General features: G+C 40.5%; 1 protein-coding gene and 1 pseudogene across 1 annotated transcript; one reads left to right on the top strand and one right to left on the bottom strand.

Moving 5' to 3' along the window:
• Positions 1–27,626: 27,626 nt before the first annotated feature.
• On the bottom strand, positions 27,627–28,202 carry LOC113177820 (PRELI domain containing protein 3B-like; annotated as a pseudogene).
• A 13,103-nt stretch (positions 28,203–41,305) lies between these two features.
• LOC113177821 (uncharacterized) lies at positions 41,306–96,859 on the top strand. The gene is made up of 4 exons (XM_026382340.2): positions 41,306–41,386; positions 41,644–41,735; positions 83,064–83,190; positions 94,782–96,859. Exons 2-4 carry the CDS (start codon positions 41,733–41,735, stop codon positions 96,425–96,427), a joined length of 1,776 nt encoding a protein of 591 aa, XP_026238125.2. The 5' UTR covers positions 41,306–41,386; positions 41,644–41,732; the 3' UTR covers positions 96,428–96,859.
• Positions 96,860–126,310: the final 29,451 nt, after the last annotated feature.

The raw sequence follows: 126,310 nt of genomic DNA, 5'->3' as shown, positions 1-126,310 counted from the left end.
AATAAAGAGAGAAGATGTAGAAAGATAAAAAAAGATATAGGAAGATAAGAAGATGTAGAAAGACAAGAATTTAAACCCAAAATAAAGGAAACAAAAGAAAACTAGGAGGAAAAAAAAGCAACTAAGGGTGAATGTACAAACCTTAGTAGAGAACTAGAAGATAGAAATAAGATAAAAAATGGTTGAAAATGTCAAGTAAAGGTATTTCAGATAGAAAATGCAAAAGGCTAAGACAACTGTGGTTTAAAACCACATCAAAAAATTAAAAGGACTAAAGTAATTCTAAAAACTAAGGCAGAATGCTTTTGAAAGACTTAAATTTAAAAGGATCTTAAAGGGGTATATATCCCCCAAAGACAAACTTAAAATAACCCTTTTTACTCTAAACTTTCTAAATTTGGATTCATCAGGACTCAGTGCTGTGGAAAGACATATGTATCCGAAAAATGTACATAAGCCTAAGGTACTTTGGAAAGATATTCTAACAGGACAATGGAAAGGTCCTGACCCAGTTATTGTCTGGAGTCAGGGTTCCGTTTGTTGTGTTCCCACAGGGAGAACAGCAGCCGATTTGGATTCCAGAGAGGTTAACCAAAACAATTTCTACAGAAAAAGAAGATGATTTGACTGAAATCCATAACAGCTGATATCCAGAGCTCCAGCTTGGCTATTCTTACATCTGCGACAGTGATTAACCACGGTGCCTTTTTTCAATATCTATTTTATTATTGCATTTTTCCCACATCATAAAGTTCTATTTTATTTTTTGAGCTCATACAAACCTAGGTTAATGTTTTTCTGATCAGTTTTGTTTTTTGACTGTGTTTTATTTTTTGACTGTGGAGTTTTTAAACATTGCAATGGAGATTTCACCTAGGTATAGCTACAAGGCCTTTACTTATTATTGTCTTATATGTTATATGTTATGTGTGCACTGTTTTGTGTTGTATGTCTGTATGTGTGTATGTCCATATTTTTATATGAGGAGCGCTCATGAAAAAATGGATCCGAATTTTCTCTTTTTTTTTTATTCACATGATTTAAGTGGTTTAATCTAAATTAGGTAAACAGCTGTTAATGATTGTTTTCAAAGGTGGTTAACAGATCTGTTTGCTTACTATTGTTTTTAAAAGTGATTAACAGATCTGTTTGTTTACTTTCACTTTTCCTTTTCATTATATTTAATAATTCTGTTCAGGATAATGTCTCTTTAACATCATCGCCAGAATTCCCATCTCCATCTCAGTGCCGGTGAAGACTAAGAAAACCAGACTACAGCTTCTATGATAGCTGTCACAGTAAACTGTATAAACTGATACATCAATGAATATAACTCAACAAGTAATGCTCAATCAAGGACTTGATTTACTTTGGGAAGAAATGGACATATTGATAGACTCTTCCACTTTGAACTGCCTGCAGAACTTGCCTGGACTATATATCAGTTGCATGCATTGTGAACTATCGTCTGGTGCAGCGAATTGTGGTACTGCTGGCATATTTTTGCTGATGGTGTCACCAGTGATGCAATTTCCTTGCCAGTGCACCCCATGTTAATTGTGGTAATGCTGGCATCTTTGCTGATGGTGTCACCAGTGACGAAATTTTTCCAAAGGAGCCGTCAATTGGCTTGGTGTCATGGCATTTCTGTGTCTTCCTCCCTTCTACTAGTGATGGTCTAAAATTTGGGGGCCAACAGAGGTGAGGCAAGAACCTCACCCCCCCACTGGCACCAAGGTTAAATTTGGGGGCCAACAGAGATGAGGCAAGAACCTCACCCCCCCACTGGTGCTTAGGCCTATCCACAAGCATGGCTGAATGCTGGACCGGTAGTCAGTGACAGGTTGATCTGGTTGCAGTGGATTCAACCTAAGACAGGAAGTTGACGCCTAAAGGTCAGCTCTCCCATGACGGGTAAGAACCACATGTTGAATTGGACAACCTACCAGGCACGGTCCTAAGCCACATTGCTTGTTGTTTAATTAATCAGAAGGGGGGAGATGCTGAGGGCCATTACCAAGTAGGTATTGACACATCGTAATCCTTGCCAGTGTACCCCATGTTAAATGGACTTGCCTTGGAAATTTGCTGCGACCTTGCTTGTGTGCTTTAGTAAGATGACCCTGCTCAAGGTGATCGAGGGTGGATCCAGGTTTGAGGAAGTATCCTGCAGGTTTGAGGAAGTATCCCGGTCCTTGGGTTTAGGGTATTCCCGGTTTAAGAATACGGGTTTTAGGGAAGTTGAGGTTGAGGATTATTGCTGCTGGGATTAGGGTGTTCCTGCTGCTTGTTCCCGTTGAGTTCTGTGAGATTAAAATGGGATTTGGAAAAAGCCTGGTGGAGTAGGTGAATTGTGCGGGCAGACAGAGACTGCCCCTGAACGTGTGTGGAGGCTGGTGTGAGATCGGGAATAAAGAATTGCCGTTTGAACCTACAAAGCTGTGTGGTGGCTCGTGATTCAGTGCCAGCCGAGACATTGGCACTTGGCTTTCGGCAGAGAAAACCCAGACATCCCTAGAGACGTGGCCCACCAGGGTCCCCAGGCCTGACATCTCCCTGAGACTGCTCTGAGGAAAGGGAACCCCACATATCCCTAGAGACATGGCTGAGAGTGTCCCCAAGCCAGGAATCTTCCTCAAGCTTCTGAGGAGAGGAACCCCAGGCATCTGTAGAATTATAGCCAAGAGGGTCTCCAGGTCTGGCATCTCCCCCAGGCTATTCTCCGTGGGTACCCCTAGGATGTCCCTAGAGATGTGGTCTGTGAGGGTTTTCTGGCTTGTCATCTTTTCTGTCTGCTCTGATGAGAGGGGGACTCTGCCCTCCTAGTGGAATGACCCACCTTGTCCAGCAGTCAGGGTTCCTCTGCTCAGCTCTGAGAAGAAAGCTCCCTACTCAGCCTGAGGGCATCACAGATTCCAAGATGGCAACCAGTTCCCGCCCTCAGCCCCTCTGCCCACAAAACTCACCTGAATCTTGGCTGACAGTGGAGATGCCCCCTAAGAGGGGAGACAGACTGCAGGGAGGAGAGATGCCCACCCCCATTACCCCAGATGCGCCCCCTAGCAAAGAGAGACACTTTGCTGGTAGAAAACACACCCAGGGGAGTGGAGCCAGTCCCTGAGATTGGAAACACCCTGCTAGGAGTGGAGAAGCCCCCACCATAGGGGAGATGCCTTCCTGGGATGTGAAGACATCCTGCAGAGAGGGGAAAAGCTCTCACTTGAAGGGGAGCTGCCTGGGCTTCCTGGGGACTCTGCTTCTTCCTCCACCTCAGGAGTTACTGGGTGAAACCGGTCCCCACTACAGTAGCTCTGTTGTCTCTAGAACCAAGAGGAGTGGAATCTCTAGAGAGAACAAAAGGGAGTCCAGGAGCCACCTCCCTGTACCCCAGGCAGTCCTCAACCAGACCAGGCCTGCTGAGGCCAGGGGCCAGGCAGCCATATGGAGCCCTGTTTCACTCATGTGCCCAATGGCAGAGGCCAGCAATGGGCCACCACAGAGACCCCTTGGAAATGGTCTTTGACACAGGGTGACTCTGAGAAGAGTACCCCCGGCATTGCTAGAGATGTGGCCAAGAGGGTCCTAGGCCTGGTGTCTCCTTATGCTGCTCTGAGGAGAAGAAACCCCGGGGCATACCTAGAGTCATGGCCAACAGTGTCCCGGGGCCTGGCATCTCCCCCAGGCTGTTCTGAGGAGAGAAACCCTGTCAGCCCTGGAGACTTGTCCCACCAGGGTCTCCAGGCTTGGCATCTCTCCAACGCAGCTCATGGAATGAACCCAGGGGCACACCTAGAGATGAGGTCCATGAGGGTTTCCCAGCCTGGCATGTCCTGGGTCTGCTCTGAGGATAGAGGAGCTCTGCCCTCCCTGTGGAATGACCCACATTGTCCAGCACTCAGGGTTCCTATGCTCAGCTCTGAGGAGAAAGCTCCCTCCTCAGCATGAGGGCCAAACAGCCTCCAAGGTGGCACATAGGCCCTGCCCTCAGCCCCCCACTATGCTACTCACCAGAAGCTTGGCTGGGAGTGGAGATGCCATCTAGGAGGGGAGACACCCTGCTGCTAGGGGAGATACCCCCTCTAGGGGAGTGACCCCCCTCTAGGGGAAAGACACCTGACAGGGAAGCCAACACCTGGGAGGGGAGATTCCTTCCTGGGAGGGGAGATGCTTGCCCCCACCAACCCAGACAACCCCTAGAGAAGAGGCATACTCTGCTAGGAGGGGAGACACCTGTGTGAGTGGAGCCAGCCCCTAGAAGTGAAGACACCCCACTGGGAGGGGAGACACCCTGCTGAGAGGGGAGAAACTCCCACTGGGAGGGGAGCATCCTAGGCTTCCTGGGGACTCTGCTTCTTTCTCCACACCAGTAGTTTTTGCACTGCTGTCACTAGGTCTGGCTGTGCTGACTGTGGCATGAGGAGAAGTGAAATCTCTAGAGAGCAGAAAAGGGAGTCCAGGAGCCACCTCCCTGCACCCCAGCCTGTCCCCCACCAGGTCAGGCTTACTGCAGCCAGGGGCCCAGCAGCCACAGTGAGCCTTTCTTCACTCCTGTGACCAAGGGCAGAGGCCAGAAAGGGGCCACCATAGAGGCCTCTGGAAGTGGTCTTTGACACAGGGTGACAGATGCCCACTTTAGGATCAGGGGTGTGAGGAAAAGCAATGAAATCCCAGCCCATGGTGGCCACTCTAGGGGTTGGGAAACCTGAACTCTGACCAGGCCCCAGCAGATTCTGGGAGATGCAGGCTGCACCTGTCCCCTGCCTTGAGTGTCCCAAGAGACATATGTAGCCCAGCAGGGTGCCTAGCCCTGCATCTCCCCTAGGCTGACCAGAGGAAGGAACCCTGGGCATCCTTAGAGACGTGATCCATGAGGGTCCCCAACCTGGCAATTCTGAAGGCTCCTCTGAGGAGAGGAAACTTAGGCATCTCTAGAGACATGGCCCACCAGGGTCCCCAGGCCTGATGTCTCCCCCACGCTGCTCTGATGAGAGGGGGACTCTGCCCTCCTTGTGGAATGACTCACCTTGTCCAGCAGTCAGGGTTCCTCTGCTCAGCTCTGAGAAGAAAGCTCCCTACTCAGCCTGAGGGAGACACAGATTCCAGATGGAAAAGAGTTCCCACCCTCAGCCCCTCTGCCCAAAAAACTCACCTGAATCTTGGCTGGCAGTGGAGATGCCCCCTAAGAGGGGAGACAAACTACAGGGAGGAGAGATGCTCACCCCCATGGCCCCAGATTCCCCTCCCAGCAAAGAGAGACACTTTGCTGGGAGGGGAGACACCCCTGGGAGTGGAGCAAGCCTCTGGGATTGGAGACACCCTGCTAGGAGGGGAGAAGCCCCAACCATAGGGGAGGTGGTGGCACTGTGGTCTCTAGCTCTGAGGAGAGGGAGAGTCTGCCCTTCTTGTGGAATGACTCACCTTTTCCAGCAGTCAGTGTTTCTCTGCTCAGCTGAGAAAAAACCTCCCTACTCAGACTTAGGGCAACACAGAACCCCATGTGTCCCTAGAGACATGTCCTTCCTGGGATGTGAAGACATCCTGCAGAGAGGGAAAAAGCTCCCACTTGGAGGGGAGCTGCCTGGGCTTCCTGGGGACTCTGCTTCTTCCTCCACCTCAGGAGTTACTGGATGAAACCTGTTCGCACTACAGTATCTAGGTCTGGCTCTGTTGTTTCTAGCACCAAGAGGAGTGGAATCTCTAGAGAGAACAAAAAAGAGTCCAGGAACCACCTCCCTGCACCCCAGCCATTTCTCCACCAGATCAGTCCTGCTGCTGCCAGGGGCCAGGCAGCCACATGGAGCCCTGCTTCACTCCTGTGCCCAAGGACAGAGGCCAGCAATGGGCCACCACAGAGGCCTCTGGGAAGTGGTTTGACACAGGATGACATAACCCAACTTTGTGGCATCAGAGGTTTGAAGAAAAGCAGTGAAATCCCAGCCCATGGTGGCCTACTCTTAAGGTTGGGAAAACCTAAACTCACCAAGCCTCAGTGGCTTTCTGCCCAGGGTGTCCCTAGATATGTGGCTCACCAGGGACCCAGGCATGGCACCTCCCCCTGGCTGCTCTGAGGATAGAAAAGCTGAGGTGTCCATAGAGATGTAAATAGGGTCCCCAGGCTAGACCTCTCCTCCTGGCTGCTCTGAGGAGAGGGAACCTTGGGATTCCCTAGAGATGTAGCCCATGGGGCTGGGGATGTGGCTCAAGCAGTTGCGTGCTCACCTGCCATGCGTGCGGCCCGGGTTCGATCCTCAGCACCACATACAAACAAAGATGTTGTGTCTGCCGAAAACTAAAAAATAAATATTAAAAAAGTTCTCTCTCTCTATCTTTAAAAAAAAATGAGGGAGATGTCAGGCCTGGGGACTCTGGTGGGTCAGGGTAGCCAGGCCTGGTGTCTTCCCCCAGACTGCTCTGATGAGTGGGAACCCCGGGCGTCCCTAGAGACATCACTCACCATTGTCCCCAGGCCTGGCATCTCTCCTAGGCTGCTCTGAAATGATTACCCCCGGCATCATTAGAGACGTGGTCATAGGGTCCAGGCCTGGCGTCTCCTCATGCTGCTCTGAGGAGAGAGAACCCCAGGGTGTACCTAGAGTCATGGCCAAGAGTGTCCCCAGGGCTGGCATCTCCCCCACGCTGTTCAGAGGAGAGGAACCCCGGCAGCCCTGGAGACTTGGCCCACCAGGGTCACCAGGCCTGGCTTCTCTCCCAGGCTGCTCAGGGAGGGAACCCAGGGGCACACCTAGAGATGAGGTCCATGAGGGTTTCCCAGCCTGGCGTGTCCTGGGGATGCTCTGAGGAGAGGGGAGCTCTGCTCTCCTTGTGGAATGACCCACGTGGTCCAGCAGTCAGTGTTCCTCCTCTCAACTCTGAGGAGAAAGCTCCCTCCTCAGGCTGAGGGCGAAACAGCATCCAAGGTGGCACCTAGGTTATGCCCACAGCCCCCCACTATGCTACTCACCTGAACCTTGGATGGGAATGGAGATGCACCCTAGGAGGGAAGACACCCTGCTACTAGGGGAGACATCCCCTCTAGGGGAGTCACCCCCCTTTAGGGGAGAGACACCTGCTGAGGGAAGCCCCCTGGTAGGGAGATTCCCTGCTGGGAGAGGAGATGCTTGCCCCCACCAACCCAGACAACTCCTAGGGAAGAGAGACACTCTGCTAGAAGGGGAGACACCCCTGGGAGTGGAGCCAGCCCCTAGAAGTGGAGCCACCCTGCTGGGAGGGGAGACATCCTGCTGGGAGGGCAGAGGCCCCCATTCTAAGAAGGAAACCTCCCTGGGATGGGGAGATACCCTACTGGGAGGGTAGAAGCTCCCTCTGGGAGGGGAGTATCCTGGGCTTCCTGGGGACACTGCTTTTTTCCTCCACCCCAGGAGTGTTCCCACTGCTGTCACTACGTCTGGCTGTGCTTTCTGTGGCACAAGGAGGAGTGAACTCTCTAGAGAGCAGAAAAGGGAGTCCAGGAGCCACCTCCCTGCACCCCAGCCTGTCCTCCACCAGGTCAGGCCTGCTGTGGCCAGGTGCCCGGCAGCCACAGTGAGCCTTTCTTCACTCCTGTGCTCAAGGACAGAGGCCAGAAATGGTCACCACACAGGCCTCTGGAAGTGGTCTTTGACACAGGGTGACAGAAGCTCACTTTAAGTTCAGGGATGTGAAAAAAAGGAGTGAAATCCCAACCCATGGTGGCCAGTCTAGGAGTTGGGAAACTTGAACTCTGACCAAGCCCCAGCAGCTTCTGGGAAGTGCAGGCTGCACCTGTCCCCTGCCTCGAGTGTCCCAAGAGATGTATGTAGCCCACCAGGGTGCCTAGGCTTGGCGACTCCCCCAGGCTGACCTGAGGAGGGAACCCTGGGCATTGTTAAAGATATGGTTCATGAGGGTCCCTAGCCTGGCAATTCTGAAGGCTTCTCTGATGAGAGGAAACCCAGGCATCTATAGAGACATGGCCCACCAGAGTCCCCAGGCCTGACATCTCCCCAAGGCTGCTCTGAGGTAAGGGAACCCCACATGTCCCTAGAGACATGGCCAAGTAGGTCTCCAAGCCAGAATTCTTCCTCAGGCTGGTCTGAGGAGGAGAACCAGAGGCATCCGTAGAGATATAGCCAAGAGGGTCTCCAGGTCTGGCATCTCCCCCAGGCTGCTATCTGAGGGTACCCCTGGGATATTCTTAGAGATGTGGCCCGAGAGGGTTTTCTGGCTTGTCATCTATCCTGGCTGCTCTGATGAGAGGGGGACTCTGCCCTCCTAGTGGAATGACCCACTTTGTCCAGCAGTCAGGGTTCCTCTGCTCAGCTCTGAGAAGAAAGCTCCCTACTCAGCCTGAGGGCATCACAGATTCCAAGATGGCAACCAGTTCCTGCCCTAAGCCCCTCTGCCTGCAAAACTCACCTGAATCTTGGCTGGCAGTGGAGATGCCCCCTAAGAGGGGAGACAGACTGCAGGGAGGAGAGATGCCCACTCCATTACCCCAGATGCCCCCCAGCAAAGGAAGACACTTTGCTGGGAGGGGAGACACCCCTGGAAGTGGAGCCAGCCCCTGGGATTGGAGACACCCTGCTAGGAGGGGAGAAGCCCCCACCACAGGGAAGATGCCTTCCTGGGATGTGAAGACATCCTGCAGAGAGGGGAAAAGCTCCCACTTGGAGGGGAGCTGCCTGGGCTTCCTGGGGACTCTGCTTCTTCCTCCACCTCAGGAGTTACTGGATGAAACCTGTTCGCACTACAGTATCTAGGTCTGGCTCTGTTGTCTCTAGCACCAAGAGGAGTGGAATCTCTAGAGAGAACAAAAGGGAGTTCAGGAGCCACCTCCCTGCACCCCAGCCATTTCTCCACCAGATCAGTCCTGCTGCTGCCAGGGCCAGGCAGCCACATAGAGTCCAGCTTCACTCATGTGCCCAAGGACAGAGGCCATCAATGGGCCACCACAGAGGCCTCTGGGACGTGGTCTTTGACACAGGTTGACATAACCCAAATTTGTGGCATCAGAGGTTTGAAGAAAAGCAGTGAAATTCTAGCCCATGGTGGTCACTCTCAAGGTGGGGAAAACCTGAACTCACCAAGCCTCAGCAGCTTCCTGCCCAGAGTGTCCCTAGAGATGTGGCTCACCAGGGACCCAGGCCTGGCGCCTACCCAAATCTGCTCTGAGGAAAGGGAAGCCAAGGTGGCCATAGAGATGTGAAGAGTGTCCCCAGGCCAGACATCTGCTCCTGGCTGCTCTGAGGATAGGGAACCTTGGGATTCCCTAGAGATGTAGCCCACCAGGGTGGCCAGTCCTGGCATCTGCCCCCAGACTCCTCTGATGAGAGGGAACCCTGGGTGTCCCTAGAGATGTCACTCATCATTGTCCCCAGGCCTGGCATCTCTTCTAGGCTGCTCTGAGAAGAATACCCCCGGCATCACTAGAGATGTCATTAAGAGGGTCCCAGGCCTGGTGTTTCCTCATGCTGCTCTGAGAGGGAACCCCTGGCATACCTAGAGTCATGGCCAAGAGTGTCCCCAGGCCTGGCATCTCCCACAGGCTGTTCTGAGGAGAGCAACCCAGGCAGCCCTGGAGACTTGGCCCACCAGGGTCCCCAGGCCTGGCATCTCTCGAATGCTGCTCAGGGAGGGAACCGAGGGGCACATCTAGAGATGAGGTTCATGAGGGTTTCCCAGCCTGGAGTCTCCTGGAGCTGCTCTGAGGACAGGGGAGCTCTGCCCTCCTTGTGGAATAACCCACGTGGTCCAGCAGTCAGGGTTTCTCTGCTCAGCTCTGAGAAGAAAGCTCCTTCCTCAGCCTGGGGGGTAACAGCATCCAAGGTGGCACCCAGGCCCCACCCGCAGTCCCCCACTATGCTACTCACCTGAAGTGTGGCTGGGGTGGAGAAGCCCCCTAGGAGGGGAGACACCTGGCTTCTAGGGGAGAAACCCATTCTAGGGGAGTCACACCACTCTAGGGGAGAGACACCAGCTGAGAGGGAAGCCAACCTCTGGGAGGGGAGATTCCCTGCTGGGAGGGGAGATGTTTACCCCCACCAACCCAGACCCCTAGGGAAGAGAGACACCCTGCTAGGAGGGGAGACACCCCTGGGAGTGGAGCCACCCCACAGAAGTGGAGACACCCTGCTGGGAGGGCAGAGGCCCCCACTCTAGGGGAGACACCTCCCTGGGATGGGAATATACCTTGCTGGAAGGGGAGAAGCTCCTGCTGGGTGGGGAGAATCCTGGTCTTCCTGGGGATTCTGCTTCTCCCTCCACACCAGGAGTGTTCTCACTGCTGTCGCTAGGTTTGGTTGTGCTATCTGTGGCATAAGGAGGAGTGAAATCTCTAGAGAGCAGAAAAGGGACTCCAGGAGCCACCTCCCTGCACCCCAGCCTGTCCTCCACCAGGTCAACCCTGCTGTGGCCAGGGACCAGGCAGACACAGTGAGCCCTTCTTCACCCCTTTGCCCAAGGGCAGAAGCCAGAAAGGGGCCACTACAGAAGCCTCTGGATGTGGTCTTTGACACAGGGTGACAGAAGCCTACTTTAGGATCAAGGGTGTGAAGAAAAGCAGTGAAATCCCATCCCAGGGTGGCCAGTCTAGGAGTTGGGAAACCTGAACTCAGACTAAGCCCCAACAGCTTCTGAGAGCTTCAGGTTGCACATGCCCCATGTCTCAAGTGTCCCAAGAGAAGTACGTAGCCCACCAGGGTGCCTAGGCCTGGCGTCTCCACTAGGCTGATCTGAGGAGGGAACCCCAGGCATCACTAGAGACGTGGTCCATGAGGGTCCCCAGCCTGGCAATTCTGAAGGCTCCTCTGAGGAGAGGAAACCTGGGCATCCCTAGAGATGTAGCCCACCAGGATCCCCAGGCCTGATGTCTCCCCCAGGCTGCTCTGAGGAAAGGGAACCCCATGTGTCCCTAGACACATGGCCGAGAGGGTCCCCAAGCCAGGCATCTTTCTCAGCCTGGTCTGAGGAGAAGAACCTCAGACATCCGTATCGATGTAGTTAAGAGGGTCTCCAGGCTTGGCATCTCCTCCAGGCTGCTCTCCTGGGTACCCCCGGGATGCCCTTACAGACGTGGCCTGGGAGGGTTTTCTGGATTATCAACTTTTCTGGTTGCTCTGAGGAGAGGGGGACTCTGCCCTCCTTGTGGAATGACCCACCTTGTCCAGCAGTCAGGGTTCCTCTGCTCAGCTCTGAGAAGAAAGCTCCCTACTCAGCCTGAGGGTGACACAGATTCCAAGAAGGCAACCAGTTCCTGCCCTCAGCCCCTCTGCCCAAAAAACTCACCTGAATCTCGGCTGGCAGTGGAGATGCCCCCTAAGATGGGAGACACACTGCTGGGAGGAGAGATGCCCACTCCATTACCCCAGATGCCCCCCCAGCAATGGGAGACACTTTGCTGGAGAGTAGACAACTCTGGGAGTGGAGCAAGCCCCTAGGATTGGAGACACCCTGCTAGGAGGGGAAAAGCCCCACCATAGGGGAGATGCCTTCCTGGGATGTAAAGACATCCTGCAGAGAGGGGGAAAGCTCCCACTTGGAGGGGAGCTGCCTGGGCTTCCTGGGGACTCTGCTTCTTCCTCCACCTCAGGAGTTACTGGATGAAACCTGTTCCCACTACAGTATCTAGGTCTGGCTCTGTTGTCTCTAGCACCAAGAGGAGTGGAATCTCTAAAGAGAACAAAAGGGAATCCAGGAGCCACCTCCCTGAACCCCATCCAGTCCTCCACCAGATCAGGCCTGCTGAGGCCAGGGGCCAGGCAGGCACATGGAGCCCTGCTTCACTCCTGTGCCCAAGGACAGAGGCCAGCAATGGGCCACTACAGAGACCTCTGGGAAATGGTCTTTGACACAGGGTGACATAAACCAACTTTGGGGGATCAGAGGTTTGAAGAAAACCAGTGAAATCGCAGCCCATGGTGGCCCCTCTCAAGGTTGGGAAAACCTGAACTCACCAAGCCTCAGCAGCTTCCTGCCCAGAGTCTTCCTAGAGATGTGGCTCACCAGGGACCCAGGCCTGGTGCTTCCCCCTGGCAGCTCTGAGGAAAGGTAAGCCGAGGTGTCCATAGAGATGTGAGGAGTGTCCCCAGGCCAGACATCTGCTCCTGGCTGCTCTGAGGAGAGGGAAACTTGGGATTCAGTAGAGATGTAGCCCACCAGGTGTCCAGGCCTGGCCTCTCCCCCCAGACTGCTCTGATAAGAGTTAATCCCTGGCATCCCTAGAGAAGTCACTCACCATTGTCCCCAGGCCTGGCATCTCTTCTAGACTGCTCTGAGAAGAGTACACCCGGCATTGCAAGAGGTGTCGTCAAGAGGGTCCCATATGTGGCATCTCCTAATGCTGCTCTGAGGAGAGGAAAGCTCTGCCCTCCTTGTGGAATGGCCCACCTTGTCCAGCAGTCAGGGTTCCTCTGCTCAGCTCTGAGGAGAAAGCTCCCTCCCCAGCCTGAGGACCAGACAGCATCCAAGGTGGCGCACAGGCCCCACCCTAAGTCCTCCACTATGCTACTTACCTGAAGCTTGGCTGGGAATGGAGATTCCCCCTAGGAGGGGAGACACCCTGCTGCTAGGGCGGACACCCCCTCTAGGGGAGTCACCCCACTCTAGGGGCAATGCTTCCCCTAGGTAGAGACACCTACTCAGAGAGAAGCCAACCCCTGGGAGGGGAGATACCCTGCTGCGAGGGGAGATGCTTGCCCCCACCAACCCAAACAACCCCCTAGGAAAGAGAGACACCCTGCTAGGAGGGGAGACACCCCTGGGAGTGGAGCCACCCCCTAGAAGTGGAGACACCATGCTTCGAGTGGAGACACCCTACTGGGAGGGCAGAGGCCCCCACTCTAGGGGAGACACCTCCCTGAGATGGGGAGATACCCTACTGGGAGGGGAGAAGCTCCTGCTGGGAGAGGAGGATCCTGGGCTTCCTGGGGACTCTGCTTCTTCCTCCACCCCCGAAGTTATTGGGTGAAACCTGGTCCCACTGCTGTCACTAGGTCTGGCTGTGCTTTCTGTGGCACAAGGAGGAGTGAAATTTCTAGAGAGCAGAAAAGAGAGTCCAGGAGCCACCTCCTTGCACCCCAGCCTGTCCTCCACCAGGTCAGGCCTGCTGCAGCCAGGTGCCAGGAAGCCACAGTGAGCCCTTCTTCACTCCTGTGCCCAAGGGCAGAGGCCAGAAAGGGTCACCACACAGGCCTCTGGAAGTGGTCTTTGACACAGGGTGACAGAAGCCCACTTTAGGATCAGGGGTGTGAAGAAAAGGAGTGAAATCCCAGCCTAAGGTGGCCAGTCTAGGAATTGGGAAACCTGAAATCCGACCAAGTCCCAGCAGATTCTGGAAGCTGCAGGCTGCCCCTGCCCTCTACCTGGAGTGTCCCAAGAGACATATTTATCCCACCAGGGTGCCTAGGATTGAATCCAGTGCCTCACACATGCCAGACGGGTGCACTACCACTGAGCCATAACCCCAGCCCCTGCCAGATGAAAGATTTTAATATCACTCTCTAATCAAAGGAGCCACAACTCTTTGAAGAAATGGCTGATGCCAAGAGTAAGACAGTAAATATATAAGTCAGGGTAATTTAAATATCAGAAAGAAAAATCTTTGGGACAAAACCAGAAAATATGTTAAAAGACAACAGGAGATAATGGAAAGATCTCCAATGGAAAGAATTCCCAATGATTAAAGTAGGGATGAATTGAGCAGCAAAATACTATATAAAAAAGGGGGTTGGGGACAAAAAAACAGCTTAAGGAAACTATCCAGATGACTGGTATAAATAAATGACTGAATACACAAACAAATGAGGTTGAGTAGAAACCTCTTGTGCAGAAGAATTCCATATAATTGAGAGACACACAGCCATCAAGGAGGTAGAGATAACTCTCTGATCCCTAAGCGTGGGCTCTGCATTGTGACTTCTCCAGAAGAACAGACAAAGTGGACATGCAAAAAAAGAGTAACTTCACTGTAAGAAACCTGAAAGGCCCTTCCTCAAGCAGGTGAGCACAATCAATACTAACATTTCACCTTGAGGGCATGAGATGATAGAGCTGCTTTTCATCTCAGTGACCAGCTTCCCCCAGTCCAATAGCCCCAGGCTAAATATGAGAAACACAAGGAAACCCGAAAGGCACTGCCTCAGCCAGGTGACCACAGTCAATACTAATATGACAATAAGGACAAGAGATGACAGAGCAGCTCTTCACCTCTGTGACCTGCCTCCCCCAGGCCCACAGCCCCAGTTTAAATATGAAAAAGAAAAAACAAGGAAAATTCAAAGGAGAACAATCTAAAAAATACCTGACAAGTTGTCCTTAATATTGTCAAGGTCATCAGAACAAGGAAGTTCATAGAAACTGTCACCCCAAGAGAAGTCTATGGGGGGCTGGGATGTGGCTCAAGCGGTAGCGCCCTCGCCTGGCATGCGTGCAGCCCGGGTTCGATCCTCAGCACCACATACCAACAAAGATGTTGTGTCCGCCGAGAACTAAAAAATAAATATTAAAAATTCCCTCTCTCTCTCTCTCTCTCTCTCTCTCTCTCTCTCTCTCTCTCCTCTCTCACTCTCTCTTTAAAAAAAAAAAAGTCTATGGAGACATGATGACTGGATGTCATCTTGGCTCCTAGATGGGATCCTAGAACAGGAAGACACAGAACTGAGAATCCAAAGGATATGTGACTTCAGTTAATGTTAACATACCATTATTTTTTCTTCATGACAAATGGTCTAAGATGTTAACACTTTAGAGACAGCTCACCTAAGTCATAACAAGAGAAGAAACCAGGTTGAGGCTAACTGGGAAATCTCTGCACTTTCTTTTCAATTTCTGTATAAAGATAAAACTAAGCCTGGCATGGTGGCACATTCTTGTAATCCCAGCACCTTGTGGGGCTGAGGCAGGATGACTTCAAGTTCAAAGCCAGCCTCAGCAACTTAGTGAGACCCTGCCTCTAAATAAAATACAAAAAAAAAGGGCTGGGGATATGGCTCAGTGATTAACTGCCCCTGGTTTCAATCCCCAGTACACTCACACCAAATATATGTATAAGTTAAACTACTCTAAGTAAAACCTTAGGACATGGTTATATTTTCTCAAACACATACTTATTTAATTATTCATAGAGTTAATTACTGGTAACTGACACTCTTAGCTAGTTCTGTATTTTATTAGGAACATTTGTAACACAAAAATCAAATAGTTCAAACTAATATAAAATTCAAAGTATGTGCCTCTTTTACATACTTCTTGTTGAAGTAATAACATATATAAACTTATTATATTTTTATGCTATCACTAGGTTCTAGGTTTGTCTTCTTAAAACTTGATCACTAGAGGGGGGAAAAATGACATTTTAGAGATTCTATTTCAACTCATGGTTTAACTTTCCCGAAAGAGTGACTTTAAAAAAAAAATGTCCTAATGCAAATTGACTCACTGTGACTGAATCACTTATCCCAAAGAATCCCTGTCTCTATTTTATTTCTATGCATAACTTTTAGCAGCAATATAATCAAATATTTGTCACTGGGACACATAGTCAAAGAAATAGTCATTTCCTCCAAGACCTCTGTAAGAAGTGGTGAACCAAGAGAAGCAGAGATGTCAGCTTAGTCCAGGAGTAATATTAGATGCTGCTTTGTTGTGGGAAAACACTCTACCTTTTAGAAATCACAAGGAGCTATGGATACCCAAACTCTTACATCAGGCTCAATCTAGTTGAAATTTTAAGTAATTTTATTTTATTGAAGCTAATAACAACTAAAGGATCTATGGGGCTGGGGATGTAGCTCAGTGGTAGAAAGATTTCCTAGCATGCAGGAAGCCCTAGGACCAACCCCCAGAACCACAAAAGGAAAAAAAAAAAAGAAGAATTTGTGTCTTATTTGTGTAATCAAATACAAAATGAACAATCATTCCTCTTAGAAAACATGTTGGGCATAAAATACTTGAGACTCTCAGAATCAAAATACTCTCCTTATAGTGTATTGGAATAGCTAGACCATCATAAACAGTGGTGTCACATCATAAAGCATGTTCACATTAAGCATATCATCAAAACAACAAAAAGGCTTTATTGACTATTGATAAGAAAAATGAACATAATCTAGCTTATAAAATTATTAACACATTGGAAACATGTGATACTGACATCAAAATCCTCCAAGACAAGCCAGGCACTTTGACACATGCCTGTCATCTCAGCTATTTGGGAGGATAAAGCAGAAGGATACAAATTTGAGGCTGACATCAGAAATTCAGCTAGACCCTGTCTCAAAATGAAATTGTAACAAGGACTGGGGGCATATGTAGCTCAGGGCTTGCATAGCACATGCAAGGCCCTAGATTTAATCCCCAGTGCCAAAAAAAAAAATTCTCCAGGTGAGACATCTGATAACAGACAACTATGGCAGGTACAGAACAGGGCAGAAGCCAACCTCCTCAAAATGATTAAAGTAAATCTGCACTTTGTTCAGCTCACATTACTAACATGTCTGATTTCTGCTTCTAATAATTCAAATGGAACCATTTAAATATGATCAAAAGTGCATATACTTTTCTAATGAATCCAGCAAATATGAGAGAGATACTCAACTGTGTTCTGAAAGCCACCTTATAAGCACATAGGGGCACCAACATTAGGATAAAATGTAATCATGGCATTTCCCACATGAAATAACCCTAAATACTAATAAATACATAATTTCAAAAGAAAGACAAATTTATGAAATCAAAAGCAAATTGATACATTTTTTAAATCATATTTTGAACAGAGGCAAAACACTTAAAGAGTTCTCCCACAAGAATTCCTGACAACATAAAGTATCATGCTCATTAGAAGGCCCATCCCGGGGCTGGGAATGTGGCTCAGGTGGTAGCGTGCTCATCTGGCATGCGTTTGGCCCGGGTTCTATCCTAAGCACCACGTACCAACAAAGATGTTGTGTCCACCGAGAACTAAAAAATAAATATTAAAAATTCTCTCTCTCTCTCCTCTCTCACTCTCTCTTAAAATAAATAAATAAATAAATATATATATATAAATAAATTGCTAAGAGTTTATTAAATCAAAACAAATCCCCTCCCCCACCTTCACCCTTCTCCACACATCCTTCCAACCTGATTGTTAGCTCCATGCTTCACTTTAAAAAAAAAAGAAAGAAAGAAAGAAAAGAAAAAGAAGGCCCATCCCTTTGTATGCCAGGAATAAGAGAACTTTCTGATGAATGTAGAACTTTAATAGGACATATGGAAATGCTTTCTAAATTTGAAAAGAAGAAAATATCTGTTTTTTAAAAAGCTTATTTTTAGTAAATGTATCTGAATTACAAAAAAAGCAGCTACTGACTTGTCTCTTACATTTTGTAATGATTTGCATCTCAGGAAATTTCATCAATAGTGGTTTTAAGTATCATAAAATATCAATAGTTGACATTAAAAATATCATCACCCCTCTTCTCTTTTAAAACTGATTTGAAATTTTTTTAGAATAATTTCATATGAATTTGGAAAAGGCACTGTGGTATATGTATGTATGTGTAAATACATGACCGTTTTAAAAAAATCTTTATTTATTTTTAGTTTTAGTTGGACACAATACCTTTATTTTATTTTCTTATTTTTATGTAGTGCTGAGGATCAATCCCAGGGCCTCATGTGTGCTAGGTGAGTGCTCTACTACTGAGCCACAACCCCAGCCCCAATACATGATCTTTTTAAAGCATAACTCTCATGCTTGAGTCCTGTCAAAGACATCTTCTGTGTCTGTGGTGCTGGGATGAACTCCATGGGCTCTCACATGCCTGGAAAGTGCTCTGTCACTGAGCTGCACACCTTAGTCTCCAAAGATATCTTAATAAGTGGAAATTAATTAAAATCATTTGATTATGAGCATTTCCAAACAACAAAATTTCAAACAAGCCAATTCTCTCAATCAAAAACAAAGTAAGGTAAAAGTAATTTTTTAAATATTCCTTTAAAAAAAAATAAGTTCACAGAATTAAAAATTCTATAGAGGGCTAGAGTTGTGGTGCAAAGGCAGAGCATTTGCCTGGCATATGTTAGGCCCTGGGTTCAATCCTCAGCACCACATATAAATAAACAAAATAAATAAATAAAAAAAGATCCACTGATGACTAAAAATATATTTTGAAAATTTCTGTAGAAAACTGAAAGAATATTAATCAAAAATTGAATAGGAAAAACCTACTGCACAGAATTGGAGACCTACAGACCATGGAGAATTACATTACAAAATAATTCTAAAATAAGAAAACTAAATGAATCAATTAGCATACAAAACCTTGGACTGGTACTTTCAGTTCTCCCACTGGATGGGATCCTGGGATCATCAGGGCTCAAGGCTGGCTGTCATCTGACCTTTAACAAATTCTGGTTTTATTTCAAATGCTCATGATCTATAGAGAATAAAAGAGAAAGGTGACTTTTCTAAAGTTATTTTATGGTATATAGAATTCTGATATAGTCAATATAATTCATCCAATGCAGGATGTCAGTGCTTATATAACAGACATTATTTGTGCACCATTATAAATATACTGCCAATTAGCACAGCAGCCATGGAGCTGCTCATCCTAGACTAGCAAGGGCAGAGTCTGGAGGAGGGGGAGGGAGAACAGGAGGAAGAGGGGGCCTGGAAGATGGGTGGGGTCTGGAGAAGAGGCAGGGTCTTAAAGAGGAGGACAGTTGGGCTGGAGTTATGGCTCCGTGGTAGAGCACTTGCCTAGCATGTGTGAGGCACTAGGTTCAAACCTCAGCACCACATACAAATAAATAAACAAAATAAAGGCATTTTGTCCGTTTGCAACAACAACAAAAAAAATTTAAAGAGGAGGAGAGTGAGGTCTGCAGGAGGGGCAGGACAGGAAGAAGGGAAAGATCTGGAGGAGAGAGAGAGTCTGAAGGAGGGAGAGAATGCGTCACAAGGGAGCAGGGCCTGGCAGATGGATGGGACATGAGGGAGGGACAGGCCCTGGAACCTGAGTAGGTCCTAGAGGAGAGGCAGGGTAGGAAGGAGGGGGAAGGGTGGTTAAGAGGACATGCAGGTCCATAGAATATGGGTGAGGTCTGGAGGAGAGGAAGGGTCTGGAGGGGGAGGACTTAGCAAGAGGGTCCTGGAGGCATGGCTTCTTGATAATTAAACTCTCCACCAAAAAAAAAATGTGTGGCTGTGGTAGCTCAGTGGTAGATGCTTGCCTAGCATGTATGAGGCACTGGGTTTGATCCTCAGCACCACATAAAAATAAATAAATAAAATAAATGAGGCTGGGGATGTGGCTCAAGCGGTAGCGCGCTCGCCTGGCATGTGTGCAACCCGGGTTCGATCCTCAGCACCACATAGCAACAAAGATGTTGTGTCCGCCGAGAACTAAAAAATAAATATTAAAAATTCTCTCTCTCTCTCTCTCTCCTCTCTCACTCTCTCTTTAAAAAATAAATAAATAAATAAATAAAATAAATGTATTGTGCCCTTCTACAACCAAAAAAAAAAAAAATTAAAAATAAACTAAGCAGAGATTAAAGAAAAAGAAAAATGTGGTTCATGAGTTCGGTTCCACAAAAAACATGGGATGTATTTTTAATAAATTCTGGCTTTGTTAGAAGTAATATATTTAAACTTAAGCGTCTCAGAAGGCTGAGGCAGAAGGATCTTGACTTCAAAATGAGCCTCAGCAAAAGCAAGGCATGAAGTAACTCAGTAAGATCTGTAAAATACAAAATAGGGCTGGAGATATGGCTCAGTGGTCACATGTAACCACCCAAAAATAAAAATTTTAAAAAATTTTAAAAATAATAGAGTGGGCTGTTAACATATGTACTTTTCAAATTTTTCTACTATTTTAACACTGCAAGAAAAAACAACCATTTAAACACTAAGGTAAACAAGGAAGTGGACTGGGGCCCCCTTCCCTTAGGCTGTATATTCCACCCTCCATGCCAGGTTTCCTGGAAACCACCCTGGGTCACTATGTTAAGATGAGGAGGGTCACAGTCTAAGGAAGGGTCACTGCTGCACAGGGAGCCAGGATGAAACTGTGAAGGAGAGAGTGGGGCTGACAGCCAAGGCTGCCCTCAGCTCTCAGGCCCAGGAGAGGGTTTGCTCCTCATGCCAAGATCCCCCACCAGCTGCCAGAGCTTCCAGAAGCATCTGAGCCATCTCTCTGAGGCTTCTCTGAGGCAAAGGGAACCATAGGTGTCCCTAGAGATGTGACCCATGAGGGTCCCCATGCTAGGCATCTCCTCAGGCTGCTCTGAGCAGAAAACCCCAGGCTTCTCTAAAAATATAACCCATGAGGGTCCCCAAGCCAGGCATCTCCCCCAGGCTACTCAGAGGAGAAGGGAACCCCAGGCATCCAAAGAGACATAAACCAGAGGGTCCACACACCAGGCATCTCCCTCAGGCCACTCAGAGGAGAAGGGAACCCCAGGCATCCAAAGAGACATAACCCAGAGGGTCCACACACTAGCCATCTCCCTCAGGCCAATCTGAGGAGAAGTAAACCCCAGGCCTACTTAGAATTGTGACCCACAAGGCTCCCCACACCTGGCATCTCCCTCAGACCAGTGTGAGGAGAAGGGAGCACTGGGCACCCCTAGAGACATGACTCACAAAAGTCCCTAAGCCAAGAGTCCACTGAGGCTGCTCTGAGGAGAAGGGAGCTCTGCGGGACCCTGGAGGCATGACCCACGAGAGTCCCCAACCTGAGTCTCTCTCAATCTGCTCTGAGAAGTGAGCTCTGCCCCTCCCTGTGGAGTGACCCAACACTCCCAGGAATGGGGCTCTCCCGGGTTGGTCCTGAGGGGGAAGCAGGCTCCTACTCTCAAGGAGGCGACATTAAAGATGGTGGTGAGGCCCCGCCCCTGGTTGGCCACGCCCCCTTTGCCCCCCCTGGCATCTGCGGAGAAGGGAACCCCCAGCCTAATTAGAGACGTGACCCAAGAGGCTCCCCAGGCCTGGCATCTCCCTCAGGCTGCTGTAAGGATGAGGAGCCCCCCAGTGTCCCTAGAATGTGAACACTGAGAGTCCCCACACCAGGAATCTACCTCAGGCTGCTCTGAGGAGAACGGAACCCCAGGCGACCCTAGAGACATGACCCACGAGGGTGCCCATGCCAGGTGTCGCCCTCAGGCCACTCTGAGAAGGGAGCCCCAGGCGCACCTAGAGACCTGGCCCAAAAGGGTCCCCACAACAGGTGTCTCTCTCAGGCTGCTGAGGAGAAGGGAACCCCAGGCATACCTAGAGACGCGATTCACAAAAGTCCCTAAGCCAAGAGTCCACTGAGGCTGCTCTGAGGAGAAGGGAGCTCTGCGGGACCCTGGAGGCATGACCCATGAGAGTGCCAATCTGGGTGTCTCTCTCAATCTGCTCTGAGAAGGGAGCTCTGCCCCTCCCTGTGGAGTGACCCAACACTCCGAGGACTGGGGGTATCCCAGTTGGTCCTGAGGGGGAAGCCAGCTCCTCATTCTCAAGGGGGCAGCATTAAAGATGGCGGCAAGGCCCTGCCCCTTCTTGACCACGCCCCTTTGGCCATGCGCTGTGCAGGAGCTCCTCCCAGCTCAGAGGCGGGGCCTCTCCTGGCTCCCCGGTGAATGTCAGCACCTTCTTCCACCCTCAGCAGTTACTGAATACAATATGTTCCCCTCTCTCTCTCTCACTCTCTCTTTAAAAAAAGAAAAAAATTTTTTTTTCTCATTGATCAATTACCAAGTTATTGGAATGGTTACCACTATACTATATTCATAACAAATATTATATAGCTCTTTAGGATTAAGATTTTGAAGACTATATAATGACATAAAATCTGGTGGTTCAATATTAGATTAACAAATAAGGAATCACGTCTATCTATAATGTAGTTGTGCCTAAAATAAACCAAAATGCTCTCAGCTATTATCTCTAATCTGACCAGTGGATTTACTGTTGATTTTGTTGTTGTTGTTTTCCTTATATTTTTTCATACTTCACAAACGTTCTACCCTAAAATATGTATTTATTATTTAATTAGAAAATATTATAAACTGGCACACACCTGTAATTCCAACGACTTGAGAAGCTGAGACAGGAGGATCTTAAATTCAAGGCCAACCTGGGCAATGTAGTGAGGCCCTAAGCAACTTAGCACTACTCTGTATCTCAAAATTTAAAAAATAAATAAATAAAAAGGACTGAGGGTGTGGCTCAGCATGTAAGCACCCTGGGTTCAATCCCTTGTACCAAAAACAAACAAAAAAATGCGGAAGGAGAATCAGAATGGAGACTGGTACTTTCTTTCTGATGTGATGAAATTCAAAATATTTTAGGAACTTTTTATTTCTATGAAAAATAAAAGTGGAGTGGCAGATGGCTTGAAGATTTAAGAAAGTGTTGATGGATGTGTTGATAGTATTGGAATGAACAAGTCCTTTATGAATGAAAAAAATTTTTAAATTTGACTTAAAGAAATAAAAAAAATGGGGCTGGGGTTGTGGCTCAGTGGTGTGTTTACCTAACACACATGAGGCACTGAATTCAATCCTTGGCACCACATAAAAATAAAATAAAGGTTATTGTGTCCACCTTCAATTAAAATAAATATTTTAAAAATAAAGTCAATTAAAAAATAATAAATTTTAAAAAATTGTGAAAAGAAATGACTCAAAAAAAGTCAAAAGCAAAACCATTGATCCAGGAGAAATTTTGTAGCAAACATAGTGTCCAACAGTGTTCTTGATTTACAAAGGGATACCTAAACCACTAAGGAAAATGAGGCATTTACCACTGGAAAACAGGGACAAATCCTTGTCACAGGGGACTGGCCCTCTGGACTGACTGCTCCTGGAGCAGCAGGAGAGCTCACACAGTGGTGGATGGCAGAGGACAGGGTCTGGAGATGGTGTGGTAGAGGTGTGGACCCAAGGAGAGGCCCTGGGGTCCTGCCAGTCTTCAAAGGGCGGCAGAGAGGTAGGCTTCTGATCAGAACGTCTGACAGGACTGCCTGAGAGAAGCTGCGATGCTGGCATGAGAGAGGAGGAGAGAGACTGGAAAGGCAAGGCTGTGGCCTGGACGGTATCCACTGTGCTGCAGAAGGAGCACCAGGTGAGGAGGGCCAACAGCAACACTGAGAGTGCGGCCCAGGACTTCACTGGCAGAGCAGCAGAGGGTCACAGAGAGTGGAATTCCCAGCCTCGGTTGATGCTTAATAAGTTCAACTTCTTGAGCAGAAAGAGGTGGGACCTTGAGTCTCAGGATGGGGACATCTGGTCAATGCACTCAGAGATCTTGACTCTCCAAGCTTTCCTGGATCATCTCCTGTTCAAAGTCAGCACTTTCCCTTACTCAAAGGCCCTCATGAACCCATCTTTGAGACCTACCCTCATCCCTTCTGGAACCAGGTTGGTAGTTAAAGTAAGTCTCAACACCAACTGGCCTGCAGAATACTGAGCCCACTGGAGGAGGATGTGTCTTCAGGACCCAGCTGTGTATCCAGGAGGAGCTAAAGAGTGCTTAAAGGAGTGGATCCTAAGATGCTAGGCTAAGGGCACAGAACTTAGAGGTTTTGCTTGCTTTTTTTATTGTTGTTTGTTTTTGTTTTTAATAAGGAAAAATACTTCTGTGATTCAGGATTCAGCAAGGACCTTGGAGACAGAGCCACATGGTAAGAACAGCTTCTGGAGGCTTGGACAATAGGCTACACAAAGCAAAGCTGCCAGACAGAAGGCACTAAGAAAGCAGCATGCTGGAGTGGACACACTGCCACATGCTGCCTGCTCTCAGGAGGGCTCAGCCTAGTACAATCCATTTAGCAAGCTGATAAAGAACACATTGGCACTGACCTCTCTGAGAAGTTTGGGGATGGCTCCTCCCATTAAGCTGGGCAGACACAGGAGATGCTGCTGCAGAGTGGGCTGACTGATAGCAAAGGGATCGGCAGTGCCCTGAAGTCAGAGTCCAGACGGCAGCACCACATTGCAAGAAGCAAGATCACCCCATTTATTGTCATCCCCAGCAAAAACAGACAGGTAGACTGACCAGATTCAGCACTCCCAGAATGAGATATTTGGACAAATTAAAAAAGAGTTTTCAGAGGCCAAGGACACTTGCTCCCATCCCCTTCCAGTCTCCAAACCTGTTTTTAAACTTGGAGCCCATGGACTTTGAAGAGGCCAGCTCTGCCTGAATAAGCCCCTTGCGAGGGTGGCAAAGTGCATGATAGTGACTCCCAGACTTTCTGCTGGGGGCTTTGGATCACTTCCTGGAGTAGCTGCACAAGAGACCAAGGTGTCTGAGAACAGAAAATGGACTGAAGTGACACTCGGGCCTGGTGTGGCTCGCTCCCGCACTTCCAGTGGAGTGGGTCATGTGGAGTCTGTCATAGACAGTCCTTCAGGCCTGTCAATGTCTGGTAGTGGCTTCTTTGGTGACTAGATGTATGGTTGAGAGGACATATTTGTGGTGCAATGCCCACACTTGATCCTTAGTCAGTGGGGTAAGGGCAAAACTGGCAAGTGAGGGAAGATCATGCATGGGCCCTGCACCTCTCTCTGGCCACCACTCCTCACCAGGCCAGTCCAATCACACCATGCTGTGCTCCTGGAGGGATGGCAAAGATGACCACCACTCCAAGGCAGAGGCTGCCTTTTGTCCACATGTGACTCTCCAGCCTGCTCCCTGCAGAAGTCAAATAGATGGTGTCCTAACTCAAGCCAGGTTCTACCCAGCAGCCTCCCACTTCCTGGAGGTAGAGCATGGCATTCCTGAGAAAGATGCTTACACACCAAGAATGTGGAAGTCCAGCTTCATGGGCATCCCTGAGTAGACAGCTCTGCAGCAAGTCCAGGCTGCAGTCCACCCATCCCAACTTGACAGACTCTGGGCTGGAGGTGTCTATGGTAGGAAAACATGCTGTATGTGTGGCTCATGTCACCTCCAACAGCATAGGCCCTTAGGGTTTAGGCACAAGCTGTTGGCACAAAGAAGAGACATCATTTTAGAAGCCACTTGGGCAGTCTACTGGGCCATGGTAGATAGGTTACCTCTGACTACAGAAATGCAGCCAGAAATGTCCATGATAGGCTGCAGGTTTGTGGAACATTCTGGTTCACAAGGGGGATGAACCCATGAGCAGCCTCTTGTAAATCGCAAGTGGTCTGCTGGCAGATGGGCATAAAATGGGAACAGGACACATGTAGGCTGCTTGAGGGCACAGATGACCAAAGTGCCCTCTGCTGCCACATCAGCTCGTCTTCCAGCCACTTCTGTGGCCACTCAGGGGACAGGAGGAGCCTTTTTATTTTCCACTGGTAGAAAAGAATGAAAGATGACCTTGGGTCCTGGATAATGTAGTGGGTTGGGTATGGCCATGTGTGTGTGTGTGTGTGCGTGTTTTGTACCAGAAGCATTTGAATATGGCTAATTTGGAAAAGGGTCTTTGTAGAGACAGTGAATTTAAGGATCTTTAGATGAGATCATCTTGGATGCCCCTGGTGGGGCTATGTCCAAGTGCCAGGCTCCGCAGACTGAGCAATGTCCTATGCTTCCAGGTAAGGAGGCCAAGCCCTCCACGTGCACACTTGGTTCATAAGCAGAGGCAACTTTCTGATCAGGGAGCTTACTGCCAGTGTAAGTTGTTACTCTTCGTTCATTAATGGAAATTGCAGGCTTGTATTCATTTTCTAGGGATGCTATAAAAACATTACATAAACCTGATGGTTTGAGCAACAGAAATGTATTTTTTGTTGTTTGCATTCCTCTTTCCTGTACTATTTCATTCTATGTAAGATCTTGATATAACTGTTTACAACTGATTTAAATTCTTCTGACAAGGTATGACGTGAATGTCTACATGTGTAGAACTATCTTCATATCCATGTTACAATTAATGAAGAATCTGTGATTTTTTTATAAGAGAAAATATAGCAATTATTACGTTTTACCACAGAGACTTCAGCTGAAGTACTCTGTCAAAATAAGCAGTGCCATATATTTAGTGTGTTCAATCTTAAATCGCTGAAGGGAAATAAAAAGCAAAAACCAAACTGTAGTGTGATTGTCTTGCAGACTATGAGTTAGAATGTTCTAATGTATCACATAAAAGGGTATTTGGAAATAATACAAGAAAGTAACATCAATCTGTACCAGTGTACAATATTTAAAGTTAAAACATTCAGTAAAGAAATTTTGTAGTGCCACATTAATTGAATCACATTTGTGCTATATAGTGATATTGATCAATATCTTTAAGAACTATCAGCTGTGTCAGAAATGTCTCTTCTGCACTATATATTGCTTAGTCATATCCCTTTCCACATATCAGTACTGAGATTATTTGTATTGTTCAAAAATACTGTTTCAAGGGCTGGGAATGTGGCTCAAGCGGTAGCGCACTTGCCTGGCATGAGCAGGGCACTGGGTTTGATCCTCAACACCACATAAAAATAAAAATAAAGATATTGTGTCCACCTAAAACTAAAAAATAAATATTAAAAAAATACTATTTCAATACCTAGATGTTTATATATTCTTAAACAAATTACATTAATTGGATTGTTTTTCACTTTGTGGCCACTCTGGCATAATAAATAAGAATATCCTGTAAATAAAACTTGCAGTACAATTTACTCAGTGGTTAGTTTGGTCCACCCCACACCTTCTATTATTCATTTTTTTATCCCCAAATGCCCCCATATCCTCAAAATTGAACCATATAATTAAAAACATTATGATTCACGTCATGGAAAAAAGATGTTTTGGGGTGACAATTACCACCAAAAGTAATTATATTCAAATAATCTGACATATCATGCCTTAGCAATTACAAAACCATAATTTTGACACATGGCAATTTATAAGTTAGGTAAATGTGAAATGCTAAAAGATGTGAATAACTGTTCTGTTTAAGAGAGTATTCTTTTTAAGAGTGTTGCAAAACTCAGGTAATGACTATTTTTTTTTAGTTAACCACAGTATAGCTTGCTAAATTATAAAGTTCAAATCCTAGGAAAGTAGTTACTTTATTAAGTTACAAAACTTTGGCAAATCAATAAAGTACTCTCTAATACAATAAACTATTATATATGTTGGGAGTCATATATTAGATTTAGTGATAGTTTTCACTCCAAAATTATCTTTAAGTACCAAATCAAAACACTGGTTGTTAGCACATCAAGTTATTTTAAAGAATTTAATGTCTTTTAAAACTACACAATTTCTCCTTTTAGAGTGAGACTCTTCATGTATGCTGTTCTAGTCTGAATTAGCAAGGTGAGTGTATGTATATAAGGGCAGGCTCTGCATGCTTGGTTCTGAGGTTGGTCCAAAATCAGGTAGAGTTGGAATGTCTGAAAAGTGTTAAAATTGTTGTTTGAGGAGACTCAATGTCAATACCAATTCCTCCCAAGTACTCTTAAAAAATTGTTAAATTTTTACATAAATTTCAGAATCATAAAAATCAGTCAGTTCAAACCACAATACCCTCAGATGACTGCTTGGATTTTAGAAGCACTGTATCTTTTTGTTTTGATCAAAACTTGCATAGCCTTACTCCGGGTTATTTTTTTAAATTCTACCTAAAATATAGTTGTAGTTTTTAAATAACAAATAAATACATGTCTGATTGAAGAGACCAGGGACCTGATATCGTTTACTGACTTTATTATTTCTCTACAAAAGCTGCCATTGCCATCGGTGTCCTTATGCTTCCACTTGCTGAGGCCATCAACCATTTGATCTCAGCAGTTAGTTTATGTATTAACGATTCCATGGCTTCTCAGATTTTTCTAGCATGGGAAGATACCATGCTTGCCATTGACCCTTCCAGGTAACTGCTGAGGCTGACTCCCTGCACAGAGATGATGGCTTCCTGAGGCCAGAGTCTTTTCCGGGTCTGGAGGATATGGTTTGTAGATAAGTCTGTCATCCACTGAAACCATATTTGTAAAGGAAATATTAGTAGATTTAAGTTCCATTGTTTTCTCTAGAGGATCAACTACAGAATGTTCTTGGAGCTATGTTTTGATTTTTGCTGCACCAATAAAAGACTTCAGGGTGGAAGGTTGTCTCCACTTTGTGCTGAGAAGTCTGTGGTGTTCAGCTTTCCAGAGGGACCTCTATGCCTGTCCATCACATTAATTCCAACCACATTGAGGTTCACAGGGTTTGGGCATTTCTGCATTGTAGTTGTGATAGTTTCCCGCAGGTTGAAGATGCATTCCGAGGTCCAGAGCTTCATGGTGCCAGCAGCCCAAGCCCTGTCCTGGCTATATCAGAGGACAATGAGGCACACAGGCATACTGTCCTGCCCTACCAGCACTCAGTGGAACACAGAGCATGCAGGAGTGATCAGCCCCAAGAAAGGATATCCCAAAGTGCATCCCCTAAATGTGTATATTTTTCTAGTTAATGGTTTTCTAATATGTTAAGTCTTCATTTACATATTTAGTGCTTTATTATCTATAGTTTTAAGTTCCTGAATAAAAAATTTTTAATATTGATCACTACTATATATGCTTTTAATGAAACTTGTAACATAATTTATTATGAAAGCATAATTTCATTATAAAATAAAATTATTTATTGTTTCCACCTACAGAGTTTTAAGACTGAGTCCAATAAGTTGTCACTACATGTTAACTCCAGAATATACTCAAAATGGTTTACCACTGAAAGAAGACCTACCAGCAAACTTTGTATTAGGCATGTATGCCACAGTCTTGGCTGGGCACTGAATCACGAGCCACCACACACCTTGTAGATTCAAACAGCAATTCTTTATTCCCAAACTCACACCGGCCTCTACACACGTTCTGGGGAAATCCAAGTTCTGCCGGCACAATTCACATCCCAAATTACTTTCTCAATTCCCCCAAGAACTCAACGGGAACTCAGGCAGCAGGAACGCCCTATTCCCAGCAGGAATAACCTTCAACCTCGAACTGCCTTAAACCCAGATTGTCTTAAACCGGGAATGCCTTAAACCCAAATTATCCTAAACCGGGATACTTCCTAAAACCTGCAGGATACACCCTAAACCTGGATCCACCCTCGTCCTTGAGCAGGGTCACCTTTCTCAAACACACATGCAATGTTCAAGGCAAGTCCATTTAACATGGGGTATGCTGGCAAGGAAATTTCGATGCGTCATTCCTACTTGGCAATGGCCCTCAGCACATGTATATAGATCAATTATTTCCATTCTTACCATTCTTGCTGTAATGCACTACATTTGAAGCACTGGGGAACTCTGATGTTTTATTTCCATTTATTTCCTCCATTCCTCCCCCTGCCCTGCAATATCTTGTTCATCTGTTTTAATGCTGCATAAATATGCATTGTCTCATGCCTATTTCCTTTGGATGCTGTGCTGGGCTCTAGCAAGTTGATGCTTTTGTTATCTGTATACAGTTGCTTGCTTTAAATTAGTAGATCCTGAAATAGCTTTTCTTGTGTGACTAAAATAAAAGTATTTATGGAAAAAATAAAGTAATGGCAACTATCAAAGTTTTTTTCATGCTGACTAGTTTTAAATCTGCTCTTGCTATTTCTGTCATTATTTATCTCCTTATTTACATGGAATTCACAAAAATTTTACACTTTTAGTACATCTGAATCTGATAACATCTGAAACACAATATTTCACTGTTAAACACTGTAGCCTCAATCTAACATTTTAAATCTTATTCTTGGGAAGTATTTAATTCAACAATCAGCCTTTATATATTTCACTTAGCAATGAACTCACAGAGAGGAATGACTTATTCTGTTCTCTTTAGGAAACCACAGCCTTCCAGAATGTATAAGCAAACTGAGAAGGACACCTACAGAAAGTATAAATAGGGCTATAAAATTTATCTGCAGAAAGCAGCAAGAGAACACCAGAGAAGCAGTTACTTCCTTGAGAATTGCCATGAAGGAAAGGGGGTCACAGACCTCAGTCAGATAACAAATAATGCAATGTCCATACTCAGGCACAGGGAGATTGCCAGTAGAACTCTCCATCCTACTTTTATAAATGCTCCCTACATTATAAGAGAATAGGAAAGAATTGCTCATAAACACAACCAATTATTTCTTTCAAGTGGGTTAATCCATTGATTAGGTTAAGTTTCTCAAATCCCAATCATTTCACCTCTAAACTTTCTTGCATTGTCTCACATATGAGCTTTTGGGAGACACCTCATAGCTGATAGGTAAGTTTTATTAACTTACCTATCAACACTGTAGAGTGGAACAGAAAGAACAGAGAGAAAGAACCTTAGCTCAACAGGGAGAAGAACAGCAGGGGTATTGACAGCAACTTTTGTATTGGAATCCAGAACCAAATGGTACCTTCTGTGAGATGTCATTGGAAACAGATACATAAGCCTTCAACAAGTGTCATATAGGGTCAAACATTTGGTAACACTGAGGATCACCCCTATATCAGGGGCAAAGAAAGACATTTACATTGTTTGCCTCCTATTTAAGAGGACACAGAGACACAGAAGGACTTGGAGTTTTATGTGAAAAGAAAAACTTAGGATGCAGGTCTGCCACCAGACAGGATCGTTCTCCCACCCTGCGGTTATTTCAAGGTGAAGGAAAGTCTGAGAGGGAATAACAGGGAAGGCCATTTTAACCTTTAACTTACCTGCAGATATCTTCACTGAACTTTACTGATTTTTGCTGTAATTGAAATGTCTTCATGACAACCCACCATGTTAACCTCTCTTCACCAAGGTTTTATTTGGTAACGTCTAATCAATTACTGTCTAAAAACAGGCATGTACTAACACCAAAGCAAGTCCCACTCACCCAGACTCTGTGAGCAGATTCCTGAGCAGACTCCACATAGGCCCAGAGACATCTGTGCAAACTTCACTGCAGGCATGAACTTAGCTGCCTGCCTCAGTGGTCAGCAATTGTCAATCAGGGCAGGGGTCACACCCAGGGAACACTGGGCCTGTCTATGGGCATTTTGGGTTGTTAAAAATTGTAGGGGACCGTGCTAGGGTACCTATTAGACAGGAACCAAGGATGCTACTAAACACATCATCATGAACAGGGAAGCCCCTCAACAAGGGAAGCCTCGGGTCTCTCATGTTAACATGCTGAGGCTCAGGAACCCTGGTCTAGATCATAAAGGCTACACAGAAGGACACCGGCCTTCTCCGGTTCATTGATTTGTCCCCAGTGCTTCAAGCACAGTGATTTTCTTATGGCAGGTGAGGAAGGAAGAAAGGGGGGAGGGAGAGGGAGACACACCGCATATTCTCAGGAGAAACTTAAAGCCTGGGGCAGGGCAACTACTAATTTGAGCCTGATTCTTGTGCTGCAGTCTCTGTCAGACAGTCTGACCATACTCCTAAAGTTTTCCAGTCCAAGTTTAGTTGTTGATGTCAAATTCCTCCTCAGCAGGGACCTTCCTCGAGTGAAGAAAGTCGTCTTTCCTCCTTCTCTAGCCCGAGCATGTACAATGAGTGAGTCATTGAGCACTTCACCTGCATGTACACACACACACACACACACACACACACACACACACACGGACCTAAAAATTAACAAGCAGGGTCACTGGAATTCGCTGCTCCATGCTGGAGCTGGTGACCTGGGAAGGTCTCATCCCAGCTGCAAGGAAAACCTGTTGACTGTTGATCACAAACGTTCCAGAGTGCTCTGTGCAGTGCTCCACTTCCACTTACAAGTTGCCATCAGAGAAAATACAAGCTCCAGTGAGAAACAGTCCCTTGCTAAGCCAGTCACTGCCCTCTGCTCTCTGGGAAGCTGTCCTTGTCCCAAGCATGCTGAGCTTTCTCCAGACAGGCATCTCTTGGTGACACATTGGAGATCAAAGGACAGACTCTTGGTAGGCATCTTCATTCTCTGCTCTGCTGGCCAAGCTTTATTTCAAACTGGAAGTTTCTCCATGAAAACAGAGAGTCCTTCTGCTCTGCAGTCACCCAGAAGTCTGTTTGGTGTCTGGGAAGCATGTGATCTGAAAGACCTAAAACACAGGCCCTGGCCTGGAAAGACCAGAGAGCAGGCTTGCTAGGAGCACCTGCAGTTTCACTTTCTTCCAGGAGATGGAAAGTGCTTGCCTTAACCGTGTCATTTACCATTGGTACTCTGTTTATTTGATTTTGGGGCTTTTTGACCCTGAAGGGTATGCCCTCCTAGGCTGTTTTGTGTGTGTGTGTGTGTGTGTGTGTGTGTGTGTGTGTGTGTGAGTGTGTGTGTGTGTGAGTGTGTGTGTGTGTGTGCATGCACGCACATTGGGGGTGGGTATTCAGCACACTGGGGGTGGTTTCAAAGCCAGGAGCATTCTACAATTCATCCACAATAGAACTAGATCCCTGGCCCCCTTTTAAATTTTATTTTGAGGCAGCGTCTCACTAAATGGTTCAGGTGGCCTCAAACTTGTGATCCTCCTGCCTCAGCCTTTGAGTCACTTGGATTACAGACATTTACCTATGCATCCAGGGTATTCCTTCCTGAAGATAGCTTATTCCTAGAGAGTTTGCCCTCCCCCCAGCATGTACCTCCTACCCAAACTGATCCAGTTCTCACACCACCAGTTTCCTCCCTTTTGGGCTCCCACCCTCTGGGACCACTATCCTAGTGCCCTAATCACACCAGGTCCAGATGCCAGAGAACCAGAGATGGGCCTTGTCCTCTAGAGTCCACTGAAATTATTGAAACATACTAATCCTAAACCTGCTTAGACTGTCTCATCTTTTCTTCCTGCATGAATTAAAGAAAGTCTCTTTCCCATGTTTTCCCTCACCTTCCACACTCTCTGCCTCCTGACCAACCCTGGTGCTTCCCGTAGGGTGTGTTACAACTGTTTGAGGAAACTGTAGAAGTCTGTGAGAGTCCAATCTCTTTCTGTGAGTCTTACCCTACTAGATTGAAACACACCCAAGGTGCCCTTACAATAAGGCCAAACTTGCCAAGCTTCTCAAAGGGTCAGGTCAATTGCATTCATACCCTGAGCCCCTGGGCCTGGGTCATGGGAGTGCACCCAGTCCTCTGATTTCTGTTGGGCCCTCCCCATTAGAGAGCTGAGAAACAGGAAGGGCTGTCAGAGGTGGGAGGGGAGGAAGGCTGCACCTGGAATGTGGGAATTGTGCAAGCACTATTTCCGTTGTACACACTCTCTTCTGCCATGGCTACAAACATAGGTCACAGAAGAGGCACAGGAGCAGACAAAAGCCCACCATAATCTGAAGTAGAGCTAGACTTGGATCCAAGATTTAAATGCTAGTTTTCTTCCCACCTTCTCAATACCTTTCCAATGAACACTTTAAAGCATAAAAAAGCAGGTGATTTTCTTTTCTGGGTGTCCTTACAACCAGATTAGACTTCCCATGAGAAGGAAATAGCCTGTTTTGACGTTATGACCTCCTCCTCCTGACTGGTATTATCAGGGTCTGTGACCAGAGCTCTGCCGGTCTCAGGACTCAGCACTGTGGGACATGGTCAGCCTGCCTTGCACAGGGACTGCAACCAGTAAAATTCTAATGGATTTTCGTGCTACAGCACCATGGCCATGGCTGCCTCTGCTCCATGCCACTAGCTGCATATCACCTCCTGGACACTGCGGTAGAATTGCCCTCAGCACGCTGACACTTTAGGGACTCTGATGGGACTCAGGGAAGCCACTAGCCTGGCTGTGAAGTGCTCCTTGTCACCAGAAGAAAAGTGCACTCTCTCCCTGTAGTGGTCTCGAGGAGCAGCTGCGGGGACCTCCACACCATGACCCAGGATCTTCCCTATAAGTAAAACGTGGTCCTCCCAATCATGGACAAAGAGTGACATGGATTTCAGGTCCTAAACAACAGATTGGGTACTGCTTCCACCTCTGGAAGAGAAGTAAAGGTCAAAATGTTTACAGGGTTTTGACTATTGGGCTTGGGTGTGGTTTAAAGGGGACACTGCCACAGGATTCTCTGGACTCCTGGGCACATGGGAACTATGTGAAGGCCCTGGAGTCTCAGGGTCTGTCTATCTTGGCTGGAACTGACCAACTCTGGAGGACAGTCTGGCTGGGGTGTTAGGCCATCACAAAAAGGATCTTTTCAAAGTGGTGAAAAAGATGGTGTTCTTGGAGGAAAGACCAAAACAGGAGGTAATCCCCAAGTGTGCACCTGGAGGTGTCATGAAAATTAGAATCCCTTCATCTGATAACTGTAGGTCTGTGTGTGGCCTGAGAATCTGCATTGCTATCAAGTTTTCTGGTGAAAACCATGTTGGTCTGGAACCCACTCTTAGAAACCTATTCCCAACCATAGTGTGACTAAAGCAAGACTGCTTCCTGTTAAATGATAGGGGACAGAGAGATGTGGGTTGTGAGTACATGAAGTTAAGAGAATAGTTCTATAAAGTGGTCCCATTTGTGCACCTGTTGCAGAGTCTTCAGGCTCATTCTGGAAAATTAGAGCTAGCAGGTCACACCAGAACATAAGTGACCTCTGTGCTCCTCTGCCACAAGCCGTCTTCAGGCATGCCTGCAGTCTCCCTGTACTCTCAGAGCAAGATGAGGGAAGTCCCAGCTTGTCTCATTGAGGAGGCCAGGATGTTCTACCCCAAATGTGGCCTCATCACCAGGCTCTGGTTCTGGTCACTGCATTCTTAGTTTCTGACCACATACCCTTGCCAACCTATGATATTCAGGAGCTTTGGCACCTTCTGGCACTTTTTTGCATGAAAATTTAGTCATGTGACTCCCAAATTACCTCTTTTTTCATTATTACTTGTTAAGTGTTGTGGGAAGGGTTTGCACAGTGTCCCCAGGAAGCCAGGCAGTACTAGGCTGAGCACAGTCATATCTTTGCCCACTGTCCTTCTGTCCAGCTTCTGTTAAAATGTCTGCCAGAGACCAATCTCCATGAGAAGATAGAGGACCCACCGACTTCAAGACAAGAAGGGCTTTTGAGAGCATGGGAGAGAGCCAGTTCACTGTACAGAGAAGGAAGCCAAGTCCTGATGGCCCCTGTCTCCCAATCTTGCACAATCATCTGAGACAGATATGTATTGGATCAATGTCCCCAGACTGCTGGCATAAGTTTATCACTTATTAAAATGACAAAATGTCCAACTCAAATTACATTAAACACATGGTTTCAAGGACAGAGAGTGCAAACCCCTCACTCTAGAATAATCTAGTCTCTGTGGTATGCCCATGTAGTCACAAAGACATTTTCTCACCTGGGAGATGAACCACATGACTTGATAGACTCTAATGATCATATAGAAAAATAAATCAGAGGCTTGGGTCACCTAAAAAGATCTAAAGAGCGCTACCCCACCCACTCTCATCCTGAAGACTCCAAGACTTCCCATTCTGTGGATGGAGAAGCTCAAACCAGCATATAACTTAGATTTTATTTTTCTTAGAAGAAAGATGGAGTCATCATGACTTAGAGGACTTAGGCTGTGGTGTGGGTCCTTCTCTCACAGGTGGCCACTCTGCTCCCTGCTGCTCAGCCCTTTTCCTCAACTGAGCTTCAGTCTGGCCACCTCTGGCTCCTCTCCCACTACAAGTGGAGGATGGCAAGAGGGGGTACTGCTTCCCGCCTGTCCAGATTCAGCACAACTAGACAGAAGGAGAGCTGAGTAGGCATGAGAGACAGAAGGAGTCTAAGGGGACAGGGGTGCGAACAATTTAAGGGCAGAAGTTGTACCAAAGAAACAAAATTCCAAGGAAGGCTGGTCTTGTGGGATGGTGGGAGAGAACAGAAATCCTCCCTCAATCAAAAATACTTCCTCCACCCTCACTCTTTGGTTTTACTATTTTGGGTAAGCTCTTCATATTTTATAGATTTTTATGATAGCTAAAAACTAGGAGGAACCCAAATATTGAAAAAGGAACAAGATGGCTGAATCAACCATGGTACAGCTGTTCTACAACTTCATTTGCAGACTTATGAACAATGGTTCAAAAATAGGGATGGTTTGAGTGACTCAGGTAATGCTAAATGTAAAAAATAGTAAATTGCATGTATGATGAGATTACTATTGTGTTATTTGATGCTGTATTTCTTGAGCAAAATGCCTGAAGCCTATACAACTGTGGTGGTATTAATGAGCATGTGGGGCAATGTAGAAACATTGAAAGATATAACCCAATTACAGTTCCTGTCCCACTCAGAGCCTCAGAGCTTCCTGGGACACCCAACTCTGCCCTGCATGTCCTACCCTGCTGTCATTGGGAACTCAGGCCTGGAAGCTCATCCAGGTGAACCTAGCCTTCCCTGCCTCATGGGAGGTGACATTCAAGATGAATGATACTGAATTTTGCAGAATCCAAATCATCTTGATTGTTTTTCCCCTAAATATTTAGGAAATTGACATTCGTATGGGACTGAATGTGCCAATGTTGCTTAGGTATTGAGCACTGACCCTGATCTCAGTGAGTTTACAATCCAGAGTGAATATTCACAAGTGGATATTTTACTTCTGGCTTCTCCTCTAGCATTGTAATGGAAATCAAGTAACACTATAACCCAGTGTCACCAATGTATGGAGGCTATGTTCATATATAGCTAATCTAGGTATAAAAAATTTCAATGGGAGTGCTCTCTGTGGAGGCAGCCAGGATGACCAGAGTTAATTATTTTCCTACATGTAAAATAATCTCTTTGCAGACTTCTATGCAGATCATCCTGGAGCTACTTATTCATTTTGTCTCCTAGGGAAAGAACAGTGCACTACACAACCGATAATATCTCTGGTCTAAGGTTAGATTAGATTTCTGGGGAAGGATCTCCACAGCCAGGAATTGGAGATAGCCAAGATAGGTCCAGGACAAATACTCAAGTATAGAGACTCCCCTAAACCCTGTACCAGGAATTTACCACTTGAATGACCTCCATTCCAATTTCCCAAGAAATCTAAACTGTATTACTTCCCCTGGCAACCTAATAGGTGTAACTCTCCAGATTACATACTTGTGGAAATAACAGAGAAACTATTTCCACATCATTTTCAATGTTTACTGTGCACTAAATATTTATTTTCTGATGCTACTGTTTTTGTTTTAGCTATCTGCCCCAGGTAGCCCATGTACCAGTCATAACTATACTTCTACTTCTTTTACAAGGCTTAAAAACTAACTACTTTACCAGGGAAGTATTGACACAAAGAAGAGAGAGGATTTCACAAACAAATGAGGTAAAAGGAGTCTACATGTTTTTCATAATTTTACTAAACCACAAAACAATTCTCTATTGTTAAGAGCCACAGTTTAGTCGGAATGACGCCTGGCATTTTGTTAGAGGGAATGGTTGAAAGGTGACCCTGCTCTGGGATTAGGGTGGCTCTGGGATTAGGGTGGATCCCCCTGCCTCCGGCGCCCAGCTACTTTGGAGTTCCCATTGAGTTCTCCCGGGGTTCCAAAGAATTGGCGCGTGGAGCCCGGTGGAGAGAGTGTGTTCCTGGGAAGTGTGTGTAGAGTGCTGGTGAGAGTTGGGGAATAAAGAGTTGCTGTTTGAACCTACAAGGCTTTGTGGCGGCTTGGTTATTTATGCCCAGCCAGACTGTGGCACTCTATAGCCCCATCAGATAAGGAGTATGTTCTCAGATGCCTTCATAATACTCCAGTAAAAATGTCATTTCTTGCAGCAGTTTAGCCTTTCCATTGCTGGTGGAATGTGATGTGATTCAATTATAGCTTCATTCAGCCACGCTGCAGGGACAGAGTATACATGTCCTAGTGGATTGTATCAGTACCATTAGTCTGTCATGGCAATGCAACAGATGAGGTGAAACAGAAATTTATTTGAGCTAATTCCATAGTCTCCATATCAAGGTGCCTGCTGGAATGATTTCCTTTGAGCTCCACTCTGTGACATGTCTATTGCTATCTTCTGTCTCTACGTTTGCATGACATTTTTCTGTGCTTCTCTGTGTCCTTAGTGTTGCTTTTTATAAGGAGAAAAACTTAACTGGATTAGACTTTACACCAATTAACTGGATTAACATTATAATGCTCGGATTCGGGACCCCCAAAAGACCACCAGAGACCAAGATCGATGTAAGCAGCAAAGAGGCGTTTATTGCGAGCTAGCTCAGTCCTCTGCACACACAACAATTGGTGACGCTGAGAGGCCCCGAGCCCAGGGTTTGCAGCAGTTTTATACACTCTCTGGGGGAAGGCAGGGACTTCACATACATCATAGCATCTCTTAGCAAATCATCACACACCGCGGGAAAATCATAAAACAACTCTAAAACATGATTAGCACATTCACTGGTGGGAACAAGTTGGGTAAGGGTGATTGGTTACTAAAAGAGGGGGATTTGTTTGAACTGATTGTTTTAGGCCATGAGGGGAGGACTTGCTGAACTACAGGTTTCCCAACATGTTATCAACCACCATAAACTACTGGAATCCCAGGTATTTCCCTGTCTCATGCTGATTGGTGGTTGCTGGAGGGTTGCTATGGGCCCTCACCTAGCCTGAGTCAGGGACACCTGGTGCTGCAGATCTCTCCTGTTATTTGTAGATAAACAACTCAGCAGGGTGGGTATGTGCCTAGGAGTGCTCTGTGGGTCTTTCCAAGGACAAAGGTCATGTCCCTTCCTTGGATAGTCTTTGCCTGAGGTAGAGGCTGTTTTTTCACATTAATCATGTCTTTAAAAATTATATGTTTAAATAGATTCACAGTCTGAGGCACTTGGTATTTGGAACCACACTATATGAGACTTGGGGAGGAGACACAATTCAGCTAAGAACATAACTAGTCTCCTGCTGAAGGCAGACTCCCTGGAAAGGGAATACTGAGTGAAGGGATATGCACATGGAACATTTTAACAGCACAGAAGAGCTGCTGAAGTTACATTGCCACAAGAAATCTCTGGGTGTAGCTGCTTCTCTGCAGCCAGGCTCCCTGGGTGTTGGCATTTAAACAATTATTTTTCTTGGTTAATCTCTTTTCCCTGTGGCAAATAAATCACACTGTTATTTTTTTTCCAATTTCCCAACTGTAAATTTGAGTTACCTCAAGTTGGTAACTCAACTAAATGATTTATCAACCATTTAGATTTTTTTCTTCCCTGAGTCAACCCAGATTTTGGGGCCTGTGTTGTGCACTCTTGCAATTTCCCCAATGAGGAACCTGGGTTGACATAGCTCTGACACTAAAGACTTCCCTTAACATGAAAACAGGATAAACCATAGTCTCTCAAGTCAGAGGGACCTCTTAGGACATCCTCACTAGGCTCGCTGTTTAAAATGAAGAAGCAATAATATTTCTCTATATATCAGTAGCAAACCAGACTGAGAAGCTTAGAAAGAATTTCATGCAGTTCTTCCCTGGCCAGCTCTCAGTTCTGACACAAGCTGCTTGCTGATAAGCCATTTGATACCTAGAAGCCTGTGTTCTCTCATCTCTACAATTGGAATGTTTTAGAGGTCTCAGGTGGATAATGGCTTCATGGGGCTCTTGATATAAGTCAGTGCTGTGCTTCCACAGCTGGCAAAACACCTTGAAGTTGTTGTGTAGATACTGCTAAACCATCTCTGACACCATATCAATCATCTTTCAGAAGTTTATAACCTATTTATCATGGGCACTCATGTCCTTCAAGTGCCCCAATACAATATTTCAAATCTTCCTGGTCTGACCTCTAGATTCCAATTCTCTGATCTTTCGTGTACTGCCAATAATTATATGTCATCCTTGGCCTCCTTTTGCACTATGCCATCAACAAAAGAAATGTGCTGCAGTCCCTCTTTGCTTTGAAAACATAGAGCTTAGTGGTCCTTTACATACCTCTAGATCAGACTATTGTATAATTTATAAACCCTGATTAAACATATCATATGTTCCATATCAACCTATATTTTCAATTGTAAAGGGTGTTGAATTAAATTCTAGCTGGTGTTTGCCTTTGAGGTAAACTGAAACATGATTCCATGGAGCCTGGAATGGGAGCCCCAAGATAACAGAGATCTATGAGAATGTTCTGTTTGTGTGGCACTATGTAATATGCAGGTCTGCATTTTATATACATATATCACAAAGCCTGCTCTTTTGAATAATTGTCACTTTCCAAGTCTGATGAGAATAAGGAATGTTGCAAGAGTCTTGTGATCTGTTGGAGGTGTTTCGGCTTTGGAATCAGACACAGCTCATCCTGACTCCCGGCCCACTTGCTTATTAGTTATGAGAGTCTGTCCATAGGAGGAAACATATATTAGCTGTAGCCTGGTCACTAGGTATAAACTCAAACTGCTAAATATGTTTGCATTTGATTTATTTAAACAATAGAGTCAAGACTGCTGCAGATTACAGGCTATGTGTTCCTAACCTCTTGTGACCCCATCTTCCTTTTCTTGCTGTCCAATACCTACAATGGGAAGAACCTGAGACCAGTATGAATTGAGAAAGAATGATCTACTTTTGGACACTTCCTGGTTGGAGCTTCCTGCTCCCACTCAGGGCATTGTTTCTTCTAATTTTGGGGCTTGAGGAGAAACATTAGTGGGATAGTGGACCGCTCAACTCTAGCATATAAAGAGATAGACCATGCCCATAAAGTCCCTGATATTAGGGGACCCATAGCTCTCAAATCTGGAATGTGGTTCCTGTGAACTGAGATATTATGGAGAGAGTCAAACTTGAGGATGTAGTTCCAAAAGCACACATACTTCATTAGTAGTATTCTATTAGGTTAGTCACAGAAAGATAATAATCTGGATATTCTGAATTATGTTATTATATCAATTTCAACTGTCATTTTTAACATTATTAATGTGAATACTAGAAATATTTAAATTACCCTTGTGCCTTACATGTTGTTTTCATTGGACATTGTTATTTTAGGGGGTTTCTTCCCAGTTCAAAGTTCAATCTGTCTCCTAACAAGAACAAAGGGCAGAAAAGTTAAAAGAAATTTTATAATAATTGTCATTGCATTATTTTCATTCATGAATAATATAAAGGCATGTATAATCCATAAACTGAAATGACCTTACATGCAAATGTTCTGCTGGTTGGTCTAGATCCTACTTTTGAAGGAAATCTTGCCATAAAATAGCAGCAGCCTGAGGCTCTGAGGTGTAATTACCAGACTTCAAAAGGAAAAAGAAAAAAAAAAAGCTGCCACCAGGAATCTGTCATTCTGGCCTGATTCGTGACTGGATTGGGTATTATTTCCTTTACTCAGAAAGAAGGTTACTGGGCTCAGACTCAAGGGACCCTCAGGCCTGAAGCCCTGTCCGTCCAGGAGCACTGAGTGAGAACTGTCCAATCCTGGGTGCAGCCAGGGAGGAGGGGGCGGGCTTTCGCCATCGGGTCCTTTGCCCCTGCGTCCGAGTCACTTTCGGTTTGCAGCTTGCAGCTAGGAGCAGCTCAGACACCCTGACGGGAGCACCTGCAGGATGGGGCTCTGCCCTAGCGGGCAGCTGGAGAAACCGCCTTCTCGCTGATTGAGGTCAGCGAGGCCAGGAAACCCAGAGGCCAGGGCTTCAGGGCAGGATTCCCCCAATCCGGAGGCCCCTTCCCCTAGGGACGGAGGTCCTTCCAGACTGCCTCCCGCCAGCTTCACTTTAACCTCAGACGATTGGCTCCTAGAGGTCGCGAAACCTGCCCTGCTGTGGGATTGGAGGAGGCGCCCGGATCGGCCGTCCTCCTTTCCCCCGACGGAGGGGCCGCGTCCCGGAGTCCTCCATTTCTGCCGTTTGTCTCCAGGCTTCGCTCTCAAGCTTCGGAGTCCGGGTGGTCTGCTGTGCAGGTCTGAAGACCCTGAGGGAGCAGGCCTGGCTCCTGAGCTCCAGGGAATGGTGAGTGGGCAGGGGCGCCTGGAGCTGGGCCGGGAGGCTGGGGAGGGAGGCTGGGAACCGGGACGGCTGGGGCGGGCAGGAGCCGGCAGACGGGACTGGCAGTCTCTGGAGCCGGCAGGCCCGAGCCCCCAGTCCCACTGGCCTCCTAGGTGGGGAGATGTCCCACTGTCCTCCTAGGTGGGGACGTGTCCCACTGACCTCCTGGGTGGGGAGATGTCCCACTGACCTCCTAGGTGGGGACGTGTCCCACTGTCCTCCTAGGTGGGGACGTGTCCCACTGTCCTCCTAGGTGGGGACGTGTCCCACTGACCTCCTAGGTGGGGAGGTGTCCCACTGTCCTCCTAGGTGGGGACGTGTCCCACTGTCCTCCTAGGTGGGGAGATGTCCCACTGTCCTCCTAGGTGGGGACGTGTCCCACTGTCCTCCTAGGTGGGGACGTGTCCCACTGTCCTCCTAGGTGGGGACGTGTCCCACTGACCTCCTAGGTGGGGAGGTGTCCCACTGTCCTCCTAGGTGGGGAGGTGTCCCACTGTCCTCCTAGGTGGGGAGGTGTCCCACTGTCCTCCTAGGTGGGACATGTCAGTGGCACCTTCTCATCCTCTCTGGGCGTCCTCAGTTCCTGCCTTAGTACTCTCTGGCTGGTGTGCGCCTGCCACCCAGACTCTTGGTGACCGCTGGTGATTGACGGCGAAGGATTGTCATAACCACATCTCCACGTTTTCCTGCAGGAGAGTAGTGCTGGTCCACAGGGACCTCGCTTCTTCCTGAGCTAGCTCGTTTTCATTTTTTTTTTTTAAGTTACCGAAAGTTGGGGATATTATACTACTGAGCTATATCCCTGGTACTATTTATTAATTTATTTATTTATTGGGACAGGTCTAGCTAAGTTGCTGAGATTGGCCTTTTTATGGTTTGATTTATCTAGACTTTTTCTATTATAATTAAGTATAAATTTTTACATTATATGGATTCATATATTGATTTTGCTTTTATTGTGATTCCTTGATATTATGGTAATATAGTATAGTTTTATAATATACATGAATGTCAGGTAATGATAAGTACTTATTTTACTCTTATAGTTGAAAAGTTTCTTGGCTAAAGTTATATATAACTTTGTGGATGAATTTTAGAACTTTATGCCTTGGTTACTTATTTCATTAAAAGTAAAGAATGTTGAATTTTTTTGTTATGCATTATAGCTATACATAATATTGGGTTCGTTTTGACATAATAATCATACAAGTATGGAATAGAATTTGCTAGAAGGATCCGATACACACCAATGAGGCCACCTACAGGTGCTGCCTGGTTGGTAAGTGAGAGGTCAAAGTCACAGCAGGGAAAAGGATGCTGCTCAAATTCCTTAAAGGAAAAGGACAGTAAATGCAAAATGTGGACTATCCTCAGGATGAATTGGAATGGAAAAAAAAATCTTCAATATCTATAGCTAAAACACTTCATTACCCAGTGATTCCCCTTTCCCTCTTCCCTTCCCTGTCTTCCATTTATTTATAGTTTTAAAATTACTGCTTTATAGATACACATAAAGCTAGAATTTACTGTGATATATTCATATATGTAATAGCAATTTTGGTGGGAATATATTTTGTAGGTTAATTTGGGAAAAATTGTCATCTGTATAATGATGAGTTTTATCATGTACACATGGATGTGCAATTGAGTCTCTGATGTGGTTCTGATGATTTTTATTTTCTCATAAGTTCTACTTATTTTCTTTCTAAACATGTGTACATGTGAAATACACATGCATATATAAAACTTAAACATGGTGTTTTACACTATTTTTTTAAGCTGGATATACTACGACCAAAAATGTGACTGGCCCCTAGTGACCATTTTTCCTCAGATTATTATTGATCTGTTCCAAGATGTGCATTCTCTTGAACCATCCCCCTGGGTTTCAAGTGTTCAGATGAGTGCTGTTGTGTTCTACATATTGTCATGGTCACATAAGCTGTGATTTCAGGAAGTCTATGATGGGGAGTATTGTGTATATTCAATAGCATACAGTTTCCACAAGTAGGCAATAATGACTTAAACTGCTTTTGAGTTTATGAGTATTCATAAACTGCTCTTGAGTTTATGAGTATTCATTTGTTTTACATCTTCATCAATATTTAATTTTGTCTGGGATTTCATTTTATATTTCTCTAATTTTTAAAGATGTTGAATTTTTTATGATTATTGAACACTTAGATTATCTCCTGTATGAATTGGCAATTCAAGGTTCTTCCCTGTATTTCTTTTATGGTTTCTGGCTTCAAAGATAAGAAAATAAATCCAAAAAGGTAGATAGAGTTTGATTTCAAGAAAAAATAATAATTTTACTTTAATTATTTAAAAAAATATATTCACCTTTTTTCTTCTCCTGAGTATGTATTGTATGTTTCTTGTCTGCTTTATATTTAGAGCTTATTTCAAATGAAATTCTAGACCCTATCTTTGGAAATTCTTTTTTTTTTTTTTTTTGGTGGTGCTGGGAGTTGAACCCAGGGCTTTGTTCATGCAAGGTAAGTACTCCACCAATTGAGCTATATCCCCAGCCCTTATATTTGGAAATTCTAACAGGAAAAATAATTAAGAAAAATTTCCCTTCCTTAAAGCTGCAGGAAAATGAATATATTCCCTCAAAATCATGTGCTGAATGACACATTTACTAAAACATTCACTCCTCTTCCTTGAAGGTTTTTGTTGTTATTGTTGTTGTTTGTTTTTTTGTTTTTTCTTGAATGTTTTTGACAGTGAATCATGCATTTTATTATCTGGATTTTGGAGTTTAATACAAAATCATATGGGATAAGATTTGGCAAATCCTAGAAATATCCATCCATAATTTATTGTTTACTGAATGATGTGTTTAGAGATACCAACAACAAAAGGACATATTTGTTTTTTTTTAAATAGTTACACAATTTTTCTTTTCAATTTGTTATAAGCCTTTTGGATGTATTTCTTTTCTGAGTCAGACTCTGGTCCTGTGGTGTGCTTTTTTGCACTCTGAAAGCTCTAAGCATTTACCCTCATAAGGAATCTGGGATGGTAGTTGTGCTGGTGAAAAGTTCCTTAACCTTAAAGAAGGAAAAACATTTGTGTTGCTCCTGGAATGTCTTCTCTAGGCACTGTCTTCAAAATGGAGAGAAAATATTTCTCCAGACTGACATCCCCTATATCAGGAGCAAACCAGCCTTTGAGGAGCTTTGAAGGGATTTCTTTTCTTTTCTTTTCTTTTCTTTTTTAAAGATAGAGTGAGAGAGGAGAGAGAGAGAGAATTTCGTAATATTTATTTTTTAGTTTTCGGCGGACACAACATCTTTGTTGGTATGTGGAGCTGAGGATCGAACCCATGCCGCACACATGCCAGGCGAGCGCGTTACCGCTTGAGCCACATCCCCAGCCCTGAAGGGATTTTATACAGCTCTGTCTCTGGGTAGTTCTCTGTGTGCTACCGAGTTTCCATTTAATGTCCAGAAACCTGTGTTTTCTCATTGTAAATGGGAATATTTTAGGGGACACAGATGAATAATGCTCTTCATGGAGGCTGCTAATACATGTATGTGCTGTGGCCCACAGCTGACAAACCACCTGGAAGACACTGTGCAGATCCTAATTGTTTAACCATTATCTGCCACTCACATGAAGTTTCTTTCAAAAGGTTATAATAATCTTTTCACTGTAGACACCCATGTCATCTACATCCCCAAATATAAAAGGTTGAATCTTCTTTGTCTGAATTCCAGATTCCAATTCTCTTGTGGTTCAAAACTTCATTATGTAGTAAAACTTCATTATGTTTCTCCTTGTCTTTTTACTTTGTGTTCCTGACAAAATATTTCTCTGCTTCATGCCTCTATTACCCATGTTCATCTATGTTTAGAAAATGACATAGAAACATGTATTATTTGCTGATTGTAGAGGAGGGTTGAGAATACTTCTGGCTGGTGTCTGTCCTTGTTACAAATTGAACCAGGACTCTCCTGGGTCCTAGAAAGGGAGCCCCATAACCAATCAGGTACATGAAAAGGTTTTGCTTATATATTATATATATGTATATTATATATATATTATATATAATATATATATACACATATAAAAATATTATATATAATATATACATATATAAAAATATAAAATATATATGTATATGTACATGTATAGATAGACATAGGTGCAGGTAAGCCTATTGAGTGCATTTCTTTTAAGTCAGGAATACAGTTCTTTACCAATGTTTCTTCTCAGGTTCAAAAAACATGAGAGATGCTGCCCTGTGTGAGAGCAGGGAGTTCACCCAGAAAGTTTCCAGAAGTAGACATTTTCCTGCCAAATGCTGGCCATGGTCCATTCCATTCCATATATCAGACAGCAAGCAATATATATGTATATATAAATATAGTATAAAATATAGGTGTATATATTACATAGTAGTATGTACACACTCATACATAGAAATCGTGCTTTTTTGAACAAGTGTCACTAACCAACTCCTAAATTAATAAGAAAAGTTGTGAGTCATGTGGTGTAGTGGAGGTATTTGGGCTTCAAATTAGATGCAATTTTTTGGTTTGTTTTTGGACTAAGATTGAACCCAGGGGCACTTAACCACTGAGGCACATCCCTAGCACATTCTAATATTTTATTTAGTAACAGAGTCTTGCTAAATTGCTGAGTTTTGAACTTGCCGTCCTTCTACCTCAGCCTCCCAAGCTGCTGGGATTACAGTTGTGTGCCACATGCATGGCCACAAAATTCATCTGGATTACAAGCCCCTTGCTTATTGAGGGGCTTTCATCATAGGAAGAAAAAAAATGTCCTAGACTGGCCATTGGGTCTAAGGCCAAATTACAAAATAAGGAGTTTTCTGTTAATGCATTTAAATAATAGACTCAAAGCTGTGGATCTGAAGACATGGGCTCCAATTCCTGGAAAAGAATCGTATCTTTCACCTCTAGCATAAAAAGAAGCGGTCAGGACCTTCATCTCCCTGAGATCAGGGGAACCATAGCTCTCAAATCTGGAATACCGTTCGTGAACTGAGATATTCTGGAGGCTTGACATATTTTTGAGAGTGCTATTCCAAAACTACATATACTTCATTAGTAATTATGGTCACATATTGGTAATATTTACATATTGGGTATGATGGATAATGTTATTAAACTCAATCTTCTGTTTATTGTTTTATGTGAACACTAGAAATTTTTTTGATTACCTTGCACCACATATTAGCATTGAATATTGCCTTAGAGTAATACTTCCCAGTTCAGTCTCTTTCCTAACAAGAGAAGACAGCAGGGAAGTTAATGAAATTTTGCAGGATTTTCACTTTGTTATTTCCATCCATGAATAATAAAAGACATATAATCCAGAAATTGAAAGGCCTTTTATGCAAGGTTAAATACAAATGTCCTCCTGGCTGGGCTAGATCCCACATCTCCAAGGAAATCTTACCTTCAATTAGCTGTAGCCTGAGGATATGGATTTCAATTCCCAGCACCTCAAAAGAAAAGAGCTACAGGCAAGGACCTGCCATTGTGACCTCATTTATTTCTGCATTTGATGTCACCTCCTGTCACTCAGAAGACTCACTAGGCTCAGTCTGAGCATGGGAAGAGGTAGGCCCTGTCCACTCAGGACCCCTTAGGTAAGCATTGTCCAATCCAGCACTCAGCCAGTCAAGAGGAGCAGGTTCTGACCACCTGGCATGGCTTTTCTCTCTGGAGCCACCAGTGTTGGTATCCATCTCTAAGCTTCCTCTTTTATGTCAGGGGACCTGTTTTGCTCTGATTTGCAGGTGCTGGAAGGTCTATATGGAGAACACTGGGCCCCTCAAAATCCAGTAAATGGAGAATGTGCAGTGGCATCCTGAGGCAGGGGGAGAGACAAAGGAAAAATACAAACATATATTTTTGCAAAGGTCAAGTGATTCTTCTCTACTTTTCTATCATGTGAAATGCTCATAAACAACAACAACAAAAACCTTTGCTTTTGATTCTTTCTATAGTACTGGGTATTTGACACAGGGGCATGTTAAATATGAGCTACATACACAGCCCTTGTTTTAGAATTTAAAGATAAGTCTTTCTAAATTGCCCATGGTCTCCCTAAATTCCTGATGTTGACCTTAAAATCGCAATCTTCCTGCCTTATTTAGCCTTGAAATTGGCTGCACTGACTGTGGTGGGAACTGGCATTTGTGGCCTGGAATCCTGTGGTAGTCTCTAGTGTCTCAGGCCTGGATCCCCCTCTGGGGAAGTTTAGCCCTGAATCCCCACTGGTCAGTCAAATGGGCTTATATCAGCAGTGGACTCTGGAAGTCCTGTCCTATTCCTGCAGATTATCTTCAGCCCCTGCCTGAAGACCTATCTGAGCACATATGTACCAGCATTCCAGCACCTTCCCAGATGTGGGGGATTGTGGAGTGGAATGATCATCCAAATCTCAACTCCGTGTATTGTTTTCCTGCACGAGGGGAGAGTTTTCTGTAGGGGGGTCTCAGTTTTTCTTTCCTGATGAGCTTGCCTTTCTTTCTTTTTGGGAGGATGGTATTACTGTGGATTGAACCCAGAGGTTCTTTATCATTGAGCTACATCCCTGGTACTTTTTAATTTGAGTCAGTTGCTGAGTGTGGTCTTGAACTTGTTTCCCAGTCTCCTGAGTTGCTGGGATTACAGTTGAGTTCCATTCTGCCTGTGTCCTCCTGAATGATCTCCATGTATGGAAACAAAATGTCAAATCCAGAACCCTGTCTCCCAGCCTAAACCTTTATGTAGATGTCAACAAAATCTTAAAATTCCAGCTCCCTCTCCACATTCCCAATGATAACTTCCCCTCTCCTCAGTATTATCAATTATTTTTCCCATATTACATTTCAAATGAGCACAGTATTTTTTAATTGTCTTACCAAGAACTGGATGGAGTTTTCTTTTTCTTTTTTTTTTTTTTAGAGAGAGAGAGAGAGAGAGAGAGAGAGAGAAAGAGAGAGAGTTTTTCCTAATATTCATTTTTTTTTTTTTTTAGTTTTCGGTGGACACAACATGTTTATTTGTATGTGGTGCTGAGGATCGAACCCAGCACCACACTGCGCACATGCCAGGTGAGCATGCTACCGCTTGAGCCACCTCCCCATGGAATGGAATTTTCTTAAGGGATTTCTGTTTTGTTTTGTTTTTGGCTGGGTTTAATGGCACTTGCCTGTAATTCCAGAGACTCAGGTGGCTAAGGCAGGAAGATCGCAATTTTAAGGTCAACATCAGGAATTTAGGGAGACCATGGGCAATTTAGAAAGACTTATCTTTAAATTCTAAAACAAGGGCTGTGCATGTAGCTCATATTTAACATGCCCCTGTGTCAAATACCCAGTACTATAGAAAGAATCAAAAGCAAAGGTTTTTGTTGTTGTTGTTTATGAGCATTTCACATGATAGAAAAGTAGAGAAGAATCACTTGACCTTTGCAAAAATACATGTTTGTATTCTCCCTTTGTCTCTCCAAGGCCAGACAGCCTGTCAGAATGTCTTTGTGCTGCGTGTCCCCTTTGTGGAATTTATGCCAGAGGGTTCTCATTTCCCCTTCTGGTATTTTCCTGGAACTGTCTGATATGAGGATCCCTCAGCTAACACCTCTAATGTCTCCTGAGAGTCCAGTGAATATGAGTACTTGGGTCTCATCTTGTGAGCGAGCAGTCTAAATTTAGGGAATATAGTTTCCCTAGGAAGTAGCTGAGTGCCCTAAAACTGGGAGAAATCTCCCGGTGTACTCTGCATCCAAAAGGCACTTTAGTTGTTTCCTTCTCTTGGCTGCTGTGAATACTGCTCCAGTGAAGATGAGAATGCAACCATTTATTTAACATACTGATTTCAACTACTGTGGAAATGCACCCAGAATTATTATTATTGTGTTAGATTTCAAAGAACTTTCAACTTCCCATGCTTTTTTTTTTTTTTTTTTTTTTTTTTTTTTTTTTTTTAAGTGGCTCCACTAAATTCATATTCTGGCACACAAGCCTTACCAGTGATCTGTGCCTTACAAGTGTTGCTTTCTTCCAAATTCATATAATTGGAGTACTAGTTATTCTTCAGCTTTTTCATATTAGCCATTTTCTACAGCTGTGCTCAGGCTGCAGAAGGTTTTTATTATTATTATTTGTTTTAATTAGTTACATATGAGAGTACAATGATCTTGACATATCATACATTTGAATCAGATGGGATATAATTTCTCATTTTTCTGAGTGTCCGGGTTGCAGAATCACACTGGTCATGCATTCGCATACATACACACAGTAATAATAATGTCTGTTTCATCCTACTGTCCTTCCTATCCTCCCATCTCCTCCCCTACCCTCCCATCACTTCTCTCTACCTAATCTAAGGTAACACTATTTTTTTTTCCCTCACATCTTCATACATGTATTCTGTATAATGAAGGGGATCTCCTTCCCTCTTCCATGCAATTCCTCTTCTCCCTCCCTTTCCCTTCCACCTCTTCCTTATCTAGAGGAAATCTTCTTCACATGCTCTTCCTCCCTACCCCATTTTGAGTCACCCCCCTTATATCAGAGAAGACATTCAGCATTTGTTTTTAGGGATTGGCTAACTTCACTTAGCATATTCTGCTCTAATGCCATCCATTTCCCTGCAAATGCCATGATCTTGTTATTTTTTAGTGCTGAGTCATATTCCATTGTGTATAAATGCCACATTTAAAAAAATATATTCATCCATTGAAGGGCATCTAGGTTGGCTCCTCCAACTAGCTATTGTGAATTGTGCTGCTATAAACAATGATGTGGCTGTGTCCATGTAGTATGCTGCTTTTAGGTCCTTTGGGTATAGTGTGAGAAGAGTAACAGCTGGGTCAAATGGTAGTTCCATTCCCAGCTTTCCAAATTGGCTGCACCAATTTACAGTCCCACCAGCAATGTATGAGTGTACCTTTTTCCCTGCATCCTCTCCAGCACTTGTTGTTGTTCATAATGGCTGCCATTCTTACTGGAGTGAGATGGTATCTTAGAGTAGCTTTACTTTGCACTTCTCTGACTGCTAGAGATGGTGAGCATTTTTACGTATATTTGTTGACTGATTGTATGTCCTCTTCTGAGAAGTTTCGGTTCAGGTCCTTGGTCCATTTGTTGATTGGGTTATTTTTTTTTTTTTTTTTGGTGTTTAGCTTTTTGAGTTCTTTGTATACCCTAGAGATTAGAGCTCTATCTGATGTGTGAGGGATAAAAATTTGTTCCCAGGATGTAGGCTCCCTATTCACCTCACATATTATTTCTCTTGCTGAGAAAAAGCTTTTTAGTATGAATTCATCCCATTTATTGATTCTTGGTTTTAATTCTTGTGCTATAGGTGTCTTATTAAGGCAATTGGGGCCTAACACCACTTGATGGAGATTAGGGCCAACTTTTTCTTCTATTAGACGCAGAGTCTCTGGTTTGATTTCTAGATCCTTGATCCATTTTCAGTTGAGTTTTGTGCATGGTGAGAGATAGGGATTCAATTTCATTTTGTTGCATATGGATTTCCAGTTTTCCCAGCACCATTTGTAGAAGATGGTATCCTTTCTCCAGTGCATGCTTTTAGCACTTTTGTCTAATATAAGGTAGTTGTAGTTTTGTGGGTTAGTCTATGTGTCCTCTATCCTGTATCATTGGTCTATCAGCCTGTTTTGGTGCCAGTACCATGCTGTTCTTGTTACTATTGCTCTGTAGTATAGTTTAAGATCTGGTATAGTGATACCCCCTGTTTCACTCTTCCTGCTAAAGATTTCTTTAGCTATTCTGAGTCTTTTATTTTTCCAGATGAATTTCATAATTGCTCTTTCTATTTCTGTGAGGAATGCCATTGGGATTTTGATTGGAATCACATTGAATCTGCTACAGAAGGTTTTATAGTTGATTGCTGCACTAAATTCCTGATGCAAGTTTGTTAGAATCCAGGTTGTCATATACTCACTGAAAGAAAGGTGATGTAAACCTATTTTAGAAATAAATGGGGATCTGTACTTTTAATCTTTTTCTTTTCTCACTCCTGGTGGATGCTTGTACTCCAATGTGAAACCACTCCTTTGTGATCTAGGCAGACATGCACACACACAGTTGCCATTGCTCCCAAAGCTTGAAGGTTTAGGATATAATACATGGAATGGAAAAGTTGAAATTGTGACAAATTCCTTAAAGAATTGTTAGGCTTGGAGTTATTAGTGAGGTGAGCAAGGGGGAAGGGCTCAGGAAGTGCTGAACTACCACCTGGGCTGCCAGTGGTGGAATAAATTTCCCCTGTAAACCCTTTGGTGATGGCTAGATAAAAGCTCAGCTGTTAGCAACAGAGTTTGCAGAATATGCTGGCAAATCCCTTTTAGGGATAAACCAGGACCCTTGAGATTTAACTCCTCCCCTGAGATTCGGGAATTCTGTCTAGTTAAATGGCACATTGCTCAAGGCAGGCTAATGCCCAAGTATACTTCAACTTTTTCTACTCATCTGATGGTAAATATTTTTTTTCAGTTGTCCAATGTATGTGCCTATAACTTTAAGAGGGACTCAAAACATGAGTAGATAATTTATTTGGTGTATCCATGAATGGAGGGAGAGTCAGGAGGCTCATATTATGGTGTATTTTTAAAATTATCTCTCTTACTATCTGCTTTTTTAAAAATATTTATTCTTTAGTTTTAGGAGGACACAATATCTTTTACCTTGCAACATCAGGCTTGACATGTCCAATCACTTAACATCTCTGTGAATATTAGTTTTTTCTTGTGTGTTTGCTGTTTGTTTGTTTGTTTCTTTAGCATCTTTAAGTAGTATTGCTTTATACTTATATTTTATGTTTGTCATTGGAATGTTTTCTTCTTTGTGAAATCTTTTGAAGTTTCTCATCTGTGCTGTACTCTGTTGAGATATATTTTGGCCCCAACAAAATGTATAGTACCTCATATATTTTGCACTATAAACACTTTATTAGAAATGGTCACTAAAAACATCTCCCACTTTAGATCTTACCTTTGAACATTGGAAATACTTACTTAAAATGACAGAAGTAAAATTCACAAAGGTGAAGTCCTAGAAATTACAGGGTAGCATCTTGGAAAGGAGGAAATAACACAATCAAGATAACTGAAGTGGATATAAACTCCCAGAGTTTCTAGGTAAATACTAGGGCCCATAAACACTATGGTGAGATGACCAGAAACATGCACAAAGGGTGATCCAAGGCTACATGCAACTGGGTGATTTTCCAGGGGTCTAATCAAAAGTATTGGTCATACCTGCTATCTAAAAGGGTTGTGTCCTCAGCTCTACTTCTTTGGTTTGACTCTGTTCCAGGAGATTTTGTGGATGTGGATTTCTCTAAATTTTCTCTTAAATATTTTGCAGGCAGTTTTCTATATATTGTGGATCTTTCTCCTGTCTTGCTTCAGTTTTCAGGTCTAGGGTCCCCTGTTTTTTCTTCTTTTTCCTGTGCTTGGAGCTGCATTTTCTGAAACACTGGCAAATATTGTTTGCAAGGATAAGCTTATAGATAATCTGTCATCTTCTGTGCTGTGAGGATAGACTGTGTGATATTTGAGGGTAGCTGCTGATGTGCCATCATGTTCTATGCAGGGTGGATTTGTCTATCTTACTTTTGAGGACTACATCAAAACAAAGTAAAAAGAGACTTTTATGGCCATAAGCTGAGCAATGCCAACAGTCACTAGAAGTTAGAATGATTTTTTTCTGCAGTTCTGGAAGGAGTGTAGTTCTGTTAACACTGTGACAAAAGTCCATTGTCAAGATATCTAAACCATTTATAACTGTAAAACAATACATTTCTATTATTTTAAGCAATTACATTTGTGATCATTTCTTTCAGCAGCAATAGGAAAATTTCTTTTCTGTAATTTTAATTAACCATGTGATCAATGGCTAATGTGATAAATGTTAAAGCTAAGTAGTATTTGTCAAAGCTGTGCCAATCTTTAGCAAATTATGATTGAAGATTACTCTTTTGTTGTTGTTGTAGATGGACACAATATCTTTATTTATTTATTTATTTATTTATTTATTTATTTATTTATTTATATGTGGTGCTGAGGATTGAACCCAGTGCCTCACTCATGTGAGGCAAGTGCCCTAGCATTGAACTGCAACCCCAGCCCAAAGATGATTATCCCATTGTCAAAAACAACAATACTTTGGTCAGAGAACTTCAATCTGGAGAATTAATATCCTGTCCTTCTTTCCTTAGTTTCAGCTTCTTTGAAATGTTAACTATGTGTTGTGCCCTGGGGAACATTTCCTTCTTTGGTTTAGATTATGTCTCATCATTTGTGTATAATAAACATTCTAAAGTTAAATGTGACTTTTTATTTGCAATGATCTACATAAGTGGAGGTTCAATGCTGACATAAATTTCCTGATAACATTTGTTTTTAGTTTTGGAGGTGGGTGGATTTTATTTCTAATTCTATATTTTACTAGATTGAGAAAAGGGGAGTTTAATGGCCAGTTTTTCTATTATCTTTTGTGTCTGATAACATAAATATGGAAGTTTGTAGTTTAATTTTCTTGATTTATGACTTATATGAACTAGACTTTTGCTGAAATTCTCGCCAGTATCTTTGACTTTGTCAAACTGAAAGGTGTTGCAACTTGCTTATATCTCTTGCTATCTCAGTTTATTTTAAAGTGGATATTTTCTTTATATATATATATATATATTTATTTATTTTTTAGTTTTCGGCGGACACAACATCTTTGTTTGTATGTGGTGCTAAGGATCGAACCCGGGCAGCATGCATGCCAGGCGAGCACGCTACCGCTTGAGCCACATCCCCAGCCCTAAAGTGGATATTTTCAAAGATAGGAATTTACTATCAGAAGCTATAAGTGAGCTTATAAAAGAAGATACAAGATCAATCAGTTGTCTATCTACATAAGAAAATGAATATTAAAATGTGAAATTAAGATAATTCTAGTGAAAATAATATCAAAAGCAATATTTAGAGACAATATTTAGAAAGATGTGAAACATCAAACATTGAGAACTAGAACACATGGCTTGTTTATAGAAGATCTAGCATCATCCCTCAGCCCCCTCCTTGTTTGTGAGGAATTTTACTTTGGAGAAAGAGGACAGAAATTGTGTTTTATCTCTGTGGTAATGAAATAGGGCCTAGGTGTTTTACCAGTGTGCTGTTTTGTAAAGATGACCTTAGGCCTTGGCCTGAGCAACTCCATTTTAAAACTCCACTTTGAAACCTGAAGTCTCTCCAGGCATGCCTCTGTAGCCCTCCAATATGATCATCATGAACAAGTCACTTCTTCCCACCCTGACAAGCTCAGAGTGAAGTCTCGGTCATGTTGCCCCACCCCACCATAAAGGGAGAGGCAAGAATATCTGGGTGGGGACCACCAACCAGATGCTTTAACCTCAGGGCAAATGACATCACTGAGAAATCCAGTGGCAGCTGATAGGGATTGGAAGGGTGGTCAGAAGCCCCCAAATTTAGTATAAATGAAGGAGCAAATGAACAGACATTCAGCCAGCTGACAATGATGCCCTCATGCTGGAGAACCTGATGAGGACCTGGACTGACATCCTAACTCTTCTCATCATTTGATGATCCTCTGCATCTTCTTCACTGCTCTCAAACTGTACAGCCACATCTTGGCCCTGGTGAGAACTGCAGCTTCTCCCTGTGACCCCCTCTTCAACCAGCTGTCAGCTCCACCTCAGGAGAAGCCTGCCTGGGTTCCTGACCAGATCACCACAGTCTGAGTGAGTGGGCATCTGCTGGACTTAGAGCCTAAGGCTTGAGACTGTAGAACTGGCACTTGAGCTTAGCATGCAGAGGGAGTATCTGTCATGATTAAGAATGTTTACAGTGATTAGAATTATTCTAGAATTATTTGCTGTGCCTTGATTATATCTATTGCAGTGCCTAGCACTAAGGATTGTCATTTTATTAATTAAGAACCTATAGAGTGAAATTGTATTGAGTGATATGAGTGACTAAAGCATTGAAAGAAGCATGTGGACATTTTATATAGGAATGTCAGTGGAGTGCATTACAATTCTTATTACACATAGAGAGCATAATTTTTCATATCTCTAGTTGTATACAAAGTATATTCACATCAATTTGTGTCTTTATTCCTGTACTTTTTTTTATAATCTGATGTTAATCATCAGATTATTATTTTTTTTTTAGAGAGAGAGAGAGAGAGAGAATTTCAATATTTATTTTTCAGTTTTCGGTGGACACAACATCTTTGTATGTGGTGCTGAGGATCGAACCCAGGCCGCACGCATGCCAGGTGAGCGCGCTACCGCTTGAGCCACATCCCCAGCCCCTATTCCTGTACTTTGGATAATAATGATCATCACATTCCACCATCATTAATAACACCATGCCCCCTCCCTTCCCCCTAAGTTTTCTGCTCTACCTAGAGTTCGTCTATTCCTCCCATGCTCCCCCTCCTTATCCCACTATGAATCAGCCTCCTTATATCACAGAAAATATTCAGTGTTTTTGTTTTTTTGGAGGGGATTGGCTAACTTAGCTTTATCTTTTCTAACTCCATCCATTTACCTGAAAAGTCATGATTTTATTCTCTTTATTGTTGAGTAATATTCCATTGTGTATGTATGCCACATTTTAAAAATTTATTCATCTATTGAAGGGCATCTAAGTTCGTTCCACAGTTTAGCTATTATGAATTGTGCTGCTATAAACATTGATGTGGCTATATCCCTATAGTATGCTATTTTTAAGTCCTTTGGATGTAGACCGAGGAGAGGAATAGCTGGGTCAAATGGTGGTTCCATTCCTAATTTTCCAAGAAATCTCCATACTGCTTTCTATATTGGCTGCACCAATTTGGAGTTCCACCAGTAGTGTATGAGTGTACCTTTTTTTCCCATATCCTTGCCAACACTTATTGTTGTTTGTCTTCATAATATCTGCCATTCTGACAGGAGTGAGATGAAATCTTAGAGTGATTTTGATTTGCATTTCTCTAATTGCTAGCGATGATGAACATTTTTTCATTATTTGTTGATTGATTGTATATCATCTTCTGAGAAGTGTCTGTTCAGGTCCTTGGCCCATTTATTGAGTTTTTTTTTTTTTTTTTTTTGGTGTTTAGCTTTTTGAGTTTTTTTTATATACCTAGAAATTAGTGCTCTATCTGATGTGTGAGGGATAAAGATTTGCTCCCAAGATGTAGGCTCTCTATTCACTTCACAAATTGTTTATTTTGCTGAGAAGAAACTTTTTAGTTTGAGTCTATTCCATTTATTGACTTTTGATTTTAATTCTTGCACTATAGGAGTCTTATTAAGAAAATTGGGGCCTAATCCCACAAATTAGGGCCTAATTTGTCTTCTATAAGATACAGGGTCTCTGGTTTTATTTCTAAACTCTTAATCCCTTTTGAGTTGAGTTTTGTGCATGGTGAGAGACAGGCATTTAATTTTATTCTGTTGCATATGGATTTTCAGTTTTCCCAGTACCATTTGTTCAAGAGGCTATCTTTTCTCCAATGCATGTTTTTGGCAACTTTGTCTAATATAAGGAAATTGTAATTTTGTGGGTTAGTCTCTGTGTCCTCTATTTTGTACCATTGGTCTACCAGTCTGTTTTGGTGCCAATACCATGCTGCTTTTGATACTATTGCTCTATAGTATAGTTTAAGGTCTGGTATAGTGATGCCACCTGCTTCTCTCTTCCTGCTAAGGATTGCTTTAGCTATTCTGGGTCTCTTATTTTTCCAGATGAATTTCATGACTGCTTTTTCTATTTCTATGATAAATGTCATTGGAATTTTGATCAGAATTGCATTAAATCTGTATAGTGCTTTTGGAAGTATGTTCATTTTGACAATATTAATTCTGCCTACCCAAGAGCGAGATAGATTTTTTCATCTTCTAAGGTGTTCTTTGGTGTTCTGTAATTTTTATTATATAGATTCTTCACCTCTTTCATTAAGTTGATTCCCAAGGGTTTTTTTTTTTTTTTAATGCTATTGAAAAGGGGTAGTTTTTCTCATTTCTCCATTTCCCTTTCTGAGGATTTGTCACTGATATATAGAAATGCCTTTGATTTATGGATGTTGATTTTATATCCTGCTACTTTGCTGAATTCATTTACTAGTTCTAGAAGTTTTTTGGGTCTTCTAGGTATAGAATTACATCATCAGCAAATAGTGTCAATTTGAGTTTTTCTTTTTCTATGTGTATCCCTTTAATTTCTTTTGTCTGTCTAATTGCCCTGGCCAGTGTTTTGTCTGTATAATTGCCCTAGAAGTGGTAAAAGAGGGCATCCCTGTCTTTTGCCAGCTTTTAGAGGTTAATGCCTGCCGCAGTCTGGCTGGGCACAATTCAGGAGCCACTTGTCAAAAGAAACTAACTTTATTTTTAGAACTACAAACACCAAGCAAAACAGCTCCTCAGGAAAAGAAACCCTCAGAGCCCAACTGCCACCACCGGCTTCCACAAGCCTCTCACCCACACCAACCTCACCACCTCCCACAATCCTCCTGCTCTTGAGGCCGATTGGCTGGGTCGCGTGGGCGGGGCCAAAGAAGTCCCCCAATGAGCAGCTCCGTGGTCTGAAAGGGCAGGGAAACAGCCCAATGAGCAGCTCCGTGGAGGAGCCAATCAGCTAGATGTTGCTGGGGCCGCTGTGAGCCAATCATCAGCTGGCAGTCTGAAGGGCAGGGCAGCTAGATGTTGCTGGGGCCGCTGTGAGCCAATCATCAGCTGGCAGTCTGAAGGGCAGGGAAACAGCCCAATGAACATCACCACAGAGGAGCCAATCAGCTAGATGTTGCTGGGGCCACTGTGAGCCAATCATCAGCCGGCAGCTGGAAGTTTGCTGGCAGCTGGAAGTTTGCTGGGGCCCCTTTGGCTGTGGCTCTCAACATCTCCCCCTCTCTGTTTAAACAACAAGCATGTGGCTTAGGGACCGTGCCTGCCTTAGGTTGTCCAATACTACATATGGTCCTTACCCGTCTTCGGATGAGCTGACCTCAGGGCGTCAGCCTCCTGTCTTAGGTTGGTACCATTGTAATTGGATCTTACCCATCATTGACTACTGGTCCAGTATACAGCCACACCTGTGGAGAGGTACCAGCGCGGGGGGTGAGGTCCTTTGCCTCACCTCTGTTGGCCCCCAAATTTTAGCTGAACGATCATGACAAGCAGAAGGGAGGAAGATATACCAAGCCAATTGACAGCTCTTGTTGGAAAAATTGTACCACTTATGACATCATCAGCAAAAATACCCCAACACTACCACAAGTCGCTGCACCAACAGATAGTTCACAATGCATACAAGTGAGTTCACAATGCATACAAGTGACACATAGTTTAGGCAAGTTCTGTAAGCGGTTCAGTGATGGCTATTGCAGAAACTATAGATTAGTTTTCTCTTTGTCTTTACCGGCACAGGGATGAAGATAGGAATTCTGGCAATAATGGCTAAAGAAAATTATATAACATTCCAGAACGTACTAAAAGAAAACAATTTTCTTAACAATTTACATTGTCTTCACTGGCACTGGGATGAAGATAGAAATTCTGGCAATAATGGCAAAAGAAAACATTGTGTAACATTCCAGAAGGCACTAAAAGAAAACAATTTTCTTAACAATTTACATTATCTTCACCGGCACTGGGATGAAGATAGGAATTTTGGCAATAATGGTTAATATTAATAATTGTGTAACATTCCAGAAGGCACTAAAAGAAAACAATTTTCTTAACAATTTACATTATCTTGAAAAGAATTATTAAATATAATTAAAATGATAGGTGAAAGTAAACAAACAGATCTGTTAACCTCCTTTTTTGTTTACATATTAAAACAATTCTTAACAGTTATTTACCCAATTTAAATTAAACCATTTAAATCACGTGAATAAAAAAAAAATTTTGGATCCATTTTTTCATGAGCGCTCATCATATATGATATATGGACATACGTACATTCAAACATATAACACAAAACACAAGTGTGCACACATAATATAATACATACAACACATAACATAATAGTAAAGGCCTTATAACTTTTTACAGGTGAAATCTCCATTGCAATGTTTAAAAACTCTATAGTCAAAAAAAAAAAAAATAGAACTGATCAGCAAAACATTAGCCTAGGTCTGTATGAGCTCAAAAAACAAAATAGAACTTCACGATATGGGAAAGGGCAATAATAAAACAGATATTGAAAAAAGCATCCTGGTTCTGTCAAAGATGTAAGGATAGCCAAATTGGAGTTTTGGATATCAGCTGTTATTGATTTGAGCCAAATCATCTTCTTTTTGGTCTGTAGAATTCGCTTTAGTTAATCTCTCTGGAACCCAAATTGGCTGCTGTTCTCCCTGTGAAAACACACAAACAGACCCCCAACTCCAGACAATCACTGGGTCAGGATTTTAGTTAATCTCTCCAGAATCCAAATCGGCTGCTGTTCTTCCTGTGGAAACATAAAAACAGGCCCCCGACTCCAGACAATCACTGGGTCAGGACCTTGGTTAATCTCTCTGGAATCCAAATCGGCTGCTGTTCTTCCTGTGGAAACACACAAACAGACCCCCGACTCCAGACAATTACTGGGTCAGGACCTTTCCATTGTCCTGTTAGAATATCTTTCCAAAGTACCTTGGGCTTATGTACATTTTTTGGACACATATGCCTTTCTGCAGCACTAAGTCCTGATGAATCCAAATTTAAAAAGTTTAGAGTAAAAAGGGTTATTTTAAGTTTATCTTTGGGGAATATATACCCCTTCCCAATTCCATCTTTTTGCTTTAATAAGTACATTTTAATAGTTTGATGAGCTCTTTCAACTATGCCTTGTCCCTGTGGATTGTATGGGATTCCTGTTATATGAGTAATGCCAAATGATGAGCAAAATTGTTTAAAAGAGGTAGAAGTATAACCAGGGGCATTATCTGTTTTAAACTGTATTGGAATGCCCACAGTGGCAAAATTTTGTAAGCAATGAGCTATAATATCTTTAGTTTTTTCTCCGGCATGAAGGGAGCCCATCAAAAATCCAGAAGAAGTATCAACTGTAACATGCAAATATTTTAATTTTCCAAATTCTGGCAAGTGTGTGACATCCATCTGCCAAATATGGTTAGGTATCAATCCTCTAGGATTGACTCCAAGATTAACTTGTGGTAAAAAGGTCACACAATTTTGACATTGTTTTATTATTTGTCTAGCTTGTTCCTTAGTTATTTTAAAACGCTTTTGTAAAGTATTAGCATTGACATGGAACCTTTTATGAAAATTTATAGCTTCTTCTAGTGTAGAGAAAATATGTATGTCATGTGTAGTTTTATCTGCTAAATTATTGCCCAAACTAAGGGCTCCAGGCAATCCTGTATGTGCCCTGATATGTCCTATAAAGAATGGATCTTTTCTGTCCCAGATTAAACTTTGTATAGTGGAAAACAAAGAGAAAACAGTAGAAGAAGGGGAAATCCTACCAGCATCTTCAAGGGATACTATAGCATTAACTATATACTGACTATCAGAAAAGAAATTAAATACAGAATCTTTAAACATCACAAAAGTTTGTAATACTGCATTAAGCTCTACCTTTTGAGCTGATTGTTTGGGTACTAAAAATGTAAAAGTTCGATCAGGTGTAACTATTGCTGCTGTACCATTATTTGACCCATCAGTGAATATATTTGGAGCATTCATGATAGGTGTTTTTCTTGTCATTTTTGGAAAAATTACAGGATGCAATGACCAAAAAGACAATAAAGGATTAGATGGTAAGTGGTTATCAAATGAAACATTAGATTTGCACATGATTATTGCCCAAGTATTTAACTCATTAGCTAATTCATCAATTTGATTCATAGTATATGGAGTAATAATTTTATTAGGAGAAATTCCAAACACTGCCTTTGCTGTTTTTATTCCTTTGAGTATCAATTGTCCTACAGCCTCAGGATACCTAGTAAGAATAGTGTTAGGAGAATAAGATAAATGTATCCATAATAATGGACCTTCTTGCCAAAATACTCCTGTAGGAATATTTTTTGTTGGTAGTACAATAAACAATAAAGGCAAACTTATATCAATTCTATCCAAATGCATATTTTCCATATATGTTTCAATTGTTTTTAATGCCTTTCTTGCTTCAGGCGTTAACATTCGGGGTGAATTTGGATCTGATGAACCTTTTAGGATATCAAATAAAGGTCCCAATTCTCCTGTTGGAATACCTAGATAAGGCCTTATCCAATTTATGTCTCCTAATAACTTTTGAAAGTCATTAAGTGCTTTGAGTTGATCTACTCGTATTTGAATTTTTGGTAGACAGACCATGGTTGAGGATAATAGAACTCCCAAATAATTAATTGGAAAATTTAATTGTACTTTATCTATTGCTATCTCTAGATTATAATTTTTTAATAAGTTTGTAAGTGTGGCATAACATTCTAGCAATGTGTTTTTATCTTTGTGTGCTAATAATATATCATCCATATAGTGAAATATTTGTAGCTCAGAATTTTGATTTCTAAGTGGCTGGATTACTTTGTTAACATAAATTTGACACATAGTTGGGCTGTTAGCCATCCCTTGAGGGAGTACTTTCCATTCATATCTCTGATCAGGACCTTCATGATTTAGTGCAGGGATAGTAAATGCAAAACGTGGACTATCCTCAGGATGAATTGGAATTGAAAAAAAAAACAATCTTTAATGTCTATAACTAAAACATACCAAGTTTTTGGCACAGCAGACAATTGAGGAATCCCCAATTGAGCAGGTCCCATAATGACCATTTCATTATTAATGGCTCTTAAATCTTGCAATAATCTCCATTTACCAGATTTCTTTTTGATGACAAAAATGGGAGTATTATGGGGAGATACAGAAGGTTGTATATGTCCTTCTGCTAATTGTTGTTTGACCAGATCATGGGCTACTTGTATCTTTTCTTTAGTCAAGGGCCACTGAGGAACCCATACTGGTCTTTCTGATTTCCAGGTAATTTTTATTGTCTCAGTGGCCCTTTGTGAAAATCCAACCCATGTCTGTCTGTTCCTTGATTTATTTGTATTGGTGCTGCTATACCTTGTTCTTGTTTTTCTAATCGTTTTCCTTTCCTAAAACCTTGTCTAGCCATAATAGTGGGTGCATTTTGATTGATATTATTTGTTAATGTCAAACCTAATTTATCTAAGACATCTCGTCCCCATAAATTTACAGGAAGATGATCCAATACATACGGCTGTATAGTTCCTTCACATCCTTCAGGATCCTTCCAATCTAATACCATTGCACTTTTATCGGGATTATTCGCCACTCCTAGGCCTCGAAGCGTTTGAGTGGCTTGTTGTAATGGCCAATGTTTTGGCCATTCTTGACGAGAGATAATGCTAAGGTCTGCACCTGTATCCAGTAGCCCATTAAATTCATGTCCTTGAATATTTAGTTTTAGCATGGGGCGAGAATCTAAATTTAAAGAAAGCATAGCCCAATCTACACCTGTGGAGCCTAATCCCTTGGAACCTCTTTCTACAGCATGACTGGAAAATTTATCATGTAGGCTTGGTATTATTAGTAACTGTGCTATTCTATCTCCTGGTGAAATTACTGATATACCCTTTGGAGAACTGGCTATAATTTTTATTTCACCTTCATAATCGGGATCAATTACCCCAGGACTTATCAAAAGTCCTTTTAGAGTAGAAGAGCTGCGTCCCAATAATAAGCCTACTGTTCCATTGGGAAGAGGTCCTTTCACCCCTGTGGGAATGATTTGAACTCCCATCTCTGGAGTTAGTACTGATTTGGCGGAGGCGCAGATGTCCAACCCTGCGCTCCCTCTGGTTTGTCTGATGAGGGATCTGATGTCCTGGGCACTACCCTGATGGGGTTGCTGGGGTTGCTGTTTTCCTCCAGTGCTCCGTATATTTGTGGTTTGGGGCCCCGGAGCATTGGGGCCCCCTGTCCATTTTTTGGCAACGGAGCCCGATGCCTTTGTCCACGATATTGTGGATAAACACCTTGTCCTTGTTCGTTTTTTGATAATGGAGTACCCTCTATGGTGGTTTGAGAAAGGCATTCATTAGCCCAATATAATGGAGTACTCTCTATGGTGGTTTGAGAACAGCATTCATTAGCCCAGTGTCTCCCTCTACGGCATCGTGGGCAAATACCCGGTATTCTACTCCTTTGATACCTAGTTTTGTTAAACCCTCCTCCTATGGGGCAATTCCTTTTAAAATGTCCTGTTTGTTCACAATTGTAGCATGTTCTTGGCCTGGCATCTAAAGCCTGTTTTACTGCAGCTGCCATGACTTGCTCTTGTTCATTAATGTCTCTACATAATTTAATATATGTGTTTAAATCTTCCTGTTTCCATGGTCTAATGATATCTCTGCACCAACGATTCGCTTGGTCATAAGCCAGTTGTTTTATTAATGGCATTGCTTGTTCTGTATTCCCAAAAACTCTGGTAGCTGTTTGAATAAGCCTATCTACAAATTCAGCATAAGGTTCATTAGCTCCTTGTATTATCTTAGATAATTGACCTTGTAAACCTCCATGTCCTTGTAAAGTCTTCCATGCCCTAATCGCCTCTACAGCAATTTGTGAGTATATGCCAGGATCATATGCAAGTTGTTGCTGCCGATCCTCATAAGGTCCCTTTCCTAACAACATATCTAGATTTCTCTGAGGATAACCAGCTGCTGCATTTAGCCTATCCATCTCCTTGCAAAATTCCTCATTGGCAACCTTCCATAACAGGTATTGTCCTCCATTTAGCACAGCTTTACAAATATTAGCCCAATCTACTGGTGTCATGTTTAAGTTGGTAATGGATTCGACCAAGCTTACAGTGAAGGGTGCTTGAGGACCATAGGTTGTTACAGCCTCTTTTAGCTCCTTCACTGTTTTGAAATTTAAACCCTGGTAAATTCGCTGCCCTCCTACCTCAAATACAGGGCATACTTGAGATCCTGTCTCAGGATCCCAACTATCAACTGCGGGGGTTGGGAGTCTCTTAGCATATGGAGGTGGTGCTGTTGATTGGACACTTATGCCCTCTGGTGATAGAATGCTGTTAGTAGCAGTCTCCTGTAGAGGTGGTGCTGTTGGTTGGAGACTTTCGCTCTCTGATAGAAAGGTGTTATTAGCAGTCTCCTGTTGTAACTTTTCCCCTGATGGCTTTTTCTGCTCTAAACTTCCTTCCTCTGTCTCACTAGCTCGAAAGACCTTCTCTTGTACTTGAATCTTTTCTTCTTTCTGACTAACTTGAGAGACCTCTTTTACTTGAATCAATATGTCTTCTCCTTCCTCTACCTTTGTCTGATCTGAAGGCTTTGGACTAAGCAAACCAGATACGTTCGTCCACAATGGCAATGTGCCAACTGGCAGAGTCCCTGGGTTTTTCTTTTCTATTCTTTTTAAATCCTCACCATGATGGTTCCATTGTGATATATCTAACAACTCCTCCTTTAAAAGCCATGGGCTATATTTTTGTATTATATCAACGTATGCCCTGACTGCTCTTGATTTTATTGGGAAGCCTCCTTGCTCTAACAATTTACTTAACACTCTTTCGGTTTGTTTTTTACTAATTGCTGATCCCATATTTCTACTATAATACAACCCAGCAAGATAACACCAAACCAAACCAAGACAGAATGAAATAAAGTTGGAACAATAATTCATTATATCAGCCTTTCTATCCTCCTGACATGTGCATCCGTCCTTTCTCCCTATCTGTTCCTCACACGCAAATAGTTTTTCCTCAGTTGTGAGCGGTTTTTCTTCCGTCTCACTCATCTCCAGGGACAGGCAACTTAAAACAAAAATGAAGCAAAACAAAAGAGTAAACTTAGAATGGCTACCCATCCTCTCGCCCTGCCCTCAGGGGCGAGCAGTTTACTTACCCTCAGTCGCTCCCCGTGCGAGCCACCAAATGCCGCAGTCTGGCTGGCCACAATTCAGGAGCCACTTGTCAAAAGAAACTAACTTTATTTTTAGAACTACAAACACCAAGCAAAACAGCTCCTCAGGAAAAGAAACCCTCAGAGCCCAACTGCCACCACCGGCTTCCACAAGCCTCTCACCCACACCAACCTCACCACCTCCCACAATCCTCCTGCTCTTGAGGCCGATTGGCTGGGTCGTGTGGGCGGAGCCAAAGAAGTCCCCCAATGAGCAGCTCCGTGGTCTGAAAGGGAAGGGAAACAGCCCAATGAGCAGCTCCGCGGAGGAGCCAATCAGCTAGATGTTGCTGGGGCCGCTGTGAGCCAATCATCAGCTGGCAGTCTGAAGGGCAGGGCAGCTAGATGTTGCTGGGGCCGCTGTGAGCCAATCATCAGCTGGCAGTCTGAAGGGCAGGGAAACAGCCCAATGAACATCACCACAGAGGAGCCAATCAGCTAGATGTTGCTGGGGCCACTGTGAGCCAATCATCAGCCGGCAGCTGGAAGTTTGCTGGCAGCTGAAAGTTTGCTGGGGCCCCTTTGGCTGTGGCTCTCAGCAAATGCCTTCAATTTTTCTTCATTTAGAATGATGCTGGCCTGGGGCTTAGCATAGATAGCCTTTATGATGTTGAGATATGTTCCTGTTATCCCTAGTTTTTCTAATGTTTTGAACAAAGAGGAGTGCTGTATTTTGTCAAATGCTTTTTCTGCATCTATTGAGATGATCATATGACTCTTATCTTTAAGTCTATTGATGTGATGAATTACATTTATTGATTTCTGTATTGAGAAAACAGCCTTTACCTCAGAGCAAAGCCTGTCCAAGGAAGGGGGCGTGACCCCTTGTCCTTGGAAAGATCCACAAAGCACTCCTAGGCACATACCCACCCTGCTAAGTGGTTTATCTACAAATAACAGGAGAGATCTGTGGAGCCAGGTGGCCCTGACTCAGTCAGGCTAGATGAGGACCCATAGCAACCCCCTAGTAACCATCAATCAGCATGAGACAGGGAAATACCTGGGTTGTCAAATGACCCTCCCAGTAGTTTATGGTGGTTGATAACATGTTGGGAAACCATGTAATTCAGCACATAATCCCTTGTGGCCTAAACCAATCAGTTCAAATGAATCCCCCTCTTATATTAACCAATCACCCTTACCCTATTTGTTCCCTCCAGTGAATGTGCTAATCATGTTTTAGAGTTGTTTTATGATTTTCCCGAAGTGTGTGATGATTTGCTAAGAGATGCTATGATGTATGTGAAGTCCCTGCCTTCCCCCAGAGAGTGTATAAAACTGCTGCAAACCCTGGGCTCAGGGGCTTCTCAGTGTCACCAGTTGCTGTGAGTGCACGGAGGACTGAGCTAGCTTGCAATAAATGCCTCTTTGCTGCTTACATCGATCTTGGTCTCTGGTGGTATTTTTGGGGTCCCGAATTCAAGCATAACAGTATGTTGAACCAACCTTGCATCCTTGGGATGAATCCCAGTTGATCATGGTGCACTATCTTTTTGATATGTTTTTGTATTTGATTTGCCAGAGTTTTATTGGGATTTTTTGCATCTACGTTTATTAGAGATATTGGTCTGAAGTTTTCTTTTTTTGATGTGTCTTTGCCTGGTTTTAGAATCAGAGTTATATTGGCCTCATAGAATCAATTTGGAAGTGCTCCCTCTTTTTCTATTTCCTAAAGTAAACTGAAGAGTATTGGTATTAGTTCTTCTTTAAAGGTCTTGTAGAATTTGACTGTGTATCTTTCCAGTCCTGGGCTTTTCTTGGTTGGTAGACTTTTGATGGCATCTGCTATTTCATCATTTGAAATTGATCTTTTTAAATTGTGCATATCATCCTGATTCAATTTGCATAAATTATATGACTCTAGAAATTTTTTGATGCCTTCAGTATTTTCTATTTTATTGGAGTACAGGTTTTCAAAATAATTTCTAATTATCTTCTGTATTTCTATAGTGTCTGTTGTGATATTTCCTTTTTCATCATGTATGTTAGTGATTTGAGTTTTCTCTCTCCTTCTCTTCATTGACATGGCTAAGGGTCTGCTTATTTTATTTATTTTTTCCAAGAACCAACTTTTTGTTCTGTCAATTTTTCAATTTTTTTTTGTTTCAATTTCATTGATTTCAGCTCTGATTTTTAATTATTTCCTGTCTTCTGCTGCTTTTGGTACTGATTTGTTCTTCTTTTTCTAGGGCTCTGAGATGTAATGTTGAGTCATTTATTTTTCTTCTTTTAAGGAATGAACTTCATGCAATGAACTTTCCTCTTAGAACTGCTTTCATAGTGTCTCAGAAATTTCAATATATTGTATCGGTGTTCTCATTTACCTCTTAAAATTTTTTAATCTCCTCCTTGATGTCTTTGTTCATTCAGTAGCATATTATTTAGTCTCCAGGTGTTGGAGTAGATTTTATTTCTTATTTTTGATTTCTAATTTTATTCCATTATGATCTGATAGAATGCAGGGTAGCAGGGACACAGCCACATGAATGTTTATAGCAGCACAATTCACAATAGCTAAACTGTGGAGCCAACCTAGATGTCCTTCAGTGGATGAATGGATAAAAAAATGTGACATTTATACACAATAGAATATTACTCAGCACTAGAAAAGAATAAGATCATGGCATTTGCAGGGAAATGGATGGCATTAGAGAATATAATGCTAAATGAAGTTGGCCAATTCCAAAAAAACAAATGCTGAATGTCTTCTCTGATATAAGAGGGTGACTCAAAATGGGGTTGGGAGGGGAGAGCAAAGGAGGAAGATTTCCTCTAGATAGGGAATAGGGGTGGGAGGGAAAGAGGGGGAGAAGGGGAAGAGCATGGATTTTGGAAGGAGACCCTCATCATTATACAAAATACATGTATGAAAAAGTGAATTTGGCATCAACATACCTTATATACAAACAGAGATATGATAAATTGTGGTATAAAGGTGTATTAAGAATTGTAATGCAAAAGAGAGAGAGAGAGAGAGAGAGAGAGAGAGAGAGAGAGAGAGAGAGAGAACGCTAATGTATAATGGCATAATTTGGTGTGAACATACTTTATATATACAGAGTTATGAAAAATTGTGCTGTGAATGGATAATTATGATTGTAATGCATTCCACTATTGTCATGTATGTAAGAAATAAAAATAAATAAATAAGAATGAAGGATAGTATCTCTACTTTTTTATGTTTGCTAATAGTTGCTTTGTGGCATATTATATGATCTGTTTTAAGGAAAGATCCATGTGCTGCTGAGAAGAAAGTGTATTCTCTTGTTGAAGGATGAAATTTTCTATATATGTTAGGTAAGTCTAAGTTATGGATTGTATTATTGAGTTTTATAGTTTCTTTGTTCAGATTTTGTTTGGAGGATCTATCTAGTGATGAAATAGGTGTGTTAAAGTCACCCAAATTATTGTTTTATGGTCTGTTTGACTCTTGAACTTGAGAAGAATTTGTTTGATGAACATAGATGCTCCATTGTTTGGGGCATATATATTTATAATTGTTAAGTCTTTGTTGGTGTATGGTTCCCTTGAGCAGTATGTAGTGTCCTTCTTTATTTTATTTTTTTTTTTTACTTTAGTTTGAAGTCTGCTTTATTTGATAATAAGGATAGAAACCCCTGCTTGCTTCTACAGTCCAAGTGAGTGGTGTGATTTTTCCCAACCCTTCACCTTCAGTCTGTGAATATCTTTTTCTATGAGATAAGTCTCTTGGAAGTAGCATATTGTTGGGTCTTTTTTTTTTTTTTAATCCAATCTGTTAGTCTATGTCTTTTGATTGGTGAGTTCAGGCCATTAACATTCAGAGTTATTATTGAGACATTATTTATATTCCCAGACATTTTTGTTTATTTTTGGTATTTAATATGACTTGGTTTCTCCTCTGATTAGATTTTTCTTTAGTGTAATCCCTCCATCTGCTGATTTTCATCATTTGTTTTTTTATTTCCTCTTTTTGGAATATTTTGATGAGGATGTTCTGTAGTGTAGGCTTTCTAGTTGTAAATTCTTTTATCTTTTGTTTATCATGGAAAGTTTTTACTTCATCATCAAATCTAAAGCTTACTTTTCCTTGATATGAACTTCTTGGTTGGCATTCATTTTTTTTTCAGAGCTTGATATATTTTGTTCCATTATCTCCTGGTTTTGAGGGTCTGGGTTGAAAAATCTGCTAGATATGAATTGGTCTCCCCCTCTATATGATCTGATTCCTCTCTCTTGCAGCTTTTAAGATTCTATCCTTATTCTGTATGCTAGGCATTTTCATTATAATATGCCTTGGTGTTGATCTGTTGTAATTTTGTACATTTGGTGTCCTGTAAACCTCTTGTATTTGGTTTTCCAATTCATTCTTTATGCTTGGGAAATTTTCTGATATTAGCTCATTTAAGAGATTGTGCATTTCTTTGGTTTGAAACTCTGTGCCTTCCTCTATCCCAATAACTCTTAGATTTAGTCTTTTGATGCTGTCCCATAATTCTTGGATGTTCTGTTCATAGTTTCTTACTATCTTATTGTGTGATCAACTTTATTATTTTCCAGATTGTATACTTTGTCTTTATTATCTGACATTTTGTCTTCCAAGTGATCTAGTCTGTTGGTTATGCTTTCTATTGAGTTTTTTGATTTATTGTATCTGTCATTTCAAGGGTTTCTGACTTTTTTTTTCCAGAGTCTCTGTCTCTTGAAGTAATGTTTTGCTACCCTGTATTTGCTCTCTTATCTCATTGTTGGAATTATCAATTTTTGTTCATTTAGGTCATTCTTTAATGCATAGATCATTTTAATTATGAACCTTCTGAACTCCTTTTCTGACATTTCATCAACTTATCTGCCTGTGGGTTCTGTTATTATAGTGTTACTGCTGTTCTCTGGTGAGGAGTCCTTACTTCCCCGATGCTGAAGTATAACACCAGAGAAGCAATGGGTTGTCTCCCATTTTTATAGTTCCTTCAGTGATGGAATGTAGGTGGGAAGGCCCGAAGGCCAAAGAAGTAATCTGGGCTGGAAGGACTTCTGAGTCAGCATCTTCAAGTTTGCTGGGGGCTATTCATTAACACTTCTTTGGGATGGGCTCTGGGCCTTGGGCTTTTCCCAAACTTCATTCCAAGAGTTGTTCAACTTTTACCAGAATTCATTCTCAACATGGCCTCCATTTTGGATCTTACTTGATATTAGACCCGATTTACCTAACTACACTGACTACCTAACTTTAAATCTGGCTTCAATGCCAACCTCAGCATCCTAGTGAGACCCCCCTACATCTTAAAAACCCTGTCTCCAAATAATTTTTAAAAACTAAAAAAAAAATTATTATATATGTATGTTTATATATTTGTGTGAATATTCACAGTTAAATATATGTGTGTATACATATTTTTATTCTGCCGTGAACATTTAGGTCACTTTTATGGAATGGCTATTCTGGATATTATTGTAATTGAGAAACTGATGTGACTCTTTTTGAAAAACCAGCCTCTACCTCAGAGCAGGGCCTGTCCAAAGGGAGTGGGGGGGGATGACCCTAGTCCTTAGAAAACCCATTCCTAGACACACAGCTACCCTTCTGAGTCATTTGTCCATACCAGATGTCCTTGACTCAGCAAATGCAAGTTCCTGAAAAGACCAAAAGAATGCTTGAGGCCTAACTCAGACCATAGCAACCACCAATCAGCATGGAACAGGGAAAATACCTGAAATACCAAGTGGCCTTCCCAGTAGTTTTGGTGATTGATTAGGCAACCCTGCAGGTTAGCTTATACACTCTTGCAACCCCTGGGGCCTAAACCAATCAGTTCAAATGTATCCATCATTTGAACTAACCAATCACCCTTACCCAACTTGTTCCTGCCAGTGAATGTGCTAATCAATGTTAAGAGTTGTTTGATTTTCCCTACGGTGTGAAATGATTTGCTGTGTGATGTTGTGATGCATAGAGTATCCCCTCAAAACCTATAAAACCTCACTGAAGTAAGGGCCAGCACTCACTCCTTGGTACGGTTGTGAGTCCAGGCTCCAGCTTGCAATAAAGACTCTTGTGTGATTGCATCAGATTCGGCTCCTGGAGGTCTACTGAGGTCCCATGAATCTGGCATTACACAATGAACTTGGTAGAGTATATATTTCTAAAGGTGTATTTCATCTTCTTTAATTACTGTAATGATTAGTACAACTTGAGTAGATTGAGGTATGTCTAGAAAATTGGTGTAGTGTTAGACCAGGATTCAAGAAAAGACCAATCAATTAATAGCTTGCTCTCCCACCCAAAACCGTGGGAACAAGACAGCAGCTGCAACTTTTCTGCAGCCCAGCTTTATAGCCCAGAAAGTTACACAAAGAGGGGTTACAGATAACAAAACCCTTGACAAGCAGAACACTAATGGTAGTTTACTTTTTTGCTGGCCCTGACATCAGAATTTATGAGTCATTAGAGCCTCAGAAAGGGTCATTATCTGGCCAGGGAAGGCATCACTTAAGTTTCAAAGAGGGCTGCTATCTGGTCAGAGAGCCAGGCATGGGTGAGTTCAAGGCACAAGCAGGCATTCCAAGCAGGTTCAGAATTTGCAGTAATTTATAGTAAAGCCGAAATTATCTTTTCATGGCTTTGTGGCAAGATGGCTCCCAATTTTAAGAGAAAATCAGGTTGGGTCTATCAGTAGAACACCTGTAAATGTGTCTATTACTGTGTTTCCAGAAGATTGGGTTGGAAATTAGTGGGGAAGACCTGTCATGAATGTGTAGTACCAACCAACAGGTTTATGTTGAAAAAAAGGCAGAAGGGGATCCTATCACTGGCTTGTGATCCAAGCTTCTTGAAAGGGTCCTTTTTTCTGACGTGTCAACTGTGTTAGGACAAACAACACACAATATGAAGGCTAGAGACAGGAAGCAAACCTCAGATCAGAAAACATTTCTTTATTCAGAATCAATTGGTGGAACCCTGGTGTGACTAATTTTGGGGACAAAAAAGGTGGTTCACTGAAGCAAGAATCTAGGTTATATAGGCTTTGTTTAGGATGGGACAGGAGGGCAGTACCTGGGGTTTATTGTATTGGGGTCCTGTTGATCCATTAGGATGGGAATGGAGGGCAATTCCTGTTGTCCATTGTATTGGGGTCTTGCTGAACCATTAGGTGAGACAGGAATGTGAATAGGAAATTTGCTGGGGCTTATTATATTGGTTTCAGGTGACCCATTAGGTGGGGGATCAGATGCCAGTCAAGTGGAGTTCATTTTCTGTTCCTTCCCTCTGGCTGAATACTGGGATTTAAAATGACAAAAGCTTAGGGAAAATGTGCTTGGACTTATTTTCCATGTCCTTTCACCTGTGAGCATCTGACTTCAGATTTTTTAACTTTTGACTGTGGGCTTGAACCTTTGGCCCCTCAAGTGTCTCTCTAGCCCTTATAGTCTCTTGGACTATAGCTGCTTTATTGACCTCCCTAGATTGCGAGGCTTCCAGTTGCTTAGACTGAACTGTTACAAGTTCCCCAGTTTTACCAGCCTGCAGGCAGAAGTTTGGGGAATTTTATCAAATAATGATGCGAATCAATCTAATAATCCCCTTCTATGTACACTTATACATTTATATATTTTATTAATTTTATTTTTCTGAAAGACCCTGATATGCATATGCTCAGCAAAATATCTGAGTCATATAGTATATCTTGTTTTTATTTTTTGAAAAATACCCATATTGTTTTCCCTGATACTGTCAGTTTATATTCCTGACAAGTGAATCCAGGAGTCTGCTGTTCTGCACATCCTCTGCAGTACACATAATCTACTATGATTTTGCTAACAGCCTTTTCCCCAGATGCTTGCCATTTCTCTAGATGATGCCCATTCTGACTAGAGGAAGATGAAATCACAGTAGAGTTTTGATTTGCATTTCCCTGGTGGCTAAAGATGTTGAAATATTTTACATAACTGCTGGCCATTTGGACTTCTTTGAGAAGTTTCTGTTTATTTGCCAAATTAATGAATGGATAATTTGTTTTTATTTTCATGTTGAGATTTTAAAAATTCACCATATATTTATATATTAATCATTTGTCAGAGTAATAAATGCCAAAACATTCTCATTCAGTATGTTGTCTCTTCATGCTGTTCATTTTTCCCCCTTTGCCTTGCAGAAGCATTTTTATTTTGCTCCCATGCTATTTGTTCTTCATATTATTTGCTTAGATATATGAGTATTTTTGAGGAAAAGGCTGCCTACTCCTTAATGTTGTGGTGTTACCCTTAGGTTTTATTCTAGCAATTTTTAAGTTTCTGGGATTAGCCTCAGGCCTTTGATACATTTTGGGTTGACATTTACAAATGGATACCCCTTTTTCCCAGTATAATTGGATAAAGAGGATTTCTTCTCATCAATGTATATTTGGGAGCCTTTATCACTAATTAGATGAAACAAGGTTCATATGTCTGTGTAGCTCCTATTCTGTTTCATTTTTCTCTGTGTCTGTTTTGTTCCAGAACCACACTGGTTTTGTTATTATAGCTCTGTAGTATAAATTGAAGTCAGGTATTGTGAGGCCTTCAGTTTACAGAATTCCTTACTTTTCTGGGTCTTTTATTACTCCATGTAATTTTTAGGATTTTTTTTCTAGTTATTGAATAATATGGGTATTTTGATGAAGACTGTATTGATTCTGTAGGTGGATTTAGTTAATCTGATGACTTGATTTAATCTCCAGATGGCTTTAGTTTATTTAATGTAGTTAATGTAGGTGGCTTTAGTTTATATGTAGATGACTTTAAGTTTTTTAGTAATTTTTAAATAATTTTTCTTGTAGAGATCTTTCCTTTCTTTGGTTAGACTTATTAGACTTGTTACTAAGCATTCTTTTTTTTTTTTTTTTGTACTGGGGATTGAACTCAAGGACACTCAACCATTGAGCCTCATCCCTAACCCTATTTTATATTTTTTTATTTAGAGATAGAGTCTCCCTGAGTTGCTTACTGTTGCTAAGGTTGGCTTTCAACTCCTGATCCTCCTGTCTCAGCCTCCGTGCGGCAACGTAACTGGCTTACTAAGAATTTTTGTGTTATTTGGAATAAAATGAGTTTTCTGATTTCTTTCCCAATGAATTCATTATTGTGGGCAAAAGCTATTGGTTTTTATATCTTGATTTATTTATTATGCAACTTTGCTGAATTTGTTTATCATCACTAGAAATCTTCTGGTGGAACTTTTAGTATTTTTTAAGTTCAGAATTACATCATCTACAAACAGCGATAATTTGACTCCTTCCTTTTCTATTTGTAACCCTTTCATTTCTGCCTCTTGCCAAATGCTTCAACTAAAATTGGAGTATTTATTGTATAGGAATAGTGGCAGTGGACATCCTTCTATTGTTCCTCATTTAGAAGAAATGCATTCAGCTCTTCCCTATTCAGTAGGATGTTAGCTTTAGGTTTGTCATATATAGACTTTCTATTGATTTGTGTTTATTGCATTCCTGTAATGAAAACAACTTTATCATGTTTTTGAATTTCATTTGAATTGCTATTATATTGAGGGGGTTTTCATGTAAGTTCATCAGTTATATTGGTGTGTCATTTTCTTTCATCAGAGAAGTGTTCTTGTCGGGATTTTTATTTTTTTTAAGTAATACTGGGGATTGAACCCAGAACAATTCTAACACTAAGCTAGAATCCCAGTTCTTTTTATTTTATTTGAGAAAAGGTCTTGCTAAGTTACTGAGGCTGGTCTTGAACTTGTGATCCTCCTGGCTCAACCTCCCCAAATTTTGGATCATGTAGGTGTGTGCAACACAGCTGGGCTTTGACTGGTTTTTAATATCATGGTGATACTGGCTTCATAGAATAAATTTGGGACAGTTTTTATTGTTCTATATCAAGGAAGAACTTGAGAAGCATTGTGTTAATTTCTCCTGATTATCTGATAGAATTCAGTATTGAATGTGCTTGTCCAGGAATTTTTGTGTTGGAAGGCTTGATATTAGTGCTTCTGGTATATTGCTTTTTATTGTTATTTTAGGTTTTCATTATCCACTTTGTTCATTTTGGGTAGGTCATAGGTATCTAGAAATGTAACCATTTCTTTTAGATTTTCAATTATTAGAATATGAGTTTTCAAAATAGTTCCCTGATAATCCTCTAAATTGCATTGGTTTATGTGATAATGTGATCTCTTTCATCTCTAATTTTATGAATTTGAGTTTTCCCTTTTCTTTGAGTTGTTTATCTAAGAGTTTATTCATTTTGTTTATTGTTTCAAAGAACCAACTAGTTTTTTCATTAATCCTTTGTATTCTTTTATTCTTTATTAATTATATCTCTGATTCTTATTCTTTTCTTGTGCTCATCTGGAGAATAATTTATTGTTGTTTTTATAAGACTGGGAGATTGACTTCTAGATTATTTGATTTGAATCTTTCTAGTATTTTATTTAGGAACACACAACTGCATTTTCCTTTTAGAACTGCCTTTAGAGTATCCCAGAAATTCTGGTACATTGTATTTCTGTTGTTTGATTCTGAGATTTTTAAAATTTCTCTCCTGATTTTTATGACATACACTTAAAAGTGTGTGATTCAATCTCCATGATTGTGTACTAGCTTCAGTTTTTCTTGTTGTGGATTTTAGGCTTTAATTATCTGATAACTTATAAGGCATTGGTTCCACATTTTTCTATTTGTTAGGACTTTTTTTATGGTCATAAATATGGTCTATTTTGGAGAGAATTCCATGAGCAGGTGAAAATAAAGTATGATACTCAAAATATCTTATAGATCCTTATTATTTCTATTTTATCTATAGTATGATTGAATGCAAGCCATTTGTTTTCTTTAAAGTTGTAATTGAAATGTAGATATGGTCATGTTAAATCAGTTTCATATGATTGTAAGGAAGGCAAATGGATTCATAAGTGAAGTGCAGAGGCAAAAGCAAAAACTGCTCATCTTAGCTGCCAGCTTTATTTATATCAATAGATTAGGTCATTGGCTTCATTAGTACATATTGTTCATTGTGTTACTAGTCAGGTTACATACTTAGCAACATTATATGCAGCTCATTTTTCAGTAACATAATAAGTTGCAATGTGCAATGTTAGGAGCTTTGTGTAGCTCTCAAGAAAATCCATTGTGGGCTGGGGATGTGGCTCGAGCGGTAGCGTGCTCGCCTGGAATGCGTGCGGCCCGGGTTCGATCCTCAGCACCACATACAACCAAAGATGTTGTTTCTGCCGAAAAACTAAAATAAATAAATAAATAAATAAGGAAATTTCTCTGTCTTAAAAAAAAAAAAAGAAAATCCATTGTGTAAAATTACTGTTATGTTGACAGGTTTAGGTTCAGTGAAACATTGTGGTGAGATCCTTTATTTCTTGGGGCTGTGTGCCTGAGATCAAGGTCAAGGCTGATAGACTGTAGCACAGAACCTCCTCATAAAGGATATTACCATAGCAGCTAGGCATTGCACATGTATTAGTTATCTGACTAGTTCCAGGGAGTAACTGCAGAGCATTCTAAGGGTTGGAAACAAGGTGCTTGTTATCCCCCAGGAGTTTGCTCACCAGAGGAATGCTTTTCTGTATATTTTCATGGTCAGAATCCCTACATATGATCATAGTGAACTTGGAACAAAACTGTGGAAAACCTGTGGGAGTTGGATTTTGAAATAGTGAAGTTGGTAATAAAATGATCAGATGACTATCTAAATTGGATTTTGTCATGAGCATATATCTATAATATTCATAAGGACAATCTAAAAGTTACATGTTAGATATCTTCTTCATCTTCTACTTATTAGTAACTTTCATTTTTCTGTTATTTATTGTCAATGTGGTTCATTTCTCATGCAGGTGACTGGCCCTTTTGTACAGTTGCTTCTGTATTAGTACAGGAATATCAGATGTAGGTTTTTGTTTGTTTTTCCCAGCACAATCTTGTGTCTAGGTGTGGTAGGTGCAAATGCAGGGCTTATGTACTAGTGTAGATTAGAGATATTATCAATCTTGTGCTGGAGCCAATTCAAGACTGAGGAGACTATAAAGTCCATAGTACTGAATACATGGTGAGATGGATGACACTGATCATCAGGGAAACAAGGTTTGATTTTGGGTTAGATACACAGGCAATTATAAAAGACATATGTGTAAAATAGTACAAGATTGTGGTTGACCACATGTGTATTGAAAATAACTCATAATAAGAATAATAATGATGATGATTATACTAATAGAACATTACTTAATATATGAGAAAATGTCATTTTAACAATAATGATGATATAAAACAGTAAAACAATGAATATGAGAAAGAGTGACAATAGATGATTTAACAGAAAGAAATAATCAAGATTAGAAATACACCTTTGTGCTGGAGATGTGTCTCAGTGGTACAGAAGTTGCCTTGCTTGTGCAGGAATCCAGGTTTAATTCCCACCACTACAAAAAAAAATTTTAAAGAATTTTTTATTACAGCATTATAGTTATATGTATTAATTAGGTTTATTTTGAAAAAATAATACATGGTTCAACTTGATTTGCTCCTTTCAATTCTCATTACCTTCTTTTATCTCCATCCTCCCTCCCAATATTCTCCTTCCTCTACTAATTATCCTTTCACATATTTATTTATTATCAATTGGTGCTCTCTACATATACATAAAGGTGTAATTTATGGTGTTAAGTTTATATATGCACATAATATTGTTTTGTTAAAATTCTTCTCCTTTCCTGTCCCTTCTCCCTCTCACTGTCTTTCTAATCTTCCCATATCTTTATAAAATCTAAACCTCCACTTTCCCCTTATTTTGTTGTAGCTGCCACATATGAGAGAAAACATTTGATTCTTGATTTTTCTGAGTTTGATTTATTTCACTTAGCATTACATTCTCCATTTCCATCCATTTACTGGCAGATGTCATACTTTCATGATTTAAATCTTCTTTATGGCTGAATAAATATCATGTGTATATGTATATGTGTGTGTGTGTGTGTGTGTGTGTGTGACATTTTCTTAATCCATTCATCTATTGATGGGCATCTGAACTGTTTTCATAAAATGGCTATGGTGAATTGTGCTACTATATATATAAAAGTGAGTGTATCAACATATTGGTTTTGTAAATTTATTTTTTATTCTAATTTGTTATTTATGACATCAGAATACATTATATTTCATATTACACACATAGAATATCTCTGGTTGTACACAAAATATAGTCACACCATTTGTGTCTTCATACATGTACTTAGGGTAATGATGTCTATCTCATTCCATCATCTTTTCTACCCTATGCCCCTCCCTTCTCCTCAAAATATAGTTTTAATCACATTGAGTTATGTATATATAAGAAACACTTGACAGATATCCAGTATTCAGGGCTATTTAGACATTTTTTAATACAAATATAAATAAATCATAAGTAGAAAATAATAACACTTCACTAAGGATCAAATGGCATATTAATGTAAATATTTCTTATTATGGAAAAGAAGATTATTTATTTTTTAAAAAATTTTTTAGTTGTATTTGGACAAAATACTTTTATTTTATTTACTTATTTATATGGGGTGCTGAGGATTGAACCCAGCACTTCACACATGCTAGGCGAGTGCTCTACTGCTAAGCCACAACCCCATCCCAGAAGATTATTTATTTTAAAAATATCACTTATGTTTGTGTTTGCCCTTTTTTACTGGCAGTGGACTTGATTCTTCTGTGCCTACTGTAAAAACTTATTTCTTTTTTATTCTGGTAAAATATACATAAAATTAAATTGACCATTACAATCATTTTTAAAAGTACAATTTAGTACTAGATAGTATATTCACAGTGTTGTAAAACAATTACATCTATAAAGTTTCTGACAATTTATATATAAAAAAGAACCAGTGCCTTCCAACACCCATTCCCAATTTCTTCCCTAAGGCCCTGGAATGACTAAGATGCATTTTTTTTCAATACATTAGCTTTGTCTTAAAAAATTTTACATAATTTGACATATGCAGTGTATGGCAAGTTCTTCTAATTTCTTTCCCTTAACATAATGCTTTCAAGGCCAAATGTGTTGCATATTTTAGTATTCTAATTAAACTCTTGATGAATACAATTCTACTGTGTGAACATACCAAATTTTAGTTAGCTGTCATGGTTATTATTATGACATCTGCAGTACTGTGGATAAATCCAGGTATACTCTACCACTGAGCAACACTCACAGACTTTTTTCTTTTTGAAGCAGGGATTCCATAAACTTGCTCAAACTTGAGGTTTCCCTACCTATCCTCTAGAGTTCCTGGGATTCTAGGTTGCACCACTATGCCTGGCAGTTATCAGTTAATCTTCTATTAGATATATGGGTTGTTTGCAACTTTGGTTATTTTGAATAATTCAACTATAAATATTCATATGCAAATTGTTTTCTAAGTACATTTTTAGTTATTTTTGTACATGTCTGGTATCAATTCTGTTCATTATGTAATTCTGTGTTAGTTATTTTTTATTATTATTTACATATTTATCATTTAAAATACATGAAGGTGCTTTCCACAGTACTTGCACCCTTTTGCATTTTCTCAAAGATGTATGGAATATTCAATTTTTCATAGCCTTGATATTTTTTGTTTGTTCAGTTTTAGGTTTTGTATATTTTAATACTTTTTTGTTTACAGTACACAGTATAATATTTAGATTAAACCTCCTCCCATGTTCTTGGATGGTGAGAATCAATATTGTCATAATGGCCATACTACCAAAAGTGCTATGCAGATTCAAGGAAATCCCCATTAAAATTCCTATGATCTCTTCATAGAAATAGAAAAAAAAGCAGCCATGAAATTTATTTGGAAAAATAAGAGGCCCAGAATAGCTAAAGCAATCCTTAGTGAGGAGTACAAAGCCTGAAACATTATAATATCAGGCCATAAATTATAATTCAGACCTACAGTAACAAAAAAAAATCATGATATTGCACAAAAGTACACAAGAAAGCCAATGGAACAGAATAGAAGAAACCAAGACAACACCACATAAATACAGTTACCTCATATTAGACAAAGATGCTAAAAATGCACACTGGAGGAAAGATTACCTCTTCAACAAATGGTGCTGGGAAAACTTAAGTCCATATGTAGTAGAATGAAAGTTAATTTGTATTTCTCACCCTGCACAAAAATCAACTCTAAGTGGACCAAAAACCTAGAAATCATACCAGAATGTACTAGAAGAAAACATAGGCCCAGCACTCCAACCCATTGGCACAGGAACTGACTTCCTGAATAAGACTCTAAAATGAATGAATGAATGAATGAATGAATGAATAAACAAATAAATAAATAAATAAATAATATGGCATCAAACTAAATAGCTCCTTCACAGCAAAAGAAAAATAGTGTGAAGATAGAACCTATAGAATGAGAGCAAATCTTTGCCACCTGTATATGTTGTTAATTTCTAGGATATACAAAGAACTCAAAAGGCTTAATACACACACACACACACACACACACATGTGAAAAAAAACAATCAGTAAAGGGGCAAAGGAACTGAATACACCCTTATCAAAAGAATAAATATGAATAATCAATAAATATGTGAAAAAAAGTTTAACATTTCCAGATATTAGAGAAATACAAATTAAAATGACACTGAGATTCCATCTCACTCCAGTCAGAGTGTCAAGTGTCAAGAATACAAGTAACAAATGCTAAAGAGGATGTGGGTAAAATGGACTGCTCATATACTGTTGGTGGGATTGTAGATTGTTGTAACCTCTCTGGAAAGCAGTATGGAGATTCCTGAAGGAATGGAACCACCATTTAACCCAGTTATCCCACTCCTCAGTATTTATCCAAAGGACTTAAAATCAGCATACCACAGTGACACAGCTACATTAATGTTTATAGCAGCTCATTTACAATAGCTAAGCTATGAAACTAACTTAGGCATCCTTCAACAGATGAATGGATAAAGTAATTGTTGCTTAGGGGAACACAATGGAATGTTATTTAGCCATAAATAAGAATGACTTTATGACTTTTGCCTGTAAATGGAAGGATCTGGAAAATATTATGCTAAGTCAAATAAACAAATTTCCCCAAAACAGAAATTCTAATTTTTTTGCTAAGTGAAAGCTAAATCATGTAAAGTGTTGGAGGATAAGAAGAGAAGTTCAGTATATTAGATAATGGTGATCAAAAAGAAGGGATGGGAATAGGAATAGGAAAGACAGTAGAATAAATCTAACATAATTTTCCTATGAACACATAAAAATAAGTGAATCCCCTCATCATGCCCACCCACAAGAATAGGATCCTAAGTAGAATACAATATATCCCATGCTTGTATAATTTCATCACAATGGATTCTACTGTCATATAGAACTAAGAAGAACCAATAAAATTAAATAAAATATGAAATTGTTTGAAGAGCAAGATAAGTTTATCCTGTTAGAAACATTATATAATATATACATGTATCAAAATATTTATTGCATAAGTGTGTACAATTTTTATTTTAATTATTAAAAATAAGTTTAAATTTAAAAAACAAAAATATTCAAGCAGGATTAGGATTGTTGTTGCTATTTGTTATTTTAATAATATACATAAATACCATAAAACATTTGAACTCAAATTTACTAGTAAATATTTCCTTTAGTTGTCTACCTCATTTCATTTCAAAAGTTTCTCTCATACCACCAGTATTGGATTCACTAGAGAGCTTGCTACATACTCAGAAAAACCCAGCTCCATCCCAGAACTATTTATTGAATCACATTCTGCATTTTAGTAAATCTCTGATTCATGATTGTGCAATTAAAATTTGAGAATTCCCCTTCTTAGTCATCATAACTTTCTCATATGAGAGATATATATAATTTAGATTATGTTATAAAAATAACAAATGTATAGTCTTGTGTTGATGCCTGAATTTTATATTTTATTTCATAAATGTGGAGTATATACACTCTTTTTGGACTTATGTCACTTTTTCTTCAGAGGTAGATAATGGTAACACTGTGTTTGAAAGTATCTTTATAAATAAAGTCATCACTTACATGAGAATCCTTTTACAAACTCTCAGCTCAACTTTATTTTGTTTTTTAAGAGAGAGAGTGAGATGAGAGAGGGAGAGAATTTTAATATTTATTTTTTAGTTTTCGGCGGACACAACATCTTTGGTTCTTTTTGTATGTGGTGCTGAGGATTGAACCCAGGCCGCACGCATATCAGGAGAGCGCACTATGCTTGAGCCACATCCCCAGCACTCAGCTCAACTTTACTTAGATTACAAACTCTGAATTATCATATGGTCAAGGTGCTATTTATTTACCTATTCTTACTTCAGGAACTGTTGACATTCAGGGATGTGGCCATTGATTTCACTGAAGAGGAGTGGGAATGCCTGCAGCCTGCTCAGCAAAAATTATATAGTGATGTAATGTTAGAGACCTACAGAAACATGGTGTTCTTGGGTAAGTATAACTAATTTTTAATTATTGTTTTTAAATTTTCTTCCCTTGAAGATATTTCTGGAAAGTTCTCTGCAAGAATAAGTTTTAGATTTGTGCTTTCAAGAAAAAGGCATTGTTTGGTACAGATAAATGTTAATAATATTCCTTTGAGTCTTTAATCTCTTCCTTTCTTGGTTAGTTATATATTCTTCACTTTACATAAGTGGTACTTAGAGGAATTCAGTGATGTAAAATATTGTGGCCTACACATAGCATTGGACACATTGAGAGCCCCAAATGTCAAGGAGGACGTCAAACTTCAAAGTGTTGATGGAGAAGTTATCCACCAGAAAATATTTTTTAGAAGCTTAGGTTTATTTCTCTTGTTGTCATTGAACACATATGCCCTATGTTTATCATGCTTTCAAATTCTTTAAAGTCTCCTTTTTTCTCCAGTGATGTACCAGTATATTCAAATTAACCACCAAAACCCCCCTTAGCTTATGAGGGTCAGCATGATATTATTTGTGGGCCTTTAGGAAATTGATGTATGTTTTTGGAGAACTCTAGGTCAAACCATTGTAATAAATTAATGCTGAGAGCCACAGCTCAGTCGGAATGGCCCCTGGCATTTTGCCAATAGTATTGGTTGAGAGGCAAGCCATTAAGATGATGCTGGATTGATTCGGTTGTATATTAGACCTTTACTGTCTGCCTCGGCCTGCTACTTTGGAGTTCTCGTGCTACTTTGGAGTTCTCATGGGGATTCCCGGAGAGTTCCCATTGGTTGGGGAAGTGCAGGAGGAGGGATTTCCGGTTGGTGGTTCCTGGAGGAGCTGCTTGGCATTTGGGAGAGTTCCCGGGGAGCGTGTGTGGAGTGTGCTAGTGGAGTTCAGAAATAAAGTTTGTTCCTGCTTCAGTGGCTCATGATTTGTGCCCAGCCAGACTGCGGCAAATTAATATTATAAAGCAATCTCTCCAATATTATTCATATATTTATTCATTAAAATTTCCTTATCAGAGCTCTTTATAAATACTTGTAATGGATTTTCTGTAAAGTGAAAATCAGGGTTTATAATGAATGCTCTTTTGGGATCTATAGTCACAGTTGCCAATTGTAGTTACATAAAAAGGTTTGTAAAATAGTAAATCTGTGGATATATACAATTTTGTTTGTTAAATTTTCTTTTTCTTCCATTTTATTGAATAGGTCTTATGTTGTGGAGTAGGTTTTCTCACATAATTTAGTACTGTTTTATTTTTATCCATATTTTATGATTAGATGGCAATTTCCATTATTTCACAAATTAGGACAATGTAAGTTTAAATTAAGATATGCATGATCCTTGTTTCTGTTTCTAATAAAATTACATGTGCTTTTACTTGCTTGCATAAATATTATACCCTTTTAATGACATTTATATTTTATCTGGATTAGTTTATTATCCTGCCTATGAACAGAGTAATGTAAATTTTCTATATGTTAATGTAGCAGGGATAAAACCAGGCGTGCTCTAATAATGAGCTATATGCCCCAGTCCCTTTCTACTTATGTTTGGAGGAAGGTTCTCATTAAGTTACTGAGGATGGCTTTGAAATTGCAATCTTTCTGCCTCAGAATTCCTAGTACCTGGATTACATGCATGCACTTTATTTATATACTTATGAGTTTTTTCTTATGTATTGGGTAAAGAGATTTCAAAGGTAGATTTAAAATATTTTGCAATTATTTTTATATTTTATGTGTTATTTGAAATTTTAATTGTAATTAAAACCACAAAACAAAACTTACTGTTCACCATATCAAATATATTGTTCAGGTTCTTCACAGCCTTGGCCAACCAGTGGGCAACAACATTAGGAGCTCCAGGGGTCTGCAGGGCAGAAACTATAGGCTTTCACAAGCTCCACAGCTCCTCACTGGCCTAGGGCTGGAGCACCCCAGAGCACCTTGGGGAGCAGGCCATGCTCCATTTTTCACCACACTCTCTGTGGAATTGATTCAGCAATTCCTTTTTCCTTTTTAGATTAATTTTGTTAGTAAAGTTTTTCCTTTTGATTTGTGGTTTGTAATAATGCATTAATAATAAAATAATTTTTTAAAAGTAAAGAATTTGCTACTGTTACTTTGAAAGTTCTATTCTATAATTCTTATAATTGTTTTTTCTACTTTGCTTAATGTTTTAACTTGTGGTTTATCACTTTTCATAGTGGCATGCTTCAATATCTCTCCCACTTCCCTTATATATTTTCATTATATATATTCCACTTATATATATATTCCATTTCCCTTTATATATTCTATAGGTTTTTAAGTTTTCACAGGGTCTCACTATGTTGCTAAGACTGGACTTCAGCTTATAGTCTTCCTGCTCAGCCTCTCCCAGATTGCTAAGATTACAATTTTACACACCATGAATGCCTCTTTCAGACATTTTTTTCTTGAGGAATTATTCACATTCACAATTTAGGCTTATTTATATTAACAATTTTTGTCTGAATTTAGTTAACCAAACTGTCTTCAAATGCTTACTTAGTGTTCTGGGTAATTCATAACTCTCACTATCCTAATGCTCAATTCCTAAAATTTTTTTTGTTGTTGTTACTTTGATTAAACCATGGTTTTCTTTATCTTTATGTGCTGTACTATTGTTAGTTGATTTGTCCATTAAAAAAACAGACAACAGTAGATTACATAGTTCTTGTAGAAACAGTATGGAAATTTTAAAATAAATTTTAAAAGGCAAATATCGTGCTACAAGCTTGTAATCGTAGCTAACTGGGAAGCCAACAAAAGATTTTAATTTTGAGGCAAGTCACAGAAATTTAGGAACATCATGTCTCAAACAATTTTAAAATAGCTATGTTTTAGTTTAGTGGTATAGCACCCCTGGGCTTAATCCCAAGCACCACACAAAAATAATTAAAAGTAGAATGATGTCTGGGCATATGGCTCAAGTGGTAACTTGCTCACCTGGCATGCGCTGGGCACTGGGTTCGATCCTGAGCACCACATAAAATAAAAAATAATGATGTTGTGTCCATTGAAAACTGAAAAATAAATAGTAAAAAGAAATTCTCTTTCCCTCCCCCCCTCTCTCCTGCCCTCCTTTCTCTATCTTAAAAAAAAAATAGTAGAATGACCTCATGATACAGAAATGCCAATATTAAATATGTATCCATAAGAGATGAAATCAGCATGTGGAAGAGATAGCTCCACTATTTTATTCAGTGAAAACATTGCTCTCAATATTCAAGATATGGACTCAACCTATGTGCCCATCAATGATCAAATTAGTAAAAGTGTGGTATTTATATGCCATTGCTGTTTAGATATAAAAATATCTTGTCATTTAAAGTAACATAGGATGAATTTGCAGGATTTTGCATTAAGTGAAATAAGGCAGATACAGAAAGTCAGTTGCAGGAGAATTTGATTCACATGTGGAAGTTAGAAATTCAGAGAGGAAAATTGTGGTGACCAGGTACTGTGTTTTGTGGTGTGTTGGCATATTGTGCCGCAGTCTGGCTGGGCACAAAATAACCAAGCCGCCACGAGGCACTTGTAGGTTCAAACAGGAACTCCTTTATTGCCCAAACTCCCGGGAACGCCACCCACTCAGCCCTTCCAGGAACAGCACCAACCAGAAAACCCTCCTCCGGAATTCCCCCAACCAATGTGAACACCCCAGGAATCTCCGAGAGAACTCCAAAGTAGCGGCTGCCCAAGGCAGACAGCAGGGGTCTAATATACAATTGAATACACAGCTTAACATAACCATCATCATCTCTATGGCTCGCTGGTGTCACCTCTCAACCACTCCCTTCTGGCAAAAATGCCATGCGTCATTCTGACTCAGCTGTGGCTCTCAGCATCTCCCCACTTCTGTTTAATTAAACAACAAGCATGTGGCTTAGGGAACGTGCCTGTCTTAGGTTATCCAATACTACATATGGTGCTTACCCGTCATCGGATGAGCTGATCTCAAGGTGTCAGCCTTCTGTCTTAGGTTGGTACCATTGCAATTGGATCTTACCCGTCATTGACTACCGGTCCAGCCTAATTATGGATAGGCTTTTGCACCAGTGTGTGGGGGGGTGAGGTTCTTTGCCTCACCTCTGTTGGCCCCCAAATTTTAGACCATCACAAGCAGAAGGGAGAAGGATGCAAAATGCCATAACACCAAGCCAAATGACGGTTCCTTTTGGAAGAATTGTACCACCGAAGACACCATCAGCAAAGATACCCCAGCATTACCACATGTTAATATGTTCATTTCCTCCTAAAGTAAATTGACTCCTTGATTGAGCATCACTTGTTGAGTTACTTTATTCATTGATGCATCAGTTTATACAGTTTGTTGTGATAGCTATCTTTGTCTTCACCGGCACTGGGATGAAGATAGGAATTCTGGCAATGATGGCTAAAAAAAAATTATGTAACATTCCAGCAGGCACTAAAAGAAAGCAATTTTCTAAACAATTTAATATCCTGAATAGAATTAGATGTAACGAAAAGGAAAGGTGAAAGTAATCAAACATATCTATTAACCTCCTTTTTTGTTCACATTTTAAAACAATCCTCAACAGATGTTTACCCAATTAATTAAACCATTTAAATCACGTGAATAAAAAAAAATTGGATCCCTTTTTTCATGAGCGCTCCTCATATATGATATATGGACATACGCATATACAGACATACAACACAAAACAGAAGTGTGCACACATAATACAATACATACAACACGTAACATAATAGTAAAGGCCTTGTAGCTTTTCACAGGTGAAATCTCCATTGCAATGTTTAAAAACTCCACAGTCAAAAAATAGAGCTGATCAGAAAAAAATTTAACCAAAAAGAAAAAAAAAAAGGAAAAAGTAAAACATTAACCTAGGTCTGTATGAGCTCAAAAAATAAAATAGAACTTCATGATGTGGGAAAGGGCAATAATAAAATAGATATTGAAAAAAGCATCATGGTTTCAGTAGCCTCCAGATGTGGGAGAACCACTGTCACAAATGTAAGGATAGACAAATTGGAGTTCTGGATATCAGCTGTTATGGATTTGAGCCAAATCATCTTTTTTTTTTTTTGGTCTGTAGAAATCTCTATGGAATCCAAATTGGCTGCTGTTCTCCCTGTGGAAACACACAAACAGACCCCCAACTCCAGACAATCACTGGGTCAGGACTTTTCCATTGTCCTGTTAGAATATCCTTCCAAAGTACCTCGGGCTTATGTACATTTTTTGGACACATATGCCTTTCTGCAGCACTAAGCGGAATGATAAATCCAAATTTTAAAAGTTTAGAGTAAAAAGGGTTATTTTAAGTTTATCTTTGGGGGATATATACCCCTTCCCAATTCCCTCTTTTTGCTTTAATGAGTACATTTTAATAGTTTAATGAGCTCTTTCAACTATGCCTTGTCCCTGTGGATTGTATGGGATTCCTGTTCTATGAATAATGCCAAATGATGAGCAAAATTGTTTAAAAGAGGTAGAAGTATAACCAGGGGCATTATCTGTTTTAAACTGTTTTGGAATGCCCACAGTGGCAAAATTTTGTAAGCAATGAGCTATAATATCTTTAGTTTTTTCTCCAGCATGAAGGGAGCCCATCAAAAATCCGGAAGTATCAACTGTAACATGCAAATATTTTAATTTTCCAAATTCTGGCAAGTGTGTGACGTCCATCTGCCAAGTATGGTTAGGTATCAGTCCTCTAGGATTGACTCCAAGATTATCCTGTGGTAAAAAGGTCACACAATTTTGACATTGTTTTATTATTTGTCTAGCTTCTTCCTTAGTTATTTTAAAACCATTTTTTTAAGTATTAGCATTGACATGGAACCTTTTATGAAAATTTGTAGCTTCTTCTGGTGTAGAGAAAATATGTATGTCATGTGTAGTTTTATCTGCTAAATCATTGCCAACCTAAGGGTTCCAGGCAATCCTGTATGTGCCCTGATATGTCCTATAAAGAATGGATCTTTTCTGTCCCAGATTAGACTTTTATAGTGGAAAACAAATAGAAAACAGTAGAGGAAGGATAAATCCTACCAGCATCTTCAACTGATACTATAGTATTAACTATATACTGACTATCAGAAAATAAATTAAATACAGAATCTTTAAACATCACAAAAGCTTGTAATACTGCATTAAGCTCTACCTTTTGAGCTGAATGTTTGGGTAATAAAAATGTAAAAGTTTGATCAGGGTTAACTACTGCTGCTGTACCATTATTTGACCCATCAGTGAATATATTTGGAGCATTCATGGTAGGTGTTTTTCTTGTCATTTTTGGAAAAACTACAGGATACGAAGACCAAAAAGACAACAAAGGATTAGATGGTAAGTGGTTATCAAATGAAACATTAGATTTACACATGATTATTGCCCAAGTATTTAACTCATTAGCTAACTCTTCAATTTGATCCATAGTATATGGAGTAAGAATTTTATTAGGAGAAATTCCAAACAGTCCCTTTATTGCTTTTATTCCTTTGAGTATCAATTGTCCTACAGCCTCAGGATACCTAGTAAGAATAGTGTTAGGAGAATAAGATAAATGTATCCACAATAATGGACCCTCTTGCCAAAATACTCCTGTAGGAATATTTTTGTTGGTAGTACAATAAATAATAAAGGCAAACTTATATCAATTCTATCCAAATGCATATTTTCCATATATGTTTCAATTGTTTTTAATGCCTTTCTTGCTTCAGGCTTTAACATTTGGGGTGAATTTGGATCTGATAGACCTTTTAGGATATCAAATAAAGGTCCCAACTCTCCTGTTGGTATGCCTAGATAAGGCCTTATCCAATTTATGTCTCCTAATAATTTTTGAAAGTCGTTAAGTGATTTGAGTTGATCTACTCGTATTTGAATTTTTGATGGACGGACCATGGTTGAGGATAATAGAACTCCTAAATAATTAATTGGAAAATTTAATTGTACTTTATCTATTGCTATCTCTAGATTATAATTTTTTAATAAGTTTGTAAGTGTGGCATAACATTCTAGCAATGTGTTTTTATCTTTGTGTGCTAATAATACATCATCCATATAGTGAAATATTTATAGTTCAGGATTTTGATTTCTAAGTGCCTGGATTGCTTCGTTAACATTAATTTGACATATAGTTGGGCTGTTAGCCATCCCTTGAGGGAGTACTTTCCATTCATATCTCTGATCAGGACCTTCATGATTCAGTGCAGGGATAGTAAATGCAAAATGTGGACTATCCTCAGGATGAATTGGAATTGAAAAAAAACAATCTTTAATATCTATAGCTAAAACATACCAGGTTTTTGGCAAAGCAGACAATTGGGGAATCTCTGATTCAGCAGGTCCCATAATCATCTCATTATTAATGGTCTTAATTCTTGCAATAATCTCCATTTACCAGATTTCTTTTGATGACAAAAATGGGAGTATTATGGGGAGATACAGAAGGTTGTATATGTCCCTCCACTAATTGTTGTTTGACCAGGTCATGGGCTGCTTGTATATTTTCTTTAGTCAGGGGCCACTGAGGACCCCATACTGGCCTTTCTGATTTCCAAGTAATTTTTATTGTCTCAATGACCCCTCCTGAAAACCCAATCCATGTCTGTCTGTTCCTTGATTTATTTGTATTGGTGCTGCTATACCTTGTTTTTGTTCTCCTAATCTTTTTCCTTTCCTAAAACCTTATCTAGCCATAATAGTGGGCACATTTGGATTGATGTTATTTGTTAATGTCAAACCTAATTGATCTAGGACATCCTGTCCCCATAAATTTATAGGAAGATGATCCAATACATATGGCTGTATAGTTCCGTCACATCCTTCAGGATCCTTCCAATCTAATACCATTGTACTCCTATGGGGATTATTTGCCACTCCGAGGCCTCGAAGTGTTTGAGTGGCTGGTTGTAATGGCCAATGTTTTGGCCATTCTTGACGAGAGATAATGCTAAGGTCTACACCTGTATCCAGCAGCCCATTAAATTCATATCCTTGAACATTTAGTTTTAGCATGGGGTGAGAATTTAAATTTAAAGAAAGCATAGCCCAATCTACACCTTTGGAACCTAATCAACTGGAATCTCTTTCCTATAGTATGGCTAGAAAATTTATCATGTAGGCTGGGTATTATTAATAACTGTGCTATTCTATCTCCTGATGAAATTACTGATATACCCCTTGGAGAACTGGCTATAATTTTATCATAAGTCCTTTTAGAGTAGAAGAACTGTGTCCCAATAATAAGCCTACTGTTCCTTGGGGAAGAGGTCCTTTTACCTCTGTGGGAATGATTTGAACTCCCATCTCTGGAGTTAGTACTGCTCTGGCAGAGGCACAGGTGTCCAAACCTGCGCTCCTTCTGGTTTGTCTGATGAGGGATTTAATGGATAATGTGTCCTGGGCACTACCCTGATGGTGTTGCTGAGTTCCTCCATTGCCCTGTATGTTTGTGGTTGTGGGCCCTGGAGCATTGGGCCTCCCTGTCCGTTTTTTGGCAATGGAGCCCAATGCTTTTCTCCATGATATTGTGGGTAAACCTCCCTTTTTTGATAACAGAGCACCCTCTATGCTGGTTTAAGAACAGCATTCATTAGCCCAATATCTCCCTCTACAGCATCGTGGGCAAATACCCGGTATTCTACCCCTTTGATACCTAGTTTTGTTAAACTCTCCTCCTATGTGACAATTCCTTTTAAAATGTCCTGTTTGTTTACAATTGTAGCATGTTTTTGACCTGGCATCTAAAGCCTGTTGTACTGCAGCTGCCAAGACTTGCCCTTGTTCATTAATGTCTCTACATAATTTAATATATGTGTTTAAATCTTCATTTTTCCATGGTCTAATGGCCTCCTTGCACCATCGATTTGCTTGCTCACAGGCTAGCTGTTTAATCAATGGCATTGCTTGTTCTGTGTCCCCAAAAACTCTGGTAGCCGTTTGAATAAGCGTATCTACAAATTCAGCGCAAGGTTCATTAGCTCCTTGTATTACCTTAGATAATTGACCTTGTAAATCTCCATGTCCTTGTAAAGTCTTCCATGCTCCAACCGCATCTGCAGCAATTTGTGAGTATATAGCAGGATCATATGCAATTTGTTGCTGCTGACCCTCATAAGGTCCTTTTCCTAAGAACATATCTAGATTTCTCTGAGGATAACCGGCTGCTGCATTTCGCCTAGCCATCTCCTTGCAAAATTCCTCATTGGCAACCTTCCATAACAGGTATTGTCCTCCATTTAGCACAGCTTTACACATACTATTCCAATCTGCATGCGTCATGTTCAAGTTGATAATGGATTCGACCATGGTTACAGTGAAGGGTGCTTGAGGACCATAGGTTGTTACAGCCTCTTTTAGCTGCTTCACTGTTTTGAAATCTAAAACATGGTGATTTTGCTGCCCTCCTGCCACCTCAAATACAGGACATGCTAATCTTTCAGGTCGTGTCTCAGGATCCCATCTATCAACTACGGGGGTTGATGGCCACTTAGCATATATTGTCTCCATAGGCGGAGCTGTTTGTTAGACACTTACGCCCTCTGGTGATAGAAAGGTGTTAGTAGCAACCTCCCATTGTAATTTCTCTCCTGATTGCCCCTCCTTCTCTAAACTTTTTTCCTCTAACTCGAGAGTCTTCCTCTTTTACTTGATTTAAAATGTCTTCTCCTAGACTAAGCAAAGAAGATTGTAATAACGTCCACATGGTAATATGCCAACTGGCAAAGTTCCTGGGCTTTCCTTTTGTATCTTAAAATCTTCACCATGATGATTCCATTGTGATATATTTAACAACCTCTCTTTAATGAACCATGGCCTACACCTTTGTATCATCTTAACATATGCCCTAACTGTTCTTGATTTTACTGAGATGCCTCCTTCCTCTAGCACTTTACTTAACACCCTTTCGGTTTGGATCTTATTAATTTTTAATTCCATATTTCCATGACGAAGATACCTCTCACTAAGATAATGTAAAACAAAACTGAGGCAAAATGAAACAAAAATGGAACAAAAATTCATTATATCAGCCTTTCTATCCTCCTGAAATGTCCATCCGCCCTTTCTCCCCATCTGTTCTTCAGATGCAAATAGTTTTTCCTCAGATGTGAGCTGTTTTTCTTCCATCCCACCCATCTCCAGGGACTGGCAACTTAAAACAAAAGTGAAACAAAACAAAAGAAGAATCTTTAAATGGTTACCCGTCCTCTCGCACTGCCCCCAGAATCGAGCAGTTTACCTTATCACTTACCCTTAGGCGTTCCCTGCGTGGGCCACCATATGCCGCAGTCTGGCTGGGCACAAAATTACTGAGCTACCATGAGGCACTTGTAGGTTCAAACAGGAACTCCTTTATTGTCCGAACTCCTTTATTGTCCGAACTCCTGCGAACGCCACCCACTCGGCCCTTCCAGGAACACCACCAACCGGAAATCCCTCCTCTGGAACTTCCCCAACCAACGCAAACTACCCAGGAATCCCCGTGAGAACTCCACTGAGGCGGACAGCAGGGGTCTAATATACAATTGAATACACAGCTTAACATAACCATCATCATCTCAATGGCTCGCTGGTGTCACCTTTCAACCACTCCCTTCTGGCAAAAATGCCATGCATCATTCCAACTGGGCTGTGGCTCTCAGCAATATTGTTAGTAAAAGTTTACAAATTTTTACTTGAATGGGCATAAGAAGGTCAAGAGTATTTTTGTATCACATGGTGAGTGTAGTATATTATGTTCTTGGTAAATACTCATAGAATGAATGCAATGCTTTGTAAGCACAAAACTGATAAATATGTGAAATAATGCGTGTATTGGTTCACTTCATTTAGTCATTTCACTTTGTATATATACTTTAAAATACCATGATATACTTAGTAAATACACAAAGTTGAATTTTTCAATGAAACAAATCATCAAATAATACAAATTTTAAAAAGTAAAAAACAATTTATTATTCTTGAAGGTCATGTTGGCTTTATCCAGATAATATAGATGTAGGCTCTGTAAGGTTTTTATTCCCTTCCAAACTCGTTTTCATGGAGAATTTTTCTAGACATATGTGTGTATTTTTCTTATTAAAAGAGTCCAGAGTCTCTTTACTCTTGTTAAATAACTGTGGTATTATCATCCAAAATCTATCTGTTAATTCCAGGTCTCTGTGTCATGGTAGACAGAAAGCAGTTTTCAAATACTTCAAGAAAGCCCTAAATGCTTGTGTGTATCTTTTATATTTCCCCTGTTCTACTGAGAATGAAAGTAGCTGGTGAAGTTTTTTCTAAATGCACAATACTATATTGTGGAGGAGCAATGGCTGTATTTGGGAAAAGTTACATATTTTCTTCTCTCTATTATTATCCTTAGTAATATTCTTCTCTTGGAAACTGTGATCTCTACATAGTTTCAGTAATTTTCACAAGGTAATTTTGTCTGTACATTTTTAACTTATATATTTCTGGAATAATGATGACCTTGGATTTACTAATCTGCTACCTCACTAATTTCTTGACATGGTGATAATTTCATATCTTACTATGAAAATATATTCATTTCAGCCTAGTAAGTAAAATAATTTTTATATTGGTTTATTTCAGACATGGCTTCTCATCATACCCAAGAATTTTCACAAGACCAGGGCATAAAACATATACTTCAAAAAGTGATAAATGGAAAATATGGAAATTATGAACTTGACTATTCACAACAAAGAAAAATATGGAAAATTGTGAGTGAGAATGAACATCATAAATTATATCATCAAAAGTCAGTCCTTATTCACCACCATAGAATTCGTATTGAAGAGAAGCCCTGCAAATTTAGAGAATGTGACAAAGCTTTTAATGAAAAATCTCACCTTATTTGCCATCAGAGAATTTATACTGGAGAGAAGCCCTACCAAAGTAAAGAATGTGGCAAAGATTTCATTAAAAAAACACAGCTTATTCACCTTCAGAGAATTCATACAGGAGAGAAGCCCTACAAATGTACAGAATGTGGCAAATCTTTCATTAAAAAAAAACACAGTATTTATCACAGCAGAAATCATACTGGTGAGAAGCCCTACAAATGTACAGGATGTGACAAAGCTTTTAGTAAAAAGTCAAGACGTTTTAGCCATGAGAGAACCCATACTAGAGAGAAGCCCTATCAATGCAAAGTATGTGGCAAAGCTTTTAATCATAAAAGTAGCCTTATTTGCCACAGCAGAGTTCATACTGGAGAGAAGCCCTACAAATGTAAAGAATGTGGCAAAGTTTATACTAAAAAATCAGCCCTTAATTACCATAGAAAAATTCATACTGGAGAGAAGCCCTACAAATGTGAAGAATGTGGCAAAGTTTATACTCAAAAATCAGCCCTTCATTGCCATAGAATAATTCATACTGGAGAGAAGCCCTACCAATGCAAAGTATGTGGCAAAGCTTTTAATCATAAAGGAAACCTTATTCACCATAGCAGACTTCATACTGGAGAGAAGCCCTACAAATGTGAAGAATGTGGCAAAGCTTTTAGTAAAAAATCAAGTCTTATTAGCCACCAGAGAACCCATACTAGAGAGAAGCCCTACCAATGCAAAATATGTGGCAAAGCTTTTAATCAAAAAAGTAGCCTTGTTCGCCACAGCAGACTTCATACTGGAGAGAAGCCCTACAAATGTAAAGAATGTGACAAAGCTTTTAATGACAAATCAAACCTTACTTACCACAGAAGAATTCATACTGGTGAGAATCCCTACAAATGTAAAGAATGTGGCAAAGCTTTTATTAAAAAAGCGTATCTTATTCCCCACCAGAGGATTCATACTGGAGAGAAGCCCTACAAATGTACAGAATGTGACAAAGCTTTTAATGAAAAATCAAGCCTTGTTTGCCACAGCAGACTTCATACTGGAGAGCAGCTCTACAAATGTACACAATGTGACAAAGGTTTTAGCAAAAAATCAGGCCTTGTTCGCCATCAGAGAATCCATACTGGAGAGAAACCCTACCAATGCAAAGTATGTGGCAAAGCTTTTAATCGAAAAACTAGCCTTATTTACCACAGCAGACTTCATACTGGAGAGAAGCCCTATGAATGTGAAGAATGTGGCAAAGGTTATATTCAAAAATCAGCCCTTAATTGCCACAGAAATATTCATACTGGAGAGAAGCCTTACAAATGTGAAGGATGTGACAAAGTTTATAGTCAAAAATCAAGCCTTATTAAGCACAGCAGAGTTCATACTGGAGAGAAGACTTAGAAATGCAAAGAATGTGGCTAAGCTTTTAATCATCCATCAAACCTTACTAGACATCAGAGAATTTATATTGGAGACAACTTCTACAAATTATTATAGCAGAGAAAAATTATTCAAATGAAAAACTGTTACACTGTGAAAATGTCTCCCACAATTGGTCACCCCTTATTCAACACCTAGAAAACATACTAGTAGAAGAGGTCAAGTGGAAAAATTTGTTTCAAAACTCATAGACATTGCTCAAACATTATTGAACTTTGGAGAATTCATAATCCTCAGCAACCTTACAAAGTTAAATAATGTTTCCAATCCCTTATTTAAATTTCAAATTTATTAAACATCTGAAACCTTATTCCTGTAGTGAATGTTAAACAGCATTTTCCAAAATATGTGTCATATTTAATAGTGAAATATTTACAATAAAAACCTTGACAAATATAAAGGAAGTATACTAAAGTCCTTATCCATACCTCATAACTTGATGTACTTGAGGGTCAGTAAAAGAGAAAATAATTTAAATATAGAAAATGAACAACTGGCTTTAATTTTTTAATAAAATTTATTAAATATTATTAGGAGATATGGAGAGATAACAAAATCATTGTAGATATTATACATCCAGAGTGCAGATAGCTCATCTTTGAAAGGATATGCATTTCTTATAAATCAAAGATTACTGAATATTTGCACTTTTGAATGTAGGAGAAAATTATAAGAAATATATTTTTAAAATTTTTAATTTTTAAAACTTCATTTCTTGTACTGTGGGTTAAGTTTAAGGATGCTTAACCACTGAGCCACATTCTCAGTCACAAACACACACACACACACACCCCTCCCTTCCCCAACTCTTTTAAATTTTGAGGCAAGGTCTGCTAAGTTGCCTAAACCTCACTAAGTTGCTAAGGCTGACTTTGAACTTGTGAAAGTTTTTCCTCAGCTTGCCAATTTGCATGGATTACAGGCATGGGCCACCTTGCCCAGTTTACAGTGCCTTTTTACCTATATTCATATTATGCATGCAACATATTAATAAATATAAGTGAATGTTAATATGTTAACACTGTCATGTATTGAATCATGTCATTATCTCAAAGGTATCACAGTTTTCCACTTGACTAAGGGATTTATGTAACAGTAAGACATACTATTGGGTAAATAGTACTGTAACATCTCTTAATTATTGTACACATTAAACTTATTTGGGAAATATAATTTGCATAAATCAAATTGTTATAATTTTTCTCTTTGTATTTGTGGAGATATTAAGACAGTTATGAGAATGATATAGACTCTAGAGAAGACAGACCAAGGCAGACTCAAAGAAAACTATCCAAGCACTCCATTTAGACTTCTCTGTGTACTGAGCAAAAGTCTGCAGGCTTCCAGGTACACCAAATCTTCCTCTACCTCCCCCTTTCACTGTGTGCTCTTAGCCTCAGATGAGATTTCTGCATTCAAAGCCAGCCTTTCAGAAAATAAGGGCCACATAAAATAAATCTGATACTTGGGAATCCTGAAGTCATCAGTGGAGAATTTCTAGGGCCTAAATTTGAACTTAATATTGAGTTGCTTTTGAAGACTATGCTTTAAGGTAGTGTCCTAATTTTACTAACTTGGCTTAAGTTAAAGATTATTTTTATTTTTGTTTTTAATTCCAATGTTATTTTGCACATGAATTAAGAGTATGTGGCAGGTAGAATAATGTCATTCCCAGGAGATCCTTTTCCCATGATAATAAACATGCCTCATTATCTTGCAAGTGACTTTGCAGATGGTATTACATTAAAGATTCTGAGAAGGGGAGACCATCTGGATGGCACGGGATCATCTACACAATCCAAGTAATCCCATGGATCTTTAAAATGAAAGAAGAGACAAAGAAGTCTGGTGATGGATCAGGCACTTTGCCAGCTGTTGCTGGTTTTGAAGGTGGAGGAAGCAGCCTCCAGCCAAGAAGTGAGGGGTTTCTAGAGCCAGAAAAAGCAAGGAAGCAGGATGTGCCTGAGGTCCTCCATTGGGTGATACAATGATTGTATCCCCCAGTGATTTTAGACCAATGGGACCCCTGGGGGACTCCTAACTACAATTCTAACATAATTGGATGTGTTCTCAGCCATGATGTTTGTGGAAAGTTGTTACCACAGCAATGGAAAATCATCACTAGTGCTACTCCCTCTCACTTCAGCATGAGGAGATCTGGGATATGATGAACTTTGTAAATCCTGAAGGTCTTAGGGTGCTGATTTCAACATTATGTGGACATCAACACTTAAAAAATGCTTTATTGATGGTGGCAATGCTGCACAGGCTTCTCTGTGATTCTGATGGAGAATATCTAGTTGGCCTCCTCTACAACAGAGTAGAACTTAGAATGAATCAGGAGACAGGGAAGCAAGGTCCTGGCTAGAATAAGTGAAGATGCAGGCCACACAAATAAATAATGGAGAAGGAAGTAGAATTAAGAACAAAGGGCACAAAGAAAAGGTGAACCTAAGAGCTGCAGGTGTGACTACCTCTGAGCTCTGAGCTTCAAGGCCCAGGAAGTTGCATGTGGGCCTCAAGAGAGACAGGATCTTTTGGACCAGCTGTTTGCTCTCCCCAATCTGCTCTCTGAGAGCAGTATAGTCATTGATGTGGTCTATGGTATGGCAGCCATGCTTGTTGGTGAAGAAGCCACGTGTAGTATCACCCTCCAGCTTGGCAGAGCTCTTCATTCCTGGAGGATCATCTGAATCCAGCTCTGAAAAAGAAAACCACAATAATATAGGATCTGCTGTTATTTATGATAATATCCTCAGTTCCCACCAATGCAAAGAGACAATGAAAGAGCCCAGGATCAAGAAAGGCAGCCTTCAAAAATTCTGAGTGGGTCAAGTCCATAGAGACCTTTTGGTTTCTTTATTTTTATAAACTTTCTTACATCATTGCCTAATGACAAACTTGCCAGAAGACAAATTTTGTCTTCATTGACAAGTGGGCTATTCAGGAAGAATAGCATAAACATGAAAAGTTTTCTGGATAGAAAAGGCACAGACAAGCAAATCAGCTGGACACAGAGAGCACATTTAAGAATGTCTACAGGAAAAAAAAGAATGTGTACAGGGCAATGATGCAAAAAGAGCAATAGGACAACTGTGACAAGAATAAAAAGGAGAAGAAAGGCAGCCACAGAAGAGTCAATGAACAAGACTGAAGGCTTTGTTGCACACAGAAAATTTTCTAAATTCACATAACACTTATAGAGGACTGACAAGTTATTTGCATTAATAATTTTCCTTCATTGGGTCCAAGCCTCTTAGATGTCATATTTATACCATTTGTCCTAGTGACAATGACAGTATCTGAGCCAGGAGAAAAGAAAGCAGAGCTGTGAAGGACCAGAGGCAGAAAATTCTTACCAACATCCCAAACTGCAGAGGAAGTAACTGAATCTAGGGAGGAAAGACACCCAGTGTTCAGGACACCTCAAACACCCTGCACCCCAAATCACACACAGTCTAGCCTTCACCACACAAGATCTAAGGCACCAGAACTTCCCAGTCATGTCATCAGCATACATATGCCCCATGGAAAAGCAAAAGCCAACAGATTGATATGTTTATGTTATTTAGAATGAAAAATGTTTGATGGACAGGTATTCCAAATGAATGTAACTTCTAGTTTAAAAACCTGTTAGGTTCAATTTTAAAAACCAACTTTTTTTTCTATGTGCTGTCTAGTACAATGCTGTAGTGAAACCTAAATATGCACAAAATCACATGCATATATAAAATACACACACACACACACACATATATATATATATACATACATACATACATATATAAAATATACATATATATATATACATACATACATACATATATAAAATATACATATATATATATATGTTAAAATATTGATCAAGGGCTGGGGTGCAGTTCAGTGGCAGAATGCTTGCTTAGCATGCAGGAAGGCTTGGGTTCAATTCAATTTTGTAAAACAAAAGTTTACAAAATGTAAATCATCCTAAAAAAGGAGTTCCTGGTAAGAGGAGAGTGGGTCACAGCCAGGTTCCAGTTCAGGCCTCTGGGGGCTGGGAACAAGAGAAAGAGCAGAGACTGAGCCATGGGGCTGCATCTTAGCTGGTGCATGGGAAAACAGTGACAGGGAAGCCTTTTTAGAGGGAAGTGAAGATGTGACTCAACACCACACCCACCATGGCAGCTTCAAAAGGGGAAGGCAACAATCTAATGTATGCTTAGCAGTTCCTGCCAGATGGGTACTGTGCTTGGCAATTCACAGATGCTTCTTACTTAAAGGCCACGATAAAAAGTCCCTGAAATTGTCCAATTTCATTTGAAAATTGAAGTCATTATCTGAAAAAAAAATGAGTATTTAGCACAACTAGAGAAAATAAGGATTAACATGACCCAAGAATTTATGGCATGAGAATTTGAAATTCTGAGCCTTGAAGGCTCAGACTTAGAGAAGAAACATGAGCAGACGTGATAAAGGATATGGCCATACAGGTGAATGGAGAGGGTAACTGGATTGGTGCAACAAAAAGCAAAACAGAAGAAGACATAGAAGTGGAATGATGTGTCAAGAGGTTGGGGAGTGGGCCTCTGTTAACATTCAAATCAAAACTAGGGAAGCAAGATAGAGACTGGATACTGAAGAGAGCCAGAGAAGTCTGGTAAACATGCTTATCTGAAGAGGCAGGCAAGAGACTGGGGCAGAAGTGGATGTCTACCATGTGGAATGAATGTGCCTGCCACCTAGAACTGTCCCACAGCCCTGATTTCCTTTTGTCACACACTGAGGTCCCCCTAGGTGAAGGAAAGGGAAGCCACTCTAGAGAGTGTGGCAAGGTCTGTGATACTGAGACAGAGCCTAGTGAGGTAGAAGGAAGACTACCTAAAAAGAAAGCACCTGATTTGGTCTTTAGGCCCTATAAACCCCAGCTTGTCTATTCATGTCTCAATGAATTGGAGCATGTGAAATATAAAAATATCATAAAACCTGTCCTATATAAATAAAATTGGGGGGAAAACTGGCTCCAGGACAGTATGTGTCTCCCACCTACAGCCAAACTTCCATAGAATTTTTTTTTGCCTTTTTTTTTTTTTGATTTTACAATGATTTTCTTACATATATTTCTTTTTTAAAATTAGAACTCTATAGTCATACATTGCCGGGGGCCAGCCTCAGCATGGTGTCTCTGAGGACTACCTTGATTGGGTAACAAGGAGTTGGCAAGGAACAGCGGAAAAATATAGACACAAAAGTGAAGGTGCTGAATCTGAATCTTATGCCTTGAATCATATACTATTCTTTTTGGAATGATTACAATACTTTGTGGTTACAAGGCAGGAAGCACAGAAATTGTTATTCAAGGAAGTACAGTTTCATTTTTGAGTAAGCCTAATCAGACAAAAATAATCATTAATCCTAAGCAGCAGTAAGCACTTTTAACTTTCATTTTGTGTTTTGCCTTGAGCTGTTCCACTTAGCTAAGCTTAATAGTATTTAACCATGACCCAGACATTTACTCTACCCTCAAGCTGATTTATCATATTTCAAACCTGGACTGGTGCTACAGTTATAGCAAGTGGTTAACTTGAAAGGTTTGGCTACTATTTTTAGTCACTCTAATGGCAAAGAATCATATCATTCAGCCCTGCTACCTGGTACCTGAATCCAATACCATCTACTTATTTGTTATCTAATGATTAACTTTTCCTCTCTAATTTTTAAGCATCAAGGGGTCCCCTTATGTCTGATTTGTTCCCAGTTACTTAAATCTCTATAGTATAACCATTTATTATTAACATTTACTATCAACCCTACATTGGGATCATATTTTCCTGTCCAGGACCAAGGGGGCAAGGTGGGAGTTGACTCTGGTCCGGGTCTACGAGGGGGATACCAAAATCTACCTCCAATCATGTAGGCTGGCCCATAGGGCCCCATGACTGTTGACATAGACCTGTATTTTTTATTATTCTTTTCCTTATGACCTACTTTAGCAGGAAGGACATTTGGACTTTCAGGAGTAGTTACTTGAGGCTTATATTTAGATTAACTTTGACAAGGTTTTCATAAACTTTCTTAACTGTTTTGTCCTTAGGGAGTTTTGCTATAATACTTAACCATTTGTGAGAATTGGCTACATTATTGCAGTTGTTGCAAGCTGACCTATTTTCCAGGATTGCTATGTTTACCTGGAGAGTAATGTTAATTCCCATAGACTCAATGGTCATATGAGAGGTGAGTAATATTCCAATTACAATAAAGCCAAACAAAAACCATTCAATTCCCAGAAACATGCTCTGCTGCCCCAGAGGTCAGTCGCCTTGCGCCATCCACCTCAGGAAAGCCTTGCCATTTCCTGTGTCAGGGAAGGGGTGCAGCATTACATAGTAGTGGGTTTATTTGGACAAAATGCATGCAATTTGACTTCAGTTCATGATTCACTCCTTTTCCTCTCTTTTCCCTCCCATCCTCCCTGACCTCTCCCAATTCTCCTTCATCTACTCCACGAGACTTCCTTTTGCTCATCTATTGATTTGTATTTGATTGGTTCTTCCTACCTAAGCATAAAGATGGAGTTCCCTATGGCATATTTATATGTGCACATAACAACTTTTTAAGAGTTCATTCTGGGGCTGGGGTTGTGGCTCAGTGGAGAGTGCTTGCCTCACATGCCTGAGTCCCTGGATTTGATCCTCAGCACCAGGTAAAAAATATTGTGTCCATTTAGAATGAAAAAAAAAATCACTCTGCATTGCCTCCCCTTACCCATTCCTGCACTCTGTCTCTTGGTCTTCTCTAATACTGCTCTTTCCTTTATCTGGATGATATTCTATCATGCCCTGTTGGAATAACTTTCAGCCTCAGCTAGCAGCTACTAGCAGCTTGGAAGTGCCTGAAATATCCACCTTCCTTCAGGCCTGACAGAAGCGCCTGCAGGATGGGGTGAAACCACATCCTCAGCACTTGTGGTTAGCATTGCCAAACTGCCTCGCCAGGAAACTGAGAGTCAGGGGCTTCAGAGCATGAAACTCCCGACTCAGTAAGGGCTAAAGACCCTTCTAGATTGCTTTCTGCCATGACAGCAATATTTAGAGTTTCCTCACAGTGTGGTTAAGTAAGGCAGAAGATGATTGGCTTATGGATGTTGTCTGGCTTATGTATGATTGATAGGCACACCCCACTCAAACCCTATAACAGTTGTGTGCATTCCAAAAATAAACTGAGCTACTGGACAATGACCTGAGGTGGGTCTCCAGCCAGTTCTCTCACCAGCTCCCGGAGTCTGTGTGTTGATTTCGCGTCTCTACCCCCCCCCCCCGCAACAAGGTAGCCGAGTGACCATCCACCATGAAGGGACTAGGAACACATTCACTGCCCTCCCCATTTCTTTTGTTTTACTCTAGTTTCTGCATGAGAATAAACATTCAAGCTTTGCGTTTTGTGTTTGGCTTATTTCACGTAGCATGATATTCTCATTTCTATCCATTTACCTGCAAACACCGTATAACTTGTTGAAAATAGGATCCCCCATTATTATGGTTTTACATGACAGGGAGCTACATTGTGTATTTATGGATGAAGATAGGAAATATGTGTCCTATTCATTCTCCTGTCTTTCTTATTACCAGGCCCACCTCCCTTCTCTTCATTCCCCTTTGTCTATTCCAATGAACCTCTAATTTTCCACTCCCTTCTTGTGAGTTGGCATCCACATTCTGCCTTTGGGTTTTGAGACTGGCTTATTTCACATAGCATAAAAGCCTCCAGTTCCATCCATTTACTGGAAGATGATATAATTTCATTCTTCTTTATGGCTGAGTAGTATTCCACTGTGTATGTATACCACATTCTTCATCCATTTATCTTTTTTTAATATTTATTTATTTATTAGTTATTGGCGGACACAACATCTTTGTATGTGGTGCTGGAGGATAGAACCCGGGCCGCACGCATGCCAGGCGAGCGCGCTACCGCTTGAGCCACATCCCCAGCCCAGCCATTTATCTTTTGTAGGGCACCTAGGTTAGTTCCATAGCTTGACTATTGTGAATTGAGCTGCTATTAAATACTGAAGTGGCTGGCTGTGTCACTGTAGTATGCTGATTTTAAACCCTTTGTGTTTAAAGTGAGGATTGGGATAATGGGGTCAAATGGTGTTTCCATTCCAAGTTTTCTGAGGAATCACCATACTGCTTTCCAGAGTGGTTGCACCAATTTGCTGTCCCACTAGAAATGTATTAAGTTAACCTCTTTCCTCACATCCTTGCCATCATTTATTGTTGCTTTTATTTTTAATATTTGCCATTCTGAGTGGGGGTGAGATGAATTCTCAGTATAGTATTGATTTATATTTCTCTAATTGCTAAAGATTTTAAACAGTGCAGCCTTTGGATCAACCAAGTTCAGGCAGCTTTTCTGATCTCAGGTTTTTCTGTACTAAATCTGTGTGTCTCTGTGTCCTCCCTTTGTGGGGAATCTTTTCTGCTTTCGGTACCCATGTAGCAGGTGGGCTGGCTTCTATGTATTCTTTTTCTTTGTTTTTGTACTCAAATTTCTGATTCCCTAATCCAATTAAATGTCTAATATTATATTTTGTGAAATTCCTCTTTCATCAACCTGAGTAGCTGTACTGCTGCTGCTGTGCTCATGAGTCAAGGCTGAAACGGAATGCAGCTTTCCACCATCTCACCATCTTCTGGTTTTGCAATACAGCTTTTTATCCAGGATGATTGCTCACCAATTTTAACACTTCTGAGGTTAATGCCATCCCATCTGTGGATGTTTGATTTTATTTCTTGCACTTTAGGAGTGTACTTAAGGAATTCAGTTCCTGAGCCTAGATGTTTTAGTGTTGGGCCTACATTTTCTTCTAGTAGAAGCAGGGTTTCTGGTCTACTTCCAAGGTCTTTGATATGTTTTGAGTTCAGTTTTAAGGGTTAAATTTCATTTGATTACACAAGGATTTCCAGTTTTTCTAGCACCATTTGTTGAAGAGGCTGTCCTCAGCACACTACAGTGATGCAGTCACATCAATATTTTCAGCAGCACAATTCACAATAGCTAAGCTATGGAGTCAACCTAGGTTTTGGTATAATACTCAGCCATAAAGAAGAATGTCTTTATGATATTTGCCAGTAAATGGATGGATCTGGAAACTACCATGCTAAGTGAAATAAGTCAATCCCCCCCCAAAACAAAGATTAAATGTTTTCTCTGGTATTTGGAAGCTAACCTACACTAAGGAGGGAGAGGGGAAGAATACAAGTTCCAAGTATTAGAAAAAGGGGAATGAAGGAAAAAAAGGAGTGATAAGGAAAGAAAATGAATGGTAAGAAAAGGAAGGAGCCTTACTGTTGTGTGTATTCTTGATTATTGCCATTCTGAAGTGAGATAAGATTTTAGTGTTGTTTTCCTATGTACATATAGGAATACAACACAGAGAATCTCACCATTGTGTACATCCTCAATGTATGTTCCTAATTAGAATAAGATATATTCCATGGTTGTATATGATATCAAAATGGGCTCTACTCTCATGTATAACTAAAAAAAAATCTAATAAAAAATTGACACTTTTTATTTGCATGTCCAAGATAACAATCCAGGTGTGAGTTAGACTTGTCCCCCATGAACACCCCAAGAAAGAACCATGTGCTAGTAACTTGTGAAGGCCACATTCCCATCAGAAAGAGTCTATAGCATGGACTCAAGACAGAAGTGAGGAGGTAGGGCTGAGTGCACTAGGTAACAGTCTAACAGAATCAGAAGGTCTGAGAGTCATGGAATGTGGGGAGTTCCTACCTTCTAATAGCCTCATGCTGGCTGAACAACTGGTTTCTTCAGAAGGTCACCACTGATGTAGACCACCACTCATCAGGCAGTTTCAGTAGTTGTGTACTCTCATGTCAATATTACCAACTTCTCTTTGCTCCCTCCTCCAAACTTACCATATTTCACATTTCTCCTAAGCATGTATGTTGAGAATCCTCAAAGTAAAGTGGTTACCTCATTATTTCCTTAATAATAAAGTGGATCTTAAGGTTTTTCCTCAAATGATAAATGCAAAACTGCCAATATAAAGCAGTCATAATGTTCTTCTCTGAATATCCAGCCATTATTTCAAAATCCATTAAAAATACAAAACAAAGAGCACTCTATAACAGTAAAAAGTAAACCATGAGTGTTTGAAATTGTTTTCTGCATTTTAGTAATGTTATTTTGTTATACTCCATTTTTACTGTGGCCTCTTTTCTCTCACTAAGACATCTGTTGATGTACAAGACTCTGAAGGAATTCCTCACTTCCATTTCAAAAGTTCCTATTGGCCCAGGCAAATACAGGATAAATTTGGTAGAGAATGGCTGCAGATCATAGACTACATATTTAGTGTCCACTGAGTCCAAAGTTTTGCTGTACTCCTTTTCTAAGAAATAATGCTAATTTGAGCCAGCTCATGTGCTCTTTCAGAAGTTCCAAGTTCTTTCTCTACTACCACCTGGCCATTGTACAAACTCTCCTTCCTCCTCTGTCTCCTAACCTGGGATGCCTTTCCTTTCTTGGTCCTAAAGTCACAGTCATTCTTCTAGCTTATTAAGAGCAGGAGGGGCCTCAGGTTTCTGTGAGGTCGGGGGAAGTCTTTGCCATTTGGTATAGGGCCACCACTTGGATCACTTGGAAACATATTTTCTCCTGAAGTCGTTAGGAGTTCTAAGTGCAATAAATATTCTCTCACAACAGGACAGTTAACCCCCCTAATGCATTGAATTCATCTGGCTTCACTTTCTGGGCAGGATCTTAGCCTTGTTGGAGAATCACTGTACAAACTTATGGTTGTTAGGCTTATCCACTCTTTCTCTGTGAGGCTTCTCTTGATTTTGCTACCATCTAAATATGATCTGTGAATGGAAACATGGAGGGGAGCCATGCCTAGTATTTGTGAACCCTCAACTGTGGGACTCTCATTGGAGATTTCCCAGACCCTTCTTACTATGTCCTCAGCAGATAAAGTCCAGTGCTGACTCTGCTCTTCATGGCAATCTTCCCTTCAGCAGGTTGGGCTACTGGCGTGTGCTATCAATGTTCTCACCTACTGAGAACCATGGCTGAATTTGGAGCAGATATTTTAGGTTCCTTTTAGTAAGGAGTAGATACCCTTCCTAGCATTCCCCAGTGAAATGAGCACAATGCTTTACCTGTAGGAGCTCAGCAATGCATTCATTGGACTTAACACACTTATCATGCAAGTTCTCTAGATACGTGGAGATCTTACATTTTATACACATGATAGTGTAAACTGAGGATCAAAGCAGGGGAGTTAGTTTATTCTGCTTCTATGAACAAAGAGTCATCAACTGTCATCCACTTGAATGTCAGAAAGCCAGGGTTTTAGCCCCACCTTTCTCCATTTGGACTGCAAACCTGAAAATTACTTCAATTTTTTCCCCACATTTGAAATGAAGTTTGAGTAAAAACAAGAGTTTCACTCTGGGGAATGACCAATATTAGTTTGCTTTGAAGTGGATAGAGAATGCTGAGGTCTAGAGAAAAAATCACGATAATTTTCTCAAGGATGAACAGATGTGTCTTACTAAACTTGCCTCTTTCTTCCTCCAGCTGGCCAGAACCCACTCAGTATTTACTGATGTCATCAGAGTCATCTTCAGGCCTTGAGAGTTTGGATTTCTATGAGCCAAACTGGAGAGAAGGTGTTGGTCTGAGAAACCACCCATCATTATGCTGGGACCTGTTGGAAACAACCAGTAGGGGGATCAACCTGACTTGCAACATTTTTTTGATACAGCACTGGCTACATTCACCAATTAGCCCACTATCAATTCTTTGACTTGCTATATACCAGAATTACAGTTCTGTGAAAGCTAAGACTATGTTCTACCCATCTCTGTGTTAATAGTTTCCAGTGAGGCCCAAGCACTGAGGCACCTGGCAGGGTACACTAAATGAATGCATAAAAGTGGTTGCATACCACTGTTATTAGAATGGAGTCCTTTTACAGTGTCATCTAAAGCCTTCCGGTTAGTGTCCCCTTTAATGAGTCCATGAGTGCCACATACAGAGTCCTGCACATCATTCTGCATATGTGATGAAGAGAAAACTGAAATCAGAACAGTTTGTGTTTCCCACCTATAATCCACACTGCACTTTAAGGTCTGTGACTGGGGTTCCTGTCAGTTTTAAATTTTTAATTTGTATAAAAGTTAAAGGCTGACTGAAAAAAAAAAGGCTTATGGGTTGACTTACTCTTGTTCTAAAAGATAGGTCTTAGAGAAGCATCCATGTGAGGCTGGGATTGTGGCTCATGGGTGGAGGGCTCACCTAGCACGGGCGGGACCCAGGTTCAATCCTCAGCACCACATAAAAATAAAGGCATATTTTTTAAAAAAGAAAGAAAAGCATCCATGTGCCAATGATTTATGAAGACCGTGTCTCCCAGAAGAAAGAGGCAGTGGAGCTGAGGGAGCTGGGGAGAAGGAAAAGCAGCCTACAAAGAGTGTGATTTCAGGGACAGCACCGTGTGTTCAAAAGATGATTTTCATAATATTTGGACACTGAGTTGGCTCTGCTTCAGTGTGGCAGTTACAGAGAAGAGCAGGACAGCAGCTTTGGGAACAGAAAAGTGTTCAGAGTGAAAACCACAGGAGTGGGTCAACCTCATGCATAACCATGGATTTTACACCCTCCTATCCAGTGAATACAGCCTCCTGCATTGGAAAGTTCCAGAGAACTTCTGCCTTCTAGGCCTCTTCCTATCAATATTTTGATATATTGTTGTTGTTAGTGTAGCTGCTGTTTTTGCTATGGAAGGACTGTCCATGATCTTGGGATAACATTGCAGAAAGAAGTTATTCATGTCATTCTCATTTTAGTGCTTACAAAGGAACAAGTGACTTTTTTAAGGGGAAAAAGTCCCCAAGACTCCTTAGACAGATGATGAAATGCCCAACAGAAAACAGGCGATACAGACCAGTTTAGGCAAAGTAACCCAGCAACACCAGCAGATGGTTTTCACCCTTGCAGCTATTTTGGCCTGTTGTGTGCTCCTTTTTGTCTGATAATTACCCTCCCCTGAAGATTCCCTGGGGGCCAGTGATTCAAGTGATGCTTTTTTCTTCATCATGATGCTCTTCACTATTTCCTACAACCAAATTTATAAAAGCGCCTTCAGATATTAGGCAGTGCTATCTACTGGTTAAAAACACCGTGGCCTATCATGGCACAGAGAAATTCTCAGTATGAATTTAGAAAGGGTTCATGCATTTCTTTAAAGAAATAGCCTGCCCAGGTATCCATGAACAAAGTGGCCCCCATCAAATGGATCTCCATAGCAGCAGCATGCTATTTGTTTAACTGGGCAAAGGGAAAAATGTCTTTTTCTCCCCACATGAACAGAAACTGGAGACAACTGGTGAACACTGGGAAGCTCCAGCTGTACCTACCTCCTGCCACATGGCTGCTTCCAAGGTTCAGTGATGTACCTCCCAAGATGACTTTCATTAAAAACCTACTCATTCCTCTTCAGGGAAGAAAGACAACCCTGTCCCATGACACTCCATACATCTGGGAACTTCACAGGACCCTCTATGCCTTCTTCTATCACTTAATCAGAAAAAATTCCATGTCACCTCTTAAGTATTCCAGTGTACCCTACACCCATCCCCCAATTCTACCACTTCAACTCCCTAAACCAAACCCTGGGAGTGACTTTATTCTATAGAAAGTACACTCATAAACACTCCCCGTTTGAATGCTACAGCTATCATGCAATGTGCATTTTAAACAATCTTTTCAGAAGAGAAAACCTACAGAAAGGATAAATCTCCCTTGGCCCACAATTAAATCAGCCTGCAAATACTGAAAAGTCTCCTTTCTTAGGCTCTTTTCAATCTCACAAACTTGCACCTGTCACACTCTCCTTCCTGAAAGTATGATGGGTACATGCTGCCTGCCATCTAAATGGCACATGCCTTCAGGTAGGAACAGTGTTGGGAAAGTATGACCTCTACCCAGTGGACGTATCTAGGGTCCTCCCACTGAGGCAGTCCTCATCATTCAAAACTACAAATAACATGCAGACACCAGGAGATCACATACAAAGATCACTTGCCTAATGGAGTCTCCCATGAGCTGGGCACCTTGGAGCAGCTTCCTGTGAGCAGGGCCCCTGCCTGCTTACCTCTGCCTGCCACCTTTCAGAATGCTCTGCCAGCTTGCACTCTTCAGCCAGCGGCTCTCGATGGCCCTCAGGATCATGCTGGGTGAGGAGGTCCTTGAGATGCCTATTGAGGAAGAAAGAAGCATCTTTCCTTCCTACAGCCTTAAGTGGGCCACTTCTGGGACCTGAACTTCAGTCAGAAAGTTAAAATCTCTAAGGTAGGGTACAAAGGGAAATTTATAATTAGAACTCAATGAATGATGGGATATTAGGATTCTGACTGAGATTTCCATGACAATATCCCTTTGAAGCTTTCAAACCAGAATTCTGGTACACTTTTGAGCAAATGTGCATATATTTTTGCAATTGCCAACTCACCTCCTGCAGACTAGTAGTAAATACCCAGTGTTGGTATTTCATGTACTTTCTGGGTCCTTTCCTTTTGATACTATGAAAAAATACATTTATGCATATGTGCATATCTATACATTTAATTACATATATATGTATACACACGTACTATGTATAGATAAAACATACATTAGTATAGATATACATCTAACTGCCTTCCTTGTTATGAGATCCCTACTACAAAAGATAAAGTGGAAGGATGTCTGAATTTAACCCTGCCTTTAGACGATACATGAGAAGGTGGATGGGACCTGGGAGTACAGAAAATGCCGAGACTGATTTATTCAGAGTAACTCTTCAAGTACCAGAAGGAAAACATACAAACTTATGTGGGCAATGGCATTGTTGTTTGGGTGAATGGAATTGGTAAAAATCAGCAGTTTGTGTGTATCTCTGTTACAGATGTGGCCACGTTTTTCTCTCTCATTGAGCTTGGAGACAAAGTGCTGTGCCAGCCTGCTCCCATCTACAACTTGCTCTCAGAGGACTTGCCCCAGGTGACTGTCAGAGTCTTCTTTGGTGAGGAGGTCCTTGAGATGCTGACTGAGGGAGGAGGAGGCATCCCTCCTTTCTAATACTGCTGGAGTAACTGGGTGCCAGCTCACAAGCCTGAGCTTGATTTTCCTGATGCAGGGAGAAGGAACACATCAGAATGCATGCCATATGGATAAGTGATAAGGATTTGAGGGAGGTGTTTCTGAAGGTATCATGGGGAGTCCTTCAGGGCAATGCTGACTCATTTAATGCCAGAAGTCCATGAGCATTTATAGTTTACTTGAACTCTATTTTAGTGAGTTAAGAAACGAATAAGTTTTGGCACTTAATACAAGAATTTTGAAGAAAGCAAGCGACATCCTTTGAAAACACACTTGAAATGGTGTACGATAGGTATGTAAATACAGCAGAGCAATTTTTCCCTGGATCTGGAGGGAAGATGATATATAATCAACATATCACATTAATTAGCTCAGCACCCCTCAATGATCAGAATTACCAGGGGCATTTGGCTCTTGTCCTTCATCCTTACTATCTTGTTTATTCTCTTCCAATAAAACCAGACTGATCCAGCCATATTACACCACTCCTGCTTTACACACTGCAAACACAAGCATATAAATGTTCTCTAGATACACTGGGATATCCTGGAGAAGAACACTGAAGGAGAACTTAAACATAGGAAAAACTGGCCTTGTTTGGGGGACCAAGTGAGTAGGCAGTCTTGTTCTGATAAATTATTGATCCAGATCCCCTGTCTGAACTCTGGCAGGTCAAGCATGCACTTTTTTTCCCCCAGACATCCTGTTAAAAGTGCCTAGCTGCCTTCTAAAAACATGGGTAACTTGCCTCAGCAGATACTTTGTGTGATGTTGGTTAAGATTAGAAAAGACACTGAAAGTAGATTTAGATGGAATATGCAAACTCTCACAAGGGAAAGAATTATTGGTGCTCCATGGGCACAGGATTCTTGGCCATTCATGGTGTTGCAAGTGACGGGGTGCAGCCTTCCCTTCAGAGAAAATGCCATACGTGGGCAATGAGAATTTCAGACCAGAGCTTAGAGACAAGCAAAGATAGTACCATCTCTAAAAATATAGTGATTTTGTCATCCTTCTTGGATAGCCACAAATGTTCAAGCAATATTATTGAGAATCGACATTTAACAGGACAAGTAGAGGGGAGACAAGAGGACCCACTGCAAAAGAATTTTCTGAATAGATGATGAGGCATCTGCATGTTGAAGAACTGTCTGAGTTTCTTTGGATACATTCATTCTCCTCACCCCTGCCTGCAATGTTCCATAACTTGCATTTGGAGGTGAGTGCCAGGTGTGGCTAAAAGTAAGAAGAGTGCAAGTTACCTGACCCACCCAACGTCTGGGCTTCAGACCTGGTCCTAGTGTTTGACTCAAACCAATGAGTAGCCATGGGGCCTGTCTGCAAGGAGATCTCTCTACCCACCTAGAGGGCTGAAGTTAAAGAAAGGGAGCCTACCTGGGAAGCCACCAGGAGCTGCTTTTTTCTTTTCTTTTTAGATGGACAGCTTTCTTTATTTGTTTTTATGCCTTTATTTGTTTAGTCTTTTATGCAATGCTAAGGATCAAACCCAATGCCTCACACACACTAGGCAAGCACTGTGCCACTGAGCTACAGCCCCAGTCCACTGCCTTTTACCATGTACTCACTGGCCATATCCAGAGTACAGTAAACCACATGTTCCTCAAAGAGGGAGGCTGGACTCTTGGAAGTCCTGCAGAGTTAGACAAATCATGACAGTTGGAATGAGCCCAAAACACATCTTTCAATGAGTCCATCAGCACTTCATTCATGTCCTCCACTTGCAGCTCCATGCTGAGACCTTTATATAAGGAGAGAAGAATGCTAAAACAGGAAACACTGAACTTTACAATTACTCACCTGGTCTTGATTAAAACCTTCAAGGAAAAGCTCCAGAAGGCAGAGTGGTTATTCCTCCAAAGTGGAGGAACCAATCAGACCCCTTTGATTACAAAGAGTGTGACTTCTGTGGGAGTTTGAGAAGGAAGGTGGAGTGTGAGAGGGCTTCAGGTGCTCAGTTCTCTGGTTAGGTAACATTGCTGATGAGGAAGGAGACTCCTCTTTCCCGCGTGGTTCAGGCATGTCATACCACAATGACAGCCATAACAGATGGTACAACCCCAGTGTCTTTTGCTCCACATACTTTGAATGGTTCTGGTAAATGAAAGTTCCTAAGGCATTATTGATTCCAAAAGATGTTGGGCATTCAGGCCTTGTTTTTTCATATTTTGATTTAATATGACTGGTTTGATCTGGTCACATTTCTTGCTATGGAATTCAACAAAGCCAACAAACTCAGGCCAAACCTGTAGAAAATAACATGTCTCCTCCTCACTACCTTGCACAGGAGAGTGCAGTGGTTCACTGTGAGTGAAGGAAATCTGACTTTAACACCATGGGAAAGACTGTCTCTAGGTTACTAAGGTAAAACTAATGGAAGGTAGAAACCAAGAAGAGAACCATAAAGGAAAAATAATGGATCCCAATCCTGGTTATCAGAATGGATGGACTAAGTACATCCCACACTTTTGCTCTTCCTTGGGACCTGCGATGTCATTCAAGGTGTCACCATTACATTCATTATCCATGATTTTCACATTTACCTGGAGTCCACCGGCTCTTTTGCTCCAGATTGTCTTGAGTTTCTGCAAATATATTCAGACAGAAACTTATCCTTATGCCCTGTTACCAACCCTGTACCAATTTATTCACAGGGTAAGTGTATTCTTTATGTGATGAAAGGAGACTCTGAGGAGTACACTCAAGTAAGTCTTGGGCTGTATCTTCTGAGAAATGGAAAGGTGTCCCTTTCCTTGTCATTGGTCAGATATCTCCTATTTGGTCAATTAATAGCATCATATTCTATTTTCTATTCATTATCCCAGTGATTAAGAAAAACTTGAAGACTGGCTTCTAGAAAATTTTCTTCAAGACTCAGACCTTACTCCAGAAGCTGGTGCTTCTGGGTAGATTTCAGATTATATACAGGGACTGAAATGATGTGTGGGATCTATAGACCTTCCATGAGGAAAGATCTTTTGTGCTACTGAGAAAACAGGATGATTTCTCTTAAAGGGAGTGGCGTATGTCAGGGTCCAGTCCAGGCCTTCAGGAATAATTCTAACACATTCATGAGGGACCATACAAACAATATCTCCCACGATGCAATCTAGAGTACTAACCTATTTGTACACTCACCAATCCTCAAAGTAGACTTACTGTTCAGGATCAAAAACTAGCAAGAACATTATGGAGAGATCACCTGCTTGGAGGAAAGAGACCATGCAGATCTCTGCTCCACACATGCATCAGTGGTGCCTATGGGGCTGTTGCAGTCTCCACAACCACCCCACTCTGGTTATTCCTGTGTTCACCATCCTGAATTTTCACTGAATCCCCCAGAAATATGACTAATACAAGTATAATTCTCTTTTAATGGACTACTCCCAAGCTGCACCCAGAGAAGAGACTTCATACTCACCCAACAGGTGAACACTGGAGCAGGGAGGTTGGTGGATGTCAGGCATATCACAGTAACTGGAGGATGTCTTATGGCCTCATGATTGAGTCCTTCAGGGCTTCTTCCACTTCCTCCTTTTCCTTCTGTTCCTCTTTGTTCAGCCTGGTGTGATAAAGTGTATGATCAAACCAAGAAAGATTGGATGTGAGAGTCCCAGGTGGTCCTGAAAGAGGCCTAAGGGAGGAGTCACAGAAGGCAGGGGAACTACCTTCTAGGAGAAAGAAACTGGTCCACCTAGGATAATGGCACAGTGCTGCTGCTTTCAAGGAAGGACATAAAAGAAGATGCACTGACTAGAAAATGAGCTGAGGATGACGGATTCTCACGCTCCCTGTTTGATACAAGCATGACCCAGAGCACACACAGAGAACACAACAGTGGCTCCAACTTTTCTAAAAATTGCATTAATTTTTACATACATCAGAAGTCAATGCCCTTGAGACATTCCAGAATTCTAGAGATTTTGTGCATTCTAGGATTCTTTTTCTACATATTGTGAATAGATATATTTTTTTTCTGATTCCTTGGTATAAAATCCCTGCCAATATGCTACAGCCAACCATGCATAAACCAGATATACATCTCATCCTCAATTTATCCATATAAGAGTGTAGACAGAGATTCTGAGTTTAAAAACTTTAGGGAAGCTGATTATTTCTACCCTCATGAAGCCCAGGTGTGAGGCACTGGGTTTGATGCTTGTCAAATAAATGGGTGAATTTATCATCTGTGTTACTTTAAAGCTGAAGAGGACAACTTGGGCTGCAGCCATAAAAAAGACTTGGTAAAACTAATAAGAGCAGGGAAAATCTAGCAAATTGTTGGAAATTGGCCTTTAAATTAGAAGTAATAATGTGTTATCTTTCCTATGTCAGTCAGTCAATCAATATATCTATCTTTATATATATGTGTGAGTGTACACATACACACACACATCAACACAGGTATTATTTTATATGATATTGTATAATTTGTTTTCAAATATGAATTGAAGCCAAATTTTATAGATTTTTGTTATTAAAATGGAATTGTATTTTTGATTTCTCATTTGAAAGAACAAACAGAATTAAGTCAGTTTACAAATTATCCTTTACTTACAATCTGCCAATACCAAATGAACTATTAGGTAGTAACCAAAACATCTTTATTACACTTTCCTAATTTTTCAACCATTATCTGTAAGAAAGACATTATACAGAACATAGCTACAGAAAAGGAAGTTATATAAGTGAAATATTGATTAATTACATTAAAAATTAGCAAATTTATCTATGCATAGTTATTCAAAACAACTGTTTAATAATTTCTTCATTTTTTTACATCTTTTTATTAGTTACTGATGGATCTTTATTAATTTATTTGTTTATATGTGGTGCTGAGAATCAAACCCAGTGCCTCACACATGGTAGGCAAGCACACTACCACTGAGCCACAACCCCAGCCACTAATTTCTTCATTTTATATATGGTTGTCCTTGATGTGTACAGAATGGTTTCTGGAATTTGCTTCAGGTACTAAAGTGCACTGATGCTCCAATCCCTTAAATCCCATGGTACAGTATTTCCATATAATATACACACACACTTCCTGGTACTTTCAGACGTCTATAGATTCTGCATAAACCTAATACAATGTAAATAGTATCTAAAGAGTTTGCATACTGTATTGTTTATGGAATGACAAATAAGCCCGTACATGTTTAGTACAGCTGCAGCCATGAGAGGACCGACTACATACATAGTAAATGATCTGCAGTTGATTGAAGCTACAGATGTGGAAGCTGCAGATACAAAGGACTCAAGTTGCTTTAAGACCATTTTATATATCTGCATTTGCTTTCATAAAAAAGAAAAGCTTTAGTTTAAGATTTTGGGGAAGTGTTACTATTTCATTGTTCTAGGTCCAATGAAAATGTAAAACTAGTTTCTTATAAAGTAGGATTGTTTTCACAATCCTTATTTTAAAATCAAAAGAAATTGATAATTTTACACTGATTGCTTAATGTTATTAACTACATTTGCTATCACTATATGCACCTATGAAAAAAATCCAAAAATGTGTTTAAGTAGGTTAGTTATCAGCTAGAGTAAACCTTTCATTATTTTTTTGTCTTGTCTTGACAATGTGTCTTTATATATTATTTAATGACATTAACAGGGCTGGGGATGTGGCTCAAGCAGTAGCGCGCTCGCCTGGCATGCGTGCGGCCCGGGTTCGATCCTCAGCACCACATACCAACAAAGATGTTGTGTTCGCCGAGAACTAAAAAATAAATATTTAAAAAAATGACATTAACAATCATGTTATATCTAGAAAGAAATAGTCTGGGCTTAAGCCACTTCATGAAGGTTAAGAAGACATTTTTGACATAGCAACTTGAATAAAATCGGTACTGAGATAATGAAAAAATAGTGTAGGCAGATCTTAAACAGGAGAGAAATTATAGACTATTCATGAACTATATGCAATTATAGTGTATATAACCAACTTACCTGGCATAAAATTCTGAAGATGATAAACAGTAAGTAGTGTGATTACACACCAAGGGGGAGATAGGAATGAAGTTTTGCTTCATAATTAATAACTGACTGCAACAGAATCTTTAGACCTCATAATACTATTCCCATTTTGAAAACAGAATTGAACTATTCTGTTGGGGGAGATTAACCAAGCATTGTGAAATATATAGAGCACCTATACTTAGAGTTTTAAATAAGTATTACTGATTTGATGTTTAACTGGTGAACTTCCAAGTACAAACTCCAGGAAAATGAGGAATTTGCCAATAAAATCTTAAACAACTTAATGTACACAATGTGGGGGAAATTATGAAATATAATCTAATGGGCTAAATGAGAATTTTGGTTATTGCACTGATAATATACATACAAATTTTTTGGCTCAATTTAAAATAATTTGGCAAAAATTAGAGCAGAGGTGAAAACAAGTTGCTTTACAAGTCCTCAATCAACACTGTGACTCTGAGACAAAAAGAGTAAATAATTCAAAATTAGTTAGAATTTATCAAGGAGATAAATTCTAAATAAATGTCAAAGATGGTACTTTTTAAGTTTTCCAGAAATTATAATTCTAGGTCAAGAGTTTTGGACGTTTTTCCTCTACCAGAGACAACTGACTAAATATCTTTAATGAACATTTTCCTATGCTTTGGGCTGGGCATTATGCTTGGGAGTCAAAAGAGGAGAATTAATGATGGTAAATTATTTATATTTCAGAGAGAAAACCTGCCACTTATGTTGTAACTAAGAGATAAACAGCATAAAGATTTTAAATTTATGAATTTAGAATATCCTTAAGTTGCCAAACAGTAAGAAGAGCTTAGGCTTAACCTTTGCCCATTTTAAGAAACTGCCAAAAACTACTGCTCTCTCTGAAACAAACATTTTTGTAGTCCTGTACATTACAAATGTATGAGCTTGACGCTTGATCAAACAGAATGCTAATCTGGTTTAATTTTACTGCTTTAAAAACTAAAATGAAAACAAATAATTGTCATTCAATCAGAGATCTACTCCTTTTTGTAAATAATTGTTTTAGTATGTAGATAGATGTGTATATGTGTCACACTCACATACACACACATATGTGTGTGTGTATGTGTGTGTGTGTGTGTGTAGGCCTATATAAATATAAATGTGCATCTATATTATCACACTAGTAATATATTTACTTATACATATTGTGTCCATGATGGCTCTGTACTGGCTTGGTCTGTCTTTTATCTTTCATTCACTATTGTATTGAGATGTACAGATATCTGGGCAGGATTACTGCAATGGTTCTCAGGAAGAGAGTAAAAGTAAACTACCTGAATCAAAAAAGAACACAATTCTATGACCCTGATGATTTTATCTTAGTTTTGGAATGAAATCAATGAAGAACCTTTACATAAATTTATCAAATACATGATATTTTGCCTTCAGCCCTTTATTGAATTACTTACAGCTCCTCTAACAATTTTATCTTTTATTAAACTATCAAATTCAGAAAGTCAAATTATTCTGCAGTAAAAATTATTGAAAATTTCAATTATATTTAGAAAAAATGTGGCTACCTGGAGTCTTTACATTATTCTAATAGCTTTTTTCAACTCTTACATTATAAGTTTTATGTCAGAAATTTGCCAAATTGAGAAAAAAAATGTTTGGACTCAAATCATTCAAGTCAATTTAATGTTCAGTATTCATTATTGACATAGATTTGTATATCCATGTATTTGGAAGACTGAAAGCTCTTGAGAAAGCTTTCACCTGTGATAACTTCAAATGCTTTAGAAATGAGGTCCCTTTCAGTCATAATTTAAGAATTTCTAGTTGATATCACAACTGAGAAGCAAGAACATAGAAAGAACAATGAAGGAACAGAATCAGAAAGTGGGAATTAAAATTTCTTTAAATGACCATTTCAATTATATCTCACAATTTAAAGGTGGTTTAAGAAATTTGTGACAAAAATTTACTGTGTATGGCATGAAGTCTTCACTTTCTTTCTTTTTTTATTTTTAAGAGAGAGAATTTTTTAATATTTATTTTTTTGGTTTTCGGTGGACACAACATCTTTTTTAATTTTTTAATTTTTATTTTTTTGGCAGTTAGCAAATCTTTATCTTTTCTTTATACATCATAAAAATACATGCACTTGCATAAAATTGTTTTAAGTGGTTGAAAAAAATCAAACATCAAACAGTAGAATATCACAAAATGGCAACTTGTCAGAACTATTCAAGGATAGACTTAGTTATGCTAGGACACCATGCTCACATATGTTAGAAGGACTCAGCTAATCATTCTTCATCTGTATTGACCTTATTCTTTTAGTTGTTGACAGACCTTTATTTTATTTATTAATATATGGTGCTGAGAATCAAACCCAGAGCTTCACACAGGCTAATCAAGCACTCTACTACTGAGCCACAACCCCAACCCCTTGGTCCTATTCTTATAAGACTCTTTCCTTATCATAAGATTGTTGGAAACTTATGATCTTCAAAATGAAGGGTTCAAATCTCCTGGAAACTAGTGAGGGGCTTTCCTAATATTGTCAAAGTCCTGGAGTTCACTTTGTCTTTCCTTGCTCTGTTCATACCTATCCTTCAATCAACCACTACAATCACATTCAAAGCACTGATTGGCACAGGCCTGGGTCACATGCTCTATTCCTAGGTTTGTAAATGGATCCACATCCCAACTATGTGGACTAAGAGAGAGGGAGGAGCAAATCCCAAACAAAATATTAGATCTATTACTGAAATAAAGGGAAATAGGTGATAGAAAAACATACAGCAACCATCCACTGCAATTTGCCTCTTGGTTGCCTCACATTCATATACAAGTTTACGACTATTATGTTATTATATATAGTAATTACTTTACTGTCTACATCCATATCTAGCATGCTTACTCAATCCCATATCTAGCATGCTTACTCAATCAAAAAGGAACTGAACTCTCATTTGATAGTATCATCACCCACACTTCAGTTTTAGGACTACTAAATGATGTGCCATCCTCATAACCAGGCATCAATACACCCTATATACAATGATGGAGAGAGGGGAAAAATGACACTTGGATGGGAAATATTAATAATCACCATTTGATGCACATATCAACTTCTGTTTTGTTTACTTCTGGAACATGGTAGGTACAATGTTATATGTTGAAATAATCAATAAATACAGATTTGGACAGGAGAGCAAAGACCTCCTATCCTAGCAGAAGAATAAGTTCCTCACTCAGCTTCTGTTTGATAGAATGGCTCCTCCAGTCTTGAGATCAACTGTTCTTTTCTTTGATAGAATTCTTTTGCTATATTGTCTCCCCTGGCCATATCAGAGCATGGCATTGTTGAAAGTGATCCCATTAGTAGCCTATTTTTGTTGACAATATTTCTGAGTCCTGAGGGTTTCCTTAGAGACTAAATATTCATAGACAATTCCTACTATGCATTTAGAAATGTTTCATATTTCATCCAGTTCCAAATACTAAACTCCATAAGCTGGTAAAATTCAAAGGCAGATATCTTGTTGGGTCATGATCCTTGAAATTGGAATCAGCCTGAGAAATTCTTTTCTCAGTAATAAGATTAGTGGTTGGTCTATCTCTGAAGTCTTCTTTATAATGATCTTCATCTTTATACTGCTCCAGAGAAATAGGAAATAATAATTGAGGAAGGAAAACTCATCTGGCACAGAGGCAGCAACCAAATGCATCTTAACACAGAGGGCATCATCCTGTTTGTCATGTAGGGAAAATGAGGTGCTTGGCAATTATCTTTAAATGTTTCCCTCTTATTTTATTTATTTATTTATTTATTTTTATTGTTGGTAGTTCAAAACATTACACAGTTCTTAATATATCATATTTCACAGTTTGATTCAAGTGGGTTATGAACTCCCATTTTTACCCCGTATACAGATTGCTGTATCACATCAGTTACACTTCCATTGATTTACATATTGCCATTCTAGTGTCTGATGTATTCTGCTGTCTATCCTATTCTCTACTATCCCCCCTCCCCTCCCCCCCTCCCCTCTTCTCTCTCTACCCCCTCTACTGTAAATCATTTCTTCCACTTGTATTATTCTTCTCTTACCTCTCCTTTCCTCTTATATGTAATTTTGTATAACCCTGAGGATCAACTTCCATTTTCATGCAATTTCCCTTCTCTCTCCCTTTCCCTCCCACCTCTCATCCCTGTTTAATGTTAATCTTCTTCTCTAGCTCTTCGTCCCTACCCTGTCCTTAGTTACTCCCCTTATATCAATGAAGTCATTTGGCATTTGTTTTTTAAGGATTGGCTAGCTTCACTTAGCATAATCTGCTCTAATGCCATCCATTTCCCTCCAAATTCTATGATTTTGTCGTTTCTTAATGCAGAGTAATACTCCATTGTGTATAAATGCCACATTTTTTTATCCATTCATCTATTGAAGGGCATCTAGGTTGGTTCCACAATCTTGCTATTGTGAATTGTGCTGCTATGAACATCGATGTAGCAGTGTCCCTGTAACATGCTCTTATTAGGTCTTTAGGGAATAGACCGAGAAGGGGAATAGCTGGGTCAAATGGTGGTTCCATTCCCAACTTTCCAAGAAATCTCCATACTGCTTTCCAAATTGGCTGCACCAATTTGCAGTCCTACCAACAATGAACAAGTGTACCCTTTTCCCCACATCCTCACCAGCACTTGTTGTTGTTGGACTTCCTAATGGCTGCCAATCTTACTGGAGTGAGATGGTATCTTAGGGTGGTTTTGATATGCATTTCTCTGACTACTAGTGATGGTGAGCATTTTTTCATGTACTTATTGATTGATTGTATGTCCTCCTCTGAGAAGTGTCTGTTCAGGTCCTTGGCCCATTTGTTGATTGGGTTATTTGTTATCTTATTGTCTAATTTTTTGAGTTCTTTGTATACTCTGGATATTAGGGCTCTATCTGAAGTGTGAGGAGTAAAGATTTGTTCCCAGGATGTAGGCTCCCTGTTTACCTCTATTATTGTTTCTTTTGCTGAGAAAAAACTTTTTAGTTTGAGTAAGTCCCATTTGTTGATTCTAGTTGTTAACTCTTGCGCTATGGGTGTCCTATTGAGGAATTTGGAGCCCGACCCCACAGTATGTAGATCATAGCCAACTTTTTCTTCTATCAGATGCCGCATCTCTGATTTAATATCAAGCTCCTTGATCCATTTTGAGTTAACTTTTGTGCATGGTGAGAGAAAGGGATTCAATTTCATTTTGTTGCATATGGATTTCCAGTTTTCCCAGCACCATTTGTTGAAGATGCTATCCTTCCTCCATTGCATGCTTTTAGCCCCTTTATCAAATATAAGATAGTTGTAATTTTGTGGATTGGTTTCTGTGTCCTCTATTCTGTAGCATTGGTCCACCCACCTGTTTTGGTACCAGTACCATGCTGTTTTTATTACTATTGCTCTATAGTATAGTTTGAAGTCTGGTATCGCTATACCGCCTGATTCACACTTCCTGCTTAGCATTGTTTTTGCTATTCTGGGTCTTTTATTTTTCCATATGAATTTCATGATTGTTTTATCTATTTCTACAAGAAATGCTGTTGGGATTTTGATTGGCATTGCATTGAACTTATAGAGAACTTTTGGTAATATCGCCATTTTGATGATGTTAGTTCTGCCTATCCATGAACAGGGTATATTTTTCCATCTTCTAAGGTCTTCTATATATCTCTTTAGGTTTCTGTAGTTTTCATTGAATAAGTCTTTCACCTCTTTTGTTAGGTTGATTCCCAAGTATTTTATTATTTTTGAGGATATTGTGAATGGAGTGTTTGTCCTCATTTCCATTTCAGAGGATTTGTCGCTGATACACAGGAATGCCTTTGATTTATGCATGTTGATTTTATATCCTGCCACTTTGCTGAATTCATTTATTAGCTCTAATAGTTTCTTTGTAGACCCTTTTGGGTCTGCTAGGTATAGAATCATGTCATTTGCAAATAGTGATAATTTAAGTTCTTCTTTTCCTATTTTTATGCCTTTAATTTCTTTTGTCTGTCTAATTGCTCTGGCCAGTGTTTCGAGAACTATGTTGAACAGAAGTGGTGAGAGAGGGCATCCCTGTCTTGTTCCAGATTTTAGAGGGAATGCCTTCAATTTTTCTCTATTCAGAATGATGCTAGCCTGAGGCTTAGCATAGATTGCTTTTACAATGTTGAGGTATGTTCCTGTTATCCCTAGTTTTTCGAGAGTTTTGAACATAAAGGGATGCTGTACTTTGTTGAATGCTTTTTCCGCATCTATCGAGATGATCATATGGTTCTTATTTTTAAGTCTATTGATGTGATGAATAACATTTATTGATTTCCGTATATTGAACCAGCCTTGCATACCAGGGATGAATTCTACTTGATCATGGTGCACAATTTTTTTGATATGTTTTTGTATCCGATTCGCCAGAATTTTATTGAGGATTTTTGCATCTAGGTTCATTAGAGATATTGGTCTGTAGTTTTCTTTCTTTGAAGTGTCTTTGTCTGGTTTCAGAATCAGGGTGATGTTGGCCTCGTAGAATGAATTTGGAAGTTCTCCCTCTTTTTCTATTTCCTGAAATAGCTTGAACAGTATTGGTATTAGTTCCTCTTTAAAGGTTTTGTAAAACTCTGCTGTATGCCCATCCAGTCCTGGGCTTTTCTTAGACGGTAATCTTTTGATGGTTTCTTCTATTTCCTCAATTGATATTGATCTATTTAGGTTGTCTATATCCTCCTGACTCAATCTGGGCAGATTATATGACTTAAGAAATTTATAGATGCCTTCACTATCTTCTATTTTATTGGAGTATAAGGATTCAAAATAATTTCTGATTATCTTCTGTATTTCTGAAGTGTCTGTTGTGATATTGCCTCTTTCATCCCGTATGCTAGTAATTTGGGTTCTCTATCTTCTTCTCTTCGTTAGCATGGCTAAGGGTCTGTCAATTTTATTTATTTTTTCAAAGAACCAACTTTTAGTTTTGTCAATTTTTTCAATTGTTTCTTTTGTTTCGATTTCATTAATTTCAGCTCTGATTTTAATTATTTCTTGCCTTCTACTTCTTTTGCTGTTGTTTTGCTCTTCTTTTTCTAGGATTTTGAGATGAAGTATGAGATCATTTATTTGTTGGTTTTTTCTTTTTTTTAAGGAATGAACTCCAAGCAATGAATTTTCCTCTTAGAACTTCTTTCAATGTGTCCCATAGATTCCGATATGTTGTGTCTGTGTTTTCATTTAACTCTAAGAATTTTTTAATTTCCTCCTTGATGTCTTCTAAAACCCATTGATCATTCAGTAACCTATTGTTCATTCTCCAAGTTATGCATGATTTTTCCTTCCTTCTTTTATCATTGATTTTCAGTTTCATTCCATGATGATCAGACAAGATGCATGGTATTATCTCTACTCCTTTATATTGTCTAAGAGTTGCCCTGTGACATAATATATGATCTATTTTTGAGAAGGATCCATGTGCTGCTGAGAAAAAAGTGTAACTGCTTGATGTTGGGTGGTATATTCTATATATGTCAATTAAGTCTAGGTTGTTAATTGTGTTATTGAGTTCTATAGTTTCCTTATTCAACTTTTGTTTGGAAGATCTGTCCAGTAGTGAGAGAGGTGTGTTGAAGTCTCCCATGATTATTGTATGGTGGTCTATTAGACTCTTGAATTTGAGAAGAGTTTGCTTGATGAACATAGCAGCACTGTTGTTTGGGGCATATATATTTATGATTGTTATGTCTTGTTGGTGTATGGTTCCCTTGAGCAGTATGTAGTGTCCCTCTTTATCCCTTTTGATTAACTTTGGCTTGAAATCTATTTTATTTGATATGAGTATGGACACTCCTGCTTGTTTCCGCAGTCCATATGAGTGATATAATTTTTCCCAACCTTTCACCTTCAGTCTATGTATATCTTTTCCTATCAAATGCGTCTCCTGTAGGCAGCATATTGTTGGGTCTTGTTTTGTGATCCATTCAACTAGCCTGTGTCTCTTAATTGGTGAGTTTAAGCCATTAACATTTAGGGTTATTATTGAGATATGGTTTGTTCTTCCAGCCATATTTGTTTATTAATGTTACTAAACCTGATTTGTTTTCCTCTTTGATTATTTCCCCCCTTTACTGTCCTACCTCCCACTGTTTGTTTTCATTGTTATTTTCCATTTCCTCTTCCTGTAATGTTTTGCCAAGGATTTTTTGAAGAGATGGTTTTCTAGCTGCAAATTCTTTTAACTTTTGTTTATCGTGGAAGGTTTTAATTTCATCTTCCATCCTGAAGCTTAATTTCGCTGGATACACAATTCTTGGTTGGAACCCATTTTCTTTCAGTGTTTGAAATATGTTATTCCAGGATCTTCTAGCTTTCAGAGTCTGTGTTGAAAGATCAGCTGTTATCCTGATTGGTTTACCCCTAAATGTAATCTGCTTCCTTTCTCTTGTAGCTTTTAAAATTCTCTCCTTGTAGTGACCCCTCGCCGGCAAGGGAAACATGACACAGGATTCTTCTTTCAGCAGTTTACTCAGGACCTTTGAATCATGATGAGAAAACAGGAACAAGAGAGCGAGCGGTCGGTCTGCCGTAGCTTAAGTACCCAGCCCCGCCAATGAATTAGCACCACGCGGGGAAGTCTAATAGGTACAGCGCAGCGGAAGCAGGCCAGAGCCCAGCCCCACAGCC

The sequence above is a fragment of the Urocitellus parryii genome, chromosome 11 (assembly GCF_045843805.1).
Source record: "Urocitellus parryii isolate mUroPar1 chromosome 11, mUroPar1.hap1, whole genome shotgun sequence".
Classification (NCBI taxonomy): Eukaryota; Metazoa; Chordata; class Mammalia; order Rodentia; family Sciuridae; genus Urocitellus; species Urocitellus parryii.
This window is presented reverse-complemented; position numbering and strand designations above follow the sequence as displayed.

Bases quoted from the DNA above. Each gene is read 5' to 3' on its own strand.
- LOC113177821 (XM_026382340.2), top strand. The intron at 83,191-94,781 runs GTAAGTATAACT...GGTTTATTTCAG, and splicing joins CAGAAACATGGTGTTCTTGG to ACATGGCTTCTCATCATACC.